Below are 144,179 nucleotides of genomic sequence, written 5' to 3'. Positions count from 1 at the left end.
AACCTAAGTGAGAGAAGATGTTGGTTGCATGAGTTTTGGTACACCGAAATTTAGGCATACATCGGATGACCTAGATTTAAGTCTTCCAGAGCTTCTGGTACCAAGATCTTTCATGTTGTCTCCAAGATGCTACATCAGGCATGGGCAAACTTGGTCCCTCCAGGTGTTTTGGATTTCAGCTCCCACCATTCCTAATAGCCTCAGGCCTGAAGCTGTTAGGAATGGTGGGAGTTGAAGTCCAAAACACCTGGAGGACCTAAGTTTGGCCATGCTTGTGCTACACCATGCCTTTTCACACTGATATTCCAGGCTAACAGGGCTATCTATACTGACCATATAATGTTGTTTTGAACCAGCTGTGTCTGTTGTACAGATGTCAACATAGAAAGTCCTGGAACTAGTTTGGGGCCCACAGGGTTATTACACAAAACCACAGATTACTAATACCCCCAAAGAGCTTTCTTTTGTGCACTTTGTGGAAGTTTATTGTCTGACTGCCATGGCTTAAACTACATTAAAGGGTCAGTGCGAATGGCGCCTAAGAAACCACTATGGATGCCCTAGTAAGAGCATCCTTCCTGCCATTCTGGAGAGCTCTGCCTGCCTGTCAGAGTTAACTACTAACTTGGCCAAATGGACTGAGTAGAAAGGTAGTTTCCTATAGTCTTACAAAACAACATATCACAGACCTTGTTTACAACTGGCAGAACTCCTTCACCATAATAGCCACAGTGCTCATACAGATATATTTTGACTTAGTTCAGGCATGGGCAAACTTTGGTCCTTTGGGTGTTTTGGACTTCAATTCCCACAATTCCTAACAGCTGGTAGAACGGTTGTTAACAGAGAAATATGGAGGTCTCTCATTGAGCCAGAATGATATAGTGGTTTAAACATTGAACGGTGACTCTGGAGACTGGGGTTTATGGACTTCATTACACTAGAACATGGATACACTTTAAAACCAGTTTCTGCCTTCTGCAAAATTCTGGGGCATCTGGTTTAGGAAGGAGCCTTTAAACTGGGTTGTTGTGGTTTTTTTGGGCTATATAGCCATGTTCTAGAGGCATTCTCTACTGACATTTCACCTGCATCTATAGCAAGCATCCTCAAGGAGAGAATGCCTCTAGAACATGGCCATACAGCCCGAAAAAACCTACAACAACCCAGTGATTCCAGCCATGAAAGCCTTCGACAAAGCCTTTAAACTGCTCAGCCAGAGAGGTCCTGGTCTCACTAAATTATAAATCCCAGAATTCTGCAGGAGGCAGAAACCGGATTTGAAGTGGATCATGCTCTAATGTGATGAGGCTGCAAGTTCCTGCTTAGCCCTAGTAACCCACTTGATGACCTTGGGCAAGTCACACTCTCTCAACCTCAAAGAAAGGCAATGGGAAACCTATTCTGAACAAATCTTGGCAAGAAGCCCCTGTGATAGGTTTGCATTAGAGTTTCCATAGGTTGAAAATTATTTGAAAGCAACAACAGGAACATTAATAGAGTTGCCATAAGTTGAAATCAACTTGATGGCTTCTAACAACAAAATAGAGAGAAAAACACACTTCAAACAATTTTTTTTTCAAAACAGTTTGAACACATGCAAACATACACATTTAGCTAAACCATCAGAAAAAAAAACCTATGCTGGTTTTAAGGATTGAGGTTGAAATAGTACTGTCTTGATTCCCATCATGGTGTCTCCAGGGAAGAAAATCTATAATTAGGATGTCACTACAAAGAAAACCTTGCTACATAGACCTACCAACCTAGGATGCATCTCCACTGCAGAATTAATGCAGTTTGACACCACTTGAACTGCCCTGGCTTGATGCTATGGGTTAATTGGAGTTGCAGTTTTACAATGTCTTTAGTCTTCTCTGCCAGAGTGCTTAAATAAATGACAACCCCCAAGATCCCACAGAATTGGGCCGTGACAGTTAAAGTGGAATCAAAAGGTAAAGGCTTCCCCTTGACGTTAAGTATAGTCATCTCCAACTCTGGATGATGCTCATCTCCATTTCTAAGCCGAAGAGCTGGCATTGTCTGTAGACACCTCCAAGGTCATGTGGCCAGCATGATGGCCTGGAATGCCATTACCTTCCTGCACAAGTGGTACCTTTTTAAAGAAAATATTATTTTTTATTGAGAACAAAAGTTGCTCAACAAGAGAGTGGAGCATAATAGAAAAGAATATTTGTGAGTATTGAGATTAAAAAAATACTCATTGAAGCGGTACCTATTGATCTTCTCACATTTGCATGTCTTCAAACTACTAGGTTGGCAGAAACTGGGCCTAACAGTGGGAGCTCACCCTGCTCTCTGGATTTGAACTGCCAACCTTTTAGTAAGCAAGTTCAGCAGTTCAGCTGTTTAACCCACTGTACATCCGACTGCTCATTGGAGGGAAGGATACTAGAGACAAAGTTGAAATACTTTGGCCACATCATGAGGAGACAGCAAAGCCTAGAGAAGACAATTATGCTGGGGAAAGTGGAAGGCAAAAGGAAGAGGGGCCGACCAAGGGCAAGATGGATGGATGGCATCCTTGAAGTGACTGTGCTGACCTTGAAGGAGCTGGGGGTGGTGACGGCCGACAGGGAGCTCTGGTGTGGACTGGTCCATGAGGTCACGAAGAGTCGGAGACGACTGAACGAATGAACAACAACAACATCCAGGGGGCTGTCAGGTGGTGTCAAACTGTGCTAATTTTACAGTGGAGATGCACCCCAGTGGTGGGGCATGCAGTAGCACCTCCATTCAGGATCTCATATCACTGGTCAGAATTGTGTGTGGATTTAAGGAACACAAAAAAGAAACTGCCTTTCCAAAATGATCAAAGAGCTTGGCCCTTTTTGTAAGCACACATTCATCTTCTGAACAACAGAAGCCACTTCTATCACAGGGAGTTGAAGTCCAAAACATCCGGAGGGCTGAAGTTTGCCCATGCCTGTTTTGGGTTGCCTGACTCATTAAAATGACAGCTAGAAGATCCCTAAAGAGGGAAAGTGGCAGACCTTGGCCAGTGAAAAGGCCATACCAAGGTGTTCTCTGATGTCAACTCTTTAGACTGAGGGAAGCTGGGAGTTGCGGTCCAACAGCTTGGCATGGTGTAGATGAGGCTTAAGCCTTGGCCTTCCAGCTCCCCGTGCAGAGATCTCTGTGGAGAGGGCTTGGCTTCCTTGAGAAGTCCTCTCACTCTCTCTGTGTGTGTGCGCCCCTTGGAGCGCTCCTTCCTCTTGCTCTGATCTCTTCCTCCTGCAGGGCCAGCTCTGGCAGTTAGTTCCTCCCTGCTGGCATCCTTCCCTTCTTCCTCCTCCTCTCTTTCTCTCTCTCTCCTCTGGGCGCTTTCTTTCTTTCTTCCTTTCTTTCCTTCTCCCCCTTTCCCAGGAGGGCGAGGGCGAGGCCGGGGCGCTACCTGCACCCGCAGGACTCGACCACCATGTCCTCGTACTGCTTGTAGACCACGTTGTTTCCGGCGTCGGTGTAGAGGATGCTGATGGGGCTGAGCTTGGTGGGCACGCAGCAGCTGGGCGGGGTGGCGCCGGGGTCCATGGAGTTCATGAGGGTCTGGATGATGGCGTGGTTGGTGGGCTCCAGGTGGGAGCGGAGCGGGAAGTCGCAGGCGCCCTCGCAGTGGTGGGCCTCGTACTCCAAGGGCGCGATGATCCAGTCGTCCCAGCCCAGCTCCTTGAAGTTGACGTGCAGGGCCTTCTTGCTGCACCGCAGGCGCGCCTTCTTCCCGTGCCGCTTCCCGTGACGACTGCTGTAGGCCGTGCGCCGCCGCCTCCGACCGCCCTTCTTCCGCGCCTCCGCCTTCTCCTTCTCCGGCCGCAGCTCCGAGAAGAGGTTCTTCCGCCTCGACTTGGAGAAGACCACCAGAAGGGCCTTCTGCTCCTGCCCGCGCCCGCTTCGGCCCAAACCCAACCCGCTGAGGTCCAAAAGAGGCGAGCGGGGAGGAAGGCGCCTCGCCTCGACGGCGCGCACCTCCAAGCAAAGGAGGCGCTGCTGCTGCTGTTGCTGCTGCTGCTTCCTCCAAAGGCGGTGGTGATGCCTCTGTTGCTGCAAAGCGGGCCACACGTCGAAGACGAGCCACTGCCCCGCCAAGCCGGCCACCTCCTCCTCCTCCTCGCGTTTTCTCAGGGCCAAAGTCCGCCCGGCCTGGGGGCGTCCCGGGAGACAAGGCGAGACGTGCAGCCGGGCCAGGCCCGCCTCAGACCCCGAGGAAAGAGGGCCCGGCGCCTGTCGGAAGAGCCGCAGCTCGGCTCCCAGCAGCTCCTCCTTCTCCGAGAGGGTCGAGACATCAAACAAATACTTCTGTCGCCTCAAAGCGCCCGGCGGAAGATCGTCTGCAAGATAACGCAAGAGGAGAGAGGCCTTTCAGTGCTCGTCAAGGTGATCAGGTGCAGCCTTCACGCTTGCCTCCAACCCACCGGGGTTCTTTCTCCCACCCGGGACATCATTCCACAGACACACACACACACACACACACACATACCCGGGACAGAGGTCTTTCATACACACACATACCCGGGAAAGAGGTCTTTCTCCCACCCGGGACATCATTCCACAGATAGACAGGCAGGCAGGCAGGCAGGCAGGCAGGCAGACAGACAGACAGATACATAGATACATAGATAGATACATAGCTGTGTGTATGTGTATGTGTGTGTGTGTGTGTGTGTATACACACACACATACATACACACACATACTTGGGACAGAGGTCTTTCTCCCACCCTGGACATCATTCCACAGATATCTATCTATCTATCTATCTATCTATCTATCTATCCATCCATCCATCCATCCATCCATCCATCCATCCATCTGTGGAATGATGTCCCGGGTGGGAGAAAGACCTATATATCTGTGGAATGAATGTCTGTGGAATATATATATAAATAAAGCCCACTTGCCCAGCTTCCAACAGACCTCACAACGTGTTCTCGAAGGCTTTCATGGCCGGAATCACTCAGTTGTTGTAGGTTTTTCGGGCTGTGTGACCATGTTTTAGAAGTATTCTCTCCTGACGTTTCGCCTGCATCTGTGGCAGGCACCCTCAGAGGTTGTGAGGTCTGTTGGAAAACGTATCAACCTAATCTTCTATATAAATAAAAATGTAGGAATTGATACCAGATTTGGACACAATACACTTATCAGGCCAACGAGTGACCATCACTAATAAAAACACTGAAAAACACAGCGAAAGGGACTTAAAAGGCCAAAAAACAAAAAAAATGAATTACAACGCATGTGCATAACCACATATATACACAAACACACATATACATATACAGAAATATATACACACATGTATGCATACACAAAACACATATACACCGAAAGGGGGGGGGGGAGGAAGGAAGGAAGGAAGGAAGGAAGGAAGGAAGGAAGGAAGGAAGGAAGGAAGGAAGGATGGAAGGAAGGAGAGAAAGTGGGAAGGAGAGAAGGAAATAAAAAAGTGAAAGAAGGAAGGAAAGAGTAAAGGAAGGAAGGAAGGAAGGAAGGAAGGAACAAAAGAGAGGAAGTGGGAGGGAAGGAAGGAAAGTGGGAAGGAGAGAAGGAAATAAAAAAGTGAAAGAAGGATGGAAAGAGAAAGGGAAGGAAGGAAGGAGAAAAAGTGGGAAGGAGAGAAGGAAATAAAAAAGTGAAAGAGGGAAGGAAAGAGAAAGGGAAGGAAGGAAGGAAGGAAGGAAGGAAGGAAGGAAGGAGAGAAGGAACAAAAGAGAGGAAGTGGGAGGGAAGGAAGGAAAGTGGGAAGGAGAGAAGGAAATAAAAAAGTGAAAGAAAGATGGAAAGAGAAAGGGAAGGAAGGAAGGAAGGAGAGAAAGTGGGAAGGAGAGAAGGAAATAAAAAAGTGAAAGAGGGAAGGAAAGAGAAAGGGAAGGAAGGAAGGAGAGAAGGAACAAAAGAGAGAAAGTGGGAGGGAAGGAAGGAAAGTGGGAAGGAGAGAAGGAAATAAAAAAGTGAAAGAAGGAAGGAAAGAGAAAGGGAAGGAAGGAAGGAGAGAAGGAACAAAAGAGAGGAAGTGGGAGGGAAGAAAGGAAAGTGGGAAGGAGAGAAGGAAATAAAAAAGTGAAAGAAGGATGGAAAGAGAAAGGGAAGGAGAGAAGGAACAAAAGAGAGGAAGTGAGAGGGAAGGAAGGAAGGAGAGAAAGCGGGAAGGAGAGACGGAAATAAAAAAGTGAAAGAAGGATGGAAAGAGAAAGGGGAGGAAGGAAGGAGAGAAGGAACAAAAGAGAGGAAGTGGGAAGGAAGGAAGGAAAGAGACAAGGAAGGATGGAACCAAAGAGCAAAGGAAGCGACAAAAGAAACAGGTAGAGAAGGAAGAAAGAAGAAGGGAAAGAAAAAGAGGGAAGGAAGGAAAGAGGGGAGGAAGGAAGGAGAGATAGAAAGAAGGGAGGGAAGGTTGGCCACAGCAACGCTTGGCGGGTATAGCTAATATGATACATAAACCCAATTTTCCTAGTTTCCAACAGACCTCACAACATCTGAGGATGCCTGTCAGGCGAAACGTCAGGAGAGAATTCTTCTAGAACATGGCCATACAGCCCGAAAAACCTACAACCCAAACCTCACAACCTCTGAAGATGCCTGCCATAGGTGTGGGCGAAAGGTCAAGAGAGAATGCTTCTGGAACATGGCCATGCAGCCTGGAAAACTTACAGTAACCTAAGGCCCATGTTCTTAAGCGGCTGAGGGGGAAAAGGAAAGGGCCTGAGGCTGTTAGGAATTGTAGGAGTTGAAGTCCAAAACACCTGGAGGTCCCAAGTTTGCCCATGCCTGGTCTACACTGGCATATAATCCAGTTCAGAGCAGAACTTTGGATTTTATATAATAGAGTAGGAGGGGCCTATGTTGTGCCCTGCCTCGAGTCGCAAGGAAAGGTAGGTGACAATAGTAACAATTACAGTAATATCCCTCTTGAATAATAATAATCATAATAATCATAATAACAACAACAGGTAGAACTACTCTGGGACTTTTGGAGCATAATACTCCCGACCTCACTATCTTTGATGTTGCAATCCCAGGTGACAGCAGAATTGAGGAGAAGCAACTGGAAAAGCTTACAGGATATGAGGATTTAAAGCTCGCACTCTGGCACAAGCCAGTCATGGTGGTCCTAGTGGTGATCGGCACACTGGGTACAGTGCCTAAAGACCTTGGCCTGCACTTAAACACAATCGGCGCTGACAACATTACCATCTGTCAGCTGTAAAAGGCCACCCTACTCGGATCTGCACACATTATTCGGGGATACATCCTACAGTCCTAGACACTGTAGGATGTATCCCCGAATAATGTGTGTAGTGTCCGACAGGTGATCCAATACAACAGCCAGTATAGTGATCTTGTTTGCTGGGTACTAATCTTGTTGTGTTTATAATAATAATAATAATAATAATAATAATGAATGGCACAAGCCAGTAAAAGTGGTCCAATTAGTGATCGGCACACTGGGTGCAGTGCCTGAAGACCTTGGCCTGTACTTAAAAACAATCTGCGCTGACATACATCACACAGTCCTAGACACTTTGAAACTGATCAAATACAAAAGCCAGCATAGTGATCTTGGCTGCTGTGTACTAATCTTGTTATGTATCATAGAATCCTAGAGTTGAAAGAGACCTCATGGGCCATCCAGTCCAACCCCCTGCCAAGAAGCAGGGGAATTGCATTCAAAGCACCGTGGACAGATGGCCATCCAACCTCTGCTTAAAAGCCTCCAAAGAAGGAGCGTCCACCACACTCTGGGGCAGAGAGTTCCACTGCTGAACAGCTCTGACAGTCAGGAAATTGTTCCAGGTGGAATCTCCTTTCTTGTAGTTTGAAGCCATTGTTCTGTCTCCTAGTCTCCAGGGTAGCAGAAAACAAGCTTGCTCCCTCCTCCCTATGACTCCCTCTCAAATAATGATAATAATAATAACAACAACAACAACAACAACCCCCAGCCTCTCCCTCTGACTCTAGGCGGGGTACAACATAGGCTGGATATATCCCAGGATCTGATCCCTGATTATCTTCTTATCCCAGATTACCTGGCAGTGCAGACTCATATAATCCAGTTCAAAAAATGTTATTAGCGCCCCAACTAAAACCAGATCCTTGTTCCACAAACTTTCCTCAAAACAGAATCGAATGAGCATTGAGTTCACAGTGTTCAAAGTCTTCCCTTTAGTCATTGTTATGATTAACTCTTTTCTCCTTCCTCCCTTGTATTCCTCTATTCCAAACCTGGATTCTTGTTGTCGGCACATTCTGCGGACATATATACACAAACCCCAAACCCGTAGGTCGCAAAAAGCCAAGCCAAGCCCCTTCTTTCCTCCCCCCGCCATCCCTTCACTGCTTCTAATAAAAGGGTTTACGAGCCAGCAAATACAACAACAACAACAAGAATCCCTTCGGCCCCCGGGTTTTTCCCCAAGAGCTAGTAAAAACCCGTATATATTCCGATTGTAAAAGTGTCACCAGAGAGCAGCGCCCGCGAGACCCGGGCTGAGAACAGGGACGGAAAGGAGGAGAAGGCGGAGGATTGATGGGTCGCCAGGGCTAATCCCAGCCCCACAACAGTCAGTGTGTTTCCAAAGACTTACAAATCTCCGGGATGAAGAGGGTTTTCAAACGAATATTCTTACCCAATATCAAATCCTCTCCCGTGTTCCCGGTTTAATGACTTCAGAAACCTTTTCTTTTAAATGCCAATCACAAACACACACCTTATGATGCACATTTGAAAGTCAACATTCAAGTTTGTTTCCGGGCCCGTCTACACAGCTGTATGCAATCCAGATTATCCGCTTTCAACTGGATTATCTGTCAGTGTAGACTCGGATAATCCGGTTCAAAGCAGATAATCTGGATTATCTGACGATATTATGGGTTACATGGCAGTGTAGAAAGCCCCTCAATCAGTGATGGGGAACCTATGATCCACATACATCCTCAACAGCCACAGACCCTATTGCAGTTTTTCTCAGCCTTCCTAATGCCATGACCCCTTAATACAGTTCCTCATGTTGTGGTGACCCCCAACAAAATTATTTTTGTTGCTACTTCACAAGAGTAATTGCTCTACTGTTATGAATCATAATGTAAATATCTGATATGCAGGATGTATTTTCATTCACTGAACCAACTTTGGTACAAATGCATCATAAATCCAAATTTGAATACTGGTGGGGTCATTTGGAAGTTGTAGTTGCTGGGATTTATAGTTAACCTACAATCAAAGAATATTCTGAACTCCATCAATGATGGAATTGAACCAAACTTGGCACACAGAACTCCCATGACCAACAGAAAATACTGGAAAGGTTTGGTGGGCATTGACCTTGAATTTTGGAGTTGTAGTTCACCTACATCCAGAGAGCACTGTGGACTCAAACAATGATGGATCTGGACCACACATGGCACGAATACTCAATATGCCCAAATGTGAACACTGGTGGCATTTGGGGGGGAAAGGCATTGACATTTGGTTGTTGTAGTTCACCTACAATCAAAGAGCATTCTGGAGAATATACAGCCAGTCTGCAAACACATTTTTAGAAACCTTGTACTTAAAAAATGTTGTTCCCACCTAAAATGCCACCTTGATGATAGCTTGTTTCTACCAGAGTTAATATCCCTGAGTTAACCCTTCAATGAAACTCTGCCTAACCAGTCTGGACATTGACTGATGGGGAGATGCTGCCCCCAAAAACAACTTTTCCATACTTTGACACATAAGCTCGCACCCTGGAATAAGACCCACTAAGCACATCATTTGATACCCGATGCTTTCAAAGAAAGTCATGAAATTCACATGGCAAAACTGTTATGGGACAAATAATAATAATAATAAATAATATAATATAATATATGCCTACCACATATGTGCAAAATGTACACCAGCTCCATGAGGATAATCCCATAAAACAGGCTCAATCTCATCCCACCCACTTGATACCAAGTTGGGTTTTCAGGAATTACAAATGCAGGCACTTTAGCTATTTTCAAAATTATTCTAGCTATGTGAAGAAGAATGAGAGATTTTGAAAAATCGAGAACTCCACTTGTGGTTGTTGTGGTCTGTGCATGAGAAGATCTCTCAAATGTGCAAGTTGTGAGAACAACATGTCTTTTTACTGGGTCAGAAGTTACAAAAAGCACTTGGAAGTTAAACAGGGTCAATACTGGTTAGTACTTAAATGGTTCTGTAAGTTATATTAGGAAGGAATGGGCAAAACCATCTCCAATGTAAACCATTCAAAAGCCATGGGGAAACTATAAGTCAATAGGTGACATGAAGGCACATGTACACACAATGGCTCTTGAGATGATTTGGGAAAAAGAGGGGTGGTTCTAAAGCAGGCATGGGCAAAGTTTGGCCCTCCAAGTGTTTTGGACTTCAACTCCCACCATTCCTAACAGTCTGACTCCTATTTGAATGTCTTTAGACCAGGCATGGACAAAGTTCTGCCCTCCAGGTGTTTTGGACTTCAACTCCCACCATTCTTAAAAGCCTCAGGCCCTTTCCTTTCCCCCCTCAGCCCGAGGCTGTTAGGAATGGTGGGAGTTGAAGTCCAAAACACCTGGAGGGCTAAACTTTGCCCATGCCTGGTCTATAGACATTCAAGAGGACTCAGACTGGGTGAGCAGAGGACAACAATCATGCAACCCTGCAGATAATGTTAGGCTATCCTGGAACTTCAAGCCTTAGCCAGAGTAATACATCAATAGAAATGCTATGAGTTGCAGTCCAACAACCACTGCAGGACTCCACGATTCTGACCTCTGCTCTAGCGTTTAGTGCAAATCTATCACACCAAAATCTGGGAGATCAGTGCTTCCTCCCTCCAATAGACTACACCTGCTATAGCAAGCGATAGGGTCATTTCAGTGACAGCACCACTAAGAGATACCCCCCTTCCTTGTTGCTGTTGGCCTTCAAGTTGTTTCTGAATTACGGTGATTCCATCATAGGGTTTTCTAAGGCTGAGGGTGTGTAACTTGCTCAAGGTCACCCAATGGGCTAGCCTTCAGAGTCATAGTCCATCCCTCAAACCATGCTGCCATGCTCTTTCCTTGGCCACTCCCCTGGGTTATATTATACATCTACTATCAGTATATCAATAATGGTTATAATAATAGAATGTGACGTTTATAGCTTGAAGTCTTAATAATGAATTTTTATGACCATGGCACATAAAGGCAAGATATCTCTGAATACCACACTCTGCATGATAGCTCTAGGGGAGGGCCTGTCTGAACTGCCCTACTTGTGGATGTCCCATAGATATCTATGGATACTTTATTGGAAAACAAAATACTACAGACCTTGTCCTCTTGCACACAGCTGAAGAAAATGCCACATTCTCTGCTTTGAACTGGAATATGGGGTAGTGTGGACTCAGATAGTCCAGTACAAAGCAGATATTGTCTCTTCTCTTGATATTCTGAGGGCCCTTCCACACAGACATATCAAAATATCAAGGCAGGAAATCCCACCGTGTCTGCTTTCAACTGGAATATATGGCAGAGTGGACTCAGATAACCCAGTTCAAAGCAGATATTGTGGGATTTCCTGTCTTGATATCCTGGATTATATGGATGCCTGGAAGGGTCCCTTGTTCATAACTGGATCATAACTGGCAGAACCCCTTCATCATAATAGCCACAGTCCTCATCTAGCTATTTATTGAACTAGATGCACATTGGTTGCCTAACTCATGGCAGTTAAATCTCTGCAGCTAGATTATCCCCGATTGATTATCTCCTTTGAACTGGGTTATATGGCAGTGTGGACTAAGATAACCCAGTTCAAAGCAGATATTGTGGATTATCTGCCTTGATATTCTGGGTTATATGACTGTGTGGAGGAGCCCTTAGAGAGGGAACTAGCAAACCTTGGCCTGTAAAAAGGTCAAACTAACAGAGACATCCTTAGTAAATACAGCTCAGGAGAAATATATTTTTGGACTATTATTTATTTCATATATCTGTATCCCATCCTTCTCACCCTAAAAGAGGGACTCAGGGCGGCCTTACAGCAGACAGCAATTTGATGCCAATACATATAAATATAAAAACAAACAAATACAATTAAAACTATACAATTAAACATTAATAATTAAAACTACATAGCATGGCTGGCTGATTCTAAGAGTGGTCAAACAAAGCAGCCACAATGTATTTTCCATCACTGGGTTATTGTAGTTTTTTCGGGCTGTGTGGCCATGTTCTAGAAGCATTCTCTCCTGATGTTTTGCCTGCATCTATGACAGGCATCCTCAGAGATTGTGAGGTCTGTTGGAAGCTAGGAAAATTGGGTTTATATAACTGTGGAAAGTCCAGGGTGGGAGAAAGAACTTTTATCTGTTGGAGCTAGATGTGAATGTTTCAATTGGCCACCTTGATTAGCATTTGATGGCCTGACAGTTTTTAGGTGTGGCTTGTTCCTGCCTGAGGGGAATCCTTTGTTGAGAGGTGATAAGCTCTTTCTGGTTGTTTCTTGTCTGGAGTTCCCCTGTGTTTGAGTTTTGCTCTTTATTACTGTTATGATTTTAGAGGTTTTTTAATACTGGTAGACAGATTTTGTTCATTTCATGGTTTCTTCCTTTCTGTTGAAATTGTCCACATGCTTGTGGATTTCAATGGCTTCTCTGTATAGTCTGATATGGTGATTGTTAGAGTGGTCCAGCAATTCTGTTTTCTCAAAAAATATGCTGTGACCAGGTTGGTTCATCAGGTGCTCTGCTATGGCTGACTTCTCTGGTTGAAGTACTTTGCAGTGCCTTTCATGTTCCTTGATTCCTGTGTTTGGTGGCAACATGTCCAATCCCTGGTTGCATTTCTCAATTTCTATATTTTCTTGGTCTCCAGTCATGACAACAGAAATCACACAGAGACCAGAATAAAGGTAATCTAGACAGATTTCTTCATTTCTCATTACTCAAATGGGGATCTCGCTCTTATAATAATCACAAGGGTTGCATTCTAGGGGTGCATTCTGCATAGCATTTTACTGATCAGAAATTGGATGACCCATCTAAACATGGTCCACCTGAATTAAGACTGAAATTAAATGTTATTCCTAATGTAGTCACATCTAATGTAGATGTGACTACATTAGAAGAATATCTACCTGTCGTTAAAATCTGTCTGGAAATGATCCCTGAAAAAACTTATCCCTTCCTGTTGCAGATCAGAATGAAATCCTAGTAGAAATGGTCTTTTTTGAAACAATTATACAGTGAACAAGTCAACTTACTAGAACCATAACCACCCTTTAAAATCTAAATTTTATTTACACTGGGATCACCATCAATGCCATGCTAGGAAACAGAGAAATCTCTATTATGGGAAACAACTGCCATAATCATGCTGGTGGGGTCAGGAAGCTGTATTCCAACACACAGAAAAGCATTGTCTCACAAACTGTTGGTAACCAACACTCACAGTATTGAACCAAAAGGGAGGACAAATTATTTTTTTAAAGTAATATGATTTAGCCATGGTTTCAGGCATGGTTATGAAGAAGACCAGTATGTAGATCAAAGGCAGCATGTATCCTAGACATGGCCAAACTTGGGCCCTGCAGGTGTTTTGGACTCCAAGTCCCACAATTCCTAACAGCCTCAGGTCCCTTCCCACCCCCACCCCCCACTTAAGGAAAGGACATGAGGCTGTTAGGAATTGTGGGACTTGGAGTCCAAAACACCTGGAGGGCCCAAGTTTGCTCAGGCCTGATGTATACAATGGGTAGGATGTCTTCTGTCTGTCTCTGTATCACCCTCCCACATACAATTGTAACTCCTTCTGGAGACTAAGCATTTTGACTTTTGCCCCTCCTGGCTCCATCCATCCTGCTTAATCCGGGAATTTGGCATCATGTCACAATAGACAGTCAAGAAAGTTCATCCCCAGGGAGGAAAGATTTGAAAGTCCAGGTTCTCATCTCAGCCACAACAGTGATTCCTTCAAGATGAGGAATGAATGCCCAAAATCCTTTGAGATGCCAGGGAGAAGCCTGGTATCAAATCAGATCCTTGAAATCCAATCAGGTCACTATTTTGACTCCTTCTTCTCAGGGCCCTTCCACACAGCCCTATATCCCAAAATATCAAGGTAGCAAAGCCTACAATATCTGCTTTGAACTGGGTTATCTGAGTCCACACTCAGCTAATGTGGGATTTTCGGCCTTGATATTCTGAGATATAGGGCTGTATAGAAGGGCCCTCACCCTAACCATTTTAGATCTTGGCCAGACAGCAACAATTTAGGAAACAGTGTCAAGTGCTACAAGAATGAGTTCCTTCATTCTTGGGAAGATAGCTCGGTCTACAAATACAGATATTGTTTTTATTATTATTATTATTATTATTATTATTATTATTATTTGAAACACAACAAGATCTAGGGAAGTCATGCTACCCCTCTATTCTGCTTTGGTTAGACCACACCTGGAATATTGTGTCCAATTCTGGGCACCACAATTCAAGAGAGATATTGACAAGCTGGAATGTGTCCAGAGGAGAGCGACTAAAATGATAAAAGGTCTGGAGAACAAGCCCTATGAGGAGCGGCTTAAGGAGCTGGGCATGTTTAGCCTGAAGAAGAGAAGGCTGAGAGGGGATATGATAGCCATGTATAAATATGTGAGAGGAAGCCACAGGGAGGAGGGACCAAGCTTGTTTTCTGCTTCCCTGGAGACTAGGACTGGGAACAATGGCTTCAAACTACAAGAGAGGAGATTCCATCTGAACATGAGGAAGAACTTCCTGACTGTGAGAGCCGTTCAGCAGTGGAACTCTCTGCCCCGGAGTGTGGTGGAGGCTCCTTCTTTGGAAGCTTTTAAACAGAGGCTGGATGGCCATCTGTCAGGGGTGATTTGAATGCAATATTCCTGCTTCTTGGCAGGGGGTTGGACTGGATGGCCCATGAGGTCTCTTCCAACTCTTTGATTCTATGATTCTATGATTCTATGAGTCCACAGCAGACAAGATCACTCTGCTGGCTGTTGTATTGGATCACTTCTAGGACTGTGTGATGTATCCACGAATAATGCATGCAGACCCCAGTAAGGTGGCCTTCTGCAACTGGCAGCCGGTATTGTGTTTAACTGCAGGCCAAGGTCTTTAGACACTGCACCCAGGCCACCGGGTCCCAGTTTTCCACCGGAAAGCGTTGGATCTTCAGAAGTGATGGGGCGACCTCTGGGATCCAATCTTATGGTCGTCAAGGTAGTTTCCTCCTGGATAATCCCCAGAGCGACTCTATTTGAGCTTGCTTAACTGGTTATCAACAGATTTTTGGCCAAGGGACTAATACCAGAGCTTGAGGAAGGTTTCTTTTTGGACTTCTAGTCCCTCCCAGACCACTGGGCCACTGGGACCACCTTGACTGGCTTGTGCCAGAGTCTTTACAGTTCGATCTTTAAATCCTCATATTATGTCAGATTATTATTATTATTATTATTATTATTATTATTATTTTCTATCATTCCACATTCAAAAGTGAAATGAAAGTGTGTATATTTCAAATTTCAGAAAGAAATGGCTCTCATATCCAGCAGGAATAAAGAGATACCATCTTCTGAACAGAGCATTGGGAACATTAGGTTTTGGACTACAATCCCCATGGCTGCTGGCTATGCTGGCTGGGAGGGGCTAGAAGTCCAAAAAGAAAGCTTCCTCTAGCACTGGTATTGGTTCCTTGGCCAAAAATCTGTTGATAACCAGTTAAGCAAGCTCAAATAGAGTCGCTCTGGGGATTATCCAGGAGGAAACTACCGTGACGACCATAAGACTGGATCCCAGAGGTCGCCCCATCACTTCTGAAGACCCAACGCTCTCCGGTGGAAAACTGGGACAGTGGCTTTTCAAGAAAGTGTCTCCACCGGCTTCTTTCCTCGGAGGAGATTCATGAAATCGAGTTCAGTCCGTTAAGTGGAATTTAAGGGCCCTTCCACACACCCCTATATCCCAGAATATAAGAAGCCCCCAGTGGCGAAGTGGGTTAAACCCTTGTGCAGGCAGGACTGAAGACCGAGAGGTCGAAGGTTCGAATCCAGGAAGAGAGCGGATGAGCTCTTAGCTCCAGCTCCCTAAACGGGGACATGATGTTTAACCTCCCACAAGGAAGGTAAAACATCAAAACATCCGGGCGCCCCCTGGGCAAATATTCTCACACCAGAAGCGACTTGCAGTTTCTCAAGTCGCTCCTGACATTAAAAAAATAAATAAATCCCACAATATCAATGCAGTTTTAATTTTTTAATTTTTTATCATCATTATTATTTTATTTTATTAAAAATAATAATAATAATAATAATAATAATAATAATAAATATCAAGGCAGAAAATCCCAGGGCCCTTCCACACAGCCCTATATCTCAGAATATCGAGGCAGAAAATCCCACAATATCTGCTTTGAACTGGGTTATCCGATTCCACTCTCAGATGATGTGGGATTTTCTGCCTTAATCCTCTGGGACATAGGGCTGTGTGGAAGGGCCCCCAGAATGTCTGCTTTGAACTGGGTTATCTGAAGGCCCTTCCACACAGCCCTATATCCCAGGGGATCAAGGCAGAAAATCTCACATCTGAGTGTGGATAATTCAAAGCACTTAAAGTGGATCCATTCTCTAGTGTGATGAAGTAGAATCGACTTCATCACACTAGAGAATGAATCCACTTTAAGTCTGGTTGCTGCCTCCTGCAGGATTCTGGGGTTTGTAGTTTAGGGAGGAGCCTTTAAGAACCCCACTTTACTACAAACCCCAGAATTCTGCAGGAGGCAGCAACCGGGTTTTAAGTGGATGCATTCTGTAGTGTGATGCGGTCAATTGTGAGATTTTCTGCCTTGATATTCTGTGATATAGGGCTGTGTGGAAGGGCCACAATTCCTCTCCCACAGCCTTTTTTTTTTTAAAGGCCTGGGTGGCAGAGAGCCCGACTCTTTCATTCTTCAACCCATTGATTCAGCTACGATCCTTTGACTCGCTTTGAGCCGACCCTGCTTGCAAGGAGGAGGGGGAAAGACACCGAAGGGAGGGAAGGGCGGCGGCTGGAAAGAAAGATGATTTATTAGGTGGAAGCTTGTTTATCCTGTTGCATTACATCAGGCGCCCATTCACGCCTTCGTGGTTCCCTCTCCACCCGCTGACCTTCTCTCTTTGGTCACCGAAATTGGTGATGCGTTTGGTGGCTTCCTCAATGTTGTGTTTCCTAAGTGAAGGGAGGCTATGCTGGCCTCCAGCCCCAGTAGTTCTACTCAGAAACAACTCCCACAGAGTCCAATGGGGTTCACTCCCAGATAAGTCATACAGAAGTGCCACCGTTTGTCAGTCTAATAGATAGACCCTCCCCAGGTGTTTTGGACTTCAACTCCCACTATTCCTAACAGTCTGACCCCTGTTTGAATGTCTTTAGACCAGGCCTGGGCACACTTGGGCCCTCCAGGTGTTTTGGACTTCAACTCCCACCATTCCTAACAGTCTGATCCCTGTTTGAATGTCTCAGATGATGTGGGATTTTCTGCCTTGATCCTCTGGGCAAACTTGGGCCCTCGAGGTGTTTTGGCCTTCAACTCCCACCATCAGTCTGATCCCTGATTGAATGTCTTTAGACAAAGCCTGGGCAAATTTGGACCCTCCAGGTGTTTTGGACTTCAACTCCCACCATTCCTAACAGTCCGATTCTTGTTTCAATGTCTTTAGACAAGGCCTGGGCAAACTTGGGCCCTCAAAGTGGTTTGGACTTCAACTCCCACCATCCCTAACAGTCTGACTCCTGTTTGAATGTCTTTAGACCAGGCCCAGGCATAGTTTGGCCCTCCAAGTGTTTTGGACTTCAACTCCCACCATTACCAACAGTCCGATTCTTGTTTCAATGTCTTTAGACAAGGCCTGGGCAAACTTGGGCCCTCAAGGTGGTTTGGACTTCAACTCCCACCATCCCTAACAGTCTGACTCCTGTTTGAATGTCTTTAGACCAGGACCAGGCATAGTTTGGCCCTCCAAGTGTTTTGGACTTCAACTCCCACCATTACCAACAGTCTGACTCCTGTCTGAATGTATTTAGACCAGGCCTGGGCAAACTTGTGCCCTCCAGGTGTTTGAACTTCAACTCCCACCATTCCTAACAGTCTGACCCCTTTTTGAATGTCTTTAGACCAGGTTTGGGCAAACTTGGGCCCTCCAGGGGTTTTGGACTTCAACTCCCACCATTCCCAATAGCCCCAGGTTCCTTCCTTTTTCCCCTCAGCCTGAGGCTGTTAGGAATTGTGGGAGTTGGAGTCCAAAACACCTGGACGGTCCAAGTTTTTCCATGCCTGGGCTAGCCCCAATCTTTGTTGCCATTGCTAGTTGTATAGTGCAAGTCAGGGCAGAACAAGTCATATGCAATATTTGTTACTTTACTCAGTTCAGAAACAAGATTTACAGCAGACAAGGCCAATTTGGCACTTGAGTTGCTCCCAAATAGAATAATAATAAATGAACTATCAATATGCTGCCAGAGTGGAACCCAAGAGGATTCACCAGTTGAAATCTAACAATAATAAAATCATAAGAGGAAGTTTTAAAAAATCACATTAAATTAGTAGAAAATCATTAAAAGGCACACAAATGCTCCAGCTTTCCAGTAAGGAGCCTCCTGGTGAGAGGTTACACATTAAAAGCTTGCTTGAACAAAAAGGTCTTTGCCTGCAGGTGGAAGGGGAAGAAAGAGGGCGTGGGAGCAAACACTAAGAAGGCTCTCTAGCCTGGGATGATGACTCAGAGAAAGCCTTTCACAACAGTCCAGGTTTGAAACAAACACACCTCTGTGTATGGAGCACCCACACATGTACTCAACAAAGGGAACTATCATAGCGAATCCAGGCTGTCCCAAGAATATATACACTCTTTTAACAGCTCAGAGTGGTTATTATGATTATTTAAAGAGTAATACATGCATCGTGGAAGGCTTTCATGGCCAGAATCACTGGGTCGTTTTGAGTTTTCCAGGCTTCAGTCCTTCTCTCCCCCCCCCCCCCCCAAAAAAATATATATCCATGCTTGCCCGGACACTGAAAGAAAAGAAGGAAATATGGAATCAGGATTCTTTTGAACTCAGGGCCCTTCCACACAACTCTATTTCCCAGAATACCCAGGCAGAAAATCCCACAATATCTGCTTTGAAGTGGATTATCTGAGGCCACACTCCGGGGCCCTTCCACACAGCCCTATGTTTCAGAGTATCAAGGCAGAAAATCCAAATTTTCTGCTTTGAAGTGGGTTATCCGAGTCCACATTCAGGGCCCTTCCACACAGGCCTATATTTCAGAATATCCAGGCAGAAAATCCCACAATATTTGCTTTGAACTGGGTTATCTGGGTCCACACTCAGGGCCCTTCCACACAGCCCTATATCCCAGAATATCAAGGCGGAAAATCCCTCAATATCTGCTTTGAAGTGGGTTATCTGAGTCCACACTCCGGGCCCTTCCACACAGCCCTATATCCCAGAATATCAAAGCAGAAAATCCCTCAATATCTGCTTTGAAGTGGGTTATCTGAGTCCACACTCCGGGCCCTTCCACACAGCCCTATATCCCAGAATATCAAGGCAGAAAATCCCTCAATATCTGCTTTGAAGTGGGTTATCTGAGTCCACACTCCGGGCCCTTCCACACAGCCCTATATCCCAGAATATCAAAGCAGAAAATCCCCCAATATCTGCTTTGAAGTGGGTTATCTGAGTCCACACTCCGGGCCCTTCCACACAGCCCTATATCCCAGAATATCAAGGCAGAAAATCCCTCAATATCTGCTTTGAAGTGGGTTATCTGAGTCCACACTCAGGGCCCTTCCACACAGCCCTATATCCCAGAATATCAAGGCAGAAAATCCCACAATATCTGCTTTGAACTGGGTAAACTGAGTCCACACTCCGGGCCCTTCCACACAGCCCTATATTTCAGAATATCCAGGCAGAAATTCCAACATTATCTGCTTTGAATTGGGTTATCCGAGTCCACACTCAGAGCCCTTCCACACAGCCCTATATCCCAGAATATCAAGGCAGAAAATCCCACAATATCTGCTTTGAACTGGGTTAACTGAGTCCACACTCCGGGCCCTTCCACACAGCCCTGTATTTCAGAGTATCAAGGCAGAAAATCCAACATTATCTGCTTTGAACTGGGTAAACTGAGCCCACACTCAGAGCCCTTCCACACAGCCCTATATCCCAGAATATCAAGGCAGAAAATCCAACATTATCTGAGTGTGGACTCAGATAACCCAATTCAAAGCAGATATTGTGGGATTTTCTGCCTTAATATTCTGGGATACAAGACTGTGTGGAAGGACCCTCAGTGTTTTGAGGAATATCAAAGTCCCGGTTGAGATTAAACTTCAAATCCAATACTATGGCTGAATGCTAAAGAATCCTGGGAGCTGTAGTTTTATAAGGTCTTTAGCCTTCTATACCAAAGACTGTTGTTGCCTCACCAAACTACGAATCCCATTATTCCACAGCACTGAACCATGGCAGTCATTAATTCTGCATTAATTCTACCGTGTGAATCCTGTTCGGCAGCCATGCAACTCCGCGGTGGAAATAAATTCTCCTGAATGTCATGGGTTTGGCTGGGTCCCTGACAGGCGTGCATCAAAACCCCGTCTTTAAACGCTTCTGTTTTGTCTTCTTCCAGATTTCCCTTGCAAAAAAGGAATTGGGAATAAGCCTGGGCTTGAAATACGACACTTCTATTCCATTCCTTCAACCAGTTTACTCCGAATTCCCAATGAAACCAATTCCTTGCGATTAGTAATGGTGTTTCGGATCAAAAAGCCCGGCCTGTTTGAGGCGGAGAAGGTGGGCAAAAAGAGATGAAATACGAGTCGAAATATATAGGAAGGATAGAAAGAAAGGAAAAAAGAAATCGAGGGAAAGAAACGGACTGGGTTGGGACAACGAGGATTCCGATTCCCCCCAACCAGGTGGTTTATCTCCCAAGGACAATGGAGCATAGAAGATTTCGACTTTCTTCTTTCCAAATGAACCACAAAATATATTTTTGTGTGTGTGTATGTGTGTGTGTGTGTGGGAGAGAGAGAGAGAGAGAGAGAGAGAGAGAGGTAGATCTCTTCTACGGCGCCAATTGAGAGCTCTTTTCGCTCCCTGTTCCTCTCTTTATCACACTAGAGAATGAATCCACTTAAAATCCAGTTTCTGCCTCCTGCAGAATTCTGGGGTTTGTAGTAAAGTGAGGCTCTTAAAGGCTCCTCCCTAAACTACAAACCCCAGAATTCTGCAGGAGGCAGAAACTGGATTTAAAGTGGATTCATTCATTTTAAGTGGATTGTATCTCTAGTGTGATGAGGCCAATGTTGCATATGGGACAAAATCTACAAACTGGAAGAGTCCTAAAAGAGGCGATTTTCAGGGGTTGGCTATGGGTTGTTGTAGGTTTTTTCGGGCTATATGGCCATGTTCTAGAGGCATTCTCTCCTGACGTTTCGCCTGCATCTATGGCAAGCATCCTGATTTCAATATTGTTAACGAAATGCAGGCTTCGAGGACAAGGGTTCATCTACACCAAGCATGGGCAAAAAAAGGAAAAGGGGCATTTGAATTGACTTCCACCTGCTTTTCAACTCGTATCCTTCAGGCTGAATAATGACCCAAACTCTCCAGTTTAAGGCAATTGCGGAGGTCAGAAAGCGTACTTTTTGGATAACCAGATGCTCCAGGAAAGGCTACTCGGGCTTCGAAAACGTCTTGGACTAGAAAATCAACCTTCTTCCTTTCTTTCTTTCCTTCTCCTTCTCTTTCCTCTTTCTTTCTTTCTTTCTTTCTCCTTCCACTTCCCCTCTCCTCATCCTCCTTCCTTCCTTCCTTCCTTCCTTTCTTTCTTTCTTTCTTTCTTTCTTTCTTTCCTTCCTTCTCTTTCCCCTCCCTCCCTCCCTTCCCCTCCCTCCCTTCCTTCCTTCCTTCCTTCCTTTCCCTCCCTTTCCTTCCTTCCTTCCTCCATTCCTTCTCCCCCCTCACTTTCTTCCTTCTCCTTCTTTCTTTCTTTCTTTCTTTCTTGCTTTCTTTCATTTGCTCCCACAATCTTCCAGTCAGCACGACCAACTGAAGATACATTCCAAGAAAGTACCTTTTCCAAACCTTTAGGAAATGCAAGTGAATGAAATCACCTTGGTCTCCAGAACTGTAGGATAAATAATTGGAGCTTGACACCACTTTCAACCTGTCCTTTGGTGAGGCCCCGGCCCTCTTGGGCGGAGAAAACTGAAGACCCTTCAGTTGTAAAACTACAACTCCAAAGCGTGAAGCCCTTGCAGTTCAAGTGGTTTCAAACTGCACTGATTTTACGGTGTAGATGTACCTTGAGTCATGGAGCCGGGAAATCCTATCAACTTGATTTTGCTTCCAGAACGAAAGGACCAAGGCAATGAGATCTCCGGGCCTATCCCCTGTTCCGATATCAGTCAGCACAACAATGCCTTAAATCAAGAAGATACTTGCAGGAACACCTCAGCAAGCAAGAGTCCAAAAGTAGCAGGTTAAAACCCGGAACCTCAAGCCATGGCTGATATCGAATGAGAGACTCCCTCCCCTGTGCACCACGAGATGCACTGCATGGCTATCAGCCTCATCCCAGTAAACTCAAGTCAAGGAAAAGCTTCACGAAGACCACCCCTCCTCTTAACATCCCCCCAGCAACAGCAAGAGTATCCCTCTGGAAAGCTAAACCAGGAAATCCCAATTGGGTGGCTCCTCACAGAGGGTCTGCCTCCAGGAGCAAACCAAGAATGGACAACTTGGAAGTCCCTGATCAGACTCGGAAGTGGAGTGGGCAGATCAAAAGACAACCTGGCAAAATGGCAGGAATCCTCCACCTTGTGAGACAAACAACTCCGCATCTGTATAATGTTCTACCTCATGTACAGTGGAAGATTTGTTTGAGGCTACAGACAATGCAGTCGCTGTTGCCCGTTTTTGGTCAAAAGATATTTCGCAGCTTGTGCTCCTTCTATTTTGATCAGTTTTGTATTATTTTTTTCCCCCGATACGGAATAAATAAGCAAATCAAGAGATGCAGAGCCAACCTTAAGAATTGGGGCCACAAAGCAGAGTCCACCACTTGCGAGTATGAAGAGAGAAGAGCAAACCACAGACCACCTATTCCAATCCAGCCGCATGCACAATGGAGGACCTTCTGATAGCAACACCAGAGGCACTCCAAGTGACCAGCAACCGCTCAAAGGACATTTAGTGCAATGCCAAGTTTTTAAAACTTTGTGTTTTTTTTTTTAAATACACTACAACTGTAGCCTGGGTTCGCTTCTGATACGATAAATAAATAAATATCCTTCCGGATCTTGTTTCGAATTAATCCTCCCAAGGACATGGTTTAGCTCGCACGCAACAAGGGGGATGTGGAGACCCAAAGGGACACAATGGCAAGGCGAGGAATGAATCATTAATGAAGAACGCAGCCGGAGGGGCGGCGGATCTGGGAAGATGAAGGAGAGGACGGGTCACTATTGGGTCTCCTTTCTTGTTGTGTGCCCCCCCCCCCATCTTCTTCCTCCTCCTCCTCCTGAAGAAGGACGGAGCACCATCTGCCTCTTAATGGGTGACTTCATGCGCCCAGAGTCAGGCTCCGAACATCCGAATCGAATCGAAGAAAAAACGGAACCGTCTCCACTCAAAGCGACGCCTTTTCTTCGGTGCACGTCTTGAAAAAGCTGAAGGAAACAAGGTCGTTGCTCGCCTTGCAGGTGTCTCAGGAACTCTCGGTTATTCTTCCAGATCTCAGTGTGGGGGGAATTGCAAAACAGGTGCTTTCTTTTCAGGGAAGAAGTTTGGGTTGGATTGTAAACTCCTATTCGCTTTTCTTCCTCCAGACGCAAAAGTTCCTCGGTCTCTCTCCCCCCCCCCCCCCGTCAGGAGCGACTTCAGAAACTGCAAGTCGCTTCTGGTGTGAGAGAATTGGCCGTCTGCAAGGACGTTGCTCAGGGGACGCCCGGATGTTTTTGATGTTTCACTATCCTCGTGGGAGGCTTCTCTCATGTCTCCGTTTGGGGAGCTGGAGCTAACAGAGGGAGCTCATCCGCACTCTCCCCAGATTCGAATCTCTTGCTCAGGGGTCCTCAAACTAAAGCCAGGGGCCGGATACGGCCCTCCAAGATCATTTACCCGGCCCTCACTCAGGGATCAGGCATGTAGCGGGGGGGGGGGGTGAGGGGCTTCAGCCCCCCCCCCCGAAATTCTCATGATGGTTCGCGAAAAGGCCTTACTGGTGCATTATTTCAACTGTTATGTTTATTCATATCATGATCTGATCACCATACTCAATATACCCCATATGCATGGGGGTATTGGGGTAATGATACAAAAGGTTTGCTAGGGTAGACCCTCTTTCACTCAGACTCACCCCCCCCCCCGAAACCCCCCCTGAAAAAGCTCAGCCCTCCCCCTCAATCGAAATCCTGGTTACGGGCCTGCTCAGGGTCAAGCTAAATCTGAAACGATTTGAAAGCACACAACAACAACAGTCCTATCTCATCAGCCAAAAGCAGGCCCACACTTCCTAATGAAATACTAATAAGTTTATATTTGTTAAAATTCTTCATTTTAATTATTGTATTAAGTGTTTTTTGCACTACAAATAAGATATGTGCAGTGTGCATAGGAATTCAATTTTTTTTCATATTATAATCCGGCTCGCCAACCATTTGGGGGACTGTGACCTGGCCCTCTGTTTAAAAAGTTTGAGGACCCCTGCTCTTGCTGGCACAAAGGTTTAACCCACTGCGCCACGGGGGGGGGCTCCTAAACAGCTGAAAGAATGGCATTCCCGACTTCTCCGTTTCTAGAAAAGCTCTTGTGTTTCCCAGCTGTATGGCCATGTTCCAGAAGCATTCTCTCCTAACGTTTCGCCTGCATCTATGGCAGGCATCTTCAGAGGTTATGAGACCTCACAACCCCTGAAAATGCCTGCCACAAACCTCACAGACGCTGTGGCCTCACCAAACTGCAAATCTCAGGAGTCAAGCATTGAGCCAACTGCATTATTTCTGCAGTGGAGATGCTCCCTTAGAAACATACAATCCTAGAGTTGACCTCATGGGCCATCCAGTCCAACCCCGAGCCAAGAAGCAGGATAACTGCATTCAAAGCACCCCCAACAGATGACCATCCAGCCTCTGTTTAAAAGCTTCCAAAGAAGGAGCTTCCACCACACAATAATAATAATAATGAATGGCACAAGCCAGTAAAAGTGGTCCAATTAGTGATCGGCACACTGGGTGCAGTGCCTGAAGACCTTGGCCTGTACTTAAAAACAATCTGCGCTGACATACATCACACAGTCCTAGACACTTTGAAACTGATCAAATACAAAAGCCAGCATAGTGATCTTGGCTGCTGTGTACTAATCTTGTTATGTATCATAGAATCCTAGAGTTGAAAGAGACCTCATGGGCCATCCAGTCCAACCCCCTGCCAAGAAGCAGGGGAATTGCATTCAAAGCACCGTGGACAGATGGCCATCCAACCTCTGCTTAAAAGCCTCCAAAGAAGGAGCGTCCACCACACTCTGGGGCAGAGAGTTCCACTGCTGAACAGCTCTCACAGTAAGGAAGTTCTACCTAATGTTTAGATGGAATCTCCTTGAGCAGCACCCTTCTGGAAGAAGGACCCAAGTTTGCCCAGGCCTGATCTACACTATAGAATTAATGCAGCCAGTGGCAAACCACCCCTGAGAATCTCTTGCCTAAGAAAACCCCATTAATTTCAGGCTGTGGAATCATAGGAGTTGTAGTTTGACAGGGACTTGAGCCTTCTCCACCAATAAGCGCAGTGGCATCACCAAACTGTAAATCTCAGGAGTCTAGCATTGAGCCAACTGCATTATTTCTTAAGAGGCTGGGGGGGAAAAGGAGAGGGCCTGAGACCAGGAATTGTGGGAGTTGAAGTCCAAAACACCTGAAGGAAGGCCCCAAGTTTGCTCAGGCCTGATGCAGAGAACAATCGAATTTCCTGAGTCTGGTGGGAGCCTGGACTGTATGCATATGCATGTCTGTGTGTGTATGTAATTTTGATCAATTCTTTCAAATATGTGTGTATGTCATTTTTATTCTTGAACAGCTCCATATGTCTATCACACACACATGCATCACTCCTGGGTTCTCAGGTGCTGCAGAAGCCAAGCCTGTTTCACCCATTAAGAGGACACCAGGGAGGAGAGGGAAGAGGAGGCAGGGGTGCTTGGGCTTCAGGGGAAAGGGAGTTCTCTCCCAGTCCTGTCCGCCTTGGCCCCTGGGCTCGACTGGGCAGCCCCCTCCCCTCCCCTCCGCCTTCATTATTATGGGAGACTAGACAACCCGTGATATGTTATGACATGAACCCTCAATTAGATCACGGTGTTGGAATACTCCAATCAGGGCCTGGATGCTAAGCAACCCTCGGAAGGTCCAAGCACCAGGTCACAGCCTGTGACACATCACATCAAAATCAGAAGGGGAGGAAATGGAGGAGGAGGAGGAGAAAGGAGGAGGAGGAAAAGAAGAGGAGCACCAGGGGGAAGTAGAAGAAAAGGAGGAGGAGGAGGAAAAGTGGAGGAGGTGGTGATGAAGATGGAGGTAGTGGTGGAGAATTGGGAAGCAGAAGAGGAGGAAGTGGAGGAAAAGGAGAAGAGAAAGAAGAGGGGCAGGAAAGGAGGAAGAAGAGGAGAAGGAGATGAGGCGAAGGAGAGAAAAAGGTGAAGTGGGGGAGGGGAAAATAGAAGAGGAGGAAAAAGAGAACAGGAGAAGAAAAAGAAGGGGAAAGAAGAGGAGGAGGAGAGAGGAAGCAAAGGGGAGGTGGTGGTGGAGGAGGATGAGTAAGTAGAAGAGGAGGAGAGGGAGGAGGAGAGAAAGAAGAAGACGAGGAGGAGGTGGAGGAAGAGAAGGAGAAGAGAAAGAGGAGAAGGAGAAAAGGGAGAAGAACGGGAGGATGAGGAATAACAGAAGAAGAAAAGAAGATGGGGAAGAGAGATAGATTAGGTGGAGGAGGAGAAAAAGGAGAAGAGCAGGAGGGGGAAGCAGAAGAGGAGGAGGAGGAGAAAGAGAAAAGGAGGAAATGAAAGAGGCGAAAGAGAACAGGAGAAGAAAAAGAAGGAAAGAGGAGGAGGAGAGAGAAGGAAAAGAGGAGGAGCTGGTGGAGGAGGATGGGGAAGTAGAAGAGGAGGAGAGGGAGCAAGATAAGGAGATGAGGAAAAGGTTGAGGAAAAGAAAGAGAAGAGAAAGAAGATGAGAGGGAAAAAGAAGAAGGGGAGGAGGAAGGAGAGAACAGGAGGCGGAGGAGAAATATAAGAAGAGGAGAGGAGAAAGAAAACAGGAGAAGAAAAAGAAGGGGAAAGAAGAGGAGAAGGACCGAGGAGAAGGAAAAGGGGGAGAATGTAGTGGAGGAGGAGGATGGGGAAGTAAACGGGGAGGAGATGGAGGAAGAGAAGAAGAGGAAGAGGTGGAGAAGGAGAAGAGAAAGAAGAGGGTGATGAAAGGGAGAAGAGGAGGACAAGGGGGGGAGAAAAAGGAGGGGAGAAAGATGGAGGCAATGAAGGAGAAGAGGTGGAGAAAGAGAAGAGGGGGAGATGAAAGAGGAGAAAGAGAAGAAAAAGAAGGGGAAAGAAGAAAAGAAGGACAGAGGAGGAGGAAAAGGGGGGAAGTGGTGGAGGAGGATGGGGAAGTGAAAGAGGAGGAGATGGAGGAAGAGAAGAAGAGGAAGAGGTGGTGAAGAGAAAGAAGAGGGCGAGGAAAGGAAGAAGAGGAGGATGAAGCGGGAGGAAACGAAAAAGGAGGGGAGGAAGATGGAGGAAATGAAAGAGAAGCGTATGAGAAAGAGAAGAGGAGGAGTTGAAAGAGGAGAAAGAGAACCGAAGAAGAAAACGAAGAGGAAGAATGAAAAACGGGCAGAAATGGCCAGGAAGCGCATCCACCCCTAAGGGAGCTCCTCCGAGGTGCGGCGACCACTTCACCCCCACCGTGTGCGGCCACTGTAACCACTCACTTCCCCGAGAAAAGGGTCCCCAGAAGCGAAGAAGCCAAAGAGGATCGGGGCCAACTTTGCTAAACTTCTGAGCCAACGCAGGGCTCCCGCTAAACAACGAGTCGGGCGTTCAAATTGTGTTTTCTCCAAGGGGAAGAGAACTAAATTGGAAAGACCCATTCTCTGGCTGTCAAAAGAAAGAGAGAACCGAAGCCTACGTTTTACACTGACCACTTCAAAAAACAACAACAATCCGCCCCGAAGCCGCGGACACTGGGGTTGGAGCCGCATACTCGTCTCCGTTTCGCATACTCGTCTCCGTTTCGTGTCAAATCAGGTGCACGCTCGATTCGCCGCCTCTTCTGTGGTTCAGCCCTCCCTAATTTACTCCATGTAGATAGATAGGAGGTTCCGAGGCCTTAATTCACCTTCTCTTGGCAAAGGAAAAGGTGGGATCGAGCAGGCATGGGCAAACTTGGGCCCTTCAGGTGTTTTGGACTCCAACTCCCACCATTCCGAACAGCCTCAGGCCCCTTCCTTTTCCCCCTCAGCCGCTTAAGCGGCTGAGGGGGAAAAGGAAGGGGCCTGAGGCTGTTCGGAATGGTGGGAGTTGGAGTCCAAAACACCTGAAAGGCCCAAGTTTGCCCATGCTTGGTACGGGTCGGAAGAGACCTGCCTTACCTCTCCCTCGGTCCACGAAGCTTGTGACTGTATTGGCGGCTTTGGGCGCCCGGGAGAAGCTGGCGTTGCTGCCCGCGGAGGAGGAGGTCCGGTAGAGGGACAGCATGTACTCGGGGGGCTCCACGCGCGGAGAGGCAGCCTCTCGCATGCCGGCCTCGGGGGTCTCCCGGAAAGGAGGCGAGGAGGAGGAGGAAGAGGAAGAGGAGGGCAAGGAAGAGGGGATAGTGGCCGGGCGGCCGCAGGGCAAGTGGCCCCAGAGGAGGCAGGAGGCGAGGGACACGGCGGAGAGCAGAGCCCGGGCAGCATGCATGACGAGCGGAGGAGCCAGGCGCGCCCGCTCCGCGCAGCTCCCTCCGGCCGTCTGTCTGCCTGCCGCCCCCAGCGCGCGGCCCGCCAGGGCAGGACAGGGGCCCCCGCGCCGGACACGCCCACCCCGCAAGCCACGCCCCCTTCGCTCAGAGGGGAGGGGGCCCCTCCGAGCGCCTCGCCCAATCAGATGAAAAGGTGGACTGGGCTTCTTCTGCGCGCAAACGAGGCTGCATCTTCTACACCAGGGGTCCTCAAACTTTTTAAACAGAGGGCCAGGTCACAGTCCCGCAAACTGCTGGAGGGCCGGATTAGAACTTGAAAAAAAATTATTTATTTCTAGCCATCCCCTGCCATGCGTTGCTGTGGCTCACATGGGGGTTCTGTGTGGGAAGTTTGGCCCAATTCTGTCGTTGGTGGGGTTCAGAATGCTCTTTGACTGTAGGTGAACTATAAATCCCAGCAAATACAACTCCCAAATGTCAAGATTCTATTTTTCCCAAACTCCACCAGTGTTCACATTTGGGCATATTGAGTATTTGTGTAGAGTTTGGTCCAGATCCATCATTGTTTGAGTCCACAGTGCTCTCTGGATGTAGGTGAACAACAACTCCAAAACTCAAGGTCAATGGCCATCAAACCTTTCCAATATTTTCTGTTGGTCATGGGAGAACTCTGTTCAAATCCATCGTTGGTGGGGTTCAGAATGTTCTTTGTAGGTGAACTATAAATCCCAGCAACTACAGCTCCCAACATTTCGGGAGAGGTTTTGAAAATTTCAGGGAGGGAGGGGTTGAAACCTGCCTCCTAGCTCACACTGAAGCAAAGAGTACAGCAGGGGGCAGAGCAGCCTTCAGTAGCCTGCAGCTCCGCCCCTGTCAACCACCTCCACCAAGTCTGGCCTCCTTAAGGAGAGCATTCAACCCTCCCCCCCCCCAACTTGTGCATTAAAGTGCATTAAAATACAATCATAAACATTACACAGGCCAGGTCGTCCGGTGAAATCACAATTCGTTGCCATCCTTCCATGTGTTGTCAATATTTGCTTGAGATAGTGCTTGCAGTTCTGGAGGGACTCTTAATTTTTTGCTTCTCATAGACTTAGCATGGGGATTTGGTTAACCAGTTAAAATTCATGAGTAAAGCAGGTTTATTTTTTTTAACCTGAAAAATTTCGGGGGGGGGGTTGAACCCCCTAACCCCCCCCCCCCTCGCTACAGGCCTGTAAGTGATACCGTTTTATCTACTCACATGGCTGTTTTCGAAACTGCTAGGTAGGCAGAAGCTGGGCTAAAGGCCAGGATCTCACCCTGACTCGGGATTCGAACTGTCAACCTTTTGGTTAGCAAGATTTACTGCAGCTGGCGGTTAACCTGCTGTGCTAAACCTACCAGGTGAAGTGCCAGCACTCTTTGGCAGAGGAAGCTCCAGAGCTTGCAAAATTGTGCTCAGTTGGCTGGCCTGCCAGAGGAAAATTGACTTCTATGCACAAACAAGGCACAGGGTGCAACTACCCTGTAAAATTAATGTAATTTGATCCCACTTGAACTGCTGTGGCTCGATCCCATGCAATCCTGGGAGCCCCATCAAACTACAAATCCCCAGATCCCATAGTACTGACCAGTTAAAGGGAATTCAAGCTGTGTTTATTCTACACCATAGATTTTCCCCTTGGATTTTGAGATGTTGGGGAACAAAGCTAAGATCTTTTGAATGTAAAGCATTTTCTCTTCCAGCAGGCCTTCCCAAATTATTTTCTTGAATATGTATTGATTACACCAGACATGGGCAAACTGGGGCTCTCCAGATGTTTTGAACCAACTCCCACAATTCCTAACCATCTCAGGCTCCTTCCTTTCCCCCCTCAGCCGCTTAAGTGGAAAAAGAAAAAGGAAAGGGCCTGACGCTGTTAGGAATTGTGGGAGTTGAAGTCCAAACCACCTGGAGGGCTGAAGTTTGCCCAGGCCTGGTCTAATGCCTAGCCATATGGAGCTGAGGGTTCTGAGAGATATAGGCCACAAAAGAAACTTTTCCCAGCTCTGATTTAGTGTTAACCAACAGGTTTGGTCTCTTAATCTATTGTGGACTACATGAAACATCCTGGAGAGGCCAGGAATAACTATTCAGACTTCTAAAATACAATGAAATACTGTCAACTGTTTGAGACCCTATATTGAGTGAAAAGTCAAGGCTGTGGTCAATAGACCCAGAAGTGTTCTTGCCACATCAGTATTTGCTCTTCTAAAATCTATAAAACCAACACTAAAGAGAGACCTCGGCAAGCAGACAGCACCAAACTAAGAGCTCAGAAGTGGTCAAAGGTTGGTGAAAACCAAGTCAGAATGAAGAAGCAGATAAGAACGATCCCGTGAGGCACATGAACTTATCTTTGTCCTTTGAAACAAAACATCCACACCAAACCACAAACAACTGAAAGTACCCACAGCAGTTAGCAATCCAAAAATGCGCAAGGGAAGAACAAAATTTTGATTAAGCACAACACAAAAGCCATTGGAATAATTACACCACCACCCTTATATATAGACCCAATACAGAGAAAAGCACTCCAAAACCAGATCTGCTCACATGTTTTAATTACTAATGCGAGGAAACAAGAAATCTTTCCTTAATAATGAGTTCCAGAGTCTGGATCTACTACTAAAAAGGCCCTTTATCTTTATAGAAACTAAGAGGAAACCAAGGTGGGTTTCCTCTTCTTGAGCCCTTGGTCTGTAGCTCTTCATCATTAGAAACACCTTCCTTTTGAGGGTTTGCTATTCACAAATACACTGAATGATGAGTTTCTTTGTCCAAACCCATCCTATGTTTTCTAATAGTTGGGAGACACACTGGCAGAGACATCAGATATCGCTATATTTCATCCCCCAGGTTGCCATATCATATGCTACAAAGCTGCCCCAGAAAGCATATGAAATGATGTGACAGCTGCACATAGTTTGCCACATGTGACAATTAGAGGCCTGGAGACTGGGCCTCCATGTATATTTCTCTATGAGTTTGGACACTGAACAAATGGGACTCCTGTGTACTCCACACACCATTCTTATACTGAACTTGCTTCCTCAGAGGATATGAGCCCCCACACCTATTTGTCTGTTTTCTTGGAGACATTTTATTTCTGAGTTGCTCTCAATCAGAGGGAAGGGGCACCTTGCAATGTTTACTGCTATCTAGAGATGGTTGCCCAACCACTTTTCTTGTTCCTCCAATTCAGCTGTATAAACATAAAGAAAAAAAAAACGTGGTCAACTCTAAAACTTGGCAGCTTCCACTCTAGGTTTAAATTCAAACTTTAAAGGAGAACTTGATTCTTGAAAGATATTCAGCACTTTTAATAGCTTCTTCTTCCCTGATCCATCTGGGAAGCCCCATTATTCAAATATCATTCAAGTGACCCTGCAGATAGAAGCTGGATCATAATGAAATGTGATGATTCATGTGGGATAGATTAACATAAGAGCACAAAAGATACCCTGCTTGGATCAGACTGAAAGCTGAACTAGTTCACACAGGGAGCAAATAGATGTTATGGGAGTTTTGTGAACATGTTCCCTCCACCTTGCATTTCCAAGCAACTGATAGAGGCACATGACCTCTGATAGTGAAAGGAACATACAGACATCATGCCTAGTAGCCACGGATGAATAGATCTAATCCAGGCATGAATAGATCTAAACCTAGGCCCTCCAGGTGTTTTGAACTTCAACTTCCACAATTCCCAGCAGCTGGTAGGAATTGCCAGTAGGCTGTTAGGAATTGTGTGAGTTGAGGCCCAAAACACCTGGAGGGCCGAAGTTTGCTCATGCCAACCTAATCCCTTTTCAAATTGGCAAACATCATTACATCTTGTGGCAGAGAATTCCACCACTCTCCTTTGCTGTGTGAGAAGAAATCTGTTCTAAATTTTCCATCATTCTTCTTTCAGATTATAATGTTTTTATAAGACAGAAAGCTTGTCTCTGTCTGTTCCCTCCACAAGGTGATTTATCTAGTATTTCTGATGCATTCCTTGTGGATAAGCCAACTGAAAGATTTGGGATGTTGAAAAAAGCCCTTTTCAAATTGCATCTCAGCAAACCTATGAGGATGCATGTCCCACTAAAATCTGAGCAGTAGCAGCAGCTGGCATGTCTCCCAGTTTGCCATTACCACTATGGTGTCCCTAATCACCCATCTGAAGTATAAGAAAATGCTCCAGGCATAGACAGAGCATCAGTCCATCTGACACAATGCTTTCTACATCGGTATGGAGGATCTGTGGGTCTCCAAGTTGTTGTTGAATCTCAAATCCACCATCCCTGATCAGTATGGCCAATCACAAGGAATTATAGGAGTTATAGCCCACCACTTTCTGGAGGCTAAGCATTCTCCCTCCAGGTATATATTGTGTGATAGCATCTCACAAGGGTAGAGGTATGAACGCTTAGGATCTGGAGCCAAATGCAGACTTTAGTGACCACTGGCACAGCCCACTAGGGTCCTCCAAGAATCTCATAATTGACAAAAGTCAACTAAGGACCCTTTCCGATATGATGGATTGTTGCATGCATAAAATGTGCTTCCCATATATGATACACCTAGGCATGTGCTCCATGTACATGCTTAGAAAGAGATCTAGAGTTCTGGAGTCCTAATGTATATGTTCTAAAAGGTTTTTTTATATATGGCAGGGATATATGGCCTTGAGGTCTTATCCGTCCTACCTCCATTATAGAATCATAGAGTAGGAAGAGACCTCATGGGCCATCCAGTCCAATCCCCTGCCAAGAAGCAGGAAAATCTCATTCAAAACACCCCCAACAAATGGCCACCCAGCCTCTATTTAAAAGCCTCCAACAAGGGAGCCTCCACTTTTCATGGTTCCTCAATTTTGGAATTGGATCCCCACATCCTTTTCTTAAGGACTGCCATGCTGCTCCAAAGCCTTGGTTATCAGCAGGAGCAATTTGAATTTCCACCCTTTTGCCTTTCCATCTCCACTTACTGGAATGGAATACTTAAAAATTACTATGACATTGGTTTCAGCCTTCAGGTCACCATTTGTATTCCAGGCTGTCAAATGAGGTTTCTCCCTGCCCAGTCCTTTGTGGACATTTCAAGGGTCAAACACCCAATCTTTTGTATATCCAGTATATATTCTGCACAACAATGGCATCACTATTTCATCTATTCCATCTAACTTTACTCATGGATATCTCATCCTTTCGCTGAGCCACCACAGTGAAGGAAAGTTGCTGCATTTCTCTGTGTCTCCCCTCACTTTATTTATTTATTTATTTATTTAGAGCACTTCTACCCCGCCCTTCTCAACCCCCTAGGGGGGACTCAGGGTGGCTTACAACCGGCACAGTTCAATGCCAACAATTCATCAGATAAAATACATGACAGCAATAACCACAATAATTAAAACATTCAATTAATACAATAACAACTAAAAAGCCAATCTAGTGGCCAACGTTCACCGAGTTCTAAAATCCGTAAGTCCATTCAGCATTATCATAGTCCACTTTTCTATCTTGTGCACTTTCTATCTTGGTCTCTTCTTCAGCATGTTTTCTTTTCCCAAACTCATTCTTGTGCTTAATCTCACAGTGGAAGAGATGCTTTAGCCTCTTTGTCATAAACACATCAATACCTGATGGCTTCTGTATCATCAGGGAGGTGAATGAGTTTTAGTCCCATCTTTAAAGACATTGTCCAAGGTTCTGAACCTATTTGAGTGATAAAGTTGAATATCTTAGGTCCTTTCAGTTCAGACCAAATGCTGGAAGGCATTTAATGCTCTGGTAACATGAATGCCACTAGGTGACATCGCGCCATTTTGGGATCAGGAGCACAAGACTTGCCTTTCTTTGCCTTGCTGATTGCTTAAAGCAATGCTATGTCTTGCTTTTTCCAAAGAAATTTAAAACAAGATTAAATCAACATTTTATTTGACAAAAATTAAAAAAATAACTAAAATGATTAAAATACATTTACAATAAAATTACTGATTTCTATCATGTGGCTGTTTGAAAATATTAATATTACTATAGAGAGTGGCACATGGTGGAAATCAGCTTCTTTAATGGCCTGAGAGTAGGATTATTTTGGATTCAGTGTCCTGGGATTTTTTTCACCTATCTCTGAATTTCCGTTGGGTAGGTATGATATGGATAATACATAAAACCATTAGTATGTGCATGTATATTATTTTGTTAACACATCAGCAAGCTATGCACTTAGATGGATTTTCATTGTCAGAATCTGTCTATTGTGTGCATTGTGCTCTTCAGCAACCCCACCCATCATTCCCCAAGGAAACATGGACTACTTCTAAACTGGAATTCAAGACTTTAAATAGTTTTTGGTTCCCAAAAGGAGATAAGACAAACTTTCTTTTCCAGCTATTTGGTAACTGATCTGCACTTGGACTGCTGCTGAAATGTTGAAATGCTTAGACAGCTCTTAGACAATAATTTTTACAGACAGCTAGTTCAAATTGTTAAGCTGGAATCAATAAATACTGATAGCCAGAGTCTGGGGGACCATGATAACTTGAACTGCAGCCAAGCCTACTTATACACCTGTTGATGATTTACACTGGTATAATAAGCCTTGGTTAAACTAGTGTACATATACCATTAGGCACTGGATAAAGAGATGGGGTTGCACTGAAGGCACAGATTCGCAGCTTGGGAGTGATCTTGGTGGCCAGGGAAGCTTTTGCATAATTAAAACTTGTGCACCAGCTGCACTATCTTGGGAGGTCTGATTGGCCACGGTGGTCCATGCTCTGGTTACATCCCAAATAGACTACTGCAATGCACTCTACATGGGATTGCCCAGAAGCTTCAGCTAGTCCAACACTCAGCAGACAGGTTTCTCACGGGAGCAGGGTACAGGAAGCAGACAGCTCCCTTGTTACACCAGCTCCACTGGCTGCCTATTAGCTTCCAAGCACAAGTCAAAGTGCTGGATTTAACCTATAAAGCCCTAAATGGTTCCAAACCTGTTTACCTGTCCGAACGTGTCTCCCCCTATCCTTAAAGTCATCACCTTAAAGTCATCAAGGACTTTAAGATCATGCAGGAAGGTCCTGCTCTCAGTCTCATCACCATCGCAGTCACGCTTGGTGGAGACAGGGCCTTCTCCATGGTAGCCCCTCGGCTGTGGAACTCCCTCCCTAAGGAGGTTAGATCTGCCCCCTCCCTCTTGATCTTTCGTAAGAGACTTAAATCCTGCCTGTGGGAGCAAGTGTTTGGTAATTTTATTGGACTGCAATTTGGGATGGATTTCAATGACGTTTTTAACCTGGCAAACTGTTTTAATGTATATTGATATTTATTCTTTTAGGCATTTGACTGTATTTTATGATTTGTTTTATTGTTTTGGCATTCAAACTGTTGCCTGTTGGTAGAACACATACACAGCATACATTCAATGCCATTAAACAGACAGGACAGACAACAGATAGAGGTATTATTTTGGCATTTCCCCCCTAACTTCAGCGTCCTGGAGTCTGCACTCAATTCCGTCCACAAGGGGGTGCTGTCATTCCATTCTCTATGACTAAGAGCCTTGATCACAGACTTCCTCCTTCCTTTGATTGCCGGCATTTTTTTTTTATATTTCCTTTATGGTACTGAGAACACCTTTCTACATCTTCCAGCATCTCTATGACCAACACCTGCTGGAAGCTCAACATAGAATTGCATTGGAGGATCTAGATATTGCTAGAGAGGGGTTTTCTTTAGATATCTCTAGGTCCTACAGCATATCAGGAAGAAGTTGACCACAGAGTCGCAGTGGAGGGCTTAAAATTCCTAGGAACATTTCAATTAAATCAATGAATAATCATATCTGCAAAAATCAAAACCACAAATGTAGAGGGATCGCTGTACCATTCTGGGAGCTAGGCAGCAACCAGATGAGTCCCAAGATCATCTCCAGTCCCCAACTATTAATTGGCCACAATGGTGGAGGGTATAGGAGTCATCTGGCTGTAGTTTTAGGGCCAGAGAAGAGAGGACTGTATGTGAAAAAAGCTGATTCTTCTTGCCTAAGTGTATAAGGGCAACCAAGTGGCATTTAAGCACACTCTTGCAATTAGCCAATGGCTTAGGAATCAGAGCTGCCAACAGAACATAAGCAGATCGATGAAACATTGTGGTCTAATGTTACACTTTGAAGGGTGGTAAACTTCATTCCTGGTAAACTTCATTCCAAGGCCAACCGCCAAACCCCAAGAAGAGCCCAAAATGCAAGCAGCTGTTTTAATGTTTATCAACAATTTAGCTCCAACAATTTGTAATTCTGTCAAGAATAGGTCTTCTGCAAAGCAAATGGCCCATACTTGCCCATTTAAGATGAAAACCTTAAAATACTTTGCATTCCAACAAGAATAGCTTTTAACAATATGATGCTGCTGAGGAAAAAATCATTTTCCTCCTAGCGACTCTGAAGATTGCAATTTTGTTGAGAGAAACTTGAGGAGGGTTGGCTGCTAAGGTCATAAATTGTGCTAATCGACATGTTCTTCTGGTTTTTCTACGGCATCAAGACTGTGTTTACATGCTCCATAACTACCTACAGCATGTTTTGGAAACTATGAACCGGAATGGTGTTTCCTCCCAGCTATTATAGAAATCACCGTATTGATTGGTCCTGATTGGGGCCGTGTTTTGGGGTAAGAATGGCTCTCCATTTTGAGTGAACCTTAACAAAGAAGCAATAAAAATAGGAAATTTCACACAGGGGATCTACAAGACTGGAAAATTACAAGCATGTGGTTATTTTGCATGGAATCTCTGTTATGCTTTTATTTATAAGCACTTTGGGAAAAGAGAGCTTCTCAGATTCGGTGTTTATTTGCATGCGCAGAGACTGTCACACTTCCCATTAATTTGTCATAATTTGTATTTCTGCTCAGAGACTCCAGCTATGTAAACTCACCCCCTGGTTTTAACTATCATTTGTAATTTACCCAGCTGTTCACCTAACTCCAGAGGCCATCTGTCCTGCAGCCTATTCCCAAAATGAGGCATTATCTCTAAAATTATGGTGTAATCACTTCTTCTGAATTCGTTTCCGAGTCAGCGCTTGACAATTCCTCAGGGTTGTAAGTCTTTTAGAGTTTAGCTTGAGGGTCTGTTCTCACAATCACCTCCAAAGTTTTGGTCTGATGAAGAAAGTAAAGCTGTTTTGACTACAGCCTGTGGCTACAGTTGTGCCTCCCTCAGCTGCACAAAGCTATCTTGGGCTCTTGATATGCTACTGAATTATGGCTCATTGACACACATTTCTTTTGTTTGTCAATGTTGAATTATTAGTCTTATCAAAATTACAAAAAAACTTTTAAACATAATTAGAATCAATCAGTTGAAAGGCAAGACAAAGATCTTCAAGTCATTTCCAAGCTATGGGGTTTTCTTGGCAAATTTTGTTCAGAGGGAGTTTGTCATTGCCTTTCTCTGAGCGTGGGAAATATCACTCACTGAAAGTTGGCTAATGAGTTTCCACAGCTATTTGGAGATTCAAACTCTGGTGTCCCAGAATTCTAGTCCAACATACTAATAAATCGTGAATAGTTGCTGCTGCATGCCTTCAAGTCATTTCTGACTTTTGGCAACCCTAAGGTGAGTCTATCAAGGGGTTTTCTTAGCAAGATTTGTTTTGAAGGGGTTTGCATTTGCATTTCTCTGTGGCTAATATTGTGTGGCATGTCCAAAGACACTCAATAGATTTCCATACCCAAGTAGGAACTCAAATTGTGGTCCCCAAACTCATAGTCCAGTGCTTACATTACTGCACTATGCTGGCTAACTCTTGTGAATAATCTAATTCCTTGCTGATGCAGGACATTCAGTGACTAAATTTGTTGTTGCTGCTGCTGCTGCTCCTGCTTCCTGTCTTCAAGTTGTTTCCAACCCTAAAGAGAACCCATCACAGGGGTCTCTGAGGCTAAGAGTGTGTAATTTCCCAAGATTATGCTGTGGGTTTTCATAGATGAGTGGGGATTTGAATCCTGTTTTCCAGAGTTGTGGTCTAGTGCTCAAAGCACTGTGCTATGTTGACTCCATAACACATTACATATCATTAATGAATTGTTGCTGCGTGCTTTCAAGTCATTTTCAACTTAGTGTGCCCCTAACATGGGGTTTTCTTGGCAAGATTTTTTTAGAGGGGATTGACATTTGCCTTCCTCTAAGGGTGAGGAAATGTAACTTTTCCAAGGCTATTGAGTGGCCAAGTGGTGATTCAAACCCCTCCAGAGTCATAGTTCAATGTTCAGAATACTTCACTATTCTGGCTTTTACTATGAGCAATACAAATTAGGGCCCCTGGTGGTGCAGTAGGTTAAACCACTGAGCTGCTGAACTTGCAGACCAAAAAGTTGGTGGTTAGAATCTGGGGAGTGTGGTGAGCTTCTGCTGTTAGCCCCAGCTTCTGCCAACCTAGCAGCTTGAAAACATGCAAATGTGAGTAGATCAATAGGTACCGCTTATGCGGGAAGGCCACAAGACCTTGAAGGTATCTGCAGACAATGCTGGCTCTTCAGCTTAGAAATGGAGATGAGCACCACCCACCAGAGCCAGACACTACTAGACTTAATTTCAGGGGAAACCTTTACCATTTAATACAAATTATATGAAAACTCCTACAAAAATAGACACTCAACTCACATAACTGTGTATAAGATTGCTGTCTAATATAATATTTTGCTTATTGCCTTAGGGTGCAGTGATCTACACATTTATATGGGAATGGTGAATTTAATTGACAACTACAGAACTAACAAAATTCTTTTCCACCCATAACCACACTACCTACATATTGAATTATACAGCTGTCAGATACATAGGTGTGGTATCAGGCACTCAGGAATAGAAGGATCAGGAAGTCCTCCCATGGAGCAAATGCCTGCAGACACATCATACGGATACAGTTTGCAGACATGATTTAGGCAACATTTCAGCAGTGGGTAGGAGGGCTACCAGGGCTACCAGGACAAGTTTTCACCCTTTTGACAATATCCTCCTAGCTTATTCTGGACAACATTCTGCTGGCAAGAATGAGCTGCCTTCTTATGCCTCCCAATAAGACATTATTGTTTATGACATTTTCATATAGATGGCCAGCACAGTAAGAGTGCATAAAACAGACACCTAGCTCTCCAGATCTTCTGATTTAATTCTGTGGGAGAATCTTAAGACAGAAATATGAAGCAAGCAGGAGAATATGAGCTATTAAATTGCTAAACTCTTCATCAGCATCCTTGGAAAACTTCTCAAACAGATTGTACATGATGAATTGAAGACAGTTTTCAAATTAATAGTCTTACTCAGAATAAGATCATCTCTCACATTTCTAATTTATTGACTTCAGAAAAAAACAATTTTAAATGCTATCTCTTCCCATGATGAGAACCCTGTAATCCACAGACATTGTTAGACTGTCTATGGATGGTATGTCTGCTTTGTTCTCCTATATATTTAACACACACACACACACACACACACACACACACACACACACAATAAATATGTAGGGAATCAAAACAAAAGCGGTCATGCTGGTCAATGAAAAGGTCTACAATTATTTTATATTGATCTATGTATATCTAGCTATGTGGAAGCCAGCATGGTGTAGTGGTCTGAGTATTAGACTTTGAGTCTGGGGATCAGGGTTTGAATCCCTGCTCAGCATGGAAGCCCACTGGGTGACCTTGGACAAACTATACTTCCCCAGCTTCAGAGGAAAGCAAAGGCAAAACCCATCTGAAAAAAAATCTTACAAGGATGATCCCATGTTAGGTTCACTTTGTTACCATGAACCACACAATAAGAGTATCAATCTATATTTCATGGCAAGAGTAAGTGTGGTCGAATTGACTGAATGTTGGATTAAGACAGGGTTCCATCCAGGCATGTAGCCGGGGGGGGGGGGGCTCGGGGGGCTTCAGCCCCCCCCCCCCCCGAAATTCTCATGGTGGTTCGCGAAAAGGCCTTACTCGTGCATTATTTAAACTGTTATGTTTATTAATATCATGATTTGATCACCATTCTCAATATATCCCATATGTATGGGGGTATTGGGGTAATGATACAAAAGGTTTGCTAAGCTAGACCCTCTTTCACTCAGACTCAGCCCCCCCCCCCGAAACTCAGCCCCCCCCGAAACCCCCCCTGAAAAATGTTTAGCCCCCCCCGAAACGAAATCCTGGCTACGGGCCTGGTTCCATCCCCTACTTAACCATGCCAATCCAATAGGTAATCTTGGGCAAGTCATACATTTTTAGCCTTAGAAGGCAGTGACAAATCTCTTTTGAATGAATCTTGCCAATTGAATCCTTTCATAGGCTAAGTAAAAGCTGGAGGTGATCTGAAGGTACATAATAGCAATAACAAATATTTGTTCTGTGGTTTGGGAGGATCTCACCAAGATGATGAATGATGACATAGCAGAAGAGGCTCTCAACACTGAGAGGCGAAAAGCAAGTGTTGCCTCTTGTTTGTCTTACTAATTGTTTCCTTAGTTAACTTAAGTATAATGATTCATGTTGGCTTTCCAGTTGAAGGGAGAATGTCAGATGAATTTATTCCACTACTGATTCCCAAAATTAAGAGGGAATGTGCAACGTGTGTCACATCTGGACATCTTATTATTTATTTAATTATGCAACATCTGTTGGGTTACAAGTTTGTACAGATGATGCAGAGATGGCAGCTATGATTTGAAACTTGTGGGTTCACAGCACCATCTAGCGGGCAGACAAAAATGAAACAATCATGCCCTAGTAGCTATTGATAAAGTAGTGTGGTTTCAGTGCAAGTTGGTTGTTACATTCCGGCCTTACACAGAATATTACACAGAAGTCACTCTTCAATTTCAATGGTAGTATTAATGATTGACCTAATGCCTCTTTTTATTTATGCATGTCTTGGTCAGTGAACATTGTTTATGTCCAGTCAATCACCTAAATCACAATTCAGTGACAGAAAAGTGCTTTAAGGTTTTCACTGATAAGAATGAAACTGGGGGCAGATTTGGGGGTTTCAAGTGGTCTAATTTATAGGATAATTTCAAAGACTGATTCCCAGGTCCAACTGAGGAAGACATGGTGACTAAAAGCCCACCAGAAAAACATGAATGGAACAGTGTCATATGCTGCTCACTGAAAGACCATGGCCTGCACTTAAACACAATCCGCACTGACAAAATTACCATGTGTAAAAGGCCACCTTACTGGGATCGGCACACATTATTCGCCGATACTTGGGAAGTGTCCGATGTGTGATCCAATACAACAGCCAGCAGAGTGATCTTGTTTGATGTGGACTCATCCTGTTGTATTTCAAATAATAATAGTAAGTTTATTTTTATACACCGCCACCATCTTCCCAAAGGGACTCGGGAGGGCTTACAAAGGGACAAGCTCAAAGACTACAAATAAAACAAACACATTAAAATAAAATCAACAGAAGCAATCAAATAAAAACATATCACAATCTCAAAGCAACATAATAAAAACAATATCATGGCAGAGAAAATCGAGGCTAGGTTCAGGTTCAAAGTAAGTGCACTGGTTCCTAAATAGAGCTGAGGGAAAGTGCAAAAATTCAAAAGGGCCGGGCTAAAAGGGTAACTCTTAGCCGTAAAGTGTTGAGGTTACTGGAGAGAGGGCCAAACTAAAGTGCAGGAGCTTAGATAAGGTTGGGCCAATTCTTTGGTGAACTGCCTAGTCAAGTTTTCAAGTCTTTGCAGAAAATGGACAAAGTGGGTGCCTGTCTGATCTCCCTAGGGAGAGAGTTCCAGAGCCGGGGGCCACCACCGAGAAGTCCCTCGGTGGGAAAGTCTATATATCTCTATCTGCTGTCTGTCTTGTCATTGTTATAATCGTAATTGAATGTTTGCCATATATGTGTTTTGTGATCCGTCCTTAGTCCCCTTTGGGATAAATAAATGGACCAGTGCCAGTCTGTCAGTCTTTGATTTCCAGTCTAAGTAAGAAATGGCTATAGCCAATGAGCACAATATGTCAACTGTCCTTGGCACATGGGGAACATTCATTGCTATCCTCCACATCAGCTAGCACTGTAACATCATAAAGTCCAAAGCAGCATTGTCAATCCTGAGGAATAGTGGGAGCTGCACAATTCACAATTCTGATTAAAGACATATAAGTGTTTGTCAGATTTGCTATTCAGCCATCTTGTCACCCTCAATATGTTGCTACAAGTTTGACACTAGTTGACTTCCAAAAGAAGCTGGACAATAACCTGGTGGGAGAGTTCAACCTAGAGAGGAGGTGGGACTCAGTGGAAGACAGGGGTCCTTCCAACACTATGATTTTAAGGGCAAAGCATGCTCTAGAAATAAAACATGTTTTGCAGGTCAATTTTTTCAAAATGATGGGGTAGACACAGTGTTACAGTCAGCTGCAGATTTATTTTTAGTTTTTGCTAGAATATAAACATTTTTGCCAGAATCTTTTTCAAGACTAAGCTACCCCAAGATTTTAGAAATGAAGACATAATTAGCATGTTTTTTTAATGCATGAGTCTATCATGAGACAAGATAATGTGTGTGTGTGTGTGTGTATATGTGTACATTCTACCCGATGGATAAATGAGGTGTGAAGAAGAGACTCATATATGGCATCTACAACAGCTCTGGTCTCTGTAAATATGTGAAACACAATTGTAGCCAGGCATAGCAACAATTGTTTTGGCAAGATCTTCCTCATGACTATGAAGCTCTGTTTTATTTCAGGGTGGGCAAATCATTTCCCAGTAATATTCTTGAGGCCAAATTCTGTGGGGTTTTTTTTTTACTAGTACAACTGAGAGACAATCAGAAGAACCAGTGAAGAATAGGTTCCAGGCAAGTTGAGATCAAATACTATTTTATCTTTGTAGGTCTTGGCTCTGAAGGTAGTGTTTCAAGTTTCTGCTTCTTTCAGGCAGGTCCACTGGTAGAATTCAATGATAAAATACAAAACCTTGAAGCCATTATTCCCTGCTTGAATTTTAACTGATGAGAAGGCACTGTTTGGCTGGGACTCAGTCCAAAACCCATCATCTACTTGACTGCAGCAAAAGTTTGAAAAGGACCAGCCTCAGAATCAGAAAACCACCCCTTTTACTTGTATTGATATTAAACAGATAAAAATGTACAGAGTGGTAATGCAAAGAGAATATTGCTTTAATGATAGAAGTAATACAATCCAGGGTTTTTACGAGTCTCAAGCTGGCCCAAAGTTGTGCTACGGAGAAACATAGACATGAAGCCCCTGATTACGATTGGGACAAACTACTGGTCCTTCCAGTGATGCAACTCAAAAGTGACTCTGCTAGATTTCAGGCACGTCTTCATCATTGACCATTAGACTTTGCTAGGCAGAGATAGGTGGGTCTTCCGACTGCAAAATACATGCATTATCATTTAACTATGATTGTATACTACAAGATAATACGCAATGTCATACATGATGGGTTGGGACACTTTGATCCAGATTTCAACAAAGTGCATGGGCAGTGATGAGATCATGGAAATTGGGACCCAAACCCAAAAGGTCATAGAATCATCGGGTTGGAAGAGCCCTCGTGGGCAATCCAGTCTAACCCCCTGCCAAGAAGCAGGAAAATCTTATTCAAAGCACCCTTGACAGATGGCCAATCAGCCTCTGATGTATGGTAGATCCACTGCCATACATCATGCCTATGAAAAATGTCACTAGCAATGGTTTCTCTTTGAAGTGTTATAAATCTGAGGCCTTCAATGGTCATGCACTTTCATCCCTTCAACCATCTTTTAGGGTTTTATTTTTTAACAAATATAAATATAAATATAAATAGGGAAGCTTCTGAGCTGCAGAATAATGCAGTGGCTTAATGTCATTTTGTTCCAAAAACTGTCTCAGATGACTTGCCACCCAATGGGCTCCAGAAGACAAAATGAACATAGTGGGTGGGAAGAATCCACCTTTTCATTCTGAAGCTTACCCAGCCACTCCAAAAACGTACTGTTGTCAGAGAAGGGGAGCATTCCAGAGGCCTAAGAGCAGAGGCAGGAATACTTGGGTATTTGGTGAGGCTTTAGTTATGCAGTCATGATTTAATTGATGCATATTATTTTTATACTTAAAATACTTACGTATTTTTTTCGTGTCAGGAGTAATAATGGGTTAAACCCTTGTGCCAGCAGGACTGCTAACAACAGGTTGGCGGTTTGAATCTGGGCACGGGGTGAGCTCCAGTCTCAGTTCTAGTTTCTCATGTGGGGACATGAGAGACACCTCCCACAGGATGGTAAAACATCAAACATCCGGGCGTCCCCTGGGCAACATCCTTGCAGTCAGCCAATTCTCTCACACCAGTAGCATCTTGCAGTAGTGACTTATGTATTAAAGAAACATAATAAACATTCCTAAGCAGCCTCCAGCATAAAAAAATATGTAAATGTTTTATAATTAAAGATTATACAGTGGGACCGCCAGATTAGCAATTTCTAGCGACCAAGGCTCACTGTATTCCATATTAGTAAATGGCAGTGTTGTGAATGTAGACAATGCCATCATTTAATAATATGGGGCATGGTCACCTATGGATTTTTTGTACCCAGGGTGGGCCCCAGAACTGAACCACTGTGGCGGGTCCATTGGAAAAATAGAACACATATTATGTTTTCAGCTGGGCAAGGCCTGCATAAACAGGTATTGTTTCAATAGTCATTTGAAATAGAATGCAATCTTTATCCTTGGGACCACACAGGGGAAAGTGTACCAGAAGGTGGGTGTCACAACTGAGGAGCCTTTCTTTCTAGTACCACAGAATGGTATCATGCTATTTCAAAACAACAAACAAAGCTTCTGGTGTAATTTCGCAGGCCGTATATAGAGGAAGTCAGCCTAATTGGCATTCCAATCCTATTTTTTTGTGTCTTCAAGTCATTTCTGACTAATAACAACACTAATGCAAATCTGTCATGAACATTTCTGTGGCTGCATATCTGACTTGCCAAAGATGACCCAGTGGGTTTCCACGGCCAATTGGTAAACCAAAGTATGGTCTCTAGAGCTGTAATGAAACATTCAAACTACTACACCACACTGGATCTCTAAACTGATTTGTTTCTGGCTTTATATAGAAAAACCTGATAGCAAAAAGAGAGGGGCCCAATTCCCTGTATCAGAAGTATCAGAATCAGGGAGCATCCAACTGAGCAAGCTCTTTCTCATGTTCCCACCGGATATGTTTCCCAAGGCAGTAGATATATGTGCCTGTATTTATCCACCCACCTATCTAAGTCAATAACATTGCGATGGGAAAGCAAGTGTAGCTTTAAAAGTTATAGCAAGCATGTTAAAACATTTAACATTTATGTTTTAACATCTCCAGATTTTATTAGGTGTTCTTTATACAGTCATCTGCACTGTTTAAAGACTAAGCAATAATAGAAAAGGAAATACAACTAAGAGTGATTGAAGTAATAAAATCCTGAAACTAAATAGCATCTCATAATTCATTTTACACAGCATATATTAGATTTCATTACATCAGTACATGACTTAGTAGTAAATTCTCCTGTGGGTCATAAACATTAAGGTGCTGTCATATTGAAAAATGTGGTTTGTTTTTTAAAGTTAATCGGTGAAGCACTTTGTAGATCTATGATACACTCCCATTTAGTGCCAAGGTAAAGAATACTATGCTGTGTACACACAAAAACATGGCACTTTAAAATTAATATCATGTCTTGAAATGATTAATCATAATACTTGCAAGCAACCATTTACAATGTTCATTCTACACGTACATGAACTAAAATTGATTTTGTAATACGTAAATAGAGATATATTTAAGACTAAATAGATTTATCTTTTTGATGCCCATTTTAATTTGAACAGTTTTCTAAACAATTTGGCATTTTTGTCTTGCCTATGTCTTTTGAAATTATTTGTATAAATGTAGGAAGCGGCCTTATATTACTCCAGACCACAGCTCAGCACTACCTACACTGATTAATAACAGCTCTTCAGGATTTTACACAGGATCTTTCCCAGCTGTACTTGGGAGATGTAGGAGCCGAACCAAAGCCCTTCTGCATGCAAACAGGCTTTCAGGGTGATTTACAATAGACAAAAAAATCCAATCCGTGGACCCACAGGACAAAAATCAATATGGTGGTGGAAATATGGATCTGTTTAAATAGACAGGTCTGCCGCCATCATGTTTGATTTATCAACAAAACATCTGATGCTACTGTAGCTAAGACTATTCCACTCCTAGGAAATAAGTGCAAGCAACACTAAAGAGATAATGTATTGTCGAAGGCTTTCATGGCCAGAATCACTGGGTTGTTGTAGGCTTTTTCGGGCGATATGGCCATGTTCTAGTGGCATTCCCTCCTGACATTTCGCCTGCAAATACAAAATTTAAGTATATTTGGGAAGTCGAACCCTCAATCACATACTAGTTTCCCCAGCTATTTTTCCCTCCAGGAGGAGCACCAAAGTAATAACAGAAGCAAAGACAGACGTGAATGTTCAATAAAGTGATTAGTGAGAGGGAACTCTAGAGAGCATGTTTGCCCTTTTGTTTTACTTTTCTGTGCTTCCTTTGATCTGTAGACTCAACCTTTTTGCTTCCTATTTGCTTGCAGAGGTCACTTCCCTCTTCTTCAAAAGTTTATGAGTCCTTTGTCTACTGGTGTCTACAAAGGCAGAACCCATGAGGTTCCTGGCTTGCATCAAGAGTCAGCCTTAGGGGCTCTTCTCCTGCAATTTCCTTTCCTATCCCAAGATGGATTTCTTGAGACAATAAATATAGGTTTTTCTTTTTTCACTTTATAAGAGTGTTCAGGAATATTTTCTCCTGCTTTGTACCACATATTGCACTGGTTACCCTTGCACTCACCTTAATATCAATATCGAATATTCCTACAAGTAAAGCCTGGTAGGAGAAGAACACCAAGGAAGCACTAAACTCTCTTTACTTTTTAACCTCTCTGTGCTTCAAAATGAGCTCCAACAATACACATACAGAATTCAAAGTGATAAGACTGCCTCAGACAAAATACAAAGACAAGCACATCAATGAATTATCTCTTCGCATCACAGTTACTTGTGTTACAACTTACTGAATTCAGATCTGGGCAATGTTAAACTCCCGCTAAACAAATTTTGCCAAGATAACCCTGTGACATGTTCACCTTAGAATCTCCGTAAGTTGGAAATGACTTGAAAGTTTTGAAACTGAAGCTTGATAGTCTTCTGTTGGGGGTGCTTTGTTTGTGCTTTTCCTGCATGGCAGAATGGGGTTGGACTGGATAGCCTGTGTGGTCTCTTCCAATCTATGATTCTATACTGGAGATGTAATGAAATGAGTTTCATAACACAGTTAATAGTTGAAATGTTTTATTAAATCTAACTATACATTTTGTATGATTTACTCGGCATTCTAGAGTAAATTACAAGACAGCCAGATTGCAGACACCCATGTTCACTGAGTGTCTGTAATCTGGCTGTGTTACTGAGGGTCCCCTGTTGGTACAGCGGATTAAACCACTGAGCTGCTGAACTTGCTGACTGAAAGGTTGGTGGTTCAAATCCGGAGAGTGGGGTGAACTCCCGTTTTTAGGCCCAGATACTACCAACCTAGCAGTTCAAAAACATGCAAATGTGAGTAGATCAATAGGTACCGCTTTGGTGGGAAATATTGGTGCTCCATGTAGTCATGCCAGCCACATGACCTTGGAGGTGTCTATGGACAATACTGGCTCTTGGGCATAGAAATGAAAATGAGAACTACCCCCCAGTGTCGGACACGACTAGACTTGATGTCAAGGGGAAACCTTTATCTTTACCTATGTTCAGTGAAAAAGTAATTCTTTTTTTAAGAACGTGTAAGATTAAAAGATTATACAACTCAAGTGGCTTTGTTTGTATTCAGTGCTACAGATGTGGCCCTTACTGAACTGCAACTTAATCACCCAACTCAGCACGTCTAATAGGAATTATCTGTATTAGTTTGATTGCATTACAGGTTAAATTCATGTGGACTCAAGAAGTAGAGAAAACAGACACATGCTTCTGCTTTGCCAACTTTTACTTTGGGCCAATTTGGAGCCCCCTGGGTTTTCTTGTTCCCAATGTTGAATGTTACAGGAGAAGTGGGGATGTCATGTTTTTACTTTCCTTTCTTCTCACTAACATGGACAAACGCTCAGAAGGAGACCATTGCTTACTCATTCTACATATGAAGCAACACATTTCAACACTGACCACTGAATTCTACACCTTTTTACTCCAAGCAGGTCCTCTTGATCCTAATGGAATTTTATTTCAAATTACAGTCAATGTGGCTGAAGCATGCAAACCAGATTTGTCTCAGTAATTCAGTATATTTGTCCAAATGACTAATTCAGGTTACATGAGGCAATTGTCTTTATTTAAAGATTGGCAGGAAATACAGATTCCTAAGGTATTATTAATGTAGCATTCTATTTGTTTGGGTAGACATGATAAGGATGACGTAATCCCAATCTAGCTTTGCTGCTGTTGAATATTTATGTTGCTGCATCCCTGTCCATGGCAAGAAGAGGTGATGATGGAGATATATATATATATATCTCATTCTGCAGATGAGTGTCCCCTTTAAAATGAATCAGAAGAACAGTAACAAACTTGAAATGCTGTTGCTTATCTATCCTTTCAGCTGCAGGAAACAGCTGTATTATGACAGACAGGATGACTCAATCAACTGGAATGACGATCACAGATCACCATGTTGGCAGGGAATGTTGCTAAAACAGACTTGAACCAATTCTTTGCAATTTAGGAGAGAGGATTCTAAGATTTGGTAATGTTTATTTGAGTTGGATGAACACATACCAGTGAGCAAAGAGTTGCACAGATTTCTTCTCAATACTCAAAAGTGCTCAACAGATGTCCCTACCTGAATCATATAATTTAATTTTTTGAAACAAACACTTGAATGAAACAATGACAGCAGCAATTATTTCTTGTCCCATTCTTCTCTTTCAAGTCTTTCACGAATGACTTCTTTCAGGTATGGCTGGAGATATGGTTTATCCTGAAAACAAGAACATTAAGGATATTGGAAATGGGTGCATCTTATTGTAAGAGCAAGTTTAACAGAACATCCTTAACAGACTACCTGTTGTAAGGAAGAGAATACATTTTTCCGAATTTTTAAATTCCTGAGGCTCAACTTCTACAGGCCTTGTTCTCTGTTGCTACAAAAGCACATCTCATGTACTTTTACACACCAATACAGTTAGCCACTTGGACCTACCAAACTTTTTTTAGATACCAAAGGATTAAGACATGTTCTGACTAAACTCACAGCCTTGAATTTAACATGTTTATAATGAAGATTTTCCTACTTCTTGGCAGGGAGTTGGACTGGATGGCCCACAAGATCTCTTCTAACTCTAGGATTCTATGAAGAGAAGTTAAGTTGAGCCTGTCCAGGAGCTTTTCACCCCTAAGAAGTACAGTTCCATCCTTATCAATCATGGCCTAAGCTTTTATGGCATAGAAAGAACTAGTTCAAGAAACCATGTGTCCCACTTGGATGTGTTAGCTTTCAAGGTGTTACAAAACTTGGTGTAACCTTTCAAAGTCATTTCATCTGATACTTGCTGTTAGCTTGCAATTGTATCCATTTACTCTTCATCTTGGTGATATGTTTGACATCAGAAAATTTCTCTTATTTTCAGCTATAGCTCAGACCAATCCAGGTTATTTTAACAACAACAACAACAACAACAACAACTTTATTCTTATATCCCACCACCATCTCCATGAAGGGACTCAGGGCAGCTTACATGGGGACCAAGCCCAGCATAGACAAGGGTTACAAGGTAACACAATTAAAAACATATAATAATAAAAATAGAATTCAAACAATTAAAACCAGAACAATAAAAACATTATAAAAATACATCAACCAACATCAACAACCAGTAGTCAGGAAAGGTGGGCACGTTCAGATTTGAGAGGGCAGGGTACGGGCTTGTGCAAAGGCAAACTGTGGGGCCAGGGCTGGAAGTAAACTGGTGGAAAACCAAACAATAATTTAGGGCTAGGCAGACCTGATCTGTAGCTAAACCATTATTCAAACGCACATTGGAACATCCAAGTTTTTAAATCTTGTTCTCCTTGGTCCTATTATTTGGAAGAAAGCTTTCCCTTATCTGCACAGACCTTTCCTGGGTATCTGTAATACCACCACGCTCAAATATGGCAAGACATTGACAACCATCTTTTAATATATGCATTAAATAATGTATAACTTTCTATTACAGATCAAGATGGATAATATTATGAAGTTGAGTATAAATTTAAGGCTTTAAGGCAGTGTTTCTTTACCTTCCTAATGCTGCGACCCCTTAATACAATTCCTCATGTTGTGGTGACCCCCTACCATAAAATTATTTTCATTGCTAACTCATAATTGTAATTTTGCTACTGTTATGAATTGTAATGTAAATATCTGATATGCAGGATGTATTTTCATTCACTGGACCGAATTTGGCACAAATTCCCATTACGCCCAAATTTGAATCCTGGTGGGGTTGGAGGGGCACTGATTTTGTCATTTGGAAGTTGTAGTTGCTGGGATTTCTATTTCACCTACAATCAAAGAGCATTCCGAATCCCACCAACGACAGAATTGGGTCAAACATCCCACACAGAACCCCGTGACCAACAGAAAATACTATGTTTTCTGGTGGCCTTTGGTGATCACTCTGACACCCCCCTGTGACCCCACCGGGGGCCCCGACCCCCAAGTTGAGAAATGCTGCTTTAAGACTGATGCAACATTATTTTCTGAACTTTTTTACTGCACTAACCTGACCTAACAGCAATTACAAGCATACTAAGAACTATTTGAACATAGAATTATTTCAGTCAAAGTACACCAAAGTGGAAATTTATGTAAATTCATACCTCTTCATATTTTACCCACTGTTCTTTAGGAAGGATCTGTTGCCTCATGGACAAGTCTAATGCCCTCTTGATACGAAATATTCTCTCATTGTACTTCTCTTCAGGAAGTCTCTTTAGTGCTTCCTTCACATCTTCATCTTCATACATTGTATCATCTCGCAGAAGTCCTGCAAAATGTTAAATTAACCAAAAATACTAGTTAAGTACCAACAAAGGCAGATAAAGCTAAAATTTAAAACCATCGAAGTCTGTGTGTGTCGCAACCAATGCCCAACTTGAACATCTTTCTCCCGCTCTCAAGGACAAGAACACTTTGCTCTAGACTATAGCCACTGAATTATTCACTCTGGAGGAGCTGCATTAAAATAATCATGACAAATATAAGACATTGCTTTATTCACTTATCCAAAAATAGCAATGCGAAGGCACAGAAAAATCTGAAATACCAGCCTCCTGAACTTAATTCTCGCCCACCACAACCAATGCCAATATATGTTTGCATTTCTTTTAATCTTGTAAATAGAATCATAGGGAAAAAAATCCCTAAGACATATATATTTAAGTAGTAGAGGATGCAGAAGTTTGCATCTCTCTTGGGAATACAGGGTATCTATAAAGTATATTTACCATTTAAATCAGTGGTTCCCAAGCTTTGGGCCTCCAGGTGTTTTGGACTTCAACTCCCAGAAATCTCAGCCAGCTTGCCATCTGTTAGGAACTGTGGAAGCTGAAGTTCAAAACACCTGGAGGCCCAAAGGTTGAGAATCACTGATGTAAAGTCTATTACCATTTAAATGGTAAAGAAACTTTATGGATAACCTGTATATTCACAATTTTGTACAAAACTCAGGCTTTTACATTTTTGAAAATAGTAAATGTACTAAATACTGTAGTACAAATTTACTGATCTCATAGTATTATTAGTTCCCACTAGAGTTGGATCACTAAATTCTTTAACTTACATTAATGCTGACTTATCAAGTTACCGTTATTCAATAAGTGTAGTTAAGCTGATACTAGCATAATGTATCAGCCTAAATTATGAAGGAAGCCCTTTATTATTTATTTACTTACTATATTTGTATACCGCCCCTCTCAGCCTTCTGGTGACTCGAGGCGGTTTACAAGGCAACATTCAATGCCACCAAAAACACAATTACAATATAAAAACTTTAACATCAATAAAATCATAACAGCTGTAATAAAACATAATTCAATAAATACTCATAAAAAACAATGTCTCAATCCCATCTTGTAGTTGATTTCGTTCTTATGTCCGTTACTCAGTATTCACAAATGCCTGCTTTAGGTTGCTTAAAGCAGTAAACTGTTTGGGCTTATTTTGAGTATTTGAGTATATATTTTGGGCTCCAAAGTTCTCCACTTGAGACTAACTTGTTTAGTTCAACAGTACACAGTCCTGAATACACACAAGATTCCATGGTAAATTATCTGAATCTGGATTCTATGATAATTAATACGACACATTATTCATGTCTCAACTTAGAACTCGTTGAGACAAGGGCAAGTCATTCCACACATAACTCTGTTAAGGGCCAGAATAGAATAACCAAGTAAAGCACAAATACTGTAAACTGAATAGGTTGAAAATAAGTACACAAAATGCCACTCCCCATTAAGTCTCATTAGTCTAGTCATCCATATTATAATTGGGCCTTTACTTTATAAAGAACCAGTGCGCCACTTACTAACCAAATATTGTCAAACAGGCACAATGAGAACAGGCTTTATATTCACCGTTAAGAGCACTGAACAATTTCTAAAACCAAATTCAATCATACAGAAAAAAAGATCAAAGAGCATATAATAAATTGCATGAATGGGATAGAATCTTTTCTAGCAGCAAAACAGAGCAATACGTTATCTAAAGCAGCATTTGCCTACCAGCAATTTAGGCTGCAATCCTGTAAATACTTATTTGAGTATAGAACACAGTGGGACCGACATATTGGACTGCATAGCTAACAAGGCTTGTGTTTCACTTTGAAGATATCTGCAAGTTATAGGAAAAAACACTTGCTACCCTGAGAGACACCATGGGATAGTGGTTTGCGTGTTCGACTAGGAGTCTAGTAGACCATAGCCAAAATCCCTGCTTAACTATGGAAACTCAGTGGCAAGTCACATTCTACTTGCCTCAGAAAGATGGCAAACTCCCTCTGAGCAAATCTTCCCAATAAAATACTGTAATACATTTGCTTTTGAGCTGCTGTTAAGTTGGAAATTATATGAAGGCATGCAGCAAGGGCTCAGAGGCAAGCAGCCCCACTCTTGCTGTATCAAATGTTTACAATATTTACAATACTTTATGTTGTTGTTCATTCGTTCAGTCGTCTCCGACTCTTCGTGACCTCATGGACCAGCCTACGCCAGAGCTCCCTGTCGGCCGTTACCACCCCCAGCTCCCTCAAGGTCAGTCCAGTCACTTCAAGGATGCCATCCATCCATCTTGCCCTTGGTCGGCCCCTCTTCCTTTTGCCTTCCACTTTCCCCAGCATAATTGTCTTCTCTAGGCTTTCCTGTCTCCTCATGATGTGGCCAAAGTACTTCAACTTTGTCTCTAGTATCTTTCCCTCCAGTGAGCAGTCGGGCTTTATTTCCTGGAGGATGGACTGGTTGGATCTTCTCGCAGTCCAAGGCACTCTCAGCACTTTCCTCCAACACCACAGCTCAAAAGCATCGATCTTCCTTCGCTCAGCCTTCCCTAAGGTCCAGCTCTCACATCCGTAGGTTACTACAGGGAATACCATGGCTTTGACTAGGCGGATCTTTGTTGCCAGTCTGATGTCTCTACTCTTCACTATTTTATCGAGACTGGACATTGCTCTCCTCCCAAGAAGTAAGCGTCTTCTGATTTCCTGGCTACAGTCTGCATCTGCAGTAACCTTTGCACCTAGAAATACAAAGTCTGTCACGGCCTCCACGGTTTCTCCCTCTATTTCCCAGTTGTCAATCATTCTTGTTGCCATAATCTTGGTTTTTTTGACGTTTAGCTGCAACCCGGCTTTTGCGCTTTCTTCTTTCACCTTGATTAGAAGGCTCCTCAGCTCCTCCTCGCTTTCGGCCATCAGAGTGGTGTCATCTGCATATCTGAGGTTGTTAATGTTTCTTCCAGCAATTTTCACCCCAGCTTTGCATTCATCCAGCCCCGCACATCGCATGATGTGTTCTGCATACAAGTTAAAAAGGTTGGGTGAGAGTATGCAGCCTTGCCGTACGCCTTTCCCAATCTTGAACCAGTCTCCTGTTCCGTGGTCAGTTCTGACTGTTGCTACTTGGTCCTTGTACAGATTCCTCAGGAGAGAGACAAGGTGGCTTGGTATGCCCATCCCACCAAGAACTTGCCACAATTTATTATGATCCACACAGTCAAAGGCTTTAGAATAGTCAATGAAGCAGAAGTAGATGTTTTTCTGAAACTCCCTGCCTTTCTCCATTATCCAGCGGATATTGGCAATCTGGTCTCTCGTTCCTCTGCCTTTTCTAAACCCAGCTTGAACATCTGGCAACTCTCGCTCCATGTATTGCTGGAGTCTTCCTTGCAGGATCTTAAGCATTACCTTACTGGCATGAGAAATAAGGGCCACTGTACGGAAGTTTGAGCAGTCTTTCGCATTTCCCTTTTTTGGTATGGGGATATAAGTTGATTTTTTCCAGTCTGATGGCCATTCTTGTGTTTTCCATATTTGCTGGCAAATGGCATGCATCACCTTGACAGCATCATCTTTTAAGATTTTAAACAGTTCAGCTGGGATCCCGTCGTCTCCTGCTGCCTTGTTGTTAGCAATGCTTCTTAAAGCCCATTCAACTTCACTCCTCAGGATGTCTGGTTCTAATTCATTCACCACACCGTCATAACTATCCTCAATATTATTATCCTTCCTATACAGATCTTCTGTATAGTCTCGCCACCTTCTCTTGATCTCTTCAGCTTCTGTTAGGTCCCTGCCATCTTTGTTTTTTATCATACCAATTTTTGCCTGAAATTTACCTCCAATGTTTCTAATTTTCTGGAAGAGGTCTCTTGTCCTTCCTATTCTGTTGTCTTCCTCCACTTCCATGCATTGCTTATTTAAAAATAGTTCCTTATCTCTTCTGGCTAACCTCTGGAATTGCGCATTTAACTGGGCATATCTCCCCTTTTCACTGTTTCCTTTTGCTTTCCTCCTTTCTTGGGCTACTTCCAGTGTCTCAGCAGACAACCATTTTGCCTTCTTGGTTTTCTTTTTCTTTGGAACGTACTTTGTTGCCGCCTCCTGAACAATGTCGCGGACTTCTGTCCATAGTTCTTCTGGGACTCTGTTTACTAAATCTAGTCCTTCAAATCTGTTCTTCACTTCCACTGTATATTCGCTAGGAATGTTAGTGAGATCATATCTAACTGGTCTGTGTATTTTCCCTGATCTCTTTAGTTTTATTCTAAGTTTGGCAATAAGAAGTTCGTGATCTGAGCTACAGTCAGCCCCAGGTCTTGTTTTCACCGACTGGATGGATGTCCGCCACCTTTGGCTGCAAAGGATGTAGTCAATCTGATTTCGGTGTTGACCATCTGGTGAGGTCCATGTATAAAGCCGTCTTTTAGGTTGTTGGAAGAGAGTATTCGTTATACACAGCGAGTTTTCCTGGCAAAATTCTATCAGCCTGCGTCCCGCTTCATTTTGTTCTCCCAGACCATGCTTGCCTGTGATCCCTGTTGTCATTTGACTTCCCACCTTGGCATTCCAGTCTCCTGTAATGAAAATAATGTCTCTTTTTGGTGTATTATCCAGTAGGTCCTGCAGATCCTCATAGAACTGATCTACTTCTGCTTCTTCAGCAGCTGTGGTTGGGGCATATATTTGGATCACTGTAATGTTGAAAGGCTTTCCTTGCACTCGAATTGAGATCATTCTGTCATTTTTTGGGTTGTATCCAAGCACCGCTTTAGCGAATTTCTTATTAATTATGAAGGCTACTCCATTTCTTCGATGTTCCTCTTGTCCGCAGTAGTAGATCTGGTGGTCATCTGATGTGAAGTGGCCCATTCCAGTCCATTTCAGTTCGCTGACCCCCAGAATGTCTATCTTTAGTTTTGACATCTCACCAATAACAACATCCAATTTGCCCTGGCTCATAGATCTTACATTCCAGGTTCCTATGGTGTGTTGATCTTTAGAGCATCGGATTCGTCGTTCACCTCCAGTACCGTCGGCCGCTAGCCTTCCTTTCGGCTTTGAGCTAGCTGCGTCATCACATCTGGGGCTAGTTGAACTTATCCTCTGCTCCTCCCCAGTAGCATTTTGGCCATCTTCCGACCTGGGAGTCCCATCTTCCAATGGCATACCGACATATCTCTGGTTGTACTGGTCCATTTAGTTTTCTTGGCAAGGATACTGGAGTGGTTTGCCATTGCCTTCCCCAGGGATCACGCTTGGTCTGACCTCTCTGCCACAACCGTCCCGTCTTGGGTGGCCCTTCACGGTTTCGCTCATGACATCATTGAGTGCTCAAGCTCCAGCGCCCCGACAAGGCGGTGATCCTTTGCTGGATCCTTTACTTTATAGTATTTACTAAATCAAATATAAAGGGTCAGTTAATTCCGGCCAATAGGTAAGCACAACAAATCTTGACTCACATGCACATAAATTAAAATATTACCAGTTACCAATGAATCTTTTCTCCTACAAAAAAATCTTTTAAGTTATGCTAAAATCATACCAGGCTTTTTGTTTTGGGTAGAGTTTTTTGTGCTTTATTTGTGTTGTTGTTTTGCAATAAGGGCTTTACAGTAAACGTAAGTTGAGACACCTACCAAGTTTGTTGAATCCGGCTAGATTGTAATACCACTTCCGCACACTTTCAAGCAAACGACCACTGGCTGCAGCTAGAAACACGAATTATCACCATTAATTGAGACTGGAAAACCAAGAACAGGCAGTCCCCAAGTTACGAACAAGATAGGTTCTGTAGGTTTGTTCTGAAGTAGAATTTGTATGTAAATTGGAACAGGTACATTTTAAAGTGTCACCCTAGCCATATATATTAGCTTTGGAAAGCATAGGGAAGGGTTAACATGCCTGCGGGGTTTGTTTTGCTGTCTGTGACCCGGTTCAAAATATTTCATCTCACTTTTTGTCCCTGTGATAATTGGACTTTGAAAAATGTGGCTTGTTGTGGAAGCAAAGATTGGTAATAAAGTTTCAGTGGAGACACTCCCCCCCCCCCCCCAAATGAAGTTACACAAAAATGAGATTCTATACAATCCTTAAGAACAATGTTATTTTCTGTGACAACTATTCAATGACAGAATAGACTGCCTCAAAGGGCAGTGAACACTTCTTCTTTGACGGAATTTAAACAGAGACTGGTGGGTGTCCTGTACTGTAATTGTATATTTCTGCATGGCAGAGGCAAAATCAAATAGCCTTAAGCTTTCTTCCAGCTCTAACATGCCATGGTTCCTTCAACTTCTAGTGCTGTAGTGTTTCACTTCTGACATTGTAGAGTTAATGCTGTTTGACACCACTTTAACTGCCATGACTTGTTGCTTTGGAATTCTAGGAGGGTCTATGGGCCCTTCCACACAACCCTGTATCCCAGAACATCAAGGCAGGAAATCCCACATTATCTGAGTGTGGACTCAGGCCCCTTCCACATAGCTGCATAAAATCCCACATTATTTGCTTTGAACTGGAATATATGGCAATGTGGACTCAGATAACACAGTTCAAAGCAGATATAGTGGGATTTTCTGCCTTGATATTCTGGGATATGTGGAAGGGCCCTATGTCAGGCAGCCTCCAACTGTAAACTTCCAGCTGTTTGGGCCTTCAACTCCCAGAAGCCGTAGCCAGCTTGTTCAATGGTTGGGAATTCTGGGAGTTGGAAGGCTGAAACAGCTGGAGGACTGTAGTTTGAGGGTGCCCGCCCGGTCTATGTAGCTGTTATATTGTTTAACTTGATTTGTTTTGATGTTAATTTGTGTGTGTGTTTTTTCCTCCTGGCATTGAATGTTTGTTATACATGTTGGAAACCGCTTTAAGTCCCTTTGAGGAGATAAAGCAGTCTATAAATAACCTTGTTTATTATTATTATTATCATCATTATTATTTCTTCCCTGTCTGTTTTTGCAGTGCCTCTTTTCTACTCTGTATCCATCTTCTAACTCAGGCATGGGTAAACTTGGGCTCTCCTAGTGTTTTGGACTTCAACTCCCACCATTCCTAATAGCCTCAGGCTTAAGCAGCTAAGGGGGAAAAGGAAAGGGCCCGAGGCTGTTAGGAATGGTGGGAGTTGAAGTCCAAAACACCTGGAGGGCCCAAGTTTGCCCATGTCTGCTCTAGCTGGAACCATCTACCTCAGTAAATGGAAAAGAATAAATTCCCTTACCTCACCTTGATCCAGGAACAGCTCCTTCAGTTAAGATTTCTGTTTATTTTCCCAAGAAGGAAAATATGTTCCACCTTAGTTACCGGATAGACTACTGCAACGCGCTCTATGCGTGGTTGCCTTTGAAATCGATTTGGAAGCTTCAAATAGTCCAACGAGAGGCAGTCGGGGTAATAACTGGGGCAGTATACATGGAGCACACAACTCCCATGTTATGTCAGCTCCACTGGCTGCCTGTTTGCTACCAAGCACAATTCAAAGTGCTGGCTTTGGCCAATAAAGCCCTAAATGGTCCCAGTCCAGTTTACCTGTCTGAATGCATCTCCCTTTATGAACCACCGCGGAAACTAAGATCTTCTGGGGAGGCCCTGCTCTCGGTCCTGCCACCATCACAGGCGTGTTTGGCGGGGATGAGAGCCCGGGCCTTCTCAGTGATTGCCTCCCGGTTATGGAACTCCCTTCCTGGCAATATTAGATCAGCTCCCTCCCTCCTGTCCTTCAGAAGGATAGTGAAGACCTGGCTAAGGGACCAAGCCCTTTGGAGCAGTGCAATGTTTGAATATATTTATGGTTTTATGTCCCAGCATTGAATGTTTGCTGTATATATGTTGAGCTCCGCCCTGAGTCCCCTGCGGGGTGAGAAGGGCAGAATATAAATGTTATAAATAAATAAGTTGTGAGCAACTAAGGTGGGAATTTAGGACATAGCTCACCTGGGAGCATCCCAAGACCTCAAGGGGTGCACCTACACACTATAGAGTTAATACAGCTTGACACCATTTGAGCTGTCATGGAATCAAGAGAATCATAGAGTTGGAAGAGGCGTCATGGCCCATCCAGTCCAACCCCCTGCCAAGAAGCAGGAATGTTGCATTCAAAGCACCCCTGAGAGATGACCATCCAGCCTCTGCCCTGGAGTGTGGTGGAGGCTCCTTCTTTGGAAGCTTTTAAACAGAGGCTGGATGGCCATCTGTTGGGGGTGCTTTGATTGTGCTTTTCCTGCATGGCAGGGAGTTGGACTAGATGGCCCATGTGGTCTCTTCCAAGTCTGATTCTACAGTGTGAGGCAGCAGTTCCACTGCTGAACGGCTCTCACAGTCAGGAAGTTCTTCCTAATGTTCAGATGGAATCTCCTCTCTTGTAGTTTGAAGCCATTGTTCCGTGTCCTAGTCTCCAGGGAAGCAGAAAACAAGCTTGCTCCCTCCTCCCTGTGACCTCTCACATATTTATACATAGCTATCGTATCTCCTCTCAGCCTTCTCTTCTTCAGGCTAAACATGCCCAGCTCCTTAAGCCGCTCCTCATAGGGCTTGTTCTCCAGACCCTTGATCATTTTAGTCGCCGTCCTCTGGACACATTCCAGCTTGGTCAATATCTCTTTTCAATTGTGGTGCCCAGAATTGGACACAATATTCCAGGTATGGTCTAACCAAGGCAGAATAGAATAGAGGGGTAGCATTACTTCTCTAGTCGTAGTTTTACAAGGCCTTTAGCCTCCTCTATCAAAGAATGCTGGCGCTTCATCAAACTACAGCTTGTGTATTGTTGAAGGCTTTCATGGCCGGAATCACTGGGTTATTGTAGTTTTTTCGGGCTGTATGGCCATGTTCTAGAACAGCATTCTCTCCTGACGTTTGGCCTCCATCTATCCTCGGAGGTTGCCTGCCATAGACGCAGGCGAAACATCAGGAGAGAATGCTTCTAGAACATGGCCATACAGCCCGAAAAAACGACAACACCGCTTCTATGATTGTATGGCATTGAGCCTGGGCAGCAACCTGCATTAATTCTACAGAAGGCCTGGCTTTGGCTCAGAAACCTCAAGGCTGGGGTGATCTTCCCTTCCTCGCCTCTCCAATGAACCCCTCTCCAGCAGCCTTCTCTACCGCTGTTCATACGTCCGCCCTCGCCCTCTTTCCTCCACTCACCAGGTGCCCTCGCCGCCATCTTGACCTCCGAGAAGCGCAGCCGCAGTGCGTCTCGGGAAAGACGACCTCCTCGCCTCTGAGTCACGTGACCCGCTCTGTCACATGACCACTGTTTCTCAGCACAGATTGACTTGCATCCCTCGTCTTAAGCTGCCCTTTTCTGGAAACGTTGGGGGAAAATTAGATGATGGTGATGATTTTAGTATGAGTGCCCATTGGGAAGTGATGGATCTTTCCAGTTCCTGCATGAAACAGATGGTGGGTGCCTATAGACCAGGCCTGGGCAAACTTGGGCCCATTAGGAAGAACTTCCTGAATGTACGAGCTGTTCAACAGTGGAACTCTCTGCCTAGAGGTGTGGTGGAAGCTCCTTCCTTGGAAGCTTTTAAACAAAGGCTGGATGGCCATCTGCCCGGGGTGCTTTGATTGTGCTTTTCCTGCATGGCAGGGAGTTGGACTAGATGGCCCATGTGGTCTCTTCCAACTCTGATTCTGTCAGGCATGGGCTAACTTGGGCCCTCCAAATGTTTTGGACTTCAACTCCCACCATTCCTAATAGCCTCAGGCCCTTTCCTTTTCCTCCTCAGCTGCTTAAGGCCCAAGTTTGCCCAGGCCTGGTCTATAGAGAAGAGCAAAACTCTGTCCCTCTTCTTTCTCTCCTGCTAATTAAGTGCAAACTACTAACTCACTACCTCTGAGGATGCTTGCCATAGATGCAGGCGAAACGTCAAGAGAAATGCCTCTAGAACATGGCCCTATAGCCCGAAAAAACCTACAAGAACCTAAACTACTAACTACTACTCACGACTAACTACGGAGCCCCCAGTGGCGCAGTGGATTAAACCCCTGTGCCGGCAGGACTGAAGACCGACAGGTCGCAGGTTCGAATCCGGGGAGAGGTGGATGAGCTCCCTCTATCAACTCCAGCTCCTCATGCGGGGACATGAGAGAAGCCTCCCACAAGGATGATAAAAACATCAAATCATCTGGGCGTCCCCCGGGCAACGTCCTTGCAGACGGCCAATTCTCTCACACTAGAAGCGACTTGCAGTTTCTCAAGTCACTCCTGACACGACAAAAAAAAATTGTTTTACGTAGTTTTGGAGATCAAATTAGGTAGGTGACGTCCCCCATTCTCCATACACTGAGTAAACCGATTTCTGATATTTGTCATGACTCTTGCCAGCATAGCAGGCGTTATGCTGGCAATTTCTTCCTGGATGGTCTTCAAATCTTTTAGGGTCCTTGAACGGTTCACACAAACCCGGGATTTCCAAAAACCCCATAGAAAAAAAATCACAAGGGGCCAAATCTGGAGAGCGGGTCGGCCATTCCAAATCCGCTCGAAAAGTAGGCCTCAACGGCAAAAGCACACTCCTCACTGTTCCAACGCATGATGGTGACTGAACTGTGTCAGGACAAAACTTTATACTCCTACCTCTTGAACGAGACCACTAGTGCTCCACTACGTCTTCAACCGACTGAATGGCGCGCATTTTTAAAAAGGAAGTTATGTTGCCTCACCCTGTATATCAGGCATGGGCCAACTTGGGCTGTCCAAGTGTTTTGGACTTCAACTCCCACCATTCCTAACAGCGTCAGGCCCTTTCCTTTTCCTCCTCAGCAGCTGAAGGCCCAAGTTTGCCTGGTCTATAGAGAAGAGCAAAACTCTGTCCCTTTTCTTCTTTCTCTCCTGCTAATTAAGTGCACACTTCTGATTATTATTATGCAAACCCTGTTGCCTTTTCTGGGGCTGAGAGACGGTGACTTGCCCAAGGTCGCCCTGTGGATTTTCACGATCGAGCGGGAATTCAAATTCTAATCCTAGGCCTAAATTACAAATTCTTTTAAGGTGAGATTTGCGAGAGTGGCTTTTGATGGTTCCATGAGAAAGAAATGGTCAATGCAATTGCCTGTAACTCTTATTATTGTTGTTACTCAACTTGTATCCTTCTTCTTACTATTATTATTATCATCGTGTTGTTAGGCGATCCCTCCTGGCTTGAGGATGATTGTCTTCCAGATGTGGTGTCTTGGTGGTGGGTCCGTAGGTGGCTGTAGAGCCCTATTCTTGATCCGCATGTTCTCTCACAGTGAGAACATCAGTTTCCAGATGAAAGGCGGTCTCGGTCAGGGTTGGCTTTACATGCCTTCCTCTTGGCACATTTCTCCCTTTCGTCCTCCATTCGTGTCTCTTTGATTTCTGCAGCACTGCTGGTCACAGCTGACCTCCAATTAGAGCGCTCAAGGGCTAGGGCTTCCCAGTGGTAGAGTTCCAGGGGCAACTGAGAAAATATGTGCAGTAACTCCAGCTCAGTCCCACAATAGATAACCCCAAGGGAACATAACTTCTAGTATGAAATGGGGCAATATTTTGGACTGTTTAGTTGAGAAAAAGAACTAGAAAACGAGCAACAGAAGGGAACCTCTTTCAATCTACTAGCTTAGTCTGCAATGAATGTGACACTTGGGGGGGAAAACAATTGAAAACAAAATCAGCTGGTCATTTTCTGCTGGTTGTGGAACACACTGCTATGCTTAACACAACTTTTTACCCAAGAATAATTACCCTATTTCTTTGATTGTAAGACACACTTTTCCCACATATAAACATCCCTAAAACAGGGTGCATCTTATCTATATAAAGCTTTTTTCAGTTGGTGGCACTGAAATTAGTGTGCATCTTACAATCAATGGGATGTTAGAATTGGTACATTTATCAAAGTAGAGTAGATTGTACCCAAACATAGCCTGAGTGCAGGAAACAATTAGATTCAATGCATGATGTTAAGACTGAATTTTATCTTATGACCACTCTTTCTTCTGCTTCCTAGGAAAGTGGCTCTGGAGGGTTGGGATCTTAGACAGTGTGAGATTGGATTGTCCAAAATGAGCATACTTCCCCCCTTAATTTGACAGTCACCTCCCTTTCCCATAAATTTTAACCTTATCATATCTGAGCAGGACAAGGAATCACAATCTTTCATCAAATCTGCAGCCATCCTGTTTAGCCATAAATATGTGACCAAACAAATGGTGAGGATGGAACCTTTATCATGAAATCCCAAGGCTAGAAAATCATCATCTGGTGGTAGATTCTTTCCTGCTTAATACAGAATTTTCCAGAGGGGGAAAGAAACAATACCAAATAAGAACAGTCAAGTTGGTCCATTAAAAAAAAACCCTCAAATCTTTATTAGAATCATCAGCTATTGTTCATTTCTGTTTTTCCTCTCAGTGTCTATCTCCTTTAAAAATCGAGAAGCCTGTTCTTTCCATTATGTATAAATGACTCAACTGATCTTTTCAGAAAGGATATGGGTGGGATGAAGTTTCAATGCCAATAATACACCTCTAGCACCAGGGGTTGAGTTCCTCAGATAGGAGTGGTAGGCTACAGCCCACACGCTCAGAGAATAAGCTCCCAGCAAGAGTGCCTAGAAGAGCATGAATTATAATGTATACATGAAATAATTAAAACCAATGATGAACTTTTTCCATGGAATAAACAAGGACATTGTAGAAAGCATACATTCCATATAGGTCCCATTCACACCTTCATTGTGAGTTAATGCTAGTAAGAAAATTCTTTTTCTCAAACATTCGTAAAACTTTCCTGTTTAATTCCATATGAGAATAAAAAACATAATTAATATTAACTTTCCTATTATCTTCTCCCCAATTTAACTTTCATAACTATGTAATTATTTATTGGGAAAGCTGAACATGAAATCTAGTTAGACTCTACTTGCAGTTCCTAACCCACTTGTAAAATGTACAATTTATTGTCACCCTGAAGGTCTCAAAACCCACAGCATGTGAAATAACTGAGTGTGTTTCATATGTAAGCACATGATAGGTCTCTTACACTACAAATGGGATAACTGTTCCTAAAGAGGTTCTTTATTTTATTTTAATTGCACCTTTCTCCTGGCATGGGGACTCAAGTACGGGATGCAACAGCATAGAGCAGGATTTTTTTGTAAAAAAAACCCCTCCATTATAGACTGATCTCTATTGCACTTCTCTACCCAGAAGCAGCAGCAGCAGCAGTAGCAGATCTCAGCTGCAGTAAGCAAAAATTCCTTATATTAAACAATTTTCCTGGGATTATGAGAGTGCCCAAGAAGTACAAGCCTTTCTAGTAAACAGGACTGGGTTCCATCTTGACTTTAAATGACAACAAAGGAACATTGTTGGGCCTTATCCATTCCCATAAAAACACATTTTGCATTGGCTACACAGGGGTGATATTATCATTGCCATTCTAAGAAGCATAGGCAGCAATGAAGCCACAAACAGAACATTTGTACCATGTTTGCCTCAGAGTAAGCTAGAGCTCCCTCTTTACTTCACTGTCATCACGACCCCAGTGCTGATGACACACAAACATCTTGCTTCTGCACAGGCAATACAGCATAGTAACAACCACATAAAGCAGCTTTTGCTGCTCTGCACAAAGCCAGTTAGCCTCCAAAGTGTTCAGAGTGTTTCCTGAGACAGGCATTGTAAGTAGACTGCTGTAGAAGCATGCTGGTTCCAAGTTTCAACTTCTGGAGATAGCCAGAGCCACAAACCGCATAGCGGAAGCTTTAAAAACACTAGAAATCGGTTTTCATTGCAAAGATTGTTACAGCAGCAATCATGACAACACTTTAAAAATATTATATTACAATTGGACAAGAGAGGATCTATGTTGTCCCAAGGAATGTGCTATGCAGGCGTTTTTATGACTGTATAATATTGTAGCCATGGAAAAGATAAAAGTGCAGAGGATGGTACAGAAATGGCATGAAACCTCAGTACAGCTAGTGCTGCAGAGAACAAAAATAACTATAGCATGAAAAAAATGTAATATCGGCTTAGTAAGCACTGGGACAAAATCAACCTAGAAAAAATATTCTTTTAAATTAAGACATGAATTTATCTATGCCAAGCATCTGCCATTCTGATGGTGATTACCACAGCCAAGCAGAATGAGCATGTGGACTGAAATAAAAATTATGCTTGTGGATCATTTATCATATTTTTGATGGTGACATTTGTTTACCCTTTCCCAAAGAGTTACCTTTTCAAAATTGTGGTGCTAAGAGCAACTTAGGGCAATTAGGTAGTGTTTTGTACCCTCCATATCTTAAAAAAGTATATTTTAAAATTTTAGAATTAGATGTTACTTTTTATTCAGTGCAGTAATTTCAGACATCATTACAACATTTACATTAAAATCCAGTCTTTACATTGTTTTCAAAAACTTTTCGAAGTCCCGTACTTCTGCTTTGGCAACTTCTACACAAAACACATCATCAGGCAAAGCTACCAGTTGTTCTAATGAGATATAGCTTGGCTCCTTTGGATTGTATTGTGCTCTCCCCAGGTAAGTAAGAAACATATGTCTCTCTTTAATTCGTAGCAGCTTTGAATTAAAAACCTGAAATTAAAAGCAAAAACAAGTTAAAGCCAACTATTTACATTAGTAAGATCATAAACTTAAGTACAATTGTTTTAGAGCAAGTCATAGTGAAAACAGTGGAATTTTGTTAGTGTTAATTGTTTTCAAATTATGGCAATCCTATGAATGGAAGACTGCCAAGAGGTAAGCAACAGCCCACTCACATTAGTTCTGTAAGATATGAATAGAATTAAACTCCATATATTTAAAGTTAATTCACCGGCATTTTTTTAAATAAATGTGAGCAAAGTGTAAACGTTTTAAAACATACATTGGAGACAATTTGTAGACTACATAGTTTTGCCTTCAGTACTGCACCATCAATTGTTTATCACACTTTTTGTTATAAAGTCTGTGGGCATGGAGGTAACCATCAAAGGTCCTCTGTGATGTAGTGGTTAAAGTCCCGAATTAGGACTTGGGAAATCCAGTTATAAGTTCTCAATGAGCAATGAAATTCACTAACGGATGCTGAGCTAGTCACTTCTACTGAGAATTAACTCTCACAGGTGTGAGGATACAGCAGGAAGAGTCACCACCATGAACCCGCTGGAAGGAAAAGGAGGACATGTGTAAGGAATAATTTAAAAAGGATCTCACCTGAGGAAAATTAACCATGAGCTTGTGTGGAATGCCCATTATGTTGTGCAAATAATCAAATGTCTCTGTTAGTTTCTTTTTATTTCTACTTAAATTCTTGGGGATTCTGTGTACAATGTGCCGCATTTCATTCTGAGTAAAGCCAAGTTCAAGTTCATAAACCTAGGAAAACATACAAGCAAATACGAGAAATGCAGTCAAAGTCACTTTAAAAAACCTTTAGGGAAGAGGGTTCTATTTTCACTAAATATTAAGAAACATGAAGCGTAACTCTTCTTTGGCATGTTGACTTAAATAAATAATAAACTTCCATTATAGCTGTGCAGATCATGGTGAATTTTAAAAAGCATGTGTATAGTCTCTCTTTAGTCTATTTTCTAAAGCTTTTCAGGGAACACATGGTTTTTCCAACATAAGCCACAGTTCTGTTCTTAGAAACATGTTGACTATTCAATCAATATGGAAGTCAAAGCCATGTAAAATGTTGTAAGATTCATTGCTTGCACTCTAGTCTTTAAAATGCCATTTTCTTATTTATTACAGACTGGAACAAAAGTTTAGGCCTAAATTATCCCAAGGAGTTTTGTGGACAACTCTGGAAATTCTTAGGATCACATATGAAAGACTGTCACTTTAGAGCAAAGAAACCAAGGATTTTGACTAGAATCTCAATGCCTGTGCCAAGAAACCAGTGTTATTGTTTTTCCAGGCTTCTATCATTGAAATCTACAAAGGGCAATACTCATACAGACTTAGTCTTAAATGTGGTTTTGCTTTCGAAAATCTATCTAGAACTTTCAGGATATCTTTCTGCAATATCTAAAATAATTTCTAAGATGGAATGACTAAAATGCTAACATATCAATAGAATAGTTACCTTTAGATTTTCTTTAATAATTTCAAGACTACCAGTCAGTAATCTTGGAAGATGAGTCACTAGATCGCGGGTCTGTATTTTAAATACAAAAATGTGAAACATCACTTGGTGATATGTATTAAATATTAAGACATATAAGGTGCTATGAACTTGTGCTGTCATCTCCTTTCTTGGTTTATCTTTAGACGGGGGCATTTTTATAACTGCACTGGATTACTCTTCTTGAAAACATGTACATTTTTCAAGTGTCATCTCTATTCATGGATAAAGTTTTCCACCATCAAGATTCGACAATTTCAAACATGAAAATAATTAAACAAACATTTGTGTTGTATGAAATAGAGTGTGCTAGATCAGGCATGGGTAAACTTTGGCCCTCAAGGTGTTTTGGACCTTCCAACTAACACAATTCCTAACAGCTGATAGTGTTATGTATCATGTTCTGCAGTTAATGGTGGTTGGTGGTCGAAGGCCTAGCAGTTGGTGATGGAAGGGTTAATGTAAATTTTAGTTCTAAAGGGCTGAGTAATCTGTAAGTAAGATCAATTAAGGATGGAGGCATGCAAGAGATAGGTTGCAGCTGGGTCTTACTGGATATAAGGAGCTAACCTTGGGACTGATCTTCAGGAGAAAAGTGTTTGTCCTATTTTGGTGGTGGATGCTGGTGGTTTCCCCCCAGCTTTTTGGATTTTCGGTATCCTGATGTGTTGCCTGAACTCTGGAACCTTGAATCTCTGGACTGGCTTTTGACAACAGTATATACTCTTGATCCTGTACTCCTTGAACTCCCGGCATTTGACCACTGGACTGGATCCTTTGACTATGGTGTCCTCTTGAACCTGCATAGCGTTTGCTATCAGTCTTTGTTTTATATTCTGTGGTCGAGTGCTATCTTTATCTTTTATCTTTTGGACTATTTAAACAGCCAGAAAATAAGCGCTGCTTTAATTAAACAGTTTAACACAAGCTAGGCATTTGTTTTTGGTTCATCTCTGCCTGTGTACTGCCAGAGCCCTGGCATCATGACAAATAGGCTGTAAGGAATTGTGGTAGTTGAAGGTTCGAAACACATGGAGAGCTGAAGTTTGCCCATGCCTGTGCTAGATCTAAACCTAAGTAAGCCTAGAACCATTTTATTCATTTCAACAGGTTATGTTAATCACAATTAACCAAAATGCCATAGATTTCAATGGATTACTATGGGTATGATTAAGTCATAATTCAAACAGTCCTAGCCAAAGACTGACAAGCAGGTCAAATAGTCTCTATCATAGCATAATACACATTTTTTCTACATGGACATCACATTTGTGTAAGAAAAATATAACATGTACACAGCATGTATTACAAGTGCAGAAATGAGTTTTACTGCAAATATGAAATTTTAGCAATCTGCAGGATAAGGTCACAATAAATTGCACTCGCATGTCTACCTGGGCTTCCATTACATGACCTAAAGTTATTTGAGATTTCAAAACAGTGTGTCATTTATTAATGTCAGCACTGCTCCATAGAAAATGGAGACATTTAAAAATCTAAACCAACTGGAAGTCATTAGCAATCGGAATAAATGTGGCTGTACTATTGTGTCATATACAAGTTGAAGATGGCAGGATGAGAGGTAATGTGTAACAATCCAGGGAAACGACCAGCTTTTACAACTTTGTAAGTACTTTCTTCAGTACTTCCTGGCTTCCATGGCCTTGAAGCAGGATAATGTATAATTACTGAAGTGAAAGGCAAAGGTACCTTTTTATTGTTTAGTCCAAGTTCTTTCTGGAAGAAACCTAACCTATTATCCAGTCTTTCCACAGAAAATAGAAGTAAATATGGAGCCTTCGAGACCATCCGTGCAATTGCTTCCTTGCTGAATTTTTTTGATATTAGATATGCTACCCTGGAGGAGACAGAAACATCCCAATTAAAATTTGAATGACCAAAATGTGTTCAGCGATGCCAGTTTCCCAGCAGCATCTATCAAAATGACAGATGTTTTAACAATATTAACAACTGAAACCTGCCAAGAAGATGGGTGGGAAAGACTGCAGGTATGACAAAACATAACATCATGATTTCCAATTAAAAACAAAGAAAATAAACACTCCGACATGAAATAATACTGAAATATTAGCTTAATGATTTCCAGCTGTATTTAAGAATTTGGTCAGTACCAGCCTAGTTCAACCAGCTGAGCTCTTCTGGTTCCAAAAAGCTTTTTCTTAGAAAGTATTTCAAACAGCCATTTTCTTAATAAAAATTGGTTTAAAACAAAGATTTCTAAAGATAATGAAGAAAATCTTACATCAACAAAAGGTGAAGGGCTAATTCCACCAGAAACCATTATTTAGAAGTTAAACATAACCATACATAATAGCTTCTCCTTTTGAAATAGATCATACAACTTCGCAACCCGTTTTATGGTTGTTTACAGTGTAATAAAACCTTGTTCATCTCAGCAGCATGGTTTCTAGGAGTAGTTTCACTGTTAAGCCCCAGAAACCATGATTTAGATTCCCCCTCTCTGAATATATACTTTCTGAGTAGCCTTGAACCAGCAAGTTTTTCCCAACTATATATATCTCCATCATGCAGTAAATGAAATCAAGGGAAAAATAAATTAGTCAAAGCCTCTTATCAGTGCCAACTTTGAGGCATACATAGGACAAATTATAAATGTCCTATTTTTTCAGTTTAACCCCCCCCCCCGAAGTTTATGTAGAAGCAGATGGCAAATTATTGCATTCTCATGCACGAAGTGAGAAAGCCATGTGACAAAATCACCACCACCTCTATCATTATTTTTGCATATCTTCTGTTCTTGTCTCAAAACTGGGGTACAAAGCTTACAATTTAAAACAAATATAGTGTGAAACATTAAACAATCAATTAGAATAGGATTAAAGTATTGGTTATCAGAGTGTTAGAACAATTTAAATTAACTTGCAGATAAAAAGGCTACAAAAAGGAGTTACAAATAGTTCAGTAAAAACAGTCCCCATTTTTTTTTTTACAAAAACCTTACATTCTGATCTGAAATTATTTCAAGCCTCCCCCCCCCCCCCGCTCCTTCCTTCTAGCATTTTGTTTTATTTAAGCAAATTATATTTTTATGCTATGGGAGCAGATAGTGGTCTAACCAGCTACATGCAACATGTTAGCAATGCACAGATCTGTTTGGCCAGCAAGACATAAATCATTAAAAGTGGAGACTAGTGAAAGAAAGAAAAAAAAACCAGATCCTCAATTCCAATCTAGAAGAAGCTTTAAAGTGGAAGTTTCAAGTGCTCTTGTTATTTATGCAAGGCTCGCTTGACAAGGCTGTTTCAATTCACTGGTACGTATTGTTAGATTTGAATCAACAACTGTTTTCTCTTTCCTTTCCTTTTTTGAAGTGTAGGACCTGAGTCTAATTCTTTCCATGTTACTTCTGCCTCTGATACAAATATCTGTTCAAGGAATGCCCAAGAAAACAGGAAGCAACACAGGATTCACAATAGTAAGACCTGCATGGTCTGGGTGATCAGCTTTGCATATTCTCTTACAAGCAAAAATTGACAAGAGCAAGAATGTTGCATTCACTTTACATCTATGGTCCATAAATTTTGTTTTAATTCCACATGTTTAGGATATATTTTCCTACAAGAAGAAATCTTCCCATTATCAATAAAGAGGATTTTTCCCTCCTTCTTTCAGCCAGAACAACTAAAAACACGCCTTCAATCGGAAGGGTGAGGCACATAAAATGCCTCACTAGCCAACTTCCCACTTTCTTTGTTTGTTTTCTTTTACTTCCCCAAACACAATAGGCTCCACGAATAATTCCAATAAAAAGACTGTTTGATTCCCCCCCCCAACAATATTTTTATGCAGTCAGTTTTAACCTAGGTTTGTGTCCAATTCACTGAAAAAATTCTAGTCTTCCTTGAAAAAGCTATCCTTTAATTGGTGTCCACATAAGGGAAGCAAATTTCTTTAACACTGCAGTCTTTAGAAAAGTGCCAGCAACCCAATTATGCAGCGATAATTCAAAATGCTTTCCAAATTCCACTTAAAATACACAAAACCATCTTTTTACCCACTTCAGGAAAGGTTCCAAAGAAAGCAGAAATAATATATGTAAAATCCATACTAATTTCTGGGCCCCATTTGGAAACAATCATGTGCAATGTGAATGGAACTTGACCTTCTTCTGGATAGCAGATGCTGCATTGTAGAGGTTGGATATTTTACATTATGGATCAGCCTACATTATGGATATTCCCCTAATCCAGTTAATCAGTGTTTAAGCAAAACCCATATAGGAACCAATTATGGGGAGAAAAATAATAATGATTGCAGTCTTATCTGAGCAATATGATGAGTGGATGTCTAGAGAATATTTTACCTTGTCTCTAGATCTTCCACGTCTTCTCTGAGAATATAAGGATTTCTAGTGAGGAATTCACCAAGCTGTTTCTCTTCGACGCCAACATCCTTAAGGAAGAGAAGGATTTTGCTTATATCTTTTTCAAAGTCTAATTTCAGAAGAAGTTGGCCTGCACCTGGACGTTGTTCCACTTTGGATAAATCGACTCCTGCAGCACATTCAACAAATACATTTTAGCTAGATGTCCAATAAAAATATGTTTATGAAATGATAGAAATATCTGTAAGCAAGCCATATAAGTTTGTGTAGAGCAGGCTGGTCATTCATAAGAGTTGGTCAACTATAGCTAAGTAGGCCTGAGTCCCAATAATTTCAATAAGCCTGCTCTCATTGTGATTACATATGAATCCCACCTAATTTCTTTACTACAAAGTCATCCTTATCATTTTGTCCTGGAACTCTTGATGTTGCTAAGTAGAGCCCAAATGAGCACAATACACAGCTATACATCACTAACAATAATAGCATAAAGATCTTCAAAGCTGCCTCAGATTGTGGGGCTTCTAATACCAGTAATTCAAGATTCCCAACATTTGGAAAAGTTTGATCTTCCCAAGATTTCTCATATTTCATGAACAAAAGGTAAAGATGAAGGAGATGTAGTTTTATAAGATTTTATAACTGCCATAAAGGACTGGAGGTTCCATCTGTAAAGTGTATACACACAAAAATATAGCTTTAAAAAAAGCTGCCACTGCAGTTAGAGGAACAGCCCTCGTGCCTACCCTCCCTATTCTTTCACACAGCATTCTTGCTTTAACTTTTTACTAAGAGATAAGCCAGTGCCTGCCAAGCACATCCCGTGAGTCAGGGTCACTTGAAGAAGATATGAAGTTACAGTAAATTTCCAGTTTTTTGCTGTTTTTCACCTGTTTGCTTGCTTAGTAACAGAGAGCGAATCAGAATTTTTTAGGTAAGCATACACCAATCAAATGGACAGTACATTAACACAAATCAAAATGTGCTTTTTAGATTTCTGTAAAATAATAAAAGTTTGCAACCCCATCTTGGGAGCACGCTAGTATTTTCATGCCTAAAGCACAACTGGCGCCATTTACTTGGCTAGCAAATAAAGCTATCTTCAGAGAGATTCAACTCGTTGGTGTGTCTTTCCGCACTGCTGTCCCGTGTCAAGAGGGGGACTCCTGAGAAAGTGCAAAGTGCATGCCCTTTCAAAGGCACTGTTATAGAACTGAAAGTTGCTTCCTGTCATTGAGAAATATGGATAACACGTCTGCAGTGGAACATATCTTTCTAGTGACATCTATCTTATGAGAGCAGATTATATTGGCTATATTTTTGTATAAATTCTGTTACTCAAAGGCTCCTGTTGCCAGAAAAAGCACAGTGGCCTCTTCTGCAGCAAAACTGCATATTTACTAAATATTTTCTGGCTCACTCCCCAAAAGCCTGCTATGTAAACCTATGCTTACCTAGAAGCACCAGCTTCTGCAGGGTTTCTGAACGATCAACATAATCTTGAAGGGTGAAAGATTCAAAAGGTAGTGGTGGCTTTGCTAGGATTTGCAGGGCTTCATCTTCTGAAATCTCCTCCAAAGCAGATGAAGGCAATCCATCTTCCAAATCTATAGGCCATCACAGCAGAAGGAAAACATTGGAGAAGGCAATAGCAGGGCACCATACAGATGGTAAATTTTATATATGGTGAATGAATTCAAGCATGCAGTGAAACATAATTACACAACAGTTTTATTGTTTTCTGCTATTCCCAATTATTTAATGGCTTAGTCAGTGGGAGCTGTCATTGGTCATCAGAATTATGGTATTGTCATCACCTTGCAAACATATTAATGCATAAACGTCTACATACTATAAGGGTTTTCATTGTTACTTGTTTATCTTACCTACACTTTATTTCACCCACTCATCTTTTATGCTCACAATTCAGTGTAAGAGGGTGCAATTGGCTTAAGTTCATGTTCATAGCTTACTATGGCACATGTAGAAGCATCTTGGTAGTGTCAAAAGTCTGAGCAGTGCTCTGTTAAAAAAGATCCACCTGTTTCCTCATGGGCAACATTTCTGGAAGACGTTCAGTAAGTCTACCTTTGTTTTTATTGTATTGCAGGTTCTTAGTATTCCAATATTGTAGTGTTTGGATACCAAGTTGGTCAATGTATTGGTTTTTATTACAAAACCTATGATTTTATTACTGCATCTGATATGCACCTTATTGACACAGCCAGGTCAGTAGTATATAAACAATCAGGGAATGGACAACTGGATCGCGATTGGTAGGGACGAAGGAGAAGGCCTTTTTGGTGGTTGCCCCTGACTTTGGAACACCCTCTCCAGGGAGATTAGCCAGGCCCCCACACTGTGCTCCTTCCATAGGGATTCGAAGACTTGGATGTTTAAACAAGCCTTTGAGAATGTCTAGCCCCAGTGATCCACAATTAATGACACAGCGCTGCACTTTCATCCCAAGCCCTTGTTCCATAGCTACAATTTGCACTATCCCATTCCCTTGTCTTGTTTACAGTTTGGCCATGTCTAACAGCAGTTGTCACCATTGGTTATTGGGTGTTGCTCTGAATTTTAAAATGTTGTTTTGTCTTCTATTGGTTTTACTTTTTGTATTGTACTGTGTGTTTATTTTATACATTGTTTTTAGGCACCTTGTGTTGTATGTAAGCTGTTCCGAGTCCCTTCAGGGAGATGGAGGTGTGGTACAAAAAAAAAGAAGTCATTATTATTATTATCATTATCATCATCATCTAGATCACATTGTATTCAGTATAAGAGTACTGTAACACAATTTCTACTTTTACACAATTTCTACAATTTCTACCAGAGAGTAACAGAAAAAAAAATAGTACAAGAGCACCACCAGGTGGCTGAATCACAAGCAATACAGTTTTGCTTTTTTCAACCACTTCTAATAATCAGAACACCATTTGAAGTGATGGTTACTACCTATAAAATCCTATATGGTTGTGGTTCAGAATATCTAAAGGGTTATATGTTCCTCTATGAGTCTGTGAAAAGTATGGTGCTCAGAGAATTAACTTTTCTTTGCTTACCTCTTTCACAGGCTTGTTTGGTGGCAACAGAAGAAGGGTTGATTTCTTGTGGTTGCTGCCCAATTTGGAATTAGAATCTTTGTTAATTTTTTGGTGGCAAGGAAAGACTTTTCTATTCAAGCAAGACTTTGGGAATTTATTGTTAACAAGCGGAGAGCTTTTAATGATGCCATACTGAATATGACCACTGCTTTTGTTATTGTTATTTTTCTGGGGTGGGTGGGTGGGTGGTATTTTCTGTTTTTGTAAGCCACCACGAGTCCCACATTCAGGAAAAGGCAAGATATAAATGACGAATAGATGGATAGATGCTAGTGCAAATGCTACAACACCAGAACATGTATTCCCAACCCACTATATTAAATCCTTCAATAATATATTTTATTTATTGTTTACCCTTTTGCTTTGCTCTTTCTCTAACAACACCCCACATTTTATCCCCAGAACTTTATTTGAGGTAGATCTAAAGAATGCCAGGAGTAAAAGCTGAGAAAATTAAATTTATGGTTAAGAATCTATTCCAAGTTGAATATTCCCAATTTAAGTACAATATTGTAATCTTCCCCACTAGCTCAGCCAATCTTTGGAATAATAAACATGAATAGCCAATGATGTAGATATGTGTACCACTGTGCCTGAAATATAATGCAACAATTTATGTCAACTATCATTTTCTCAAGTGAACTAGTATGGTCAAATCCTTAAGAAATTAGTGATGAACAATTTAATAATTGTATGCCTCTGCAAGCATAAAAGGCAGGCGAAATTTTAAGATGTGATGTTAGGAAAATCTCAATTTACACAATATATATTCTATAGATTTCTTACCTTCAGGCATTGTGTTCATATCTTTATTAGGTCCTACTTCATTTTCCACTCTATTGACTAAAGAAAGAGATTTGTTTTCTGTACTCGGAATCAGAGCAGTACTTGAACAGCAGCACGGCACATGGTTACCAAAAGGCAAACTCCTAGAGTACTTTAATACTGGTTGGCAACATTTTCTGTAGTGGGAAAATAGTGGCAAACCCAATTGTTCAGGAGGAAGTGTCCAGGTTTTGATGGATTGTTTTCTCAGTTGTTTTGTGCTGCTTACAATAACAGAAGTTTTCACCAAGGGAGAGCATCTAGATATCTTTTGAGTCAATAATGCCATCTTACTGAAGTTGTTCTGTAATTGAACAAATGAGAAAGAACAGTTATGGGAATATTCAATTATTATTGTGTCTTCAAGCAGTGACTGCTTGGTGGCTGACTCTACACCTTATACTGCACACATAACCTAAAGGTAATTTTATACCCAATATTTTAAAAGCATATCTTGTACATGTTACAAAGTTTGCTTACACTGAACCATCAGAAAGCAAAGGTGTCACTATCTCAGCCACCCTCATGAACAATTTCAGACTAGTCAATCTATACTTTTAAAGATGTTACCTGGAACACAGAAAACGGTGGGACCTGTCTATTGGGATTGTTATTATATTCCTTCATGTCCGACTTACTGCGACCCCCAAAACTGGGTTTTCTTGACAAGTTTGTTCAAAGGAGGGTTGCAATTGCCTTCCTTTGGGGCTGAGATAGTATAACTCACCCAAGGCCCTTCAGTGGTGAGTTGGGATTTGAAACCTAGTTCTTTCAGCATCACAGGGTGCATCCATACCAGACATGGGCAAACTTTGGCTCTCCAGATGTGTTGGACTTCCAACTCCCAGAATTCCTAACAGACTACCAGCTGTTAGAAATTGTGGGAGTTGAAGTCCAAAACATCTGGCGGGCCGAAGTTTGCCCATACTTGATCTATACACTGTAGAATGAATGCTGTTTGACATCACATTAGTTGCCATGATTCAATGCTATGGGATCATGGGAGTTGTAGTTTGCTGAGAAACCAGCAGGCAGAGAAGGTGAAAGACCTTGTAAACCTGCAACTCCCATGGTATTCAACTGCAGCAGTTAAAGTGGTGTAAAACTGCATTCATTCTGCACCCATGGCCCAATGTTGAAACCACTTTCCCTTATGCAAGCTCTCTTCTGTGGGGGATACAAGTGCCAGATCTTTAACCTGAATTATTGTTATTAAAGTAAACTTTCATTTAACCTGCACCCATGAGGATTGCTAGGTGCTGGATAAATATAGTTTCTGGTTGCTTGAGAATTACTATTAAAAATGAGCCTAATACTTGATGTACCATAGCATAAATTCTGTACTGCTTTAATATTAATATTGAAATACAGCAATTAAAAGCAAATTAAGACAAATAAAGACAACCTGAAGTTATTAAAACACAGTTTTACTGTGTTATATAAACAATTTTGTGAATGCAAAATGCAATTTTAGTTCAATTTTTCCTGGTTATTCGAGAGTTTTGGCTAACCGAGAGTCAACTGGATTATATTTACTGGTATTTATATACATATATATCCCACTTTCGGACTGCATTCATCCCCTCCCTATATTTAAAACTCAGTTTTCTATGTGAACAAGTGACAGACAGAATCAAACTAACAAAATGAATTTCAACAAGGACAATTGTAAGATACTACACTTAGGCAGAAAAAAATGAAATGCAAAGAAACAGGCTGGGTGATGCCTGGCTTGACAACAGTCCATGTGAGAAAGGTCTTGGAGTCTTCATGGACTATTAGTTGAATATGGGCCAACAATGTGATGCAGCAGCTAAAAAAGCCAATGGGATTTTGGGCTGCATCAAAAGGAGTAGTGTCTAGATCAGTGGTTCTCAACCTGTGGGCCACAAGAATGAAAATCCGGTCTGCAAACCTCCTTCCTCTTTATTTTATTTATTTCCACTCCTAATCAGCTCCAACCCTTTTGGTACTAATGTTGGAGAGCGGTCCCTGGTCAAAGCGGTCCCCGGTCAAGTGGGCCCTGGTCAAAAAAAGGTTGGGAACCATTGGTCTAGATCAGGGGTCCTCACACTTTTTAAACAGAGAGTCAGGTCACAGTCCCTCAAACTGTTGGAGGGCCGGATTATAATTATTAAAAAATAAATGAATTCCTATGCACACTGCACATATCTTATTTGTAGTGCAAAAAAAAAAACTTAAAAACAATACAATAATTAAAATGAAGAACAATTTTAACAAATATAAACTTATTAGTATTTCAATGGAAAGTGTGGGCCTGCTTTTGGCTGATGAGAGAGGATTGTTGTTGCTGTTGTTGTTGTTGTGTGCTTTCAAGTCATTACAGACTTAAGTTGATGCGGAGCAAGGGCCGGGTAAATGACCTTGGAGGGCCATTTCCCCCCACCCCCAACCCCCGGGCCTTAGTTTGAGGACCCTGTGTCTAGATAAGGGAAGGATAAGGATCAAGGGAAGGATAAGGAAAACCCTCAGCAATATGCCCTCAAAATGCACTTTACCATTGATTTAGGACTGACTGTGTTCCTTCATCTCTCCTTGAAAATTCTACCCCAGTTATATCCTACCTTGTCCATGTCCAGCATTAATTTTTAATTTTAATCTATTACATTTGGCCCGGCCATTGGTTTTAAATGCTTGTGTGTTACTGTTGATTTATTGTTTATTTTTTGTTATGTGATTTATATTAATTGATTGTTTTGTTATTGCTTTTGTTTATTGATGTACTGTGGGCTTGGCCTCATGTAAGCCGCATCAAGTCCCTTTGGGAGATGGTAGTGGGGTACAAATAAAGTTATTATTATTATTATTATTATTATTATTATTATGTCATGGCGCTTTTGTATTCTGCTTTGGTTAGACCTCACCTGGGCACCACAGTTCAAAAGAGATATTGACAAGCTGGAAGGTGCCCAGAGGAGAGCAACTAAAATGATCAAAGGTCTGGATACTGTTGATTTATTGTTTATTTTTTGTTATGTGATTTATATTAATTGATTGTTTTGTTATTGCTTTTGTTTATTGATGTACTGTGGGCTTGGCCTCATGTAAGCCGCATCAAGTCCCTTTGGGAGATGGTAGTGGGGTACAAATAAAGTTATTATTATTATTATTATTATTATTATTATTATTATTATTATTATGTCATGGCGCTTTTGTATTCTGCTTTGGTTAGACCTCACCTGGGCACCACAGTTCAAAAGAGATATTGACAAGCTGGAAGGTGCCCAGAGGAGAGCAACTAAAATGATCAAAGGTCTGGATACTATGAATCCCTATGAGGATTCCAACTGAACATTAGGAAGAAGTTCCTGAATGTATGAGCTGTTCAACAGCGGAACTCTCTGCCTAGGAGTGTGGTGGAAGCTCCTTCCTTGGAGGCTTTTAAACAGACTGGATGGCTACCTGTCAGGGGTACTTTGATTGTGCTTTTCCTGCATGGCAGGGGGTTGGACTAGATGCCCATGTGGTCTCTTCCAACTCTGATTCTATATCAGGCATGGGCCAGGGCCTGAGGCTGTTAGGAATGGTGGGAGTTGAAGTCCAAAACACCTGGAGGGCCCAAGTTGGCCCATGCCTGTTCTATATCCTGGGTGACATTTCCCACTATTGTAGGAGCTAGGTTACAACTCTCTTTGGAGAACTAGGCCACAACACTATAGTCTATCCCCCTCAGAAGGCAAGCAGGCCTCCTCAAAATACAGCTCCCCCTGGCCTCCAGCTCCCAGAAGCCTTTGCCAGCTTGTTCAATGGCCAGGAATCCTGGGAGTTGGAGGCTCAAAAAGAAAAGCAGTTTGAGGAGGCCTGTCTTAAAGGGCCAGTTTCCCGAAAAGGACAAGCGGAAGTTCAGTCAGTCAACTCACCTTCCCTGAATCAAGCCGTTACTTCAAAAAGCGGCGCGAGGCATGGAGGAGGTGAGGAGGCCTCGCTTCCCAAACGCGAAGGAAGGCCTGTGACGCCGAGCGCGGAGGCGAGGCTTGGAAGGCGGCAGAGGCTCCTCCCCTGGAGGGCCTGCGGGGGAAAGCCAAGCTAGGCCCGTCCCTCCTCCTCCTTGGCGGGGGCGAAGGGAAGGGAAACCCGAGCCGGAGGCATGGCGTCGTACGGCGGGAGCCGGACCCTGAGCAAAGACGACGTGAATTACCGGCTGCACTTCCGCATGATCAACGAGCAGCAGGTGGAGGACATCACGCTGGAGTTCTTCTACCGGCCCCACACCATCACCCTCCTCAGCTTCACCACCCTCAGCCTCATGGCCTTCGCCTTCACCAGGTGAGGCCGCGTCTAGGGCGGGAGGCAGGCAGGCAGGCAGGCAGGTTGGGCGCAGAGGTTCTTCGGGTAGCATCCTCCAGGCCCTTCCAGGCATGTCCCATTCGTTTCCCACCCTATAGATACAGGACGGGCAAACTTCGGCCCTCCAGTTGTATTGGACTTCAACTCCCACCATTCCTAACAGTTGGAAAGATTGAGTCCAGTCTCCCTTTTGGTATTAAGGATTTCTATGAAGGATTTCTGAGTACTAGAAAAAAGTATGTTGTGTATTTCTATACATCATTTCTATATATCTTTATATGTGACAGCCAAGAGGAAATATAGTTGGACCTATATGTGTACACACATCACATACATACACATTTATATATATCTACATATAGCCAAGAAGAAATATAGCTGGACCTGCCAATCCATGGATTCAGCCATCCACAGAAGTGTGTGTGTGTATAATATATATACATACACACACACACACACCACATACATATTTCTATATATAAATATATGTGACATAGCCAAGGAGAAATATAGTCGGACCTTCCAATCCATGGATTCAACCATCCACAAATGTGTATACACACATTTCTGTATATCTATGATGTGTCATAACAAAGATGAAATATAGTCAGACCTTCCAATCCATGGATTCACCATGCACAAACGTATGTGTGTATATACACATTTCTGTATATCTATGATGTGACATAACAAAGATGAAATATAGTTGGACCTTCCAATCCATGGATTCAACCATCCACAAACGTTTGTGTATATATATGTGTGTATACACATATTTCTGTATATCTATGATGTGACATAGCAAAGGTGAAATATAGTCGGACCTTTCAATCCATAGATTCAACCATCCACAAAAGTATGTGTGTGTGTATATATATGTGTATACACACACACATCACATATATATTTCTATATATCTACATATATATCTAACTTACACACACACACATTTCTATATATCTATATATGTGACAGCCAAGAAGAAATATAGTTGGACCTTCCAATCCATGGATTCAACCATCCACAAACGTATGTGTATATATGTGTGTGTATATACACACATTTCTGTATATCTATGATGTGACATAGCAAAGATGTAATATAGTCAGACCTTCCAATCCATGGATTCAACCATACACAAACGTATGTGTATATATGTGTGAATACTCACATTTCTGTATATCTATGATGTGACATAGCAAACATGAAATATAGTCGGACCTTACAATCCATGGTTTCAACCAGCCACAAAAGTATGTGTGTGTATATATGTGTGTATACACACATCACACACATATTTCTATATATCCACATATATATCTAACTTACACACACACATATATTTCTATATATCTATATATGTGACAGCTAAGAAGAAATATAGTCGGACCTTCCAATTCATGGATTCAACCATTCACAAAGGTATGTGTATATATGTGTGTGTATACACACACATTTCTATATATCTATGATGTGACATAACAAAGATGAAATATAGTCGGACCTTTCAATCCATGGATTCAACCATCCACAAAAGTATGTGTGTGTATATATGTGTGTATACACACACACATCACATATATATTTCTATATATCCACACATATGTCTAATTTACACATATTTCTATATATCTGTATATGTGACAAGAAGAAATATAGTTGGACCTATATGTGTATACACACACACACCACATACATATTTCTATATATCTACATGACTAACTTACACACACTCACATACACATACATACTTCTATATATGTGATATAGCCAAGAAGAAATACAGTTGGACCTTCCAATCCATGGATTCAACCATCCATAATTTGAACTGGAACTCAAGCAACCAAAATTCAGGACTGCTATCCAAAAGGTCGGTGGTTCGAATCGGGGGAGCAGGGTGAACTCCCATCTGTTAGCTCCAGCTTCTCATGTGGGAACATGAGAGAATCCTCCCACAGGATGGTAAAATATCTGGGCTTCTGGGCAACGTCCTTGCAGACGGCCAATTCTCTCACACCAGAAGTGATTTGCAGTTTCTCGAGTCACTCCTGACATGAAAAAAATGATCTGCGATCTAGTAATCCCCATAGGTACTGGTTAATTGGGAATCTATTGTGTGGTCACACACACACACACACACACTAGACATCAAATAATATTTACAGTTGATACTTTTTATCCACAGATTCTGCATCCACAGATTTTACCATATATATGGTATATATGCACATACACAAACACACATATATAGTATTTATATAGTGGTATAGGAAAGAAAGAATATAGTTGGACCTTCCTGTCCATGGATTCAACCATTTATACTTTGAACATATTAAAAAAATAATTTCTGAATTTTGCTATTTTATATAATGGAACAATACTGTGTCATGGTGTGTGATCGACCTTGAGCATACATGGATTTGGGTATCCTTGGGGGTTCTGGAACCAAATTCCAGTGAATACTGAGGGCTCTATGTAGCTAGCAACCCCCCCCCCCAACCCCCCCAACCCCCCCCCCCAAAAAAAAACCCCAGCCAAAAGTGAACAGTTTTTTTTACAGTGACTTTCTGCTTTCTTTATGATGGATATAACTCTTGATATATGAAATCTCACTTCTCTTGCTGAAACTGTATCCATAATGCTGCTTCTACTACACCAAACTTACGATCAAAACCTGCAGTTGACCTGTTGTTCTCTTTTTATTTCTCTCTGCAAAAAAGGCAGTTGGGGATCCCAGTATTTCAGAAACTGCGTTTACAGTGGTTTTTCTCTGATCCATTTTACATCTGGTCAATGTCTGCAGGGCCTTCAATGACCTTTTGGCAGTCCTTTGGTTAATACCTTCACTTTCCTCATGGAAGAAGGGTGTGACCCAGGTGTAACAGTAAACCAACAATAGGATTCCTAACAGTGCAGTCCCAGGCATGTTTGATCAGGTGTAAATCATATGCAGGTTTATAGATAAGTAGACACACCCTGAGGCTGCCTGCAGTATGCTGTACTGTGTTCAATGAGGCTAACTTTCAAGTAGGCATATCTAATATGTGCCGTAAAAGCTCCTTGTTTCCTTGAGATAGACAGTAGAGATCATTCTTCAGGCACACCTCACAAAATACACAAAACCAGAAAGCTTAGTGAAGAAAGAGACTTCTGAATTTTTCTTGTTTATTTCATTCTTGTCATAACCAGCTTGCTAGCAGTTGCTTCTCTCTAGGGTTTATATTCATGGTGGGGTGGGGGGGGGGGCAGTTTTTACTGGCAGATGTTCTGGAACATTTCTATTTCACATCTTCATGCAAATATATTTTTTTCCCTATCCTATGTGTTTTGTCTCTAGAGTTGTACATGTGAAGGAGTTCCATGGATTTGTGTTAATTTTTGTTCCATTCTTACATTTTTTAAAAGATCTTCGGTTCCCTTTTTTTATTTTACGAAGTCCCTGTTTGGATTTGTGTTTTGTATCAGAGGATTGATCCTATGTCCAGGTTAAACCTTGCTTTGTATTTGAGCACTGTACGTACAATGAAAAGTTGACTCAGATTCTGTTTTCTACTACATGCAGTGTGGTAATAAGAGTCATGCATGCATGTGATCTACGCGTGCCATTTCTGATCCTCCCTTTACAAACATCTTTTATGCAGCATTGTTGTAACAAAGTGGCCACAAGTGGTCAATATTATTCACTTACAAGAGAAAGAACAGATGCATCATCAAGATTCCTTCTTAGTAGAAAATGGATGTTAAATCTGTAGATGGGTTTTATGTATCTTCACATTGCTAAAGTTGTGCTAACAGTAGCAACCAGGGGGAAAAATCATACTGCTGCATTTTTGAGACTAATACATTTATTTTTGAAACTTGAAAGTCTATAGAACTTCCTTCAGTGTTAATCTAGGGTACAGCTCCACCGTAGAATCATTGCAGTTTGACACAATTTTAACTCATATTAACTGAGCCCCCGCTGGCACAATGGGTTAAACTGCTGACTGATCAGTGATTCAGATCCAGAGAAAGCGGGTTGAGCTCCCTCTGTCAGCTCCACCTCCCTATGTGAGGACATGGGAAAAGACTCCCACAAGGATGGTGTGGATGCCTCCTATGTGTTGCTTTTGGTCCCCCCCCCCCCCCAGTAAAGTTATTTCCATATAGCACGTTTACTTATTGTTCTGCTATTTTCTTTCTAAGCTCTTGTTTACAAGAAACTGTCAGTATTCATCTCAATGAGACTTTCTATAAACTCTTCTGAATTAAATGGTGACTTCTAGATGAATGGGCATATAGTTGAACAATTCCCAAGAAGTCAAGGTCTTTCTCAGATGTCAGATTTATTCCAGGTATTTTGAGGAGGTATTCAGTTTGCAGGGCTTCATGTTGGAAACCAAAGGCTATCAGAGATGTTAGATTTGTTTGCCTCAGGTATTTTAGGGAGGTATTCAGTTTACAAGGCTTCCTGTTGGTGTTGTCTGTAATATTATCCTTCAATTCTTTGCATCCGCTGCAGCAGCATCCCATCATTCTCTATTGCCTTTTAAAGCTTTGCACGATGAATTAAGAAACACTGGAGAACATGTTAAAATCACTGTATGCTGTGTAGTTTGGGCTTAAATTATATGTTTTCATGCACATTTGCTTTTTAATGCCTATTCAGTATAACCCATACTTTTTTTTACTGGAAATTTGTTGCAGACCAGATCCAGTTGTTTACAGACTGAAACTGGGCAATGGGCTACCCCTCTGAGTGACAGTGATATGCTGTATAGTAAAACTGGCCTGATTATATATATTTGGATTTTTCTTTATGGGGGAATGGAAATCCTTGGTGCAAAATCCATGGATACAGAATGCTTTCAATTCCAAGGGAGCTAGAAGTGTATAGATATGTATAGGTTGCTGTTAGTTTTCTGGGCTGTATGGCCATGTTCCAGAAGCATCCTCTCCTGAAGTTTTGCTCATCCCCAGTGGTTGTGAAGATGCCTGCCATTGATTGCATTATTAGCATTGCTGACATATGAAATGAAGTTTGTCAGGTATAAAAATATTTTAAATAAGGTTGTCATATCAAAGGTGAATAGTGCAATGTTTTATTCTCCTTTTGTTGTTTTAATTACTTTCTCTTTTTAGGGATGATACAACCCCAGAAGATAATATCTGGAAAGGCATCCTGTCTGTGATTTTCTTCTTTCTTATTATCAGTGTTCTAGCTTTCCCAAATGGTAAGTAACTCTGTTTTAATTTGGGTGCCTTCCACACATACATACTGTATTCTCAGCAGTTGCCTGTACAGGACATTTTAATGTTCAAAATGTCATGGTAATGATAGAACAAAGTTGGTTTCAAACTTTGATGTTGTAGTAATCTGTTTGTTTTGGGTTCAGAAAATGTTTAGTTTCCCACTTTTATATCTTCAATATTTACCTAGCTAGAAGGTGAGTGGACAAGCTTCTGATATAGTGCCAAATTCAAAGAAGACGGTAATTTAAACTCAACATATGTCTGAAAAGGAAAGCAGAATCATTTTTTTTTTTAAAAAAAATCTTTTGACTGGTACAAAAAGATTTTCTTCTCCAATAAAAACAATTTTCAATAAAAAGACAATCTTGGTGGAGGAAAGAGCGCCTTCCCTGTTGTCCACTGTATATTCTAGTAATTGATCTGTCTGTCTAGGATGCATAAAGATTTCCCACGGAATTTCTCTCCAGACCTGGTGGCATCTTAGCTGGCATTTTAGCTGCTGTGCCAACTCCTTAATTGTACTAAGAAGCTCAAACCAAGGTCCTAATTGACTTAAGAGATTTTTTGATTCTACATTTGTTTACTCAGAAGTAAATCTCTTTTTATGTTTTATAAGTATTATTCCAAAGTAATTAGGCATAGAATTATAGCCTGAGGGATTCGCTGAGATTTTATCTGTCTGCTACACAGTCATTTATTCACTAGATCATTTAGCTACACTATGTATTCCATAAGCACCACATGTTTATTTTAGTCTTTTGTTAGAAGCTTCAGGCTACCATGTCTGTCACTCTTGTTACATTACTAGATGAAGAGTCAGAGTTGGAAGAAACCACAAAGGCCATCCAGTCCAACCCCTTGCTGTGCAGCAGTGCATATGGTTTGCTACATTACATAAAAGGGTCACATATGAAAGGGAGGAAACAAAAAGTAAATCTTGATTAACATATAAGAAAAAAAATCTTTTAGTTTTTTTATATTTGATGCTCCTGTTGGAAACATTGTTATGATTTCATTGTGTTCAATAAAAGAGTGGATGATAGCTGTGTTATCATTGACAGCAGACTGTTGCTAGTACTTTCCTAGAACAAACAGTTCTCTGTGTGTAATATGTGTGCAGTTTGAGTGGAACATTTGAAAATATCAGACCAAATTCTACAGCTGAATTCAGTGGAATATTTTAGTTATTGACTGACTACTTGTCCATACTTCCATGGAGAAATCTAACTGCTGATAAGGGCATTATTTACAACACTCTTGGAATTATCTGGCTTCCAGTTTTTGGATTGCATTGTGGTAGTCAAGTAAAAGGATGAGCAGTTAACACCAGCCAAAATATCTCGCCTGTGTGGTTCGGTTACGATGGGCTTCAGAGAAGAATAGGCACCATCATTCAAAATGTGAATTAAGCAGTATTTTACACAGGACTACACACAATTGTACTGCACCTTCTTTTTACTTAGAGGGCATTGACTATATATTACAAAGACAGACCCTAATAAATGCATTCGTAAATAACATTAGTGGAAAGACCAAGAAACTAAGTGGATATATGCCTTCAGCAGTCTTGTTGTGTTGGGTTAGAAAAGCTTAAGGTGTGTTGAATTAAGATCCTTTGAGCCATATCATCTGGATTTGTATTTCATCCTAGCGGTGCCTTTAGAAGGTGTTGGTTTCAGTTGTGTATCTGAGAAGAATGAGTTTCCACAAAGTTCAAGTTATGTGCATGGTATGCGATACCTTGTTCAGTATCTCATGTCTGATTTACTAAGAGTTTTAGGTGACCTGTCTAGTTCTCCTGCCTTTCATCTAATCATGGTTCTATTGCTATCTGCATATATTGCTGTCTCATAATTGGAAAATGTATAGCAGAAAAGTAGGACTTTTCAAAGTGACCTAGCACCGAGGTTTCCACACACTGAGGAAACAGAAGCAAAGCAATGCCTCAGGCAAAAGTGTTGTTTCTTTTATAGGACAATCCCTTTGCATGTTTAGGAGAATGTGTCTCATATAGAGAATACCTAACTTCCAAGTGTTCCAGGATCCAGTAAACGTTGTGTGTGATACCACTGGACACATCAAAAGGCCTTGTATTCAGATTCTCCTGGGGAAACCTAGATGAGTCATTTGCTTTAAAGTATCTCTACCAGGTTTCGATTACTACAGGCACCTTCCCTCTCCAGCTCATAGCAGGTTCTAGTCATCTCTGTTAAATGTCTGATTTCCATAGATTCTTTATGCTTCTCAGGCTAAAAAAAAAGGCATCGTTCTGTGGATTTGTTCCAAGGTTTAGGGCAGATATGCATGTCTATTTGGCAATCTTTAACAAGTAATTGAAGACTCAAAGTTGCATGTCTAGTAGGCTTGGGCCCGGATCAGTTTGACCGAAAGTGATTTGCAATATTCCGTGGTCTGTTTTGTGTAATCCCCTGAAAATGGAAAGGGGAGGAGGGAACAGAAAAGCTGGGCAAAACGGATCAAGAGAACAAGATTTATTGGCTACTGGAGAGAATGGCTTTAAGTCTGCAATATACCTGAGGCAGAGGTCTGTTGCAGGACTCCTGGAGAAGATGGGATTACCTGTCATGTTGTTTCTCCCTCCCCGGCAGTGAAGCGTCCATTTCTTTTGGAAAAGTTCCCTAGGCTCCTCCTCCAGAGAGGAACCTGCAGGGAACTCGCTTTCCCAGCAGCGCTTGCATAGGGCGGGTATTGAAAAGTCTCTGAGTTCCTCTTGGAGCATGATGGGAGTTGAAGTTTTTTTCTCTCTCTCTCTCTGTTTCTCAGCCAATAAAAGGCTTGGTTGTTTCCATGCTCTGATTGGCTGAGAATGGACACAACCTGCAGTTACAATTCCCAGAACCCTCTCTTGTGGTTTCTTTTATTTTAAAAAATGTTATGGTAAAACTTAAAAGAATTCTAAAAAATCAGTAGATTGGTGAATTGTTCTGAAACTTGGCAGACCTGCAGTTGTAAATGGGATCTACAGCTGTAGGCCTTAAAATGTCTGAGGATTAAAGATTACCATTGTAACCAATGAGCCGAATATTTTCTGAATGAAAACGGCAACACTCCTTCCAATTTGAATAACTTCGCCATAAACAGAATGAGGGGTTAGCTGAAAATGGACCCCGAAACACCACGCCTTTTGGCCGAATTGCACAAGCGTAATGTCTGGAAGTCCTTGCATTTATCTGCTTTCTTTTGGAGTTTAGAGGTGTTTCAGGTAAATATCCAGTTTGTTCTGTCAGCAACATCCTTAGCAATGTTTATATAGAAATGATTTCAGGCACCTGTTTTGCCCATAACATGAAGGGACGGAATTGCCAGAGAAAAGGCATCAGGGCCTAGTTCAGTTCTGGGGCATTTACTGAATGCCAAAAGACAAGAAAATTTTCTCAAGCTGAGTATGTGATGAAGTCTGTGATCATTCTTTTGAAGGCTTAGGCATGCACTGAGTGATTGATGTTCTTATGTGGAAAAGAAAAATGTAGCAATTGGAGGCAGGCATAGAAACGAGGAGGAGAAGGGCTGTCAGTGACCCATATTGGAGAAGATTTTTCCAGTAACAGGGACCCCTGAAGGGTATTAACAATATGACTTGGTACATTGAACATATAGTGTATTTACATGCAATACAGAGTTGTCCCAATATGTCATGCACATTTTACTCATAGCCATTTCTCAAGTGTTTATTTGTGTGCATTTTTCCTTGTTCTTAATTGTGTGTTTTTACTGCCAGAAAAAAGTCCCGTCCCCCCACCGACAGTACTCAGTACATTAATCTCCCTGCAGTTCCTTGTCTGCTTTGTAGTGCCAAGTCAAATGTTAGCAGTGTATATGTGTGTGCTATCTTGGTTTCCAAGTCTTGCCAGGTGTTAATGACTGGGGTTTTGGCAATGACAATGATGGCAGTAGTGAATTGTTAAAGGCATAAGAAGCCTGTTCATAAAATAATATAGCAATTTATATAGATCAGAAGTCCCCAATTTTCAGCAGTATTAGAATTGTTAGGAATAGTGAAGAAAGGCTGAAGTAAAAGAGTCTTCTGTTGTTGGTTTGCAGCAGCATGTCTGCAGTAAACAATGCAATAAAGCTTGAGCTGGGAGAAAATATCATTCTAATTTTCCAAATTTTCTGTTAAAGGAATAATACTAGGAATATATCTGCTTCCATAGCTGAGGTATATCTTGGGTGGTTTAAATAAGAACCTTTACAGCAGTGTGGCAAAGTATGTTTAGAATGTGTTTTTGGAAGGCAGCATTGTATATCCCTTGAATTTTGATTATATACTTGCCAGTGTCTTGCTTACCGTCAGCATATTCTCAATAAGATTCCCCCCCCCCCCTTTACAGGTCCTTTCACTCGTCCACATCCTGCAATATGGCGCATGGTTTTTGGTAAGTCTTTTTAAAGAGATGTTCTCACATTATTTCACAGCATGTTATTGAAAAATGCAATATTTACTCATGTCTAAAGCACCATCAAATCTCATGCGCACCTCAATTTTCAAAACCCTGAAACAAACAAAAAAAAAGGTATTTGCTGGCAAATGTAATGTGCAGTGTCAAAAAATGCATTCTCTGTAATTTGGCCAAAAAGGTGCATATTACAGTCTCTGGCTGCTTAGAATTCCTTCTTCAATTCCTGTTTTTAGCAATGAAAAAGAAAACTTTGAAGTGCCTCCATGCTGTAGAATGAATCCACTTTAACCGCCCTGGCTAAATGCTATGGAGTCATAAGGGCTGTAGTTTGGGACCATGTGGAATGCCAAAGAATACTGATGCCTCATCAAACTACATATCCCAGCATTGCATAGCATTTAGCCATGGCAATTAAATTAGAGATGACATCCTTCAAATGGGAGCTCCAGATGCAGCTCCTGAAGCAGCTTCCCCTTTTGCTTTGTCTCAGCACTAAGATTGCCATATTACGTGAATCTAATGTGCACTCTATTTTTGGAGATGTAATTTGGCCAACAAAATGAGCATTTGATTTGAGTAAATACGGTAGTTCATCATATACTTTCTGTAGCAAAAGTTGTGAAAGGTTTACTGTTTTCCTTTTTATAGTTGAAATTCTGTTGTTAAGCATAGAAATTCAAATGCAATTATTCGAAATGAAACAGGGTGATTACACATACATTAGTAAAAATGCATATTTCAGAAGTTGCGTCAAGGCTGACAGAAGCAAAAATATAACACTTAAAAAAGGAAGCAAGCTCTAAAATTTCTCCTGTCACCTCTGAAATAAAGTTTCACACACAAAATATTCTAGGACTGATTTTTGAACATATTAAATGTGTTCTGTACCTACTTCTGGAATATTGGCTAATAATTTATTTACATTCAGCCCCCACATCCATGGGTCTTACTATGGTCTCTCTAGGCATCTCTAGCTCAACCTCTGCTGAAAGCTGACATTGTGTACCATTCATTGGAGGATCTAGAGAGGTGTTCTCTTGGGTACAAAAAAATCCACTTTTGTGGCAATCTGCATCCATAATCCCAGCAAATCTGGCAGACTTACTGTACTCATATGTCCTTCTGTTCTGCTAAAAGTTGCTAAAATGATATACTTCATGATCGTAACATTTAATGTAATTCAACATGCAAGTGAAACAAATAATTCCAAATCATAACAAATAACATGTACTACAACTAACACTGAAAACGAAAATGATAGGCCCTAATAGATGGATGGCCCTAATGATAGGCCCTAATAGGTGTCATCTGTTTATTTTTTAATATGTTGGACAAAACTACTAATAGTTTTGACAGTTTTTGTTTCTAGCTTTAGTGTTTTAGTGGAATAGAACTGATAATTGTAAAAGGGAGAAAAAAAGATATGTGTCTTATTTTTCTAGTTGTAAAAATAGACATAAAGCATTAAAAGTACATTTAAAATAAGTGTCTTCTGTTTCTAAGGTACACAAACAGGGGCCTGGCAAATTTTAGATGGGAGGGATTCTAGAGTAAGGGCACAATTTCCTGTCCTTTTATGCCTGCATCTACACCTCCTAAATTAACATCTGGTAAATCTCTTAAAATTATGCAGAGAACAAGATGCCTGGCATTGATTTGAATTCCTAAATTACTATAAATTTCATTGCTATACCACAAGCCTCTGTGTAGTCCATAAATTCAGCAACATTGAAAGCCCGGGTTTGATATAATTAAGACAGTTCTAGATTTCAACATTCTTTTACACATAGCAGTTTCTAGATTCTGTGTGGGTAGAGAAGGAGCAGATCAAAGCTCTTTCCTCTTTCACTACCTCTATTAATCTTTTGCAAATGGATTTCAGTTTTCACATATTGATAGATGTGGAGAAATTTCCGTGAAGCTCCACCATTCGTTCAGAAAATGGGCCTTGAGTTAGTAAAGTGTGGAAGTATTTTTAAAAATATTGCTCCATAGTGTTACCATCTCTAAGCATGTGAAGTAATTAAAACCCTCTTGCTGTTGAGATAACCACAGAGTTTCCATCATGAAGCTTTTGGATGACCTCCAAAAATCTACTCAAAGTCACATCTGTCGCATCAATGACTTTTTGCTTTAGAATTTTTCTTCCAAAGGCTAACATACTTTTTAAAATGTAATCACTGTGAACCTTGTTCAGTCTCTAAAAATGGCAGTGCTAGAATAAGGTAACAACTTACAAAAATTACCACAAGGACTGAAAGCATTGTTAATAAACTGTGGTTGTCAGTCCTGACTTGGAAAAGTTAATTTTTTGGAATACAAGTGCCAGAATCCTCTAGCCAGACTTCATGTTATAGCCCCCATAAGTGACTTTTCTATACCTAAGCTATCATCCTTCTTCTTTTTAAAGAAGTATTACTAGTATATTTTGCTATACCAGTAATACATGTGCTCCTCACTGTGAACTAAAGGAAAATCAGAAGATATGAAAAAGGAATTTGTTTAATATATGAACATTGTTATAGAATATAAATGGAAAATAATGTATATCACTGTCCCTTGGGCATGATTTTCTTTTTTCCTTTTGTCTTATACAGACTAGCCTCTTACACATTTCATTTGAATTTGTTTTCTTTACAGGGTTGAGTGTTCTGTATTTTCTCTTTCTGGTGTTCCTGCTCTTCCTTAACTTTGAGCAGGTAAAATCAGTGATGTATTGGTTGGATCCTAATCTTCGATACGCTACAAGAGAGGCAGACATCATGGTGCGTATCGATGTTCTTGTAACCTGTGCATACATATGTCTGTCCCGGTGCGACTGTAACTCTGCATTAGAAACAAAATGGAGTGATATGAAGCAATTCAGAATTCTATTGTTATTCCACTGGAAAAATCAATGCAGTTCTCATAATCCCCCCCCCCTCAAAAAAAAGATGCAGTGTATATTCAATGATTCTGGATAAGGAATATTTTACATGTAAAAAGATAGTGAAAGGATAATCAGAATTCTCAAGGACGAGTATTTTCTGGGCTCCTTTTGATAGAGAGAACTAAGCAAGCATTCTCCCTTCTTTCAGATGATTTCCCTCTTTCAGTAAATGGGAGAGGAGTTGATTTTAATAATTTGGCAGGGAGAAGACAGCTGGGAAAAGCTACCTTTTTGAATCCCTAAGAAAGCATGACTGGTGGGATACCTATTTTGAGCACTGTAGTTAGTACCTTTTCTGAGTTTGGTACTGGGGCTGTGCAAAAAAATCAGGAAACATACATTGGCAGCATTCAAGGTTGGTCCCTTTGCAGCCCTAACTGGTTGAAATTTCAATGCCATTTTTTTTTGCTTGAAAAAATAAGCCTTGTTTCAGGTAACTAAGATTGCAGCATAGTCTGAAGGAAAAAATGAGTTTGGAAGTATTACAGGAGTCAGGTCTCAATTTTCTGCATAACTTCTGGAGTAAATGATACAGAAGGGACTAAATATTATCATCTAGAGTTATGTGAGATCTATGTTACCTTGCTCTAGATTTTGTTGCTCACTAGGCATAATTTTTCAAATAATATGGCTCAAGATTTTTTTAAAAAAACGAATACACAGCAAGAATGACTAGAATGTGACTTGGTTAAAAATAAATCTTGGGGATTATGGATAACTGTGCCTGTTATCCAGAATTAGTAAAGTATGCACTTAAATATCTATATGACACTCGACTATAATATGTTTGCAGAAATACACTCCTTGACTTAACTAGTTGGTTGCTATTGTATTTTTTTTTCTAAAACGTTTTCAGAATAGTCTTTAGCGGCTTCTTCTCTCTGTCTCCCTCCTTCCCCTCTCTCTCCTGCAATTATCAACAGGAATATGCTGTGAATTGCCATGTTATCACGTGGGAACGAATCCTCAGCCATTTTGACATATTTGCCTTTGGACACTTCTGGGGCTGGGCAATGAAGGCTTTGTTGATCCGAAGTTATGGTCTGTGCTGGACTATTAGTATTACTTGGGAGTTAACTGAGGTAGGTTATATATTTTGAAGTGACATGATGTGCTGTTAATACTGTTTGATGATTTTGGCGCACTTAAGAATGTGCTAGCAGCTCCACCCCAACTGAAACTAAACAGACCTTATAAATGCCATTGTTTTAGGAAGGAAATGTATATCCTTCATTTGAAATATGCCTTTTTAAGTTATTGTTGCAGCTTTACCAGTTTTCACAACATCACAGGAATAAATCAAGCTGTAAACTTAGATAGGAAATAATTGCTGACTATCTGATGAAAAGTTTTCCTTTCTTATCTAAGTGATTGAGCTGCCCAAGGCCAACTATTCTGATTGTTCAGTATACTTATCTTTTTAAATATTAATTTTAATTAAATGTACATCAAACAAAAACACTTCCCTAGAATGCAGAAAAGCAACAGAGCAAGTAACACATAGAAAATGTCATTCTCCAGTATCATTCAAATTAATGATAGTAAATCCTTCCATAAATTCAGCCCTCTTTATCCCATAGAATCTGCATCCATGGATTCAACCCACCATAGCTCAAAATAATTCCAAATATCTCAGCTCGAATGAGTATGTACATGGGATTTTCTTTTTTACTTTGATCCTCTGTCTGCTCAAATGGCAGTCATCTGGAATCCCATGAGCCAATTGTAATGATTAAAGGGGTAATAAGAAAGGAGAAGAAGATAATGCATGTAATGCCTAAGCCTGAATGTGCTGTAATTGTGACGCTTTATTTTGGAGGCCGAATGTTCTTTTGCGAATGGGGTTCTGCTTATATAGTAAATTCAGTCTCCAGATCCTGTTGGAAAAATAGAGTAGCCTCTCTAGAGTATCAGAAGTGTCCATATACTGCAAAAGTTTGCCATGCTTATTTGAGAACAGTTGCTGAGCTTTGAATTTTGCCTACTGAAGCCATCTGTAAGTCTCCTATCTAATGAATTTCAGTTCACAAACTATGAGGGATGCACCACTGAACCATTGTTTTTTAACTAACTTTCAATATAAGCAAAATGTGCTGTCATACCTCTCAACTATCAACACTATATTTATCATTCAGGCTGTTTTAATAATTGCTTCCATTATTGAACATCAATACCAAAGCTGTCTAATATTTTCATTTATCTTCAGATACTGCAACTGTATGTCCTTAGGTCAAAAAGCATTAGGTTACATAAGACTGATCCTTTAGTGCTGAACAGGGATTAAAATCATGTGTGGTTCATATTAGATCAAACTAACGGTTTTAACCAGACTGAATGAAATCTGTATAGATAGCTTGAAATCATTCATACACTTCAGATTCAAAAATAGCTATTTGGCTATTGTAATTCTGTTTATAGGCACCTCATCAGCTGATATAACACAGTTGCTATTGTCATTTGAGAACATGCAGCCATGACTTGACAAAGCAAGCATAATACTGTGTTCTTACCAAGAAATGATTTAGAACCTTATAAAATCATACATGACTAGCATTTAATGTGTGATATAAAAAACTGTCTACTTTTCAGATCTGTTTTTATGTAAATTACATTTGTATATTTTAAAGACTCTTGTTTATATGAATTTCTCACCCCAAGCCTTTCTGCTGTATCCTATAGCTGTTCTTCATGCACCTACTGCCTAATTTTGCTGAATGCTGGTGGGATCAAGTCATTTTGGACATCCTTCTTTGTAACGGGGGTGGCATCTGGTTAGGCATGGTAGTTTGCCGTTGGTTGGAGATGAGGACCTATCACTGGGCAAGCTGCAAGTAGGTTCCAAATACAACTCATTAAGCATTGTATGTGATTGCGCTGAAGTGCAATATGCTGTTTAAAGGTTGTAAATGTCTGGGGTTGTCCATTGAAACACTTCAGTTTGTTTATGCTAATATTTTTAAATTTTCACAAATGATGTAAAATGCTCAATGTTCATGGGTTCACTAGAACCTATCCTAAATTGGACCCATGTTGCATTTACTCATGTACACTTGTAATCTCAGAGAATATTATCTTATAAACTCACTAATGTGTTGTAACAATTTTAAAGCTCCACTTCCCTTGTGATGTTTATAAACTACAGCATTGTTCATGGCTTGCAATGTTGTCTGTCCACAGACAAGTAAAGAGCTTGTAGTGCAGTGGTTCTCAACCTGTGGGTCCCCAGGTGTTTTGGCCTACAACTCGCAGAAATCCCGGCCAGTTTACCAGCAGTTAGGATTTCTGGAAGTTGAAGGCCAAAACATCTGGGGACCCACAGGTCGAGAATCACTGCTTTAGTGATTTGTGAGCTCTTCCCTTCATTTTTAATTCCTATCAACGACCTTTAATTTACCTCTTTTATCGTAAAGAGGTAAAGTTAAGCTTTCTTGAATACAGCAGGGCTTACTTCTGAATAAACATATTGTCTTGTTAATCATGTATTCAAATGCATGGTTCTTTTCTGTAAACAACTCTTTGAAATAATGCTCACAAGCACACAACCTTGGCTTTCTCATATTATATTAATATGATCCCCTCAAATTACAAGGTTCTCCTGTTCCGGTTTTGAGCCATTAATTTTAAGGCATGAAGTGTGAGGACTATATCCTGTAGTAAACCGGTTCGTGTTGTTTTTTTGTAAATATAAAGTTCAGCCTGGAATACTATTATAAGAAATACAAACTGTATTTAAAGCTTTCTATTTTGCTTGTTTTAACATTCTTGGGATTTTGATTTTTTTAAAATATTTTTTCTGTCCCTTGTATTGCCATTCTGGGGACAGAGACTGTTACAAGTCTTGATCCTGTATTCCAGGGCAGGAATTGTACCCTTGCTCCAGTTTCACATGCTTCTTTAATGTCTAATAGGGTCTTCCAAAGTCCAGATAAGAATGAGCTGCACAAAAAGTAATCCCTCTAGGATTGCAATGGTAGTTCTTTTCTAAAATGACATGTTCATCCATCTCATTTTTTTAAAAAATTGAAGGCTTAATCCACATTATACACATATGTTTACTGCTATGGGTCACTACAGTTGAATAAAAACACATAGCTATTTCAGGCAGTTGTATTTGCTGCCAGTAGCAAGAATCCAAAAAGACCTGTGCTCAAACGGAAAACGTTTCCATGTTTAGTTGAGTTACCCATTTCCTTTTCCAGCTGTACCCCCTTTTGGTTTTGTATGTTGTGAACATATGCCATAACATGTAATTGAAATAAGTAAGCAATATCATCAAGTTGGAAAAGTAGGAATGTTCTTGTAGTTGGGCTTTGCAACAATAGATGCACCATCAAGGCCTCATGTAATGGTTGGTCATAGAAAAACAATTACTGAGTCATTAATAATTGTATTGCTATATAATTATAAAATATAACATTTTAATATACAGTTATGTATAATACTATGTAGTTATCAATAATAGTTGAGTTGTTAATAATAATGTAATAACAAAAGTATTATAACAATACAATAAATGTACCCAACCTTCAGAGGCAGCTACTGGAGGATGCAAGCAGATGCACTGGCAAAGGGAAACTCGAAAAGCCTTAAAGTGTCATTTATTGGCCATAACTGGTATGTGTCATTTATTGACCCTAACCAGTTGCTGCACAAGTGCACATGTTTATGCGCAGAAAAGAAAGCACACATTAATATGAAGGTTTGCTAAATACTAAAACTGACTTTGATGTTCTCAGTTGTGGTTTGTGTGTGTGAAGACACCTTCAAGTCACCTGTCAAATTATGGTGCCCTTGTGAATTTTTCATAGGGTTTTCTTAGGCAAGGAGCATTAAGAGATGGTTGTGCCAGTTCCTTTTTCTGAAATGTAGCCTACAGCCCATAATATTCATTGGTGTTCTATCCAAGTACTAACCAGGCTGGCTCTACTTAGCTTCTAAAATCAAACAGGATCTGGTCAGCAGTGGTTTCCTGTTCCCTTATCCTTAACTGGAGGGATAACTATTCAAATTGATTCAGTCTGGAGATGCCTCAAATATCATTTTTATAGGTTTTCTCAATGAAGTACAGTTTTTTTTAAAAAAAGTCGTGATTTAAATTATCAGTTTGACTATTATAGTAAATTAAAAATTCCTTTGGCTCATTTGGCTATATTGCATCCAAAGTAACACACATGCATGTGAAAAGTGTATTTTGTGTAGGCTTCTTTTAGTAGCAAGTAATTGCTTGCTTAATCAGAGTACTTACTAAACCCTGTTTATGAATGCAATTTTCACTGGAAAATACGCACGGCCACAACATGTCCAAGTGCAGTTTAGTAGTTCTGTATTGTATTATGACTTCTTTGCAGCAATGCAATTCTGACCTATGGTTTTATTCCCGCCCCCCCCCCCCTTTTTGTTGCCTGCTTTCAGGGATATTCATACAACCACAGGTAAAATCAAGAGAGCTGTATTACAGTTCACTCCAGCAAGCTGGACATATGTTCGCTGGTTTGATCCCAAGTCTTCATTTCAAAGAGTGGCTGGAGTATACCTTTTCATGATTGTCTGGCAGGTAAAATATGTAAAGACAAACAAAATAAATATCTTTATAGTTTCACTGACATCCAAAGCTAAGCCTCCCCTGCTGGTCACATTTACTCAGAGAATATTATAACTAATGTACAGGCAATTTTGAGGATATGTATGGATATTGGTTTTTAAAACATTTTAAAATAGTTTCAAGTAGTGGCATCAAATAGCAGAACTAGAAATTAACATAAAAGCATTCACTAGGGGTAGTGAATGCTTTTAAATCTTGGGAAAATCCACTTTAGAAATACATCTAAGTTGGACTTCCGGTGGACATGGCGACGGGACTGCCTCGCTGAGAGTGAGCTCCCAGCGAGGACCTGTGTTGTGGCGGCTAGGTTGAGCTGAATGCTCCCCCCTTTGCCGGATTGAGTTTGCAAAGGTGTCGCGAATCCCAGTGTGGACTTGAGACCCCAAAGATCTCCCCCCCCTCAAGGAGGAGAGGTCGAGTGGGTTCGAGCAACACAGGGGAAAGCGAGCTGCCCCACGAGGATCGAACCGCAAGGTCCGTTTAACCGCCGCCGATCCACTCACAAAGTAGAAGAAGAAGTTGAAACAAAGAAAGCCCAGATTGGGTGGAGAAGCAAGAAAGACCCCAACAACAGGTAACGGGACTAGATCCCACACTTTTAAAGAACAAATAGCCAAGCCGCAAGGGCTTGGAGAGAGAGAAGGAGAGAGAAGGAGATAAGAAGAAAAGAAGCCGCAGGATTTAAAGAGGAAGAGACCGTATTTTTGGTCGCCAGTCTCTCGGTAGCAATACCTGATTGATCGATTTAAATATATATAATATATATAATTATAAAATTTAATTTAAATTGGCAATCTAAATTGATGAATTTAAACCATCCAAATTAGAGGCAAAATTAGAGGAAAAGCCGCTCTGAAAAAGAAGATGAAAATGAAGCTGAAGATGGAGAGATAGTCCCCTTTCGTACCCCCCCCCCTGAAAACCTAAAAGAAGTGGAAAACGGATAAGATTGCCGACCTTGACGCCATAATTGTTGTGTCTATCTCCAGCCTTCTTTATAAACAAGTAGGCTGAGTTGGCGGGAAGGAAGTGACGGAAACGGAAGGTAGATCAAAGAGACGGACGAGAAGGTCGGAAGAAGCAGAGAAGGGACAGAGGGGCGGAAGTGACGGGGCGGAAGGAGGGAAGACACCATTTTGAAAACCATAGAGAAAGTCCGATACAGAGCGGCTAGAGAAAAATTGGAAATAAATTGAAAATAAATTGGAAATAAATTGGGAAAAGCCCGAAAATCCGATAGAGAAGTAGAGGGCAGGAGGAGACAGATCGAGGACGAGAAGCAGACGATTCGAGGACGAGAAGCAGACGCCTGAGGTGAGGAGACGCGGACGAGGCGAGGAAGAGAAGTAGACGAAGGGCCCCAAGGACTAGGACGAGAAGTAGACGAAAATAGATAATTCGAGGACGAGAAGCAGACGAGTTGATAGAAATGACAACTCCAGGCAAACCAGAATCCCGGAGGGGGTCTCTGGATATAAATCCAAAAATGGACAATCTATTAAAAGAAATAAAAAAGATTTCGGAAAAACAAGATGCTTTGAAAGTGGAACTGAAGGAGGAGGTCATGGCTAAACATGAAGAATATTATAAGAAACAAGAGGGAATTATTACAAAGATGACAGAAGAATTTAAGGTCTTGAAGTCGGAAATAAAGCAAGAGTTTGGCCAGATAAAAGAAGACATATCGCAATTACATGGAGAGGTGAAAGAATTAAAAGTCTCTAAAGAGAAAATTGAGGGAACACAATCAGAAATGGCACAGAAGATAAAAGGGTTGGATAAACATAGGGAAAAAATGGAATGGGAACAAGAGAGATTACTGCAAATGCAAATGGACTTCCAATTAAGACTCAGAAATATAGCGGAGGAGGATAAAGAAGACATAAGATCATTGGTTATTAAAATGTTGGCAAGTTGTATGGAGTGTGAGGAGGATGAATTTGAACAAGAGGTGGACCAAGTGTATAGGATTTCTTCATTTTATGCAAGGAGGAATAAAACTGCACGGGATGTGATCGTAAAATTTACAAGGAAGAAGGTGAGGGATGACATTTTGTTTAAAAGTAACAGAAACCCAATCTTCTACAAAGAAAAGAAAATTGCAGTTTTGAAAGAATTTCCACAGATGACCTTAGTGAGAAGAAGAAAATACTTCTTTCTAACAGAAGAGTTGAAAAAGAGAGAGATAAGATTTAGGTGGGAGAGAAAAGAAGGAATAATGGTGACATATAATGAAGAAAGATACTGGCTAACATCCGAACATAAGGCTAAGGTGTTCTATGATAAATTAATGAAAGAACAGGGAGAAGAAGAAGAAATGGGAAAGGAGGAGGAAGAAGAAGGAGACGAAGCGGAAGGAGACGAAGAAAGAAGACTATCTACTCCAAGAAAGGGTATTAAAGAGAAAAAGGCAAGATATAAGTCACCAAAGGATTATAGTTACCTATTGAAAGATCCCAAACCACAGAGAACGACACCAAGAATGACACCACGGAAAGAAGAAAAAGAAAAAGATGATCAGAGTACGGAACAACAGGCAACTGGAATAGCGGAAATGGCTTTTGGCGATATAGGATTGGGACTGGATGAGAATGAATAGGATGATGGAACGACAAATAAAATGCTTTTCAAATAACATTAACGGTTTGAACTCCCCCCAGAAACGCAAGAAAGTATGGAACAGCTTGAAGAAATTGGATTATGACATAATAGCGTTACAGGAAACGCATATCAGTGATAAATATGTTGCACACCTCTCAAACAAAAAATTAGGAAAAGAATATCATTCCTCATATGAGAAGAAGAAAAGAGGAGTTGTAACCTACGTAAAAGAAGCAATAGAATCTGAATTAGCTTTTAGAGATTTGGAAGGAAGATGCATTGCGGTAAAGATAACAATTGGAGACTCAAAAATATTGATATGTAATATTTACGCACCAAATGGTCCAAAAATAAAATTTGTTGAATTTTTGAATTCCAAATTAAAAGAAGTAGAATTTGATGATTTGATTTTGTTAGGTGATTTCAATGGAGTGATGGACCCTCAAATAGATAAAAAGGTGAAGAAAAAGAAAATAAAGGAAGGTAAACTCCCTCAAAAATTTATAGAGTTGCAAAAAGAATTTGATTTAGAAGACACATGGAGAACTAGAAATGAAGATAAAAAAGATTACACATTCTTCTCGAATAGACATCAATCCTGGTCCAGGATTGATATGGCCTGGATAACTAGAAAACTCTCCGCCAAAGTGAAGGAAATTAATATTTTACCACGAGACTTGTCAGATCACTGCCCTTTAGAAATTTGTATTAACCATAAAAATTGCTCTAGAAGATGGAGATTGAACGAGAATCTAATAAAAACAGAACAGGATAAAGAATACTACATTAAAATAATTCAAGACTATTTGCAAATAAATAAAGTGGAGGAAACGGACCCACGTGTGGTGTGGGATGCCTTCAAAGCAGTTCTGAGAGGACACTTTATACAACAAGGAGCTAGGAAAAATAGGGAAAGAAATAAAAGACTAAACGAGTTGATGGCCGAAATTGCAATTAAGGAAGCAGAATTAAAAAAGACACCAAGAAAAAAAGTAGAGAGGCAACTTTTGGTGTTAAAACAAGAGAAAACTCATGTAGAGTTAGAATCTCAGTCGATACAACTGAAGTTTTTAAAACAACAGACGTTTGAAAATGCAAATAAACCTGGTAAATGGCTGGCGAACCAAATCCGGAAAAAAAGACAAATAAATCATATATCTGAAATAACTACAGTGGATAAGGATTTGAGGACTGATAAAGAAATTATAGAGGAATTCAGGAGATTTTACATCCAATTATATACAAAGGATAAAATAAAGAAAGAGGAAGTTATGGAGTACATTGGCCAAATGAAATTAGACAAAATAACGGATGAGGATAGAGAAGAATTAAACAAAGAGATATCGGAGGAGGAAATAGAAAAAGCAATTAATAAAATGAATGGAGATAAAGCCCCAGGGCCGGACGGATTTACAGCTGGATTTTATAAATCCTTTAAACAACAGCTACTCCCAATACTTAAAACTATCACAAATGAAGCGATGAAATATCGGAAAGTTCCAGACTCATGGAAAGAAGCGGAAATCACAGTGATTCATAAGGAAGGCTCTCCGGAAAATGATATTAAAAATTACAGGCCGATCTCTCTCTTAAATACGGATTATAAAATATTTGCAAATATTATGGCCACAAGGCTAAAAGTGTTTCTTAATAAATGGATTGGAGAAGAGCAAACGGGTTTTCTTCCAAATAGACATATGAAAGAAAATATCCGCAACGTCCTTGATATTTTGGAATATTACGAGACAAATCATCAAAAAGAATTCGCCATTTTAGCAATAGATGCCGAGAAAGCTTTTGACAATTTAAATTGGGATTTCTTTAAGATATTAATACAAGAATTGGATATGGGAGAAAAATTTAACAATGCAATTAATGCCATTTATAACTACCAAAAAGCCAAAGTGAAAATAAATGGACAACTGACACAAGAATTTGAAATTGCGAAGGGCACGAGACAAGGATGCCCACTATCCCCGTTGATTTTTATAATGGCTATGGAGATCCTAATGAAGAAAATTAGAGAAGATGAAAATATAAAAGGAGCGAAAATCGGCAAATTCGAATATAAAATACGGGCGTTTGCAGATGATTTATTAGGAACAATTGAAGATCCAGATAAAAATCTACAATATTGGATAACGAAAATAGACCAATTTGGAAAAGTGGCTGGATTCAAAATGAATATGAAGAAGACAAAACTGTTATTTAAAAATGTGAAAAAGGAGAGACAAATAAAGATTCAACAACAATTGGGGATAGAGGGTGTAAAGAAAATTAAATATCTAGGAGTCTGGATTACCGCGAGAAATTGTCAACTTTTGAAGAATAACTACGAAATAGTTTGGAATAACATTCCTAGCGAAATAGTTTGGAATAACATTCCTAGCGAATATACAGTGGAAGTGAAGAACAGATTTGAAGGACTAGATTTAGTAAACAGAGTCCCAGAAGAACTATGGACAGAAGTCCGCGACATTGTTCAGGAGGCGGCAACAAAGTACGTCCCAAAGAAAAAGAAAACCAAGAAGGCAAAATGGTTGTCTGCTGAGACACTGGAAGTAGCCCAAGAAAGGAGGAAAGCAAAAGGAAACAGGGATAAGGGGAGATATGCCCAGTTAAATGCGCAATTCCAGAGGTTAGCCAGAAGAGATAAGGAACTATTTTTAAATAAGCAATGCATGGAAGTGGAAGAAGACAACAGAATAGGAAGGACAAGAGACCTCTTCCAGAAAATTAGAAACATTGGAGGTAAATTTCAGGCAAAAATTGGTATGATAAGAAACAAAGATGGCAGGGACCTAACAGAAGCTGAAGAGATCAAGAGAAGGTGGCGAGACTATACAGAAGATCTGTATAGGAAGGATAATAATATTGAGGATAGTTTTGACGGTGTGGTGAATGAATTAGAACCAGACATCCTGAGGAGTGAGGTTGAATGGGCCTTAAGAAGCATTGCTAACAACAAGGCAGCAGGAGACGACGGGATCCCAGCTGAACTGTTTAAAATCTTAAAAGATGATGCTGTCAAGGTGATGCATGCCATTTGCCAGCAAATATGGAAAACACAAGAATGGCCATCAGACTGGAAAAAATCAACTTATATCCCCATACCAAAAAAGGGAAATGCGAAAGACTGCTCAAACTTCCGTACAGTGGCCCTTATTTCTCATGCCAGTAAGGTAATGCTCAAGATCCTTCAAGGAAGAATCCAGCAATACATGGAGCGAGAGTTGCCAGATGTTCAAGCTGGGTTCAGAAAAGGCAGAGGAACGAGAGACCAGATTGCCAATATCCGCTGGATAATGGAGAAAGGCAGGGAGTTTCAGAAAAACATCTACTTCTGCTTCATTGACTATTCTAAAGCCTTTGACTGTGTGGATCATAATAAATTGTGGCAAGTTCTTAGTGGGATGGGCATCCCAAGCCACCTTGTCTCTCTCCTGAGGAATCTGTACAAGGACCAAGTAGCAACAGTCAGAACTGACCACGGAACAACAGACTGGTTCAAGATTGGGAAAGGCGTACGGCAAGGCTGCATCCTCTCACCCAACCTTTTTAACTTGTATGCAGAACACATCATGCGATGTGCGGGGCTGGATGAATGCAAGGCTGGGGTGAAAATTGCTGGAAGAAACATTAACAACCTCAGATATGCAGATGACACCACCCTGATGGCCGAAAGCGAGGAGGAGCTGAGGAGCCTTCTAATCAAGGTGAAAGAAGAAAGCGCAAAAGCCGGGTTGCAGCTAAACGTCAAAAAAACCAAGATTATGGCAACAAGAATGATTGACAACTGGAAAATAGAGGGAGAAACCGTGGAGGCCGTGACAGACTTTGTATTTCTAGGCGCAAAGATTACTGCAGATGCAGACTGTAGCCAGGAAATCAGAAGACGCTTACTTCTTGGGAGGAGAGCAATGTCCAGTCTCGATAAAATAGTAAAGAGTAGAGACATCAGACTGACAACAAAGATCCGCCTAGTCAAAGCCATGGTATTCCCTGTAGTCACCTACGGATGTGAGAGCTGGACCTTAGGGAAGGCTGAGCGAAGGAAGATCGATGCTTTTGAGCTGTGGTGTTGGAGGAAAGTGCTGAGAGTGCCTTGGACTGCGAGAAGATCCAACCAGTCCATCCTCCAGGAAATAAAGCCCGACTGCTCACTGGAGGGAAAGATACTAGAGACAAAGTTGAAGTACTTTGGCCACATCATGAGGAGACAGGAAAGCCTAGAGAAGACAATTATGCTGGGGAAAGTGGAAGGCAAAAGGAAGAGGGGCAGACCAAGGGCAAGATGGATGGATGGCATCCTTGAAGTGACTGGACTGACCTTGAGGGAGCTGGGGGTGGTAACGGCTGACAGGGAGCTCTGGCGTGGGCTGGTCCATGAGGTCACGAAGAGTCGGAGACGACTGAACGAATGAACAACAACAACAGTTTGGAATAAAATTCAAAAGGATTTACAGAAATGGAACTATTTAAATTTGTCACTCCTGGGTAGAATATCGTTAATAAAGATGAATGTTCTTCCAAGACTTATATTCCTATTCCAAAATATACCGGTAATAAGAAATCAAACCTTATTTAAAAAATGGAAGAAAGATCTACTTAAATTTATTTGGAAAGGGAAAAGGCCAAGAATAAATTATATAAACTTAATTGACAAAAAAACGAGAGGAGGACTGGGACTTCCAGACTTGAAAACTTACCATGAGGCTTGTGCTCTTTCATGGATAAGAGACTGGATGAATCTGAACAAGGAAAAGTGCTTAAACTTAGAGGGCCATGATTTGAGGGTAGGCTGGCACGCTTATGTGTGGTATAATAGAGAATCTAAGGAAAAAAACTTTGGGAATCATTTCATGCGAGCCTCCCTACTGAGGACATGGTTAAGATACAAAGCCCTCTTTTATAAAGCTACACCTCTTTGGATCTCGGCGATGGAGGCCCATCAAAGAAGACTTTTAGGATGGAGGATTTGGCCAAGATATAAGGATATTTTGTTGAAAGGAGAAATGAAGATTAAATCGTTTGAACAACTTAAGAGTATGTTCGGAAACATAACTTGGTTACATTACCTCCAAATTAAAGAGCATTTCAAACAAGATCAAAAAATTGGATTTGACTGGGAAGAAAACACATGGGACAAAGTTTTAAAAACTGAGAAGAAGGTAGTCACAATTCTTTATAACAAATTGATCCAGTGGCAAACGGAAAAGGAGCAAGTTAAAAACTGTATGATTAAATGGGCCGAAAATTTAAGACGGCCCATTCAATTTAGAGAATGGGAACAAATGTGGAATAAAAAGTTGAAATATACTTATGCCATGGACTTGAAGGAAAACTGGTATAAAATGTTTCATAGATGGTATTTGACTCCGAACAAACTAAGTCATATGTATCCAAATGTCTCAGATAAATGTTGGAAATGTGGAATACAAACGGGCACATTCTTCCACATGTGGTGGACGTGCAAAGAAACAATTAAGTTCTGGGCATCTATACATGAAGAAATACAAAAGATATTGAAGAGAAGTTTTAAAAAGAAACCTGAATACTACTTACTAGGATTTACGGACTCTGACCTTAAAGTAGAGGAAAATGAAGATAAATTATTTACGTATTTCACTACTGCGGCAAGAATTATTTTTGCCAAATTTTGGAAAAATGAACAGATACCTACTACTGAAGAATGGTTGGAGAAAGTTAAAGAAATTAGAGACATGGACGAATTGACATTTCTAATGAGAAGAAATACCGGGAAACCGCTAAAGAGAACAGATTGGACTTCTTTTTATGACTATGAAAAGAAATTTAGAAAAATATTAGAGGATAAGAATATATAAGAGTAGAAGAAGTTGACGGAAAAGATCCTGATGTTGGAGTGGAAGTCATTTTAGAATAGTTTAGGGTAGTTTAGTTTAGTTTTATTTTTTAGTTTTTTTTCCTGTTTGTTTGTTTTGTTTGGTGTTGTTTTGCTTTTTGTGCTTTCTTCTCTTTATTCTTACTTTTCTATCTTCTTTTTATTGTTCCCCCTCTTTCGTTGTTCTGTTTTATAAAATATTCAATAAAAATTATTAAAAAAAAAAGAAATACATCTAAGTTAAAAGAAAAATACATTTTATAACTGAATCTTATTTTCTTCTTATTTCTGCTTTTGCAGTTGACTGAACTGAACACATTTTTCTTGAAACATATCTTTGTTTTCCAAGCAAGTCATCCCTTAAGTTGGGGTAGGATCCTTTTCATTGGAATCATCACAGCACCTACTGTCAGGTATAATTTTTGTTTCTTTGATTCATGTGCTTAAATGCAAAACTCCTTGCGTTCAGAAGAGCTTAATCTCCTTGATGTGTGGTTTCATTTCTCACCAAGAAAAAGCCATTCCTTAGCTCTTTTGGTTGTGGTGATACAGGTCTGATTCAGGTACTATGGTAAATCAGGGATGAGCAACTAGGAGGCTGAGGTGCTCATTTGGCCCACTAGGAAACCTTGGAGGGATGCATCCCTAGTAAAAGAAAAATGAGTTGCTGTTGTTTTTAATTGCTCGATAATGCCCGAAACATCTTCTAGTTAGTGAATAGATCATTTTAAGACCAGAAGATAACATTCTTTTAAGAATCAGGAAATAACTGGAAGTCACTTCTTGTTACTTCAGGTTTTAGAAAAAGCATCTCCTAAGTCTAACAGGTGCTAGAAGGAATTAAGAGACAAGATGATCTTTTTCTTTTTGAAAAAAGTTGCCCACTATGGGATCCAGTGGCAGACAAAGTTGGCTCTGGAAGCTACATGTGACCTCCAGGTCTCATTTGTAAGGTATCTACTCCAAAATAAATAAATAATATATATAAAAAAATCTTGGAGTCCTCATGAATAAAAGGTTAAATATAAGCCAATAATGTGATGTGGTGGCTAAAAAAGCCAATGGAATTTTGGCGTGCGTAAATAGAAGTATAGTATAGATCCAGGGAAGTCATGCTACCCCTCTATTCTGCCTCAGTCAGACCCACACCTCGAATACTGTGTCCAGTTCTGGGCACCACAATTGAAGGGAGATGTTGACAAGCTGGAATGTGTCCAGAGAGATGCTACTAAAATGATTGAGGGTCTTGAGAACAAGCCCTATGAGGAGCAACTTAAAGAGCTGGGCATGTTTAGCCTGCAAAAGAGAAGGCTGAGAGGAGATATGATGGCCATGTATAAATATGTGAGGGGAAGTCATAGGGAGGAGGGAGCAAGCTTTTTTTCTGCTGCCCCTGGAGATTAGGATGCGGAACAATGGCTTGAAAGTACAGGAAAGGAGATTCCACCTGAACATGAGGAAGAACTTCCTAACGGTGAGAACGGTTCAGCAGTGGAACTCTCTGCCCCGGAGTGTGGTGGAGGCTCTTACTTTGGAAACAGAGGCTGGATGGCCATCTGTCGGGGGTGCTTTGAATGCGATTTTCCTGCTTCTTGGCAGGGGGCTAGACTGGATGGCCCACAAGGTCTCTTCCAACTCTAGGATTCTATGATCACAGATCGGTATAATTGCCTGGACACCTAGTGCGGCTACGGTATTGATGATGGGGTGGATATCGATGAGAGGATTCCTCATGGTGGTATCAGTCACAGTATGATATGGAGTATGGATAGTAAGTGATTGTTTCTTCCTTCCAAAGATGCTCATATCACCAGCAGTAATCCTCATACATTCACACTTACCCTTCTCCCAGGCACAGTTAGAAGAATGATTTTCTAACTTGTGCAACTCCGGATGGTTTAAACCATGAAGGGGATTTTGTTGGTGGGGAGATACTTTAATCTGATATGGGTAACATGCATTCTATATTTGACACAAAGGGGCTTTTTGCAGCCTTCCAAGCCATACCCCAGTTGAACTACGCCACTGAGATCTGGCATTAAAGGACTTAAAGCCATTAAAGGAAGAAGATGCCAAATTGTGGCATTAGAAGAGGAAAAAGTCAATTAAAACAATGTGTTTCTGCTTGCTTTAATTACTTTGTTTGCTTTGTGTGAATACATCTGCATAGAGTACAAGAGGACTGATATTGGTTCTTGGATGCAGTGAAATTTGAGCTGGGAAGTAAATGGAAAGTAATTTTATTTTATGATTATAAAAAAGACCTTCTCTGGGCCTGAATCTGGGGAAGCCAAAAGCATGAAAATTGCTTCTTCCTCCAGGCATTCTAGATGTGTAGGTTGCATAGCAGTAAAAAAAAGAAAGAAAAAAGGAATGGGTTTAAATGCAGCTCATCGAGGTCTCCAGAAAGGCTTTGGGAAGCCACATTTTCTATCCTAATTTAAGATATGACCTCCCTTTATGTTCTGCTATTTTGCATTTTCAAAAAACAAAAGTATTCCATTATGTATGTTTTCTTCTTACTTCCTGATTCTCTGTTGTATGCATCTACTACATAATTTAACAAATTTCAGTCTCCAGTTTCCTTATAGTAATTTGGCAGTTAAATGTTTAACTGAGAGAGGCGTTTAAAATCTTTTCTGCTTTGATTTTGTGATTCCCTGTCTTGCTTTGTTAGAAGACTTTGCTATGTTTACATTTTGTCTTTCTTATAATTTGGAACAGAGACCAAAGAAGCTGTGGTTTGGTAGTTGTAATTTAAATATGTAATTATCTGCTTCATTAAAGATTTGTGCTTTTCTTTTTAATTTAGCATTATTATTCTTATTTTATTTGTTACTGTTACAGACAATACTATGCTTACCTGACAGATACACAGTGCAAACGAGTAGGAACTCAGTGCTGGGTTTTTGGGTAAGTCTGTTGTTGAGAAGAGAGACTTTGCTTTGTCAGACTCCTGATTCAAACTCCTTGAGAATACGATTGTTGTTTTTTTAAAATGTTACTACATTTATTATTACTATGTTCCCCAAGGTAGCATACATATCAAACACATTTGTATCCCCACACTGGCCACTGTCAAACTTACTTAACCCTGCACCCAAATAAAACAGCAGTAAGGAAACAAACACGTATATCTTTTAAAAGAAGACATTTAGACCATCAAGTTACCAAAATAGCATTGTTCAAATCAGCACAGTTTCCCCTTGTAGAGAAGGTCATGCTTAGCTAATGGATACTGATGGACATATAAACTCCTGCTTTGTGCCTTTGGAAAATTTGTAAGAGACTTAATTGAATCAGTTGTCTTGGCCACAGTTAAGAACATTTCCTTGTCATCACTTGCTCCATGTCTGATCCATCTTAAAGGGACCTTAATGTCATTAGAGCAGCTGCCATTTGTTCCCATTCTAGCTAAGATCAAAACAATTGCCTGAGGGCTGAGAGGGGTGGTATACCAAATACAGTAAGTAAGTAAATAAATAAATAAATAAATAAATAAATAAAATTTAACAAAGCAATAGATTTGCTTTCCTGGGTAGTTTGTTTGTATGATATCATTGTTATTCTAATTACGTGGAAAGGGGTGACCTTATGTTGTTCTGCTGCTGTATATAGAGAGCCACATGGGCTAAAGTAAAGAAAAGAGTAAATGCCTGAATATGATTGTGATGACATGGTATTTGTTTCTCTTCCCCTTTTACTCCTTAAAGCTCTGCTGAAAACTAAGATTTAAAAGAACAACTTCAAAGCAAACATGAAATTCTGTGGTTTCTGTATAGCAACCTGAAGCCAGAACTGATCTAGTTGACACCTAAAGAGGTTTCAGATAGAACACGCCATGCTACTAAATAAAGCAGATAACTTAAAAAGAGATTCCTAGCCCACAACTCTTAGTGTATCTAAGATGTTTGCAACAGAATTCATACATCCATTATTTGATTTATTTAAGGTGCATAAATCAGGGGTTTGGAGAATTATCTAATCAGAAGTACTTATATGTGTGCTTTTCATTGAGGGCTCACTGAGTGCTCCAAGGGTCGATCCTCCTCCTCACTTATAACAAGTTTCACTTATCAAATACTCTGAAATGTTTTAATCTGTCTATTTTTAACTTGGTAAGGTGTTAAATATGACATTAGCCCTTTAAAATAATTGTGTTGTTTATCTTGTTTCCAGTTGACCCGTTTGTTGTATGAGGCCCTTAAATCTTTTGATAGAGGGTGGGATATAAATACTTTAATAAAAGCAACAACTAGTTTATAACTGTGGCTTTCTCCTGCAGTTTCATTCCCCCTCCTGTTGTTTAAAAGGTGCAAGTGAAATCCATAACAAAATATTACAGTACACTTACCATCCTAATGGGAATGTTCTTTTCAGCCCAGACTTTCCCACCCACGATGCATTCCTCTCCCATGTTTGTTTTCTTTTTCAGTTCTCACCCTCCTTTCCATGGCTATTGAGTATGTTCAGTTCTCATTCACTCATTTTCTGTGGGAAACATTAGCCCTCTAGTTGTTGCTTTAAACTTTTTTATTTTTGCAAACTTTGGATTGCCCCACAGCATGCTAATATTTTCCCCCTTTTTCTCTATGTCCTCATTTTGGCTACAATTCTAGTAGCACTCAGCCACAGAATTTGCTGTTAGGAAGAGAAATGACAGTATGAACAAGTGTAGTATTGGTGCTATTTCTACTCCTTTATTATTAGAATTAATATATATATTTATACATGAGTGAGTAGGATTTCACTGCCTAGTCAGAAGCTCTCATGGTAAGATGTAACTAGTCTCTTCTTCTCAGGGTATTTTCAAACATTTTCAATATGCTTATTATGGTGCCATCTTTTTATGGATATCACATGTTTTATTTGAATATTCCATTCAGTACGGATTTCACATTTGCATTACAAAGCAATTTTACCAAGAAGTAAATATGTTGTTAAAGGATTATTCATAAAATATCCTGTGAGAGGAAGAATGATGAAAAGGGATATATAGATAGGGATGAAGTGTTGGTTAAAAATGTCTGTGTTGGGAGAGGGGGAAAGGTGTAACTTTTAAAAGTGAACCCTTTAAAATGTATTGTCAAAGGCTTTCATGGCCAGAATCACTGGGTTTTAGGTTTTTCGGGCTACATGGCCATGTTCTAGAAGCATTCTCTCCTAACGTTTCACCTGCATCTATGGCAGGAATGCTCAGAGGTTGTCACAACCTCTGAGGATGCCTGTCATAGATGCAGGCAAAATGTCAGGAGAGAATGCGTCTAGAACATGGCCATATAGCCTGAAAAACCTACAACAACTCTTTAAAAACTGTCCCTTAACTTTGCTTTCCCATTCATAACATGAGAAGTATAATCGCTGGAATACTATTGAACCACTTTGCTATCTTTAGAATCACTGTGAGCAGTTGTACATTTTCAGATCCATCTAAAATGCAAACGTGTGCTTTTCATCTTAAGAACAGACAAGCATCTCGAGCTCTGAGGATTACCTGGGAAGGAATCCCACTGGAGCATTGCAGCACACTCAGATACCTGGGAGCTATCCTGGATCATTATCTGATACACAAGAAGCACTGCTTGACTACCAAGTAAAAAGTGGGCACTAGAAACAATATCATACGAAAGCTGACTGGCACAACCTGGGGGTCACAACCAGACATAGTGAAGACATCTATCCTTGTGCTTTGCTACTCTGCTGCTGAATATGCATGCCCAGTGTGGAACACATCTCACCACACTAAAACAGGGGATGTGGCTCTTAATGAGACATGCCACATTATCACAGTCTGTCTGTCGCCCACACCACTGGAGAAATTCCATTGTCTAGCTGGTATTGCACCATCTGACATCTGCTGGGAAGTAGCAGCCCGTAATGAAAGGACAAAGGCAGTGACATCTCCAGCCCACTCCCTGTTCAGATATCAGTCAGCACGCCAATGCCTTAAATCAAGATATAGCTTTTTAAGATCTACAGAGATACTCGCAGGAACACCTCAGCAAGCTAGAGTCCTAACGTGGCAAGCTAAAACCAGGAGCCTCAATCCATGGCTGATACCGAATGAGAGACTCCCCCCCCCCCCCACTTCCTGGTGCTCTGGCACCACGAGATGGAGAGGTAACCTTAAGAAATGGAGCTACAAAGTGAAGTCCACAATGTGCGGGTGTGGAAAAGAGCAAACCACAGACCACCTATTACAATTGAGTCTGAGCTTTGCCACACACAAAATGGGGGACCTTCTTATAGCAACACCAGAGGCACTCCCAAGTGGCCAGCTCCTGGTCAAAGGACATTTAGTATGATGCCAAGTTTTTAAGTTTGCGCTTTTAAATACATTACAACTGTACCCTCAATTCGCTTCTGACATGATAAACGGGCTGTGTATGTTCATTTTTCTGCAGTGAGCTCAAAGCCTTGGTACTCTGTTTTAAACTGTAGGCTCCAGAGTAACTTCATCGGTATATATTTACACAAGACTAAAAACATTAAGGATTTTGACCTACAAGTTTCTTCACAGAATCTTAAAAGTAAAAAATAGAATTGAATGTGCTCTGTGTTCAATAATGAAACATTCCTTTTGTTATTCTTTCAGAGCTATTGGTTTCCTTGAAGCTATTGTATGTATCAAATTTGGTCAGGACCTCTTCTCCAAAACACAGATATTATATGTGGTGTTTTGGCTCATTTGTCTGGTAAGTGGCTTTTCCTCTTAATTTACACACCTTAGGTGTTTTGCCCTGTGAATACCATACTTAAGTGGTGTCACAATATTTCCATGCTGTTGCAGTTTTCCTTAAATACAAACTAGAATCAATTGAGGTAGCTGCGAATTATTCAAGCCTGCATATCTTTGCACAGCTAAACTCTTACCCTAGCTGCCCTATCTTAATCACCTCCTTGGGTCAGAAGAGTTGACTAGCATAGTAACTAGTTTTCTTGGGAATCACAGAGAAAGACAAACAAACAAATACGTTTTTCTTATCGCTGCTCTCTTCCATTGTCTATAATGTGTATTGTAAGCTGTCACGACAAGACTTGCTGAAAAGTGGTGTACAAATCAAATTAAAGCAAATAACTGAATTAATGAATAAAAATAGCTGTGGATTTTAACACACCTTTATTTTTGTTTCCATTGTTGTAGGCTGTTACTACTTTCCTATGTTTATATGGAATGGTTTGGTATGCAGACCACTATGGACGAGAAAAGGTAATGCCTGAAGGAAATGCTAGCATTCTTTTGTAGTAAAACATAGTAAAGAACACTGTCCAAAGCACATAAGGACTGTATTTCTGCTTTCAGAATGTGAAACATGAAGATGTCAGCAAGAAATAAAGGGTCAGGATCCTTAGTGACTTGGACTCCAATTCTCATAATTCTCCAGCTCAATATAGCCACTGGCTAACAGTCTTAGCAATTCAGGCCAACCACCTTTTTAAGCAGAAGGATTATTTGCCTTTTTCATGCATACATAGACTCATTTAATGGTGAATTGTGAAAGATAATTTTATCAGTGGCCATTCATTGCTGTGATTATGTGCTGCCTGCCTGTTCAGAGACAATGTGAAGAGAATATCAAGTTGCTAAGGAGCACAGCAGGAGCTATTCTTTCATTTTTTACTAATCTCCTAGAGTTATTATAAGAGGCAGGAGTTTAATTTAGGGTCTGTGGCTTGATGGAAAGGTGCTTTTCTACACCTTTCATGGTTGTGCAGAAAAGACAAATTCAGAAAATATAGTTTGCATGAGAGCCAGTGTAATATAGCATCTTGAGTGTTGGACTATGACTCTGGAATCGAGAGTTCACATTCCTACTCAACAGTGGAAACCCGTTGGGTGATCTTGAGGTGACACTCTCTGCATCAGAGGAAGGCAAAGGCAAGCCTCCTCTGAACAAATCTTGCCAAGAAACCTCAGTGCTAGAGTTGCTTTAGGGCCACCATATGTCAGAAACTGCTAGAAGGCACACACAGCAATAATAGTTTGCATGAACCTGCTGAAATTACCTCTTTTGCATATATATCCAAGATGCATGAAGCCTGTCCTAATTGAGCTTTTTGGCCCATTCAAATAGCAGCCTTTATTTTCTTAATTGTAGAACACTTTAGCTGACTACAGCCATTAATTCTTCTGTGGCCTTGAAACATATATTCCATCTTCTTTAAATGTCACGGTCATCCTATATTCACGTAACATGGTAATTTTTGGGTATTTCTTGTGTTTGGTGTCCTGTATAGATACGCATGCCCTATCATCAAAAACCTGGAAATGATCCTGTCATATGCCTGTAGACATTTTCCTGAGAGCCATGAAAACAGGAGACCATTTTGTACCAAAATGACATGCTTGTGCTTTGTGAAAAGATTTCTATAATTCCTGCTAAGATTGAAGCCCAAGTATTTGTGAACCACATTGTCACAGCCATCCAAGTTTTGCTAACCAGGGCTAAACAGTTAATTATGCATGTCTCTGAACCTTGGTAGAAGGACCAATGGGAATGTAAGATGCTAATGAAAGTATTACATTTCATTACAAAACACATGGGAAGTGATTTCGTCCTGTTTTTAGGGTGTGTTTCTTTTTTAACTATTAGTCCTGGAAAATTCAGATTGGGGAAGGGCATGTATGTGTAAAGAAGCCTTCATCATGTGTTGAATTTTGTCAGTTCATGCTGTAGTTTTGCAGTTGAATATTTTGAATAGAACTGGAAACATGGAGCACATATTGTAAAGACAGCACTCCTCAATGATGAATCTCTTTGTCTCCACAGACCTTGTCAGAGAGTGAGGACAGCTCATACATTGCAGATGCTTCCTGGTTTAACTCTAAATTCCCTAGAGGTATTGCTGCCTATATGATGTATTTCATCTCTCTTTCTTTTGTCTATCACAGTAAACTCCTTTCGATTTTTCATCTACTATGCAGCCCAGTCAAATAGTAATAGAACAGTTTTTATATGAATGCAATTTATTTTTCTCTTTCCTAACCCAAAGTCTTGAAAATCTACTTTTTGGAACCCTTCTCTCGGTTTTTCAGATCATATTGCACTTTGTTCCAGTCTATAAACATTATGGTGTTTTGTTGAAGGCTTTCGTGGTTGGAATCACTGAGTTGTTGCGAGTTTTCTGGGTTGTATGGCCATGTTCTAGAAGCATTCTCTCCTGATGTTTTGCTTGCATCTGTGGCAGGCAGACCTCACAACCTCTGAGGATGCCTGTTATAGATGCAGGTGAAACGTCTGGAGATAATGCTTCTGGAACATGGTCATACAGCTCAGAAAACTCACAACAACCCATTATGGTGTTTTTTATCTCCCCAGCTTAGTTTCCTTCACTAAAGGCCTGACTAAACAGGAAAGTTTTTAATTGGTTCTTGAAGGAAGAAAGGGAGGGAGCTGTTTTAATTTCTTTTGTGAGGGTGTTCCACAGACTATCTCCTTTCCTCAAAAGTGGAAATGCTGGGGGGAGGGGGGGCAGTAAAAAGTTTCACCTTCTGGAGAATTTCAGATTTCTAGAAAAAGGAGAGGTGATCTGTATTAAATGGTGTGATAAACTGGAGGCAGAACAGTTGCTAGTTAAACCACTAGATGGCATCAACTCAATGATATTGATTCAGATGTATAACTTTGTAAAAAAAAAAAAGGTCTTCTTTCAAATAACCACATGTCTGTCTGCATGAATTGTTTGTCAGAAATGGAAGAGAGTCCACCTAAACACTCCAACTACAATGAGAACCATTCATCTAGGAGGAGGAATCGCCATTCAAAAACAAAAGTAACCAACGGGATTGGCAAGAGATAGAGGGGGGGAAAGAAAGAAAGAAAGAAAAAGAAGGTTGGTCAGTTTCTAGATTTGTTCGGGAAATGTGCCTGAAAGCAAAGAAGTGAAACTGGGCCTGGTTCTACATTCCTTGCTTGAAGGTCATCTCAAGAAGAGGAGGAGATGGAGAGGACATCTTCAGCAACCAGCAGCCTTGGACCTTCTTAAAATGGAGCTCATTCATGTGCTGCAAATCATTAGCTGCTGTCACTTGCCAGTTGCTGGCTTCCAGCTAACTTCTTCTGCACTTGACACTCAGACCAGTAGTCCTATCTTTTTAATGGCAAAATAGTTACCCCCCCCCCCCCCCGCTCCCCTGAGGGGCTCATGTCATAGTCTTTGTTGAAGTAGTATGAAAGACTTCTTGAAGGCATCTAGTTGGAAAGAATAACCCAAAGTCAGCCAGCGGTCAGTTGGTTTTGCTTTGTTACACTTTTTTAAAATTTCTGTTTTTATTTGTGTTGTTTAACAGATTTAGTGTGACAGGAACAGGATTGAGAGATAACGCTGCCTTTCTTCCTGATCTAACAGCTAAACGTTTCTGTGCGGTTAACTTTTTAGGAAAGCAACCTTCCCAGATTTCGATCAGCAGGGTGGCAAGTGTTAGAATTTGTATTCCTAATTCTGTCCACTATATATACATGTTTATATATGTATATTTCTATTGAATATTCATTGTTTTTATTCTCATCTAGATAATTGTACTGTTCTCTTCCACAGCCAGGGTTGTTCCTGTCCATATTGGAAAGGCATCAACCCAGCCTCAAACACATATTTGCATTCTTTGTTCCCTTTTTTTTGGCATGCTGCAGTATGTGTTCTGTACATTTATAATATGACAGACATATCATACTATGCAAATAGGTTCTTCTTGAAAGATATGGATTCTTAACAGCTACTAAATGATCCTAGTGTTAATGTAGAATTCATTCTTAAAGTTTTGCAAATCTGATAAGATGGTCTGTCCAGGACGGTTCTACACTAACACACTTTGTTCGACCACTTTTTACAACTTCACTAATCACCCCTCACCCTTGGCCAGTTTTATAGAGTGTGTCAATTGTTTGTTTATTTGTTTACGCAGTGGCTTTGTTAAAAAGATACTATGAAATAAACTTCTTGATTACAAAACAGGCTGATTTCCAGAAAAGAGAACTGTCACTACAATTAAGCCTCCTAGATCGAGCTATTAGACATCTTTTTTAAAGAAAAGCATGACCTTTTAGAGAAGAGCCAAAACCCATTTGAGCATAATCTTCTCAAGTGGTATACAACCAAATGTAATTATGCAAGGCAGTTGGCTTCAGTTGTTAGAATAACCTATTGTCCCTGATCTGGTAGGAAACAGAGAATATGCCAGTGCATAAAAATAGTTCTTCAGAAGTGTTTTTCAGTGCCCAAAAATGTATCTACTTTCCCATAAAACAACTTGTTTTATATTATACACTCAAGAAACAAAACAAAGTAGACTTCAGTAAAAATAACACATTTGGTTTGCTGACAACCTTCATGTGTTCAGCATACACAGGTACACAACTTATCAGTCAGTTACAGATATGTTTGAAATAGTTTCTGTACCATCTGGTCAGAACATCTCTCTTACAAGCAGCAAGTGTTTGCAAGTCTGCAATCTGAGTTGTCCCAAAGTCCAAAGAAGTCTGTGCTCATCTCAGAGCAGATCATGTTATCTGCAGCCCCTCCCACAACTCAGGAAAACATAGAGCAAGGAAAGAAAGCTGCATATCAGAGCATACATACAATAAGTAAGCAACAGGATTACAGATAAACAAATTACTAGAATTTGTTTATTACCTCGAGTTTATTTTCTGACTTTAGTCAACCTTTCTTTGAGTGTGCCAGCTAGGTTGTGTTGGGTGGTTATTCCAGAAGATTTGGCAGAAGTGACAAATTAAGTAAGAATCTACATCCTAACCATAATATTTCATCCAGGGAGTGCTGCTTGCTGTTATATATGGCACAGAATATGCACTGCAAGATCTGAAATATCAAGACTTCAGCATACAAGCAAATGACTAAAAATTGAAAATAATCCCATAACTTATGTGTTTAATGTGCTGCAGAAGACCAGCTTTTTGAATGCAGCAGCTAATTAATTAAAACTTTGTTTTGCCTTTTCAATCATAAATGTGCAACCTTTCTCACCCAAAGCTGCTATATCCGATTTGCTGCAACTCTACTAAATGTTTCAGGTTGGATAAAAAATATATGCTCAGGGCATATTTTTCTCCAACATATCTTGTTTTCTCATTTGTATTCTGAAGTTGTGAACTGATGACTTCCTTGTGTTCTTGGCATGCTGCACAATTCTTGAATGTATTTTATTTAAATGTTTCAATTCCTTTTCATTTCCAATGTGTTTTTTTCCCTGTTTTTCAAGACCAAAGCTGGAAGATTTTAAGGTTCTTGAGGAATTTTCTAAATAGTTTCGCATTGTTAAGAGTAATATCTTCTAAAGAACCTACCATTTTCTGCAGAGCTTAGAATATTCAAAAGTCTGGTTCTTCATGGGTCAATAATAAAGTACCTGTTCACTTGGCTAAAGATGTGACCTGTAGTGCAGTTTCATGCCCGAAGGTCAATTTTGTCAACTTAAACTAGCATTTCTATGCACTGTTCTTTCATATACAGGCTGGAATTTGCCTATATTAAAGACATTGTATATGTGCTGGTCTTTTGCTAAACCAGGTCTGGTATGCGCACAAGTCTATATGGATCCAGGCCTCTGTGCATTGCATTATTAATACCAAGGAATAGTGAAGTATGACTGTGTGAATGAGTTCAGAGGATTAGCATTCCTTAACTAACTTATGTAGAAAGCGACACGTATCCTAGCATTTGAAACGTAAATTATATAAACCATTAAAGTATTGCATGAGCTATGGGCATTTCTGCAAAGCCATCAGGTTATCTTCTCTCAAGGTAATACATACTGTCTGGTTTCATGTTCAGTTTGCAGGGTGATACAATTGCTTTGTGTTTTTCATGGCTATGAGACCCAGCCCAACCTAATTAAAATAGGAAAATGGGGCCTTTTTAGGTCTAGAGATACAGGTGGAGTCAGATTTGAGAGTTTTCCCCCCTAACTAGTGAGATCTACACATGAGCTGTAATACAGTTAAATCCTTGGAGGTACTGATTTGCCCCCATTTGTATGTTTTTAAATCTGCTTTCTTTTTTGTTTTGTTTTTTTCATGACCACTTTCTTTTATTTTTCTACTTCTGTACAATCCATGTTGTGATGGTTGCTTTCTCACATTCATCATTTACCGTGTGTTTATTGAAGAAGCAGATGACCTGGTTCCTCCGGAGACTGCCATATCGGTCATTGATGGAGGCGGCGGGAAGAAGGAGGCATTAACCTTCTATTCCATAGCATAAACAAGGTTAAGGGGGATGATGTTGGAGGGGGAAAGCTCTGATGCAAATAATTGATTGTGCTGGGTTTTTTAAATTAAGAATTAAGATCACGAAAGATACAAAACAGGAATGGAAAAATCTAGCCACCCAAGTAAGCATATTGCCAACTGCTAGTTTTAAACCCAGACAAACCTGGGTATACACTGTTATGTATGAAAAAACAGTGTCTAATGCATACATGGAATTTGGTTTCAGCTCTGCTTTTGGTTATTCGCCTGTGAAAAATAAAGTCCTGAATGCCTGGGATTACTTTGGTGTTTCTTTTGTTCATGTTTTGATACTAAAAACAAAATATAAAGACATTGGCACGTGATAGGCAATGGTATGTGAACAGCCATTGTGCCTGTACAGGCAAAGTTGAATCAATTGCACAGTTGGAGTCTCATCTCCTTTTTGGCTGCTGTAAAAATCCATCACTTTATTTCAAGTTGATGAAATGACCTCTCAAGAGCACTTCATCTTTTGTAACACCTGAATATTATGTTGCTATTAACTTTCATCTCCAAATGAGCTCAGGCTGTGGAACATTCCAGAAACCTCTCTTGCTTTCTGTCCAGTTGAGACGATTAGATATAGCTGTAATGTATTTTGAGTACATCAGCATTCTGGACTCTTCTCTGTTTTTCTTCAAACTTCCCTTCTTCAGCCTCTTTCTTTCTTAGTGTTTCCTTTCTCCACCTGAGCACTATTATTTTGAGTATCATTAGATATTAGATGATCCCTCGTAGCCCAACAATGATGGTCCTCCAGGTCGGGTGTCTTGGTGGTGGGTTCATAGTTGGCTGTGGAACCCTATTCTTGATCCGCATGTTCTCCCGCAAGTGAGAACATTGGTTTCCAGGAGGAACGTGGTCCTGGTCAGGGTTGGCTTGATGCACATTCCTCTTGGCACATTTCTTCCTTTCACCCTCCATTTGTGCCTCTTCAAATTCTGCAGCACTGCTGGTCACAGCTGACCTCCAGTTAGAGTGCTCAAAGGCCATGGCTTCCCAGTTACCAGTGTCTGTGGCACAGTTTTTAAGGCTGGCTTTAAGCCCATCTTTAAATCTCTTTTTCTGTTCACCAACGTTATGTCTCCCATTCTTGAGTTGGGAGTATAATAACTGCTTTGGGAGACAATGATTGGGCATTCATACAACGTGGCCAGTCCAGCGGAGTTGATGGCGTAGGAACATTGCTACAATGCTGGTGATCTTTGTATTGTCAAAGGCTTTCATGGCTGGAATCACAACAACCCTGGTGATCTTTGCTTCTTCCAGCACACTGACATTTGTCTGCCTGTCTTTTTTGGAGGCAGCACTGATGGAATCATTCCAGGAGTGTGATGGCTGTAGAGAGTTCATGTTTTGCAGGCATATAGCAGGGTTGGGAGCACAATAGCTTTATACATAAGCACTTTGGTCTCCCTACAGACATCCTGGTCCTCAAAACTCTGCTTCATTTGGAGAAATGCTGCACTTGTAGAGCTCAGGCGGTGTTGTATGTTGGTATAAATGTTGACTTGTGGAGAGGTGGCTGCCAAGCTAGCGGAAAGGAACAACATTTTCTAATGTTACACCATTAAGCTGTATTTCTGGCATTGCAGAGGGATTGGGTGGTTTTCTCGATGTTCAGTGACAGGCCAAGCTCCTTTTATACTTTTGCAAAGGTATTTAGAGTGGCTTGTAGGTCTTCTGAATGCATGCAGACTATGTTGTCATCGGCATATTGGAGTTCTATAACAGATGTTGTGGCCTTGGTTTAGGTCTCTTCTGAAAACCCTTTCACATATTAGTCATTTAAGAGGGTTCTATCCAATAAAGGGATAATCTTTGCTTTGCCATCACCATCCCTGCACAGATGTTTGCAGTAAGGAACATCACACACTTAAGAGTGCCTAAGCCCATAGAGGTCTACCTGCATAATCTTCTCCACAGCACCCACCCATTACTAACCCAGATAAACAAGGAAGTATTGTCATTTGGTGCTGGTCCTGCCATCCCTTTGTTTGATGTCTCCTGGTGACCAAGTTTCAAGAAGGACATTGATAAGTTGGAATGTGTCCAAAGAAGGGTGACCAAAATGATCAAAGTTTTGGAAGCCAAGCCCTGGGAGTGGCTTAGGGAGCTGGGTATTTAGCTTGGAGAAACGAAGGCTGAGATGAGAAAGATTTAACAGGAGGAGGCAGGCAATAAAAGTAAGATAATAAAAGACAGATGGTATGAGAACATGTGTACACATGTAAACATTCAATACACACAGAGGAATGCTTTCAAGAGTTCAGAATGTTTCATATGCATCATATCTAGGTGTAATGCTGACAACAGCCATGTGATAGTCTTCCAGATTGTAGACAACAAGATTGGAAGCTTTGCTCTCTCACATCACATGATGTAGGAGAGTCAAGACTTGAGCTAGAGACTTCCTGATTCAGGAGAGAATGCTTCAAGAACATGGCCATATAGTCCAAAAAATCTACAACAACCCAGCGACTTCCTGATCGTTAACCTTAGGTCTCACAGCCAGAGCAATGCACCACCTTGCGCCCAGTTCAGGGAGTTTAGAGATTGCACAGCTCCCTGGAAGCTTAGGAGCCAACATTATTAAGAGCTTTTTGCCAACTTCTAACATTAAAGACAAAGGGATGAAATATTGAAGGGTAATTGGATCAGGCTTGATTATGTAAAAAACCCTTACAAACAGCAAGAAATATTACTGAATTGGGTTGTAGGGTTTTTTGTTTGTTTGTTTGTTTTTTGGCTATATGGCCATGTTCTAGAGGGTGGCCAAATAGAACATGGCCATATAGCCCGAAAAAACGTACAACAACCCAGTGATTCTGGCCATGAAAGGCTTCAACAATACATATTACTGAATTGATTGGTGTTAGCTGAAGAGCCAGTGTGGTGAAGTGATGTGAGTGTTGGACCAGGACTCAAGCCCCATCTATATTGCCATATAATGCAGTTCCAAACTGCATGGAATCAGGATTTTTTTTTCATGTCAGGAGCAACTTGAGAAACAACAAGTCGCTTCTGGTGTGAGAGAATTGGCCATCTGCAAGGATGTTGCCCAGGGGATGCCTGGATGTTTGATGTTTTACCATCCTTGTGAGAGGCTTCTCTCATGTCCCACATGGAAAGCTGGAGCTGACAGAGGAAGCTCAACCTGCTTTCCCCAGATTTGAACTGCTGACGACCTGCTGGCACAAGGGTTTAACTCATTGCACCACCAGCGCTCTAGGATGATCTTGGGCAAGTCACGCGCTCTCAGCTTCAGAGGAAGGCAACCCTCCCCATAACAACTCTTGCCAAGAAAGCTCTGTGATAGGTTTGCTTTTGGTCACCATAAATTGGAAATGACTTCAAGGCACATAAATTAAAATAATTAAACTCTTCAAAATACTTGTTGAACGTTTTGGAGTATTACTTGGTCATCTGCACTAGGGGGCACTCCAATCCAACCTGTATCCAAGTATCTGATTTATGTTCTGATAGATTCTCACTTAAGAGAAAAAATAACTAGTGAAGGAATGAAAATAATAAACACATAATTTTTTATCAGCTGTTATCTAAATGCCAGATTTTGCTTCAGTTTACATATGGAATTGATTATTGCATTTTAAAAAATAGCATGGAGATTCAAACAGCCTGGTAAGGGATACAAGTGTGCATTTGCCTGGCATGAATAAAAAATCCATGAAGCAGGCACATACTGTGATCTGCAATTACCTTATTTCTTAAATTCAGTGGTGGATACACAACCTTTCTTTAAAAAATCTATATGAAGGATTACTTTTTAAAAAGATTAAATTTCTTCAATAAAGAGAGTTTTATTCAGAATATGTAGTTGAGTTTTCAACAGTCATGAGAAATTATATATAGATAACTCAAACCACACTTTGTTATTAGCAAAAGTAAACACTCCTCCCTCAAATGTTGCCCATGTGAAACCTGATTATTTGCCCATGCCTGCTCTAGATGTTGCTGGACTACAATTCCCATCAACTCTAGCCAACAAAGCCAATGGTGAAGAATGCTGGGAGTCAGTAGGTGCATGTTGCCCACCTCTTGTCTAGATAATCGAATTTAGAAAATATTTCAGGATGTACTATTTCAAAACTGTTCCCAGAAGAGTCCTCGTATGTTAGCCTATTGCAGCAAAAAAAACCCCCAGTTTTGTAATATCTGAATTACAAACATGTTTATTTATAGCTTGAAAACAAATTGTTGGACATGATTTGCTATGCCTCTAGTGAAATTTAACAGATTATGTGCCAATTGGCCGCCCTTTCGTCCTAAGGTGGTTTAATAAGTTACCATAACTAGTTCACTGGCAATGCTCACTATCGGAGTTTAGAAAGAGCCAGTTGATTTTGATGACACATACTGTTTTTTTCCTTTCTCCTTTTCTCAAATTCAGGCTTTACAAGTAAAGTTGGTGGTGATAATATCACACACTTTTTCCATAATGCCACGAATAAAGGTTTTCTAACTTGGCAGTTATTGCAAGGGGTGATTTCAGCAGCAGCCAGAGAATGGCTGCATGAGTGCATGAGATTATTATAAATTGAAGATAGACTGATCTTGGAATGTAGCCCTATCATTTATCCTTATTCTAGTATTTGATTCTAGGTGAGTGGGTACAGCGAAGATACAATTCAATTATATAGAAAACTCTACTCAAATACACTTAAAATATTGAGAACTTTCCACAATTGATTCACCATCACCAGTTGATCATTGCAGTCACTTCAGTACAGCTCTAGGGAGTTGTCTACAGCAGCAAAAATAAATAAATAAATAAATCAAGCTATAATTCAGAGTGTTCTGCCCCAGATTCTTCCCACTTAGGCCCCATCTACATTGACCATTTAACGCAGTTTGAAGCTAGGTTCATACTGTGGCAGTAAGACAATAAAGTACTTAATGTGTATCGCTGCTCTGTGGTTATGTGTAATCACTCTCTGGGTGCATTTTCACAGTGAAACCTAATCCATCTAAGACACAGACGTGTGCTTTTCATCTTAAGAACAGACAAGCATCTTGAGCTCTGAGGATTACCTGGGAAGGAATCCTACTGGAGCATTCCAGCACACCCAAATACCTGGGAGCTACCCTGGACTGTTCTCTGACCTACAAGAAGCACTGCCTGAATTCCAAGCAGAAAGTCAGCGGTAGAAACAATATCATACGAAAGCTGACTCGCACAACCTGGGGATCACAACCAGATACAGTGAAGACATCTGCCCTTGCTCTTTGCTACTCTGCTGCTGAGTATGCATGCCCAGTGTGGAACGCATCTCACTACACTAAAACAGTGGCTGTGGCTCTTAATGAGACATGCCGCATTATCACAGGCTATCTGTGTCCTACACCACTGGAGAAATTACATTGTCTAACTGGTATTGCACCACCTGACATCTGCTGGGTAGTAGCAGCCAGTAATGAAAGGACATCTCCAGCCCATCCCCTGTTTGGATAACGGCCAGCATGCCTCATCCATGGTTGATACCAAATGAGAGACTCCCTCCTGGGCACACAGAAGACTGGGCAACTTGGAAAGCGCTGAACAGATTGCGGTCTGTCACCACGAGATGCAGAGCCAATCTTAAGAAATGGGGCTACAAAGTGGAATCCATGACATGCAAGTGTGGAGAAGAGCAAACCACAGACCACTTCTGTACAATGCAACCTGAGCCCTGCCACATGTGCAATGGAGGACCTTATAGCAACACCAGAGGCACTCCAAGTGGCCAGTCACTGGTTAAAGAATGCCAAGTTTTTAATTTTTGTGTTTTCTCAAATACATTGGTGCGCTCCAGATACGATAAGTAAATAACTACTTCAATACCGGTTTTAAACTGCATTAAAAGGTAATTGTTTATGGGGCCTTAGTGCCACACCTACTTCCAATATACACCACATTGGCATTATAGTAAGGGCCATATTTTCCCCCTGTGCATGTTCAGGTCGGGATGACTTTCCAGCCTTATTCCTAGGGCTTCAACTCACTCTCCAGCCATGAGACCAACAGTGAGAGGGTAGATCATGGTGGATCTCATGGCTGGATGCCTCTTTCTGACCTCAGAGTGAATGACTTCACAAGCAATGTTCTGCCAGGGAGGGGTTCATTTTTTTGTGTCAGGAGTGACTTGGGAAACTGCAAGTTGCTTCTGGTGTGAGAGAATTGGCTGCCTGCAAGGATGTTGCCTGGATGTTTTGATGTTTTATCATCCTCGTGGAAGGCTTCTCTCATGCCCCCGCATGAGGAGCTGGAGCTGACAGGGAGATCATCCACGCTTTCCTGGATTCGAACCTCTGACTTGTCAGTCTCCAGTCCTGCTGGCACAAAGGTTTAACCCAATGGGCCACCGGGGGCTCCTAGGGAGGAGGTGCTCAGCAGGGAAGGCAGTGGTGGTGATTCAATGTTCCCCAAAGAGACAGTTTTCTGCTTTTTCAGTGGTGAGGCCCTAATCTACACAGTTGCTAAAAATAGCAATGCTTGCCACCCACCTATCTGCCTTCCCTCCAATAATGCCACCCAATCCACATGAACACACTAGAAAAATAATATATTTTCCTTGAAACCACAGAGCAAAAAGTAAGTTTTAAAAATATCAAATCCTAAAAGAAGTGCTTTCACTGTTCAAACTGTTGTATATCATATGTTCCTACAGCACCAGATAGAGATGAATACAGGTTTATTTTTTCTTGTGTGGACCTAGATCATCTCATTTGAATGAATATATAATCGCCTGCTCACCTTTTCTTGCCCAAACAAACAAAGGGGAATGAACAGCATACATTTTGGAGGTGATGGATGGGAGTGAAAAAAGAGGTGTAGATCAGTAGCTGAATTTAACTTCAATGGTTTGTTAGATTCCATTCTTTACAGCAGTTTTCAAATGCACTGCACTACTATAATTCCTGCAATCCCCTACCATAAAGCAGATTGCAGTATTTATAGTCCAATGCATTCGGAAAATGCCAGGTTGGGGAGGCAAAATTAATAACAATGTAAAGGCAAACGTTTCCCTTGCCATTAAGTCTAGCCATGTCCGACTCTGGGGGATGGTGCTCATCTCCATTTCTAAGCCGAACAGCCGATATTGTCCATAGACACCTCTTAAGTCATGTGGCCAGCATGACTGCATGGAGTGCTGTTACCTTCCTGCCAAAGTGGTACCTAATGATCTATTCATATTTGCATGTTTTCATACTGCTAGGTTGGCAGAAGCTAGGGCTAACAGCGGGAGCTCACTCTGCTACCCGGTTTCGAACCACCAACCTTTTGGTCAGCAAGTTCAGCAGGTCAGCGCTTTAACCTGCTGTGCCACCAGGGGGCCCCAACAATGACAGAATTTTGTAAGGTACCCAAAAAATAACAAAATATGCCATTATGGAGCAATGGTGACAACCAAATGTGCCATTCTCTGTAAATCCCATGCCTTAAAAAAGCCCTAGTAATTAATAACACAACAAATTAAATTCCATGCCTCTCAAAATTAACAAGTAAATGGATTTCCCCATTTGTAACTAATAGATAAATGAATGTATTGTTGAAGGCTTCCATGGCTGGAATCATGGTTGTTCTAGGATTGTTCTAGGTTTTTCAGGCTATATGGCCATGTTCTAGAAGCATTATCTTCTGACGTTTCACCTCCATCTATGGCAGGCATCCTCAGAGGCTGCTTCTAGAACATGGCCATATAGCCCAAAAAACCTACAACAACCCAATAGATAAATTAGTTTTAAAACCCAACAGTACAAGCTTTTAGTTCATATGGACTAGATTTTACATCATTAGATGTTTGAAGTTTCACTGTAAGATGCATACATCCTATGGTATAGGGCTAGTAGTTTAAAAGAAATGCTGTTATTGGGTGTGTGCAGCTCCTGTATAGGTTCAGTCTCTTTATCTAATATTGGGCTTCAATGAAAGTTCCAGTTCTGAAATTAGCTGAACCTTCTCCATGAATGATAAAAGGTAGGCACTCAGCAAAGGGGAAATGTTATCTGTGACAGATTTCCATCCAAAACTTTCCAACTATCTTTTGACAATCAGGAAAAAAACTTGTCCATTGTTAGTCAACCCTGAACATCTTGCAAATGCTATCAAGTAACCTCCTGTGCAGCTTTCTACCAGGGGTTAGATTTACATAAATTACTGCTGACAGCTGTCCTTAAGTCACCAGTCAGCAGTCTTGGATCACACCCTTGTGAATCCAAGTACTGCATCACCTGTTTTTATCTCAGGAAGACCTTTAAGCGTGCCAAGATTGGCAGGATTTACTGGCCTAAATCCAATTGCTAGTTCCATAAGTCAGCTCCATTGATTGGATGGGTCTACTCGAGTTTGAATTAGCAATGGATTTAGGCCACGGGTTCTAACAAAACATCACTAGCAGGTCATGCAGTGTCATTTATGTCTCCCAGTACAAATACCCATAATGTTATATGCTGTGTAAAATAAGTGGACAATTGACCTGCACACATGTTTTGAGAACAGTAAATCTGCAATCTTGATTTTTAAAATAGATTACACAGCCCACTTCATGCATCTCCCAATAATTCTTGGTGTCATGCTTTTTAGGCTGGGGCTATTTGGGGTGCTGAATCACAAAACTGCATTGGATAGATTTTCTGTTGATGATCAAATGGCAACTGGTGGATGGTATATGTTCTGTACCTCAAAAATAGAGCTGATAGGGGAACACTAGTGCAATTTTTGGAATCAGCAGGTCAAATAATTTTTGTGTGACTAAATTGGGTGAGGAGCTGGAGACGCTCCAGATTTTCCACATGGGCGTTGCACTCCCAGGTGAGCAGCCTAGAGTTTTTTTTCCAGAACTCCAGATTCTTTCTTCATTGAGAAGCTGGAAGTGGCCACAGGATCAAGAGAGATTAGATGCCATTTGGGATGGATGAGATTGAAGGCACAACTCTAACTCCCTTGACATCATCCAGCCTGAGGGATTGGTCCAAGTAAGGCAATACAGCTATGGTGCTGTATATTATGGCACCATAGAAGGAAATGCAGTAGAGTCGCACTTATCCAACATAACCGGCCAGCAGAACATTGAATAAGTGAAAATGTTGGATAATAAGGAGGGATCAAGGAAAAGCCTATTAAACATCAAATTACATTATGATTTTACAAATTAAGCACCAAAACATCATGCTTTACAACAAATTGTCGGAAAAAGCAGTTCAATACAAGGTAACATTATGTAGTAATTATTGTATTTAAGAATTTAGCACCAAGACATCACAATGTATTGAAACAGCTGTGCATCCAGGCTAGGAGGCAGACTGTGTTGGATAATACAGAACGTTGGGTGAGTGAAGGTTGGCTAAGTGAGACTCTACTGTCCCAGAAAATGTTGGCAATCAAAGGAAGGAAGAAATCTGTGATCAAGGGATCTTCATCATAGAGGATGGAGCAAGAACACCCCTTTGTGGCCAGAATCGAGCACAACCTCCAGGACGTTGAAGTTGTGGAAAATGCCAACATAATACCTCTATCTGTTGTTTGTTCTATCTGTTTAACAGCATTGAATGTTTGCGATGTATGTGTTCTGTGATCCACCCTGAGTCGCCTTCAGGGTGAGAAGGGTGGCATATAAATGCTGTAAATAAACAAATAAACAAACGTTGAGCATAGGACAGGTTTTATTGGTTGTGATGTATAATGGATTCTTTTAACTGTTTATAATTGCTGTTATATATGTTTTTATCTTATTGTCTGTGTTGGCATCTAATTGTGCCTTTTTGTAAGCCGCCCTGAGTCCCCCCTTGGGGGTTGAGAAGGGCGGGGTAGAAATACGCGAAATAATAATAATAAATAATAAATAATAAATAAATATACTTCGAAATAAGGCTAATAGGAACCTCGGTTAGCACAGCAGGTTAAACTGCCAGCTGCAGTAAATCTTGCAGGGTTGCAATCTTGCAGACCAAAAGGGTTGCAATTCAAGCCATAGGTGGGGTGAGCTCCTGCCATCAGCCCTAGCTTCTGCTTACCTAGCAGTTCAAAAATGGTAATGTGAGTAGATCAATAGGTCACTTTGGTGGAGAGGTAAAAGGCTCCCATGAAGACATGTCGGCAATTCTATGAGGAAGTCATCTATGGACAACAGGCTCATTGGCATGGAAAAATGGAACAACAACACCTTCCCATGGCCATAGTTGAGCCCAGCCTCCAGATGCCGGAAATGAAAATGAGGGAAGCCTTGCCTCTGTCTATGTACTGTCTGTCTTTGTTGTTAATTGTATAGTGGCATTGAACGTTTGCCATATATTTATTCTGTAATCCACTCTGAGTCCTCTTGGGGAGATAGAGCGGAATATAAATAAAGAATATTATTATTATTATATTATTGTTATAACATTAGAGGCGCCAAAATGTGTGTTGGTCAGTGTTATAGATAGATGACAGACAGACAGACAATTTGTCGGATACTGGAACAGACATTCTAGCAGAACCAAGAACACTGGGAACAAGAGATAAATTCTGTGCACAGAGGCTCAACACTTTGAGACCAAGATTTAAGATCTGCCATGTAATTCCATTTGAACTTCACTTAACTGCCTTATATGAGTATACACTGACCATATCATGCAATTCAAACTGTATGATATGGCAGTATAGTTCCAGCCCAAATTGCCTCTGATAGAAGCTAACATTTGGTTTGATTCATCCACTACAAAAGCCACACTTTGGAATATCATTCCTCCCTTTTCTTCAAGAACCATCTTGGCTACATCATGTTCTAATTCATATCAAACAGCTGAAGAAGAAAGCAGAAAAGAAGATGAAGTGTTTTGCTGTCGCACTTCAATATTAATGTTTTTGTTAGTCTCTTTCAGTTCTTAACTGCATCCTTCTGAGATCCAGAATAACTTGTCTGAAGTGCTGTTTGGTGCTTTGAAAAATTGTGCAGGTGGTAAATCCAAATTTAGTCCTCCCTGGATGAGGCCAATAGAAATGCATGGGATGTGAATTAATCGCAATTAATTGTGATGAAAAGCCCATTTGTGGGTCAGCTTAATGTAGTGATTTAGGACTGGGAGAGAAGGATTCAAATCAGCCATGGCATTATTCATTGTGTGACCCTGGGAAAGTTGCACACTCTCACAGCCTCAAACAAAGGGAGGAGGCAAACCTCCTCTGCAAAAATCTTGCATTTACACAATAGAGTTAACGTAGTGTGACTGCCTTGTCTCAGTGCAATGGAATCCTGGGATTTGTAGTTTGCTGAGACACCAGCATTCTTTGGCAGAGAAGGCTAAAGACCTTATCGAACTACAACTCTTATGATTCTACAGTATTGAGCCATGGCAGTAAATAGTGGTGTAATATTGCATTAATTCTGCACACTTAGATAGGGAATCCATTAAGTTGGAGTCAATTTTGAGGCATGTAACAACAACAAATGTTCCATTCATTTTATGTTCTCTTGATTGATTGATTGATTGATTGACTGAATGGTTTCATGGTGGATTTAGCTCAAAGTGTGTTTTAAAAAAGAAAAAATGAAAAAAAAAAGTGTTGTCGAAGGCTTTCATGGCCTGAATCACTAGGTTGCTGTGAGGTTTCCAGACTATATGGCCATGTTCCAGAAGCATTCTCTCCTGAGGTTTCACCCACATCTGTAGCAGGCATCCTCCCCTGGATCTGGAGAACAAGCTCTATGAGGAGCGACTTAAAGAGCTGGGCCTATTTAGCTTGCAGAAGAGAAGGCTGAGAGGAGACATGATAACCATGTATAAATATGTCAGAGGAAGTCATATGGAGGAGGGAGTAAGATTGTTTTCTGCTGCCCTGGAGACTAGGATGCGAAACAATGGCTTCAAACTACAAGAAAGGAGATTCCATCTGCACATTAGGAAGAACTTCTTGACTGTGAGAGGTGTTCAGCAGTGGAACTCTCTTCCCCGAAGTGTGGTGGAGGCTCATTTTTGGGGGGTTTTTAACCAGAGGCTGGGTGACCATCTGTTGGGGGTGCTTTGAATGCAATTTTCCTGCTTCTTGGCAGGAGGTTGGACTGGATGGCCCACTAGGCTCTTCCAACTCTATGATTCTATGATGCTTGCCACAGATGTGGGCAAAACATCAGGAGAGAATGCTTTTGCAACATGGCTATACAGCCCAGAAAACTCACAGCAACCCAGAAAAGAAAAAGCTCTGTGAATTCAATTTGGTATTAGTTCAGATGCATATTTCAATTAGCAAAATAAAATTGCATTGAGTTTTGATACAACAACTCTTTGCGTCCCCATTTAGGGCATACATAAAGTTTGTGTGTGTTTGCAAGAGTGAATGGAAGACTGCAGAATGACATTGGTTATAATTTGGATATTAAGTAGGATAACTTTAGGTTGGAAGATCTAAAGTAGACTTTTGTAGCAAGCAAGATTAAAATCCCCCCGCCCTCAATTCTCATCCAGAATGCTCCAACTGTCTCTATGACACTTTCCATGGAAATATTAAAAGCACACCCAACAATTTGTTGTTTTCTCTACTGTTTATCACACTGTTGATAGTTTCATACTGCACCAAAGTGGTTCTAGCTATTGTCTGGCAATTCAGAAGGAAGAATGTCAATTGCAAGCCTTAGTTTTTGGAGGCAGTGAAACTATGCCATTTGCATTAATGGTGTTGAATTGCATGGGTTGTTTTTTTTTATAAAAGTAAAGTTAAAATCTTACAAGATGACATCAAACACTAAAAGGGTGAAGCAATCATCAAATGATATTTCTGTTTTCATCCCAATACTCATCACAGTGTGCCTCAGTGGGATGACAGCCTCCCTTTGGATTGTCTCACTGACAGCTGACTCATAAGGGAAAGTGTGGCATCATGCTTTTTTCCCTTCCAAATACTTTTGGAAGTGACCTTGTTTAACAAGAAAAACCATTACACTATACTGGTACCTCCCTCCCAATGCTGAAAATCAAAATGTAAAGGAAGGGGAGAAGGAGGTACAAAATACAGGCTGAAATTATGGTCAAAGAAACCCAGGGACAAAGTTGACAGTGAAAGCGTGGACTCTGGCTTAGAAGTCCAAGGTTCACCCACCAAACTGGCAATTACACCAACTTTCTGTCAAATTCTTACAAAAACATAACTGAGCAACAGAAACCAATGACAGCCATGCAAACTTGCCAATAATGAGGAAGCCGTTTGCAACCTATGCACGTTACACTTGCTCTTCGTAACACATGGGCATCTAGCTGTCATTTTTATCAGCAAAATGCAAACCATATGTTGAAGGACATGAATCATAATGTCTTGTGCACATTTGAGTAAGTTTTCCAATGACTTACAAAAATTCTTTGGCTAACCAGACATCTTTTTAAGTGCAGCTTTACTTTTCTTAGGTCGTGAGATCATTTTCTGACATTTCCTCTTCATAACTTATGCTCATGTTTAGAGCATGGAAGGGCTTGGTCATTTGACCACAGGCAAACTAAGTCATTTGAAATAGTTACATCTTCCTCTTAGCACATTAGCAGAGTTAAATACAACAGGATGAGCAGAGGTATGAGATGGGAATAGCTTGCCCTTTATCAAAAGGAAAGGATGCAGGCAGAGTTAAAAGCTTAGTTAGCTGTTGATCCCAGCACCCCTATTAACATGCAAGGAATACATATTCAGAAATGCCAGTAAAACCAAGAAAACCCCCACATCAACTTGTTGATGTAATAAAAGTTTACTCACAAATATTGAGTGAAGGTTCACACAGGTACAGCATATCTTAGTTGCAGTATATCAAAAGATACAATCCAAAAATAGAAAGTAAAAAGGTAATGTTCTCTTCTACAGCATGGTCCTGAAATCTCCATGCAGCCTGCAAAAAAAACAACAACAAACAAACAAAAAAACTACATAGCTGGTCGCTCAAGAAAGAAAGGAGGAGGAATGGAGGAAGTAGACTAACGAACAAATGAGAGACAAAGAAAGCACCCCTCTTTTATATACTCCTGAGATCAAAAAAACTATCAACGTGACTTGTCCCACTCCTTCAATAGAGAAGCTCCCTGAACCCCATGGAACCTTAAATGAGGGTGCCATTAAAAAACCTTAAATGAGGGTGCCATTAAAAAAAACTTAGCAAGATAAGAGAGTTAGGTTACACGGGAACATGGAAACTATCAGAACCATTTCAAAATGAATGCAAGATTGTTAGTTTTCCCAACACATATGGCTCCTTTCAGAAAACCTTCACTAGTTTGCTGCTTTTTCTCTAGTGACTCTTATTCAACTGGTACACTTTATCCAACTTTTTCTGTTACTTTTTTTTAATTTTGAAAGCTGCCTTGGATCCCAGTTTCAGGCAATAATAATCAACATCGCCATCTGTCATCATTATTATCACCAGCACCTCTGGTTGCACAGTGGCGCAGAAGTGACTATGTTAAACAGAAAACCATCTATATACGTAAACATTAGGCCTGTTTGATCAAGAAAAAATTTGTTTCTAAATTCGATTCTTAATTGGGGTGTTTTTTTGTTTCGATATTTAAAATATTTACAAAACTTTTCCCAAAAATGTTTTGTTATTTACGAAATTTCGTAAATATTAACGAATTTCGTAATTTGGTGCTAATAACGAATCGATTCGTTAAGATGGCGCCCGCGGGGTTTTTGCGCATGCGCGAACGTTAACGAAATTCGTTAATACGTCATTCCGTTATTAACGAATCGATTAACGAATTTTACATTAACGAAATTTCGTTATTCGTTAATAACGAATTGATTCGTTAAGATGGCGCTTCCGCACTGCAGCGCATGCGCGTAGGTATTTACGAAATTTCGTTATTGGTGGGTTCGTTAATAACGAATCGATTCGTTAAGATGGCGCTTCTGCGCTGTAGCGCATGCGCGTAGGCATTAACGAAATTTCGTTAATCGCGAGTTCGTTAATAACGAATCGATTCGTTAATGAAAAACATTACCTTACAACACATTTTACAGCTTCATCATACATTTAGATGGAACTCATTTTGTTTTTTTTCATATACATTAGAAAATGAAAAGATATTGCACGAGCAGAATAGAAGGGAGTCAATTTTTTTTTTGCATTTATGATTTTTTTCCTCCCTTATCTTCACCCCTTCCCCCATATTTAGAACGGTTGGTAATTAAAAGAAATGTAATAATTAAAAAAACATATTAATAAAGTTATGTAACATAATCTGTATATATAATAAAGAAGAGTGTTTGTAAAGAAGAGTGTTTGTATGGGAAGGACAGAGGTGCGGAGGGCGGAAGGGGTATGTGGCAGCTTTCTGATTGGCTGCCGCTGTGGTGCTATTTGCATATGGTCTCTGATTGGCCAGCCTCAATTCCAAGATTCCGAGATGAGAAAATGAGGAAAGGAAAGGCCAAAGGGGGCTGGGTCAGAACACTCCCAATACAAACCGAAATAGGCACACAGAGCCCCCATCACCCACTCTACATCCTACTGCAGTTTGGAGGACTATGAACCATGGATGATGGGACTTGCAGTACCACCACTCACATTCTGAGACCGCTGTTAACCTCATCCAATGACTGATCAGGACCACACTTGGCACATAGACCTCTCATGACCCACTTTACGTCCTGGTGTGGTTTGGTCGAGGATGGACCATGGATTATGGGACTTGCACTACCTTTGCTCAATTCCTGAGACCACTGCAACACTCATCCAATTACCGATAAAGACCAAACTTGGCACACTGAGTCTCCATGACCCACTCTACATCCAGGTGCAGTTTGAAGGAGGATGCACCATGGACGATGGGACTTGCAATACCTAAACTCCCTTCCTAAGACCATTATAACAGCCAACAATGATGGATCAGGACCACAATTTACACAGAGACCCAGCATGACCCACTCTACATCCTGGTGCGGTTTGGAAGAATTTGACAATGGATGATGGGACTTGCAGTCACTTCACTCACTTCCTGAGACCACTGAGACCCTCGCCAATGACTCATCAATACTAAACTTGGCACATGGAGCTCCAATGACCCACTCTACATCCTGGTGCACTTTGGAGGAGGACAGACCATGGATGATGGGACTTCAAGTACCTCCACTCCCCAAGACTGCTGCAGAACTCATCTAATGACCAATCAAGACCAAAGTTGGCACACAGAGCCCCCATGACCCACTCTACATCCTGCTGCAGTTTTGGAGGAGGGTGGACCATGGATGATGGAACTTCCAGTACCTTCACTCGCGTTCTGAGACCTCTGCAAACCTCATCCAATGACGGATCAAGACCAAACTTGGCACAATGACCTCTCATGACCCACGTTACGTCCTGGTGTTGTTTGGAAAACTTTGGAGATGGATGATGGGACTTGCAGTACCTTTGCTCACTTCCTGAGACCACTGAGACCCTCGCCAGTGACTAATCAAGACTAAACTTGGCACATAGAGCTCCAATGACCCACTCTACATCCTGGTGCAGTTTGGAGTACAGACCATGGATGATGGGTCTTCAAGTACCTCCACTCCCTTCCGAAGATTGCTGCAACCCTCTTCTAATGACCAATCAAGACCAAACTTGCCACATAGAGCCCCCATGATCCACTCTACATTCTGCTGCAGTTTGAAAGGGGATGGACTTTGGATGATGGGACTTGCAGTACCTTCACTCACTTACTGACACCACTGCCACCCTCATCTAATGACTGATAAAGACCAAACTTGCAACCGGAGCCCCCATGACCCACTCTATATCCTGCTGCTGTTTGTAGGAGGATGGGCCATGGATGATGGGACTTCAAGTACCTTCACTCACTTCCTGAAAACAATGCAGCTATTATCCAATGACCAATAAAGACCAAACTTGGCATACAGAACCGCCATTACCCACTTTCTCTAATAACCCGGGCAGCGCCGGGTCCCCAAGCTAGTCATAAATAAAAAGAAGAGCTTCCTTGAAAATGTCTGGGATTAAGTACTGGCCTACTCTCAGCAGCCAGGAAGACAGTTACCACCCTCCCAAAATTCCAGCATTATATGAGGGATGCGAGCAACGTCTCTGAACCCTGGTGTATGAAGGGGAGTTGGGGGGTTGGGAAGCCATGCAAAGTCAAATTTCAACTTCTCTCGGCGCTCCCCCCATGCTCTTAAACGAGTGTCCCTGTGGTCCAAAGTGTTTCCTTTTTAGTGTGTTCAAAGCAGGCCGGTCCCATCAATCAGGAACAAGTGCACGATTACAGGAGTGCCATTGATCGCCAGGGTTGATTCGGATGATCTGGCTGGCTATGCGGGTGTTTCAATGTATTCGCCGGGAAGGAAGCGTTTCATCACACTGGTTGGAACTACAGAAATGATCTGGCTGGCTATGCGGGTGTCCCCTTCCTCCCTCACCGCTCCATGTGCTTCCCTCCCGAAGCTGTTGTGATGAGTTGGGGCTTCGTGTAGGCTCATGGGCTGCACCGGTTGGAAGTTACTACACAAATGAACAAATAACACGCATGCAAAGGCTGAGAGTTACAGTGAAACTGATAATGGCTCATTACAATAATCAAGGCTGCATGACAGGGAGTTGGGGGGGGGGCACAGGAGTGCCAAAGGCTGAGAGGGAAGGATGGGAGAGGAATCTTGGGATGTAAAGTACACAAGGGCATTACAGTGAAACTGATAATGGCTCATTAAAATATTCAGTGCTGGAGCCGGGCAGCTATGTCTTCTGTATTCACTGCTCAGGAACACCGGGCAAACGGCCGCTTTGGTTACTCTAGATAACCTGGGTCCGATCGCATCAGGGCAATGTGCCAAAGGCTGCATGACGGGGAGTTGGGGGGGAAGGCACAGGAGTGCCAAGAGGAAGGGCACAGAAACTTGCCATAAAGTCGCAATTAAAATCATCAATAAAACGAAGTGCTTCTATGAAAATGTGGAGGACCAAAGCATTTACTTTGAAAAAATTAGTGCCGTCAAAGCTGGCCGCTTGCATCAATCAATCAAGAACGAAAGTCGGAGGTTTGAAGATAGAAAATCTTTAGAGTAATTCCAAGACTGGTAATCATCAATCACAAACCAGAAATATACAGTATTTTGGTGACCATGCTGAAGCTGTTGTGATGAGTTGGGGGGGGGGGAGGAAGGGCACAGGAGTGCCAAAGGCTGCATGACAGGGATTTGGGGGAAACTTGCCATAAAGTCGCCATAAAAATAATAAATAAAAAGTGTCCTGGGGTTCCTGTGATGCCCTTAGATGTCCGGGGCTGCACGCACACTACTTTCCCATTTTGTACTTATGAAAGGGAGTTGGGGGGGGAGGAAGGGCACAGGAGTGCCAAAGGCTGCATGACTGGGAGTTGGGGGGGGGGAAGCGTACACACAGGAGTGCCTCTTTTCCGGGCACCCCAGAGACGATGCCCAACAGGCTGAAAGTACACTTCAGGTGTACCCATTCTCCTGTTTGGACTGTCGGAGTGCCAAAGGCTGAGAGGGAAGGATGGGAGAGGAAGCTTGGGATGTAAAGTACACAAGGGCGTTACAGTGAAACTGATAATGGCTCATTAAAATATTCAGTGCTGGAGCCGGGCAGCTATGTCTTCTGTATTCACTGCTCAGGAACACCGGGCAAACGGCCGCTTTGGTTACTCTAGATAACCTGGGTCCGATCGCATCAGGGCAATGTTCCCGCGTTCAGCAGGCAGTGACAATGTAAGACACCACAACGCAGAAACCAAAGTAGTATGCATCAGGGCACCCTCCCAAAATGTAATTCCATCCTTGTATGAGGGATGCGAGCAACGTCTCTGAACCCTGGTGTATGAAGGGGAGTTGTGGGGGAGGGTTTCCATTCAGAAATGGGAAATTAACCAAATGCTCACCCTCTAGAGCTAATCCATGCCGACGAGCGCAGTCCTCCATGATGAAGAAGTCCTAACGAAGGTGGTTTTCCCATGGTGAAACAAAAACAATTTCACCGAGTTCTTTGCCTCTATTTAAAAATGGAAAATTTTCCAAATGCTCACCCTCTAGAGCTAATCCATGCCGATGAGCCCAGACCTCCGGGATGCGTGTATGAAAGGGAGTTTGGGGGGGGGGGGTGGTATGTATTTCACAGAGTTGATTTGAATCTGTTATGGTTCCTTTGGTCGCTCCCCCTGTTCCTTAGATATAAATGTGGTAATTCTAGAGTTTAATTTGCAGACGAACAGATACCGGAGGAAAGGAGTATGGGGAAAGGGTGTATGACAGGGAGTTAAGGGAGGTAAAGAGGAGGGGAAAGTGTGTATGAAAGAGAGTTAAGGGAGGCAAAGACGAACTTTGGTCTCACAGCCATTCAAAGTCAAATTTTCATTTGAGTCCCGCGGTTCCGAAGCATTTACTTTGAAAAAACTACTGTGCTCAAAGCACGTTGTGTTGTGGGGGGGGGGAGCGTACACTAGAGTACAGGACTGGCAATAAAAACAATTAATGAAAAAAAGTGCTTCTACGAAAATGGGGACTGGCAGTGAATGAAGTAATGGGAGCATTTCTCTTAGGTGAAACAAAAGCTATTTTAAACTTGACGAAAAACTGTATGAAAAACTTGACGAAAAGTTGAGATTAAAATCATGATCACCCTCTAGAGCTAATACATGCAGACGAGCGCAGACCTCAGGGATGCGTGGATGAAAGGGAGTTGGGGGGGGGGGGAAGCCATCTAGGTGGCCTTTTGGGTCTCCTCCAAATGTAGGATTTTGTGATTCAGGATTCTATGATTCAGTAGAGACAGGCTAGCCATCTGACAGGAAGGGTTGGAGATGCATATGAAGAGGCATCACCCAATGATCAAGGTGAGAGTAAGAGAAACTGGCAGCACCTGCATCCGCAGGAAGAATACTCCCTTCCATATGGTTGAGCGGGAAGGCTTCCGCTGCTTGATGGCGCTCGGTGGCAGAGGACTACGTCCAAGGTAAAGAAGGAGTGTACCGAGGTCTCCAGTACTAAAGTCGCCATTAAAATCAATCATTAATCATTAATCATTAATCAAGAATAAAAGAAATACTTAGGTAATGATAGCTAGCTTGTAGTTTGCTTCCCCTTTGCTTTTCTGAACTTTCCCATTTTGTAGTAATCCCTATTTTTTATACCAAAATAAAGTCGCATTCGTTTTTCCAAAGGCTGCAGGGAGTTGGGGGGGGGGGGGCGTACACACAGGAGTGCCTCTTTTCCGGGCACCCCAGAGACGATGCCCAACAGGCTGAAAGTACACCTCAGGTGTACTCATTCTCCTGTTTGGACTGTCGGAGTGCCAAAGGCTGAGAGGGAAGGATGGGAGAGGAAGCTTGGGATGTGAAGTACACAAGGGCGTTACAGTGAAACTGATAATGGCTCATTACAATAATCAAGGCTGTGATTAAAACCATCAATAATACTAACCAAAAATTAACCAAAAAGCTCGCCCGGCCGATTTGGTTACTCAAGATAACCTGGGTCCGATTTGATTTGATTTAATTGATTTGATTTGATTGATTTGATTGATCTTGGGATCGAGCTGGCCTAAAAAAAAAAAGAGGTTAGATGGCCATCTGTCAGGGGTGGTTTGAACGCGGTTTTCCTGCTTATTGGCAGGGGTTTGTAATGGGTGGCCCATGAGGTCTCTTCCAACTGTTTGATTCTATGATCTGTTTTGTATTCAATATCAGGACAATGTTCCTGCGTTTAGCAGGCAGTGGCAATGTAAAACTAAAGCAAAGCAAAGCAAAGCAAAGCAAAGCAAAATTGATTTGAATTTATATATATATTGCAAAATAATTTTCCAGGCTATGCATTCATAAAGGGAAATCTGTAACTAACTCTAAGGCTGGATCTATACTGCCATATAATCCTGAATGTCGAAGCTGATGATCCCCATCATCATCTTTAAACAGGATTATAAGTGTCTACGCTGCCATATAATCCAGTTCAAAGCAGATAATTTAAAAAAAACCTTCTATAATCAGGTCCGTAAATAAAGAACAATACTCAGAAAACAGATAGTAAACAATCAGGGCCAGCTAACACCTACTAACAAAGGATTCCCCCTGGCAGGAAACAGCCAGGCTTTGAAGCTGCAAGGCTATTCAATGCTAATCAAAGTGACCAATAGCAACATTCACACTTGCCTCAAGCAAACAAGACTTCTTTCTTCTACAGATATATAAACCCCACTTGACTAGTTTCCAACAGACCTCGCAACTTCTGAGGATGCCTGCCATAGATGTGGGCGAAATGTCAGGAGACATCGTAATGATCCCATAGGCGCGATCTCTGCCTACCCCTACGCACTTCAGGTGTACTCATTCTCCTGTTTGGACTGTCGGAGTGCCAAAGGCTGAGAGGGAAGGATGGGAGAGGAAGCTTGGGATGTAAAGTACACAAGGGCGTTACAGTGAAACTGATAATGGCTCATTACAATAATCAAGGCTGTGATTAAAACCATCAATAATACGCATCAGGGAACAGGGACCAAGTAGGTGAAACAGCCACACAAGAGCTTTAGAATATTTTTGAATTTTTTTTGTATTTTATTGAAGAACAAATGAAGAACAAATGAAGAACAAATACAGTAAAGGTATTTTTTAAAAATAGTAAAAAAAGGAAAATAAAGGAGGAAAGGCTGCATGACGGGGAGTTGGGGGGGGGGGAGGGCACAGGAGTGCCAAAGGCTGCATGACGGGGAGTTGTGGGGGAGATTAACCAAAAAGTAGGGAAATTAACCAAAAAGCTCACCCGGCCGATTTGGTTACTCAAGATAACCTGGGTCCGATTTGATTTGATTTAATTGATTTGATTTGATTGATTTGATTGATCTTGGGATCGAGCTGGCCTAAAAAAAAAAAGAGGTTAGATGGCCATCTGTCAGGGGTGTTTGCCTCAAGCAAACAAGACTTCTTTCTCCCACCCTGGACATTATTCTACAGATATAAACCCCACTTTTCCAACAGACCTCGGAACTTGCGGCTGGGCGCCAATGCGCATGCTCAGTTGTTTTGCCATTTTGTGAGTGTGTTCCAGAAAGGTGTGGCAGTGAAGGTGAGGCGCGTGTTGCTGGAGTGGAACGTGGCGTCACTTCAGGTGTACTCATTCTCCTGTTTGGACTGTCAGAGTGTCGGTGTTTGTTTTTTTAGAATTTTTTTTTGTATTTTTTTAAATAAACCAATGAAATGAAAGTCGGAGGTGTTGCTGGAGTGGAACGTGGCGTCATGGCAGGTGCGTTGCAGAGGAAGGAGGAGGAGGAGGTAAGCACACAGGCAGCGCTGGAGGCCTTTTCCTTATAAGTTACAGTGTCCTAGCAAAAAGGAAGACATTTCCAAAAAGTTTGGGAGCCGGGATATTCTCCTTAAACTGCCTCTCCTCGACTGGGATAACATCGTAATGATCCCATAGGCGCGATCTCGGCCTACCCCTACGCACTTCAGGTGTACTCATTCTCCTGTTTGGACTGTCAGAGTGTCGGTGTTTGTTTTTTTAGAATTTTTTTTGTATTTTTTTAAATAAACCAATGAAATGAAAGTCGGAGGTGTTGCTGGAGTGGAACGTGGCGTCATGGCAGGAAAGGAAGACATTTCCAAAAAGTTTGGGAGCCTGAAACGGCACGGCAAGAGAAGACTCACAGAAGTGCCTTGCAAGACAGCCATTCAAAGTGAAATTTCCATTTGAGTCCCGCTGACCCCTGCGATTTCCCCAAATGCGGGAAACTGGCAGGGAATGACCGGGGAGACACCGTGATCATGAAGGTGGTCCTCCGGGGTTAGGCTCATCCATTGCACTCCGTGTGTGCTGACCCCTGTGATTAAAACCATCAATAATACGCATCAGGGCACCCTCCCAAAATATAATATAAAAAAAAACTTGCCTAAAAGTCGCCATAAAAATAAGTTGCCATTGATCGCCAGGGTTGATTCGGACGATCTGGCTACTATGCGGGTGTCCCCTTCCTCCCTCACCACTTCATGTGCTTCCCTCCCGTAGCTGTTGTGATGACTTGGGGGGGAGAGTTGGGGGGGAGCGGGGAGACAGACTCAGTCCACGCTGAAAGTTTGGGGTCTGCCCATGGGCAGGATGAGATCGGGGGAAAAGTCACCCACAGCCAAGCAGATCACCCAGTGCGTGGAAGAGATGATGGCCCGGCCGCTTTGGTTACTCTAGATAACCTGGGTCCGATCGCATCAGGGCAATGTTCCCGCGTTTTGTACGCATCAGGGCACCCTTTAAAATCATCAATAAAAAGTGACAGGAGTGCCTTTTTCCTTTTTTAAATAATTAAATCAACGAATAATAGTAGCAGCTGCTCTACTACTAAAATATAAGTACCTTCCTTTTTAATGGGTTTTTCATTTTTTTTGGTGGTTTTTTGTGTGTTTTTTTTATGAGGTAGGTAGTTGTTTATGGGTAAGGGAGTTGGGGGAGGGGGGAAGCGTACACAGGAG

The 144,179-nt window shown here is 41.4% G+C and overlaps 4 protein-coding genes across 4 annotated transcripts; 1 reads left to right on the top strand and 3 right to left on the bottom strand.

Annotated features, from left to right (window-relative positions):
• Positions 1 to 3,344: 3,344 nt before the first annotated feature.
• On the bottom strand, positions 3,345 to 29,055 carry GDF6 (growth differentiation factor 6). The gene is made up of 2 exons (XM_060775633.2): positions 28,698 to 29,055; positions 3,345 to 4,346 (listed from the first exon to the last, which is right to left on the bottom strand). The coding sequence occupies exons 1-2, from the start codon at positions 29,005 to 29,007 to the stop codon at positions 3,412 to 3,414; spliced, it is 1,245 nt and encodes a 414-aa protein (XP_060631616.2). The 5' UTR covers positions 29,008 to 29,055; the 3' UTR covers positions 3,345 to 3,411.
• A 20,800-nt stretch (positions 29,056 to 49,855) lies between these two features.
• On the bottom strand, positions 49,856 to 61,405 carry UQCRB (ubiquinol-cytochrome c reductase binding protein). The gene is made up of 4 exons (XM_060775635.2): positions 61,302 to 61,405; positions 57,797 to 57,868; positions 51,985 to 52,151; positions 49,856 to 50,101 (listed from the first exon to the last, which is right to left on the bottom strand). The coding sequence occupies exons 1-4, from the start codon at positions 61,318 to 61,320 to the stop codon at positions 50,024 to 50,026; spliced, it is 336 nt and encodes a 111-aa protein (XP_060631618.1). The 5' UTR covers positions 61,321 to 61,405; the 3' UTR covers positions 49,856 to 50,023.
• Positions 61,406 to 66,456: 5,051 nt separating this feature from the next.
• On the bottom strand, positions 66,457 to 80,573 carry MTERF3 (mitochondrial transcription termination factor 3). Its single transcript, XM_060775637.2, has 8 exons — positions 80,446 to 80,573; positions 76,526 to 76,868; positions 74,087 to 74,239; positions 72,612 to 72,801; positions 69,977 to 70,124; positions 68,228 to 68,299; positions 67,351 to 67,512; positions 66,457 to 66,729 (listed from the first exon to the last, which is right to left on the bottom strand). The coding sequence occupies exons 2-8, from the start codon at positions 76,851 to 76,853 to the stop codon at positions 66,535 to 66,537; spliced, it is 1,248 nt and encodes a 415-aa protein (XP_060631620.2). The 5' UTR covers positions 76,854 to 76,868; positions 80,446 to 80,573; the 3' UTR covers positions 66,457 to 66,534.
• Positions 80,574 to 80,594: 21 nt separating this feature from the next.
• Positions 80,595 to 121,023, top strand: PTDSS1 (phosphatidylserine synthase 1). The gene is made up of 13 exons (XM_060775636.2): positions 80,595 to 80,851; positions 85,994 to 86,085; positions 90,457 to 90,501; positions 93,166 to 93,290; positions 94,378 to 94,536; positions 96,134 to 96,285; positions 98,867 to 99,008; positions 107,821 to 107,933; positions 110,368 to 110,433; positions 114,116 to 114,215; positions 114,665 to 114,730; positions 116,292 to 116,361; positions 117,212 to 121,023. Exons 1-13 carry the CDS (start codon positions 80,673 to 80,675, stop codon positions 117,319 to 117,321), a joined length of 1,419 nt encoding a protein of 472 aa, XP_060631619.1. The 5' UTR covers positions 80,595 to 80,672; the 3' UTR covers positions 117,322 to 121,023.
• Positions 121,024 to 144,179: the final 23,156 nt, after the last annotated feature.

This window comes from Anolis sagrei, chromosome 4, assembly GCF_037176765.1.
Source record: "Anolis sagrei isolate rAnoSag1 chromosome 4, rAnoSag1.mat, whole genome shotgun sequence".
Lineage (NCBI taxonomy): Eukaryota > Metazoa > Chordata > Lepidosauria > Squamata > Dactyloidae > Anolis > Anolis sagrei.
The sequence above is the reverse complement of the archived record's forward strand: the minus strand, read 5'-3'. Positions and strand labels throughout refer to the sequence as shown.

Excerpts from the sequence above, each read along its gene's own strand:
- GDF6 (XM_060775633.2), bottom strand. The coding sequence starts at position 29,007 with ATGCATGCTGCCCGGGCTCTGCTCTCCGCCGTGTCCCTCGCCTCCTGC. Across the intron at positions 4,347-28,697 it reads CTTCGTGGACCGAGGGAGAG|ACGATCTTCCGCCGGGCGCT; the intron begins GTAAGGCAGGTC and ends GTTATCTTGCAG.
- UQCRB (XM_060775635.2), bottom strand. Across the intron at positions 52,152-57,796 it reads AGCCGGATTCAACAAACTTG|GACTTCTGCGAGATGATACA; the intron begins GTAGGTGTCTCA and ends AACATTTTGCAG. Across the intron at positions 50,102-51,984 it reads AGTGGGTAAAATATGAAGAG|GATAAACCATATCTCCAGCC; the intron begins GTATGAATTTAC and ends TCTTGTTTTCAG.
- MTERF3 (XM_060775637.2), bottom strand. The coding sequence starts at position 76,853 with ATGGCATTATTGACTCAAAAGATATCTAGATGCTCTCCCTTGGTGAAA. Across the intron at positions 70,125-72,611 it reads GTGGAAGATCTAGAGACAAG|GGTAGCATATCTAATATCAA; the intron begins GTAAAATATTCT and ends TGTCTCCTCCAG. Across the intron at positions 67,513-68,227 it reads TTATTAAAGAAAATCTAAAG|GTTTATGAACTTGAACTTGG; the intron begins GTAACTATTCTA and ends ATGTTTTCCTAG.
- PTDSS1 (XM_060775636.2), top strand. The coding sequence starts at position 80,673 with ATGGCGTCGTACGGCGGGAGCCGGACCCTGAGCAAAGACGACGTGAAT. Across the intron at positions 94,537-96,133 it reads TTACTTGGGAGTTAACTGAG|CTGTTCTTCATGCACCTACT; the intron begins GTAGGTTATATA and ends TGTATCCTATAG. Across the intron at positions 114,731-116,291 it reads ACCACTATGGACGAGAAAAG|ACCTTGTCAGAGAGTGAGGA; the intron begins GTAATGCCTGAA and ends TTGTCTCCACAG.